Source organism: Martes martes (assembly GCF_963455335.1).
Source record: "Martes martes genome assembly, chromosome: 12".
Lineage (NCBI taxonomy): Eukaryota > Metazoa > Chordata > Mammalia > Carnivora > Mustelidae > Martes > Martes martes.
Window position 1 is genome coordinate 3389530 of NC_137900.1, and position 144179 is coordinate 3533708.

A 144179-nucleotide genomic window follows, 5' to 3' on the forward strand; every position below is an offset into this window, starting at 1 on the left:
ATTGATTTCACAATTTTTGTATTTAAACCTTCACACCAGCTTTATACATGATTGCCTACTTCCTTTACTGTGTGTTTGCTTTTACTAATGAAATTTTTCCTGTCATGATAGTCTTCTAATTATGGCATTTTCTTTCCCACTTAGAAAAATCCCTTTAAAATTCCTTGTAAGGCCAGTTAAATGGCAATGAATTCCTTTTACTTTTGTTTGTCTTGGAAGATTTTGATCTCTTTAATTATGAATGATAACTTTGCCAAGTATTCTTTATTTTTATTTTTAAATTTTTAAATAAACATATGTGTTTTTATCCCCAGGGGTACAGGTCTGTGACTTGCCAGGTTTACACATTTCACAGCACTCATCATAGCACATACCCTCCCCAATGTCCATATCCCCACCACCCTCTCCCGTCCCCACTCCTCCCAGCAACCCTGTCTGTTTTTTGAGATTGAATCTTTTATGGTTTGTCTCCCTCCTGATCCCATCTTCTTTCATTTTTTCTTCTTTTCCTACCCACCAAACCCCTCATGTTGCATCTCCACTTCCTCACATCAGGGAGATCATGATAGTTGTCTTTCTCCTACTGACTCACTTTGCTAAGCATAATACCCTCTAGTTCCATCCACGTCATCACAAATGGCAAGGTTTCATTTCTTTTGATGGCTGCAAAGTATTCCATTGTGTGTGTGTGTGTGTGTGTGTGTGTGTGTGTGTGTATACCACTCTTCTTTATCCATTCATCTGGTGATGGACATCTAGGTTCTTTCCATAGTTTGGCTATTGTGGACATTGCTGCTATAAACATTCGGGTGCACGTGCCCCTTCGGAGCACCACGTTTGTATCTTTAGGATATATACCTAGTAGTGCAATCGCTGGGTCATAGGGTAGCTCTATTTTCAGTTTTTTTGAGGAACCTCCACACTGTTTTCCAGAGTGGTTGCACCAGCTTGCATTCTCACCAGCAGTGTAGGAGGGTTCCCCTTTCTCTGCATCCTTGCCAGCATCTGTCATTTCCTGACTTGTTAATTTTAGCCATTCTGACTGGTGTGAGGTGGTATCTCACTGTGGTTTTGATTTGTATTTCCCTGATGCCGAGAGATGTGGAGCATTTTTTTCATGTGTCTGTTGGCCATCTGGATGTCTTCTTTGCAGAAATGTCTGTTCATGTCCCCTGCCCATTTCTTGATTGGATTATTTGTTCTTTGGGTGTTGAGTTTGCTAATCTCTTTATAGATTTTGGATACTAGCCCTTTATGTCGTTTGCAAATATCTTCTCCCATTCTGTCAGTTGTCTTTTGGTTTTGTTAACTGTTTCCTTTGCTGTGCAAAAGCTTTTGATCTTGATGAAATCCCAATAGTTCATTTTTGCCCTTGCTTCTGCTGCCTTTGGTGATGTTCCTAGGAAGAAGTTCCTATGGCTGAGGTCGAAGAGGTTGATGCCTGTGTTCTCCTCAAGGATTTTGATGGATTCCTGTCTCACATTGAGGTCCTTCATCCATTTTGAGTCTATTTTCATGTGTGGTGTAAGGAAGTGGTCCAATTTCATTTTTCTGCATGTGGCTGTCCAATTTTCCCAACACCGTTTGTTGAAGAGGCTGTCTTTTTTCCTTTGGATATTCTTTCCTGCTTTGTCAAAAATTAGTTGACCATATAGTTGAGGGTCTATTTCTGTGCTCTCTATTCTGTTCCATTGATCTATGTGTCTGTTTTTGTGCCAGTACCATACTGTCTTGATGATGACAGCTTTGTAATAGAGCTTGAACTCTGAAATTGTGATGCCACCAACTTTGGCTTTTTTCAATATTCCTTTGGCTATTTGAGGTCTTTTCTGGTTCCATATAAATCTTAAGATTATTTGTTCTATTTCTTTGAAAAAAATGGATGGGATTTTGGTAGGGACCGCATTAAATGTGTAGATTGCTTTAGGTAGCATGGACATTTTCACAATAGTTGTTCTTCCAAACCATTAGCATGGAACATTTTTCCATTTCTTTGTGTCTTCCTCAGTTTCTTTCATGAGTACTTTATAGTTTTCTGAGTATAGATTCTTTGTCTCTTTGGTTAGGTTTATTCCTAGGTATCTTATGGTTTTGGGTGCAATTGTAAATGGGATTGACTCCTTAATTTCTCTTTCTTCTGTCTTGTTGTCGGTGTAAAGAAATGCCACTGATTTCTGTGCATTGATTTTATATCCTGACACTTTACTGAGTTCCTGTACAAGTTCTAGCAGATTTGGAGTGGAGTCTTTTGGGTTTTCCACATATAGTATCATATCATCTGCAAACAGTGACAGTTTGACTTCTTCTTTGCCGATTTGGATGCCTTTAACTTCTTTTTGTCATCTGATTGCTGAGGTTAGGACTTCTAGTACTATGTTGAATAGCAGTGGTGATAACGGACATCCCTGCCGTGTTCCTGACCTTAGCGGAAAAGCTTTCAGTTTTTCTCCATTGAGAATGATATTTGCGGTGGGTTTTCCATAGATGGCTTTGATAATATTGAGGTATGTGCCCTCTATCCCTACACTTTGAAGAGTTTTGATCAGGAAGGGATGCTGCACTTTGTCGAATGCTTTTTCAGCATCTATTGAGAGTATCATATGGTTCTTCTTCTTTCTTTTATTAATGTATTATATCACATTGATGGATTTGCGGATGTTGAACCAACCTTGCAGCCCTGGAATAAATCCCGCTTGGTCGTGGTGAATAATCCTTTTAAGGTACTGTTGGATCCTATTGGCTAGTATTTTGGTGAGAATTTTCGCATCTGTGTTCATTAAGGATATTGGTCTGTAATTCTCTTTTTTGATGGGATCCTTGTCTGGTTTTGGGATCAAGGTGATGCTGGCCTCATAAAATGAGTTTGGAAGTTTTCCTTCCGTTTCTATTTTTTGGAACAGTTTCAGGGGAATAGGAATTAATTCTTTAAATGTTTGGTAGAATTCCCCTGAAGCCGTCTGGCCCTGGGCTTTTGTTTGTTTGGAGATTTTTGATGACTGTTTCAATCTCCTTACTGGTTATGGGTCTGTTCAGGTTTTCTATTTCTTTCTGGTTCAGTTGTGGTAGTTTATATGTTTCTAGGAATGCATTCACTTCTTCCAGATTGTTGAATTTGTTGGCGTAGAGTTGCTTATAGTATGTTCTTATAATTGTTTGTATTTCTTTGGTGTTGGTTGTGATCTCTCCTCTTTCATTCATGATTTTATTTATTTGGGTCCTTTCTCTTTTCTTTTTGATAAGTCTGTCCAGGGGTTTATCAATCTTATTAGTTCTTTCAAAGAACTAGCTCCTGGTTTCATTGATTTGTTCTGTTGTTTCTTTAGTTTCTATTTCATTGATTTCTGCTCTGATCTTTATGATTTCTCTTCTCCTGCTGGGTTTAGGCTTTCTTTGTTGTTCTTTCTCCAGCTCCTTTAGGTGTAGGGTTAGGTTGTGTACTTGAGACCTTTCTTGTTTCTTGAGAAAGGCTTGTACCGCTATATATTTTCCTCTCAGGACTGCCTTTGTTGTGTCCCACAGATTTTGAACCATTGTGTTTTCATTATCATTTGTTTCCATGAATTTTTTCGTTCTTCTTTAATTTCCTGGTTGACCCATTCATTTTTTAGAAGGATGCTCTTTAGTCTCCATACATTTGGGTTCTCTCCAAGTTTCCTCTTGTGACTGAGTTCTAGCTTTAGAGCATTGTGGTCTGAAAATATGCAGGGAATGATCCCAATCTTTTGATACTGGTTGAGACCTGATTTATGACCCAGGATGTGCTCTGTTCTGGAGAATGTTCCATGTGCACTAGAGAAGAATATGTATTCTGTTGCCTTGGGATGGAATGTTCTGAATATATCTGTGATGTCCATCTGGTCCAGTGTGTCATTCAAGGCCTTTATTTCCTTGATGATCTTTTGCTTGGATGATCTGTCCATTTCAGTGAGGGGAGTGTTAAAGTCCCCTACTATTATTGTATTATTGTCAATGTGTTTCTTTGATTTTATTAATTGGTTTATATAGTTGGCTGCTCCCACGTTAGGGGCATAGATATTTAAAATTGTTAGGTCTTCTTGTTGGACAGACCCTTTGAGTATGATATAGTGTCCTTCCTCATCTCTTATTAAAGTCTTTGGATTAAAATCCAATTGATCTGATATAAGGATTGCCACCCCATCTTTCTTCTGATGTCCATTAGCCTGGTACATTGTTTTCCACCCCCTCACTTTAAATCTGGAGGTGTCTTCGGGTCTAAAATGAGTTTCTTGTAGGCAGCATATTGATGGGTTTTGTTTTTTTATCCATTCTGATACCCTGTGTCTTTTGATTGGGGCATTTAGCCCATTAACATTCAGGGTAACTATTGAGAGATATAAATTTAGCCATTGTATTGCCCGTAAAGTGACTGTTACTGTATATTGTCTCTGTTCCTTTCTGATCTACTTTTAGAGTCTCTCTTTGCTTAGAGGACCCCTTTCAATATTTCCTGTAGAGCTGGTTTGGTGTTTGCAAATTCTTTCACTTTTTGTTTGTCCTGCAAGCTTTTTATCTCTCCTTCTATTTTCAATGGTAGCCTAGCTGGATATAGTATTCTTGGCTGCATGTTTTTCTCATTTACTGCTTTGAATATATCATGCCAGTTCTTTCTGGCCTGCCAGGTCTCTGTGGATAAGTCTGCTGCCAATCTAATGTTTTTACCCTTGTATGTTACAGACTTCTTTTTCTGGGCTGCTTTCAGGATTTTCTCTTTGTTGCTAAAACTTTAAATTTTACTATCAGGTGACAGGGGTGGACCTATTTTTATTGATTTTGAGGGTCGTTCTTTGCATCTCCTGGATTTTGATGTTTGTTCCCTTTGCCATATTAGGGAAATTCTCTACAATAATTCTCTCTAATATACCTTCTGCTCCCCTCTCTCTTTCTTCTTCTTCTGGAATCCCAATTATTCTAATGTTGTGTCGTCTTATGGTGTCACTTATCTCTCGAATTCTCCTCTCATGGTCCAGTATTCATTTGTCTCTCTTTTGCTCAGCTTCTTTATTCTCTGTCATTTGGTCTTCTATGTCACTAATTCTTTCTTCTGCCTCATTTATCCTAGCAGTAAGAGCCTCCATTTTTTATTGCAACTCATTAATAGCTTTTTTGATTTCAATTTGGTTAGATTTTAGTTCCTTTATTTCTCCAGAAAGGGTTTTTATCTCTCTGGAAAGGGTTTCTCTAATATCTTCCATGCCTTTTTTGAGCCCAGCTAGAACCTTGAGAATCGTCATTCTGAACTCTAGATATGACATATTACCAATGTCCATATTGATTAGGTCCCTAGCCTTCGGTATTGCCTCTTGTTCTTTTTTTTGTGGTGAGTTTTTCCGCCTTGTCATTTTGTCCAGATGAGAATATATAAAGGAGCAAATAAAATGTTAAAAGGGTGGCAAAGACCCCAGGGAAATGTGCTTTAACCAAATCAGAAGAGACCCCAAATCGTGGGAGGGAGGAAGGGGATAAACAAGAAAAAAAAAAAAAAGAAAAGAAAAGAAAGGAAAATAAATAAGGAAAAAAATATTTAAAAAAGGGAATATAGGGACGCCTGGGTGGCTCAGTTGGTTAAGCAGCTGCCTTCGGCTCGGGTCATGGTCCCGGCGTCCTGGGATCGAGTCCCACATCGGGCTCCTTGCTTGGCGGGGAGCCTGCTTCTCCCTCTGCCTCTGCCTGTGCTTGCTTGCTCTCCCTCTCTCTCTCTGACAAATTAAAAAAAAAGGAATATATGTATATACAAAAAATATAGTTAGATACAATGGAGAATAAAATATGACTAATAATGAAAGTTCAAAAAAAGAATTTTTTTTTTTGGTAAGGTATTGTTAAGATAAACTAGTTTAAAAAAGTTAGAAGAGGAAAGGGTAAAAGTTAAAAAAAAATTAGCAGAAGAAAAAGAAAAAAAATATTAACTGCAATACTAAAGAATCATGGGGAGAAAGCCATGAATTCCTTGCTTTGCTTTCTCCTCCTCTGGAATTCTGCTGTTCTCCTTGGTAAGTGAACTTGGTCTTGGCTGGGTTTCTTGTTGATCTTCTGGGGGAGGGGCCTGTTGTAGTGATTCTCAAGTGTCTTTGCCCCCGAGATGGAATTGCCCTGCCCTTATCAGGAGCCGGGCTAAGTAATCCTCTTGGGTTCGCTTTCGGGAGCTTTTGTTCCCTGAATGCTTTTTGTAGAGTTCCAGAGGATGGGAATGATAATGGAGGCCTTCCGATCTCCAGCCCGGAGGAGCTGAGAGCTCAGGGTCCCGCTCCTCGGTGCGCCCTCAGAGAAAAGCACCCAATTGCTCCCATCTCCCTGGCTTCTGGTCGCGTTTGGAGATAAGCGCCCAGTTGCTTGTGCTTGGAGAAAAGCGCCTGGTACTTCCGTCTCCGTGGCCTCTGGCCACACTTGGAGCTCACCCAGCCTGTGCCCGGTTCAAGGTAACCCTGAGCTGAGAGCTCACTCCTCAGCTTTGTCACTGTAGCCGTCCTCCCCGCTCTAATACCTGCAAGCTCTGCGACACTCAGACACCCCCGGTCCTTCTGTGAGGAAGGTCCCCACGGGACCTGGGGTTACACTGACCCCACGTGAGCTTCACCCCGGTTTAGCCTCTGGAGCGATTTCCCTCCATGGAGCAGACTTTTAAAAGTTCCGATTTTGTGCTCCGTTGCTCCGCTGCTTGCCGGGAGCTGGCCCCTCCCCCCACGGTCTATCTTCCCATGGCTTCGGACTCACTTCTCCGCAGGTCCTACCTTCCAGAAAGTGATCAATTTTCTGTTTCTAGAATTGTTGCTCTTTTCTTCGATTCCCCATTGGATTTGTAGGTGTTCACAATGTTTAGATAAGCTATCTAGCTGATCTCCTGCTACCTGATGTCATCTCAGCCTGCTACTTCTTCGCCATCTTGACTCTGCCTCCTTGATTATTCTTGATATATTCTTGATTATAGACTTTTCCCTCTCAGCGCTTTGAGTGTACCATGGCAGTTCCTTAGGTTTCTGCTGAATACTCAGCTTACAGCCTTATGGGGTTTCTTTTATATGTAACAACTTGCTTTTCTTTTGTGTTTTTAAAATTCTCCTTTTATCTTTAATTTTGCCATATTAATTATTATGTATTGTGCCAGGCATATCATTGGGTTTGTCTTGTTTGGAATTGAACCCTGTGCATCCTAAACCTAGATGTCTGTCTCCTTCCCTAGGTTAGGGGAATTTTCGGATATTCTTTCTTCAAATAATTTTCTGCTTTCTCTCTTTTCATCCCTATATTGTTAATGTTTTCTCACTTAATGTTGCCCAAGAGATTCCTTAACTTCTTTTTTTAAAATTCTTTTTCCTTTTTGTTGTTATGTTGGGGCTTCCCTTTCCTTGTCTTCCAGATGGCCTGTCTGTACTTCTGCGTCTTATAATCTGTTGATTCCCTCTATTGTATTTTTCATTTCAGTTATTGTGTTCTTTAACTGTGATTAGTTCTTTTTAAATTCAGTTAGCCAACATAGAGTACATCATTAGTTTTAGATGTAGAGTTCAGTAATTCATCAGTTGCATGTATCACCCAGTTACATTTTCTGTCTCCCTGTTGAAGTTCTCCCTGAATTCATCCACCATGCTGTCTGGTCTGGTGAACATCTTCATGAACTTTACTTTGAACTTTTATCAGGCAGGTTACTTATTTCCATCGTTTCACTATTTTTCTGAAGTTTTGTCTTTTCTTTCATTTGTGGCATATTCCTCTGTCTCCTCATTTTGCTTGACTTCCTTTGTTTCTATAAATTAGAATAGCTACTTCTCCTGAAATTGTAGGAAGTTACTTGTATAGTATTCCCCTGTGTAGACTTTATGTGGCTGGCTGGCTGGAGCAGTGGCTGGCATGGGTGTGGAGGTCTGGGGGTGCCCTTGAGGGCAACTGAAGCCAAAGTGGTCTGGGCCTGGAGTGTTCCAGGATGCCTCACCCCTGTGTCACCTTGGCAGGATGGCTTGAGCTGTAATGAGCACTGACCAGGAATATACCATTGTGTGCTCTGCTGGGGCCACCTTGTTGGGATGACTGAGGCTTGTGTAAGTTAAGGGCCCAGGGCTGGTTGAAGCAATAGGTCAGCTAGAAGACCCAGACCCTGCTCCCATCCATATATCACAGTAGAAAGGAGAATGTAAATGGTGGTGCTTGGCAGCTCCCCCATCCTGGAGAGGGTTCCGGCAGCTCTCATACCATTTAGTAGAGTTCTAGGGTTGGATCTTTTATATTCTAGTTGCTCTTTCAAATTGTGGGGTTTTTCCCCCCTGTACTTCAAGGAAGACAAGTCAGCTCATGGTCCCTCAGCACCGTCCTTCCCCACTGTAGTTTTCACTTTCACAGCCGCCATTCTCTGTGTGGTCTTTCTGTCTTCTGTTGTGAAGAGGCTGTTCAGTAAGGCCTCAGTTTTTCGAAAGTAATTACTTTATAGTGTAGATTTGGTGTGTCCATGGAGGAAGTGAGTTCAGGTTCTTCCTACATCACTATCTTGGTGCCTTTCTCACTGAGATTCTTTTAAAAACTTAAGTATTTGCAGGTGGTTCATAGATAACCTACTTCTTTCAGGTTACTTACTACAAATTTGTTCCTTTGGTGGTATCATATTTCCTTGTTTTTTTAAATGTTTTTTATAGCCTTGTGTTGATGTCTGTACATTTGAAGGAGCAGTCGCCTCTTTGTGCTTTGTGGACTGGCTTTGGGAAAGACTTTCACATATAGGTGAGTTGGGTGTGGCAGCTCCAGCTTCAGGGTGGCACAACAGTGAGCTGCCCTTCTGGCTCTCAGGGGGCACAGTGGTATTGAATATGAGCAGCTTTGTTAGTTCAGTCAGCATCATCAAAGACTGAAGTAGTGAGGGCTGCTGGGATTCTGCTCTCCCTTTCCTCTACATAAGGGGGTTGCAGTTTAAGGGATCTCTTTTGGCATCAGGATCCAAGGCATGGATTTATCCATTCATCTATCAATGGGCACTTGGGTTTCTTCTGCCTTTTGGCTGTAGCAAGTAGTTCTGCTTCAAACATGAGTGAAAAAATGATTCTTCAAGTCTCTAATTTCAGTTACTTGGGGTATACAATGGGAAGTAGAATTAAGGGATACTGTGGAAATTCTATTTTTAATTTTTTGAGGAACCACCACACTATTTTCCATAGTATGTTTTAAAATTATTCTTTAATTTCCTGATTGACCCATTCATTTAGTAGGATACTTTTTAACCTCCATGTAGTTGTGGCCCTTCCAAATGTTTTCTTGTGGTTGACTTCAAAACTTAATGAATTGTGGTCTGAAAATATGCATGGTATAATCTCAGTCTTTTTGTACTGGTTGAGATCTTATTTGACGCAGTATGTGATCTATTCTGGAGAATGTTCCATGTGCACTCAAGAAGAATGTGTATTCTGGTGTTTTAAGATGAAATGTCCTGTGTATGTCTGTGAAGTCCATCTCGTCCAGTGTGTCATTCAAAACCTTTGTTTCCTTATTGATCTTCTGCTTAGATGATCTGTCCATTACTGTGAGTGGGGTATTAAAGTCCCCTATTATTATTGTATTATTATCATCACTGAGTTTCTTTAATTTTATTATTAGTAGTTTACATATTAGGCTGTTCCCAAGTGAGGGACATAAGTCTATACAATTGTTAGGTCTTATTGGATAGCCCCTTTTAATATGATATAGTGTCCTTTTTCATCTCTTATCCAGTCTTTGGTTTAAAATCTAATTTGTCTGATATAAGGATGAGCACTCCAGCTTTCTTTTGATATCCACTAAAATGATTAATGTTTCTCCACACCCTCACTTTCAATCTGGAGGTGTCTTCAGTATCTAAAATGAGTCTCTCATTGGCAAATTACCTATGGGTAATTTTTAATCCATTCTGGTACTTTTGATTGGATCAGTTAGTCCATTAGCATTCAGAGTGATTACTGAAAGATATGAATTTAGTGCCATTGTATTACCTGTAAATGTTCCTGTAGATTGTCTCCGTTCCTTTCTAGTCTTTGTTATTTTTCATCTCTCTCTCTGCTCAAAGGGTCCCTTTTAATATTCTTGCAGGGCTGGTTTAGTGTTCACAAATTCTTTTAGTTTTTGTTTGTCCTGGAAACTCTTATCTCTCCTTCTATTGTGAATGACAGCCTTATAGATAAAGTATTGATGACTGTATATTTTTCCCACTTAGCATGGTGAATATATCATGCCAGTCCTTTCTGACCTGCCAGGTCTCTGTGGACAGATCTCCTTCCAGCCTTTTGTGCCTATTCTTGTAGGTTGAGGATTTTTTTCCCTCCTAAGCTGCTTTCAGGATTCTCTGCAATTCACTGCATTTTGCAAGTTTCACTACAATATGTCATGGTGTTAGCCTGTTTTGTTGACTTTGAGGGAGTTCTCTGTGCCTCTTGGATTTGAATGCTTATTTCCTTCCCTAGATTAGGGAAGTTCTCAGCTATAATTTGTTCAAGTAAACCTTCTGCCCCTTTTTCCCACTCTTCCTCTTCTGGCACTCCTATGATACAGATACCATTTTGGGTTATGGAATTGCTGAGTTCCCTAAGTCTACTTTAGGGATCTAAGAGTTGTATTTCCCTCCTCTTTTCAGCTTCATTATTTTCCATAGTTTTTTCTTCTATATCATCTGTCATCTCCTCTGCTTCTCTAGTCTTCACAGTAATTATATCCAGTCTGCTTTACATCTCAGTTATAGCAGTTTTTACTTCAGCCTGAGTAGTTTTTAGGTCATTATCTCTGCAGCAAGTGTTTCTTTGCTGTCTTCCATGCTTTTTTCGAGTCTAGTTAGTAGTCTTTTAACTGTTGATCTAAGTTTTTTTCCAGATGTGTTGCTTATACCTGCTTTGAGAAAGTCCGTGGATGTGATAGCTTCCTGACCTTTGTTTTGGGGAGAATTCCTCCTTCCTGTCATTTTGGCTATGTTCCCATATTTTGCATGTTATGAAAGCTTATTATGGTTCTTGCACCTGAAAGTATGCTATATTAAAAAAGAAATCATACACTGTCCAGGGCCTGGCACTTCAGGAACTGTTTCAGGTGCCAGAAACAGTTGGCTGATGGATTTTGGCTACTCTTTCCCACTGGTCCATCCTCTACAGAGCTCCTCCTTCCCTGGGGAGTGTTTAGACCTTTAACTAGGTTTGCTTTATTTGTTAAGCTTGGAAAAGAAAAAAGAAAAAAGTGTGATCCAAGATAAGAGAAAAGGGAAAGGAACAAAAAAGCAAAGAAACAAAAAAACTATAAGCCTGATTCTAAAGAATAAGAAAGGTGAATGAGTAAGGAAAGAAGAAAAATCAAAAGCCTATTCAAATAATAAGAGAAGGAAACAAACCAAGAAGTGAACAAGAAATTATAAGCCCGATACCCAAAAGGAGGAGGAAAAAAGAAAAAAAATATTTATATAAAAGAAAAGATTTTTTAAAAAGACATTTAAAAAAATGAAAAATTTAAGAAAAAGAAAGAAAGCCTGGTCCTATTTCTACTAAAACTGAAGCTGATGCTTTGTAGCACTCTTTCATCAGTAGACTTGGTACATGCCAGGGGCCTGTGTTGGTCTTCTGAGGGAGAGTTCTTCTGGGCTGGCTCACAAACAGTCTTGCCCTTGTAAAGATGTCCCTGCCAGGTGAGGGGGAGGGGGTTGGTGTAAGCGAGTCCAGCCTCCCCTGGAAGTGCTGTGCTTCTCTCTGAAGTCTGTGCTGGTGGGCAGGTGGAAGGAGAGGTGGTGAAGGAGGAAGATGGCGTCACCCCCACCTTCTTGTCCCTGGGAGGGCAATTTGAGGCCCTCAGAGAAAAAGCAAATAGTCTCTTATGTCCTGGGCTTTTGTCAGATGTCTGCCCTTAACCTGTCTGTGCCTGGGCCATCAGCACATCTGGAGCCACGGATCTGCTGTATTTTATCTCTGGCAGTGGCTAGGATTCAAAACTCCAAATTTTAAAGTGCCTGGCAAAGTATGGATCCACTCCCCTCCTCTGAAGGAGAGCCTTGGAGCACACCCAGCACCATCCTGTCCCAGAAAAGCGGTTGCAGTGTGCACATGGTGGCTACCGTCTATTATGATGCACAGCAAAAAGCTGCAACCAGGTTATCTGCCATGCGCCTCAGTCCCCTACTCTGTTCTGTCCCGGGAGAGCAGTCACGCAGCAGCTTGAGTCTGTTGTGGCACACAGTGAAATGCTGCAGCCAGGTTATCTGCAGTCTGTGTGTCACTGTTCTCTATTCAGTTCTGTCCCAGAAAAGCAGCCGCTTGGCGTGCACGTGGTGGCTTAAATCTGTTGCGGCTCAAAGCGAAAAGCTGCAACTTGGGTATTGGACGTCTGCACACCTCTTTCCCCACTGTTAAACTCCACTCGGTGGCTCCCAGCTGACCTTTTGTTTTTGGAGAAGCACATTACACTCTTCCAAATGTACTCCAGGAAGGGGAGCTTCTCCCCTGTGACCCAGATGATCCCCTCACTGTGGCTTATTGTGCAAACCCTATGTGCTTCACTCTCTGCTCCTTTCTCCCTGACTTTGCTCCACAAAAAACATTCCCTCCCTTTCGCTGCCTTGTAGCTTTCCTCTCCCCCAGTTCACCACTCCTTGAACCTCATCTTCCCTGTTCTCTCCCTCCAGTTGTGCTGGTTGTTTTCTTAATCCTGATTGTATTCCTAGTTTTTCAAAATAGTTACCTGTTGATCTAGCTGTGTTTGAGGGACAAGGCAAGCTCAGGGTTCCTCCACTCTGCCATCTTAACCTCTAGGTTCAGCTGTGATAGAAAGGAGTTGTATGGAAAAGCTTTATACCTTTACTTATCTTCCTACATAGTTCATGTTATTGATGTCAAAATTTACAGTCTTTTTATTTACACTGTGAATTGCTTAACATATTTATATGTTTTTATCTATTCTACATTAAAATTGATTTTCTCACCATTATAGTATTTTTAGTAGTCTGTATTTTTCTGCATATTTATCTTGACGAGCAAGTATAATACTTTCATTTGCTCTCCTGTTGCTGTTTCGCATGCTTTCATTTCAACTTGAATTCCCTTTAGCATTTCTTGTAAGAAAGGTCTAGTGGTGAATGAACAACTTCAGCTTTTGTTTATTTGGGAAAATGCTTCTCTCTCCTTTGCTTTTGAAGGATAGTTTTGCCACATACAGTGTTCTGGGTTGTCAGGTTTTTTTCTTTTAGTACATTGAGTATATTGTCCTACTACCTTCTGGCCTGCAAGGTTTCCTCTGAGAAATCTGCTCAAAATCTTATGGGGGACCCTATACATGAAGTCATTATTTTCTTGTTGCTTTTACAATTCTTTGTCTTCAGCTTTTGACAGTGTGATTATAATGCTTCTTGGTGTGAACTTCTTTGGATTCCTCTAACTTGATTCTGTTAAGCTTACTGGATTTGGTTGTCCATTTCCTTCCCTAGATTTGGGAAGTTTTTAGCCATAATATCTTGGAATAAAATCCAGTATTCTGTGCTTTGATATTTGAAGCCATCAGGACCTCAAGTAGCATACTGGCAAGTTCTCTATACTGTCTGGTCAACCCTTCTTATCACAGAGACTAGGCACGGTGCCATATTCATGAGAAGTAGGTTTCAGTTCCCTGAGAGCCCATAGAGTTACTCAAACAAAGCAGTAACACAGTCCTGTGGAATACAAAGGACTGCAAAACCTGTCCCCCATCATGGAGGGATTGGTGCTTTGTTTCTACTAGAATAGACACTTAGTCTGTTAGATATGGTTTTGTCTTCACTGCATGCATTGCTTTCACCAAAACTATCGTATATGGATTTACAGAATGTCTTATCTACCCTCATGGTATTCCATACAGCATTGGTTCTGGTCAAAGAACTCACTTCACAGCAAATGAGGAGTGTGAATGGGTTAACACGTGAAATTCATTGGTCTTACCATTTCCCCACAATCCTGAATAGTTGCCTGAAGTGAATTGGCCTTTTGAAAATTCATTTCCAGTGCCAGCCTAGGAGGCAGCACTTTGCACGGCTTGTGCAGTATACTCCAAGCAGTGGTATATGCTCTAAATCTGCCTTCAGTATATAGTGTTTTTCCCACAGTCAGGATTCACTGGCCCAGGAATCAAGGGGTGGAAAAGGGAGCAGCTCTACTCACTATTAGCCATAGAGATGCTCTAGCAAAAATTTTGCTTCCACCAGGAGACAGCAGTAATTCTATTGACCTGGAAATTGAGACTCCTTCTCCCCCAGCCACTTTCAGATCCTCATGCCTCTCAATAGGCAAAAAAGATCACTGTAGTGGCTGAGGTGACTCGTCATAATTATTTAGGAGAAATTGGGCTGCCACTACACAGTGGAGTTAAGGAAGAGAGTGTCTACAACACAGGAAATACCCTAGGACATCTCCCAGGTCCTGTGATTAAAGTCAGTGGAAGGGGCGCCTGGGTGGCTCAGTGGTTAAGCCTCTGCCTTTGGCTTAAGGTCATGATCTCAGGGTCCTGGAATCAAGCCCCACATCAGGCTCTCTGCTCAGCAAGAAGCCTGCTTCAGTCCTCTCTCTCTGCCTGCCTCTCTGCCTACTTGTGATCTCTCTCTCTGTCAAATAAATAAAAAAAAATCTGTAAAAAAAAAAAAAATTAAAAAGACAATGGGAAATTACAGTTCAGGCAGAACAACTAATGGCCCATTCAGAAATGAAAGTTTGAGACACTTCATCTGGCAAAGAACCATGAGTCGAGGGGCTTACTGAGGGCAAAGAGAATACAGAATGGGTAGTGGAAGAATGTATACATAAATACCAACTACAACTACATGTCCAGTGAACTCTGTAGGAGCAAAAATGAACTGCCACTTCCCTACAGAGTTGTATCACTTTAGGCAGAAGTAACTTTGGTGTTACTTTATTTGGAGATTAAGTATGGTTTATGGAGATGTATGTAGGTGTCAAGTTGACAAAGGGTGGGATGTGATGGATAATTCTATGTGTTAAGTTGGCTAGACTATGGTACCTACTTATTTTTATCAAACACAAATCTAGATACTTCCATGAAGGTATTTTGTAGGTATACTTAGCACCTACCATTAGTTGACTTTAAGTAGAGATTACTTTTAAAAAGTGTGGTTAAGCCTCATCCAGTTAGTTAAAGGCCATAACAACAAAAACTGAGGTTTTCCAGATAAGAAATTATGCTGTAAGCATGCTTGCTTTTTTTTTTTTTTTAACCTATTCTCCCCTCTGGGAATCAAGAGTTGGTTCTTTGTATCTGAGTTTATCTCTATATTTTGTTGTTTATTTGTGCTCCAAAGCATACTTTTCACTGGGTTCTCAGCCTGCTAGCTTGTCCTGCAGATTAAGACTTGTCAGCCCCTTTATCATATGACCCAATTCCTCAATAAATACACACACACACACACACACCCCACCCCCATCTATTGGTTCGTTTTTCTGGAGAACCCTAATACACTGAAGTTTTTTTCCTTCCTGTTTCATTTAGTTTCTGCTACTAAACACTTTCTTGTTTTTTATTTTCCTTTTCCTTGAGCATTTATCTGTTATTTTTCCAACTTTCTGATTGAAATGCTCATTTACTTCCACTATTAGTGTCAAATAATGGCATCTTGGCTATTGAATTTCCTTTAACATTTTAATTATTCTCTATTTATGATATATATTGAGTTCAGTATTATTCAGTTACAAACATAGGTTTCTATTATTTCATTTCTTAACATGTGAATTAATAGAATTTTTAGTTTTCTAAATATGAGGCTTTTTCTTATGGTTTTTCTTATTTGTAATTTTATTGTATTTTGGTCTAAGAAAATGCTAACATCAGCTCCTAGATTTTTGTTTTGTGTTTTGTTCATCTTTTATTTGATTATTTCCATTTTTTAAAGGCAAGCTATGTATTAAAATTGTATGATTTTCTAGAATCCCTGTGTTAGCGAGTGGGCATATATGTTAGTACAATGTGTCCTATTTCAGGGATCTTGATGTTTTATGAAAGGGGGTAAAAACCCCTAATGTTTTTACTTTAGAAGTTGTTCTAGAAGAGCTGAAGTTGGGAATGCAGAGTTTCTGTTATTTGATTATCTCGTACCCTGAACATTCTACATGTTGTGTCACTTATTTCTAAAACAATAACAACAAAAACAAAAACAAAAAAAACCCAAATGGTAGATATTATTACCAGTTTCAAGGATGACAAATATCTGTCCTATGGACAGAATAAATATGAGTTACGTGCTTGGCTTTCAGGCATGTATGCAGAAAACAGGGCTGCTGATATCCTGAGTCATGTCCATTTGTGCTGCCTCTTCTCTTCGTGGACTAATTCTTCGGAGAGTTCTCAGCACATTTCAGTCTGGTTCCTTCTGGAATGGAGCCAGGAGACCAGAGAGGGGATGGTGCTGATTGCAAAACCCTATCCCTTCCAGGAGACCCAAGAGTGAGTAAGTAGTGGTTTGCTGAGGAAACCAGAATCTTCCTGCACAGACTGAAAAGATAGACCCTTCATTCTGTGCTCAGCTGGGCCAACCATATTATGTGGATTTAATAGAAAAAAAATTGTGTCCCATCTTTCTACCATTTAAAAAAATAAAACGATTGGAGTGTTTTTGTTCCCATATGGAACAGAAGCAGCACCACAGTTGAAGGTAAGGCCATTTTATCTTTGTTCTGATTGCCTAAAACACACCACCACACAATCTCCCCTTGTGGCTTTCAGCTCTAGCCCTGGGAGATACAGTGAAGGACTGCACTTTTTTGGAAATGTGGTGCACCCCACAGGCTGATATGTTGTATTTCATTTTCATTCAGTGCAATGTATTTTTTAATTATTTCCTTTGAAACAACTTTGTTTGACCCATCATTAAGTACTCTGTTAAATTTCAGAGTCTAAGTGTCCCTGTTGTCTCTGTTTTTGATGTCTGGTTTGATTTAATTATAGCTAAAGAATATACTCTTTACTAATTCTTTTAAATTTGTTGAGGTATGTTTTATGGACCAGGATATGGTCTTGATGAGTATTTCACTGCTGCTTTGAAAAACATATTCTGTTGTTTTTGGATGGAGTGATACATATGTCAGATTCTGGTGCTTGATTATGGTGTTCGGGTCTACTATACATCCTTGTTGATTTTTGTTCTGTAGTTCTCAGTTGCTGAGAGAGCAGTGTTGAAGTCCTCAACAATAATAATGAATTTTCTCAAAATCTCTTTCAGCTCTCTGTTTTTGTTTCACACATATTGTTATTTGGTTCATTCACATTTAGGATTGTTATATCATCCTGGTGCATTGATTCCTGTATTATTATATAATAATAATATAGGAGGAAATAATCCCTCTTTGTCTCTGGTAATTTCTTCGCTGTGAAGTCTGTTGTATTTGATATTAATGTGGGAACTTAACTCTTTAAAAATTAATGATTGCATGGTGTATATTTTCCCATACTTTGTACTTTCAGTCTACCTATGTCATTGAATTTGATGAACAGCATATAGTTGGGGAGTTGTTGTTGTTGTTGTTTTTTAAGTCCACCCTCACAATCTTTGTCTTCTGATTGGTGTTAATTAGAACCAGTTTTAAGGTAATTAATTGCTGATCTGTTAGGGCTTAAGTTGGCCATTTTAGTACTGAATTTAAATTTGTTTCCTCTAAGTCTAATTTTTCTGTTTCTCTCTTCTGTGGGTTGATTGTTAAGATTCTCTTTGGATTAATTGTTTGTTTTTTAGTGTATCTCTTTGTATAGTTTTCTCAGTGGTTGCTCTGGGTATTGCAATACACATAAGTCCTTATCACAGTCTATCAGTATATTACTACTTGGAGTGAAGTGTGAAAATGTTATTTTTATTCAGGGCCCTTTACTTATCCCACTTTTAAACATCATTGTCTAGAGCATCAGCTGATACTATAACTTTGCTTCAATCATCACATCTAATTTTAAAAACTTGTGGGTAGAAGGATGGCCTGTTTTACGTGTCAGATTTATGCTCTTTTCATGTTTTTTTCTTCCTGATGCTCCATTCTTTCTTTTATTTTCTCTGAAGAACTTCCTTTTAGCTATTTTTTCAAGTCAAGTCTGCTAGCAACAAATTCTTTCAGTTCTCTTTCATCTGGAAATGCGTTTGTTAATTCTGCCTTCATTTTTGAAGGATGGTTTTGGCGGTTACTCAGTCTGTGGTTAACAGTCTTCTTTCAGCACTTGGAAGAAAAAATGTTGTGCCACCTTCTTGTGACCTCCATAATTTCATGAGAAATCTGCTGCCACTTGAATTGGTGTCCCCACCGTGGGTAATGAGACATATCTCTGGGGCCGCTTTCAAGATTTTTTTTTTTTGTCTTTAGATTTCAGAATTTTAATGATGTCTTAGTGTGGACATCTTTGAATTTGGTGTTCACTTGGCTTCTTGAATATGCACATTTCTGTTTCTTGCCAAATACAGTATGTTTTGGGTCATTTCTTTGAAATATTTCTTCAAATATTTTCAGTCCCACTTCCTTTCTCATTTTCTGGGACTCGACATGAAAGGTAGCTTTTTTGTTCTTGTCCCAAAGATTTTTTTTTTCAGTCTTTTTTCTCCATTGTTCAGATTTACTAAATTCTATTAATCTACCCTCTGTTCTCCAGTTCCATTTTCTGGCATATCAACTCTACCATTAAGCCCATCCAATAAGCTTTTAAATTTCTGTGTTTTGTTTTGTTTTGTTTTTTTTAGTTCTACAATTTCCAGTTGAACTTTGGTGTAACTTCTGGGTTGTTTTTTGTTCTTGAGATCTTGTACTTTTTTGTTTCAAGAGAATTTGTGATTGTTTGAAGTACTTTTATATGCTGGCTGCTTTAAAATCCTTGCAGTTCTGGGGCACCTTGGTGGCTCAATGGGTTAAAGCCTCTGCCTTCGGCTCAGGTCATGATCCCAGGGTGCTGGGATCGAGCCCCACATCAGGTTCTCTGCTCAGCAGGGAGCCTGCTTCCTCCTCTCTCTCTGCCTGCCTCTCTGCCTACTTGTGATCTCTGTCAAATAAATAAAATCTTAAAAAAAAAAAATCCTTGTCAGTTCCAATATCATACCTATCTCAGTGCTGGTGTCAGTTGATCGTCTTTCCTCATAAATTTGTAAGTTGTGATATCCTGGTTCTTGTTATGATGAGTAACTTTCTATTGCATTTTGCACATTTGGCTGTTAAGAGACTCTAGGTCTTATTTAAACCTTTGACTTTAGCAGGCAGTCACCCTATTTTTAGGTTTGTTCCCAAATCAGTGTCTATTTTTGTGGGTTGTTTGATCCAATGATAGTGTAGCTTTCAGAGCTCTTGCAATGCTATTTAGGTCTGCTTGGCTTATTTGGTACTACTGTTTCTTCCACTTTCTCCTGCAGGTGTTGGGAGTGTGGAAAGAGTTGCCCAAAAACAGGATGCCTGGTGTCTCCAGATGGGGAAGGGATGCTCTGGCCCAAAAGGGAAGCAAAAGTTTCACAGGCTGAGCTGCTAACGTGTCAGGATCCCCATGTCCAGTGCCTCTTGGTGACCTGTTGTCTCCCAGTAAGGGAGATGGATCTCTTCTTGGGCTGGGCAGTTTAGCAGGAATGTCCTTGCTGGTGCCACCTTCCTAAGTGTCTTGCATCTAGATGGGGAATCTCAGGTCTCTGGAGCCAGAGTACTTCCTGGAACACGTGTTTCTGTGGCAGGACCGACCCTCCCTGGCTGTATTGGGTCTAGGTGAGGCAGGGTTCTTAACCCTGTGAGAAAAGAACCATTTCCACCTGCTGGTGCTGCTGGGCTCACCTGGTCTTGTCAGCAGGACTTTTGTTCCATCCAGCGAGGAATGGACCTACCTGGGGTGTCTTTTGCTAGTTTGGGAGCCGGAACACACTGGGCCACTTTGTTCTGTGGGGTGGGGGATGCAAGAAGCACTAATCATAAGGTGCCTTCTCTGGGAGCTAGAGCTTAATCCCCTTCTCTTGGAATAGGGACTGGACTTACTGGTTACTTCTAATGAATGGAGCATGGAAGGAGAAAGATGGGAAGTCTCAGTAGGAAGTCGTGGCAGCCACCACTTTTACCAAGTAATCAAGGTTACATTACTTGGAATAAACTTTGTTGGTATCATTATCCTTTGATATACGATATAGTAAGGATTCTTCACTTCTGGGGTATTCTAGAAAGTCTATAATGCAAATCTAATAATGAGAAAATATCAGACAATCCCAAACTGAGGTTCTGTAAAATATCTGACCAACTCAAGAGTCAAGTTCATGGATGACAAAGACTGACAGAGGAACTATCCCAGATTGGAGGAGACTAGAGAGACATGAGAACAAATGCAGTATGGGATCCTAGATGACAAAAAAGACAAGAGTGGAAAACGGAATAGTTCCTAACAGTGCTGTCCTAATAGCTTTGAGGAAAACACCATAATAATAAGATGTTACTAGGAGAAAAAAATGTAGTTACCAGTTGGCCCTTGGCATTCTGCTGTAAGCAGCAGACTGTGCTTATTTGTACACCTAATAGTGATCATGTCTTTTGCCCACTTTCTGTGGCATTTTTGGTCTTTTGATTTTGGGGAGTTCTTAGAAAAGGGAGATATTAATCCTTTTTGAAATATGTTGATAGATTTTCCTTCCGGACATTTGTCTTTTAGTACTACTTATTTTTTGACATGTAAAATTTTGGGTTTTTTATTTTTTGTGTATTAATCTTTTATTGTCTCTGGATTTTAAGCCAGTAAAGCCTCTGGGCCTGGGAAAAAGAACTTTGTGCGGACCATTCTGTGCCCAAAGCAAAGGGACAAAGCTTGTCCTGGGCTGGGCACTTGTCAGGCTCTGGGGATTCGAGAGCAAGAGGCAGGCTAAAGGGACAGTACCTTGGGCTGGATATAAAGACAGGTGCTCTAGTTCCTTAGTCCCTGACTGGAGGACTAGGGAGGATCATGGAAGAAAAGCCCCAAGTCCTCAGGCTGGATCACTGGTACATGGGTGTGGCTAACAGGAAGCAGGACTCGGGGTGCAGGAAGAGGACCTCGGTGGCACTGTTGGAGGACCTAAGAAAGGGTGATGATGAAGGCCCTCCCCACACCCAGGGTCAGAGTCCAGAACAAACAGACGTGACCCTCCATATCTCCTGAGGTTCAGAACCATGGGATTCTTGACAGCTTAATGAGGTATATGATTGGGGTTTAGCTTTATAAGGAAGCAGTTTATTAAACAGACCTGGGTGTGGAGGAGGGCTTAGAAAGCAGGTATGTCCAGCTCCCTCCCTACCCCCACAAACACACACACACACACCCCTGGCCCCTGAGAGAACCAGCATGCTGCTTGCATTCCACTTCGGGAAAGTGCAGCACTGCCCAGTGCTTCCTGCTGGCTTCACACTCCTGGGAAAGGAAAGATCAGATTTATGGCAGGGGTCGAGGGCCAGGCAGGAATTTGGGGGGGGGGGGTCCAGAGGGCAGTGTTATGAATGGAATTTCCCCCTAAAAGTCCATGATGAAGCCCTTTTCTAATGTGACAGTATTTGAGTACAGGACCTAAGGAAGTACCGAAAGTTAAATGATGTTGTAGGGGTGGAGTAAGGGACACCAGAGCTCGCATGCGCTCTGGCACACATGCAAGGGAACAGCCACATGAGAAGGTGCCACCTGCCAGCCAGTGCGCAAGGTTCGGTAGGTCGAAGTGGTCTTGGAATTCCAGTCTCTGGTTTTGTTACGGCAGCCCTGGCAAAAGAACAGTTTTGGAACTGAGTGGTGTGCTGTTATAGATATGAAAAACTATGGAGGTGGTTTTGGAACTGGGTCATGGAGGGTGAAAGTTTTTTGACGTGCTTGCTGGAGAAAGCCAGGGTTGCTTCAAGAAGACTATGGTAGGAACAGGGGAATTAGAAGGGATTCTGCTGTGGCCTCAGACAGAAATGTGGAACATGACTAGAAACTAAAGGGAATCCTGATTATAAAGCACCAAAGAATGTCGCTGGGTTGTGTTCCAGTGTTCAGTGGAGGATTGAAATCTTACGTGACTTGGCTGAGGATATTTCTAAGCAAGGTGTTGAGAGGTATACCTGTTTCTCATTCTCCTCATAGAAATACGTGAGAGGGAGGTAAACTGAAGGAACTGTTTAGCAAACAGAAGCCACAACTCGAAGATTTAGAGAATCCTTAGCCTATCCATATTGTGAAAATGAGAAAGCCTGCTCTGGAGAGAACACCAGTGGACAGTCATTTGATGCTCAGTTGAACTAAGAATGGTACAGACAGGACAGAGCAAAGGCCAGCTGTCAGACTTCTGTGGTGCTACCCACCCAGAGGAGGAAACGGTGACCCCAAAGGTGGAAGAAAGCAGTTGGTCTGCCATTGCCATGGTGGACCCGGAGGGTGAATGCCTCCATGCTCTCGGGGCGCTACGCACTGCTGCCGCCACCCCAGCAGGACTAGAGGGCAGAGTATCCTACCAGCCATTATTCTCAAGCCTTAAAACCTAATAGAGTTTGCTTGCGAGGTCACAGACCTGCTTAGGACCCATCAATCTTGTTTCCCCTTGTGTTAAGGAAATGCAGTTCTACATCTGTGGTAACTTGTCTGGTTCACAGCTGGAGAGGAACATTGCCTCAGGATGAAACGTACCCCTTGCCTCACCCACATTCGATTTACATGAGATTTTGGACAGACTCATTACTGGAATTGGTCAACACTTTGGGAGCTGTTAAGAACATGAGTTTTGGGGGGTTCAGGAGGGTGACTTATGGGCCGAAATGTTCCAAATTCAAATGTTGAAGGCAGAACCCTAAGTGTGACCTTATTTGGTGACAGAGTGGGGCCCTAACCCAGTAAGGCTGTGGTTCTTAGAAGAACGCACATACAAAGGCCATGTGAGGACACAGTAAGGAAGCAGGCATCTGCCAGCTGAGGAGCGAGGCTTCAGTGGAAACCAAAGTGCATCCCCTGATCTTGGACTTCAGTCCCAAGAACTGTGAGACAATTGTTCTTTAGCCAACAAGTTTGTGGTGTTTTGTTATGGCAGCCCTAGCAAATTAAAACACAGGCCTAGCACGGAAAATAAACCATAAATCAGGTATCTTCCAATCACTGAAAGAACACATTTTTTCCTCCACTGCATTTGAGTGCTTTCTGCCACTCCTAAGGAAAGGGAAGGTCAGGAGAGCAGCCCTGGAGGTGGGAGGCGATGGCCAGACTTGGTCCTCCTGTGTCTGTGAAGGTGAGACTTCTGGCTAAAGCCTCGGCCACACTCCCTGCACACATACGGCTTCTCTCCCGAGTGAGTGCGCTGGTGTCTGATAAGCGCCGACCTGAAGCCGAAGCCTCGTCCACACTCGCTGCACACACATGGCTTCCCCGAGTGTGACCTCTGGTCAGAGGTGAAGTGGGACTTCCGGCCAAGTCCTTGCTCACATACTCCGTACACATCAGCTGCCTCCTCTAAGTGCGTCCTCTGGTGTCTGGTGAGGAGTGACTTGAAGCCAAAGGTGCGTCCACACTCTGGGCACAGGTAAGGCTTCTCCCCTGTGTGTGTCCTCTGGTGCCTGATGAGGGTGACTTTCTGACCAAAGCCACGGCCACACTCTGGGCACAGGTAAGGCCTCTCCCCTGTGTGCGTCCTCTGGTGGCCCATGAGGGAGACCTTCTGGCTAAAGCCACGCCCACACTCCAGACACAGGTAAGGCTTCTCCCCCGTGTGCGTCCTCTGGTGTCTGACAAGGGTGACCTTCTGGCGAAAGCTGTGGCCACACTCGGCACAGACGTAAGGCTTCTCCCCTGAGTGTGTGACTTGGTGACTGAGGAGCAGCGCCTGGTGCCTGAAGCCACGCCCACACTCAAGGCACAGGAAGGGCCTTTCGCCCGAATGCGAGCTGCGGTGTTGGAGGAGCGACGCCTTCTGGCAGAAGCCTCTGCCACATTCAGGACACACAAAGGGCTTCTCCTCCAAGTGTGTCCTCTGATGCAGGATGAGGGCGATCTTTTGGCGAAAGCCTCGCCCGCACTCCGGACATTCGAAGGGCCTCTCCCCAGAGTGTATCCTTTTGTGGTTGGTGAGTGAGGACGTGTACCTGAAGTGGCGCCCACACTCCCGGCACACGTAAGGCTTCTCCCCTGAGTGTTTCCTCTGGTGGATGGTGAGGGAGGACTTGCGGCCGAAACCTCGCCCGCACTCCCTACAGCTGTAAGGCTTCTCCCCTGAGTGTGTCCTCTGGTGCTTGGTGAGGTCTGATTTCTGACAGAAGCTTCTGCCACAGTCAGGGCATACATGGTGCTTTTGGAGGCTCAAGAAGTTAGATTTGGTATCCGATCCCAGTCTGTATTTGCCACACGTGGCTGCTTCGGACGCTGAGAGGCCTGCCTCCTCAGGATGCCCAGCTCCGCTGCCTTCCACCCAGTCTGCCGGCTGGCCCTGAGAGGGTCTGAGGAGCACCCCGGAAACCCCACTCAGTTGAAGTCTCCCTTCTGTTTCTCCATCGTCTGCTCGTTCACTTGAGCAGTCTGGAGCTTCCGTTGGGATGGGGCTTCCTGCGTGTGAGCTGGGGACGATCGGAGGAAGGTGACCGCGCAGCACATACTGTTTGAGGAACTGTGTACTGGAAAAGGTGAGCGGGCAGGAATGGCCATAGGGCTGGCATTCTGTCCCTGGTTCTGCTGGAGAGAAAATGTTGGTCAGAATCACCACAGGTACCTTGTGAATGGTTGCTTCCACCGACCCAACGTTCATTCCTCGCTGGTCCCACAACCAAGGCTTCCTTTGCCCACCTACATTCCATCCCTCGCGGCCACACTCCTTATTGCAACACAGAAGACACACATGCTGAGCCAGCTCCAAACACCAGCCCCGCGAGAAAGCATCATAGGCAGCCTCCCCCTACAACCTGCCGCCATTAGAGTTACACAGTCTCCCTCCAATACGGTTCTCCAAGCCAGTCAGTCATCAAAGCTGATGCAAACATTATCCACAAATATATGCTTCCACTGAGAAACCGTGTGACTCAGGGGGGCAGCAGTGCAAGACGGTAGAGTAAGAGGACCCTAAGCTCCCCCGGTCCCATGGTTACAACTAGATATCACTCCTACCCGAGTCTGTAAACGAGAATGACCTGAAGACTGGCAGAACTCCACGACTCAACCTTTGAGAAGTTAGGAAGGACAGAAACAGTGGCTGGAAGCTGTGTGAAGGATGAAGCTGTGGTCATGGAAAGGAGCCCACAGAGAGCAAGCAAATCCCCAGAATGTCTGGCCTTGAAAACCAGAGAGGCTGAATTCAGGGAGTTTGTATCAGCATTGGATTTGGAGCCCGGAGCTTTAAAAGTCAGCCAGGGATAGCCAGGGCCTAACCCTAAAGTGACAGAAGCCCAAGGAGAGGCAACCTAGAAGTGAAAGCTTGCACAAGAGGGAGATCTGTTTGTACTGATTTCAGAGTGGGGGGCCGTCGGTGGGGGGAGTTTCTCTGGGACCAAGAAGCTGGCAGGTGCCATTTTCCTCCCCCAGCCCAGCATAAAGAGAGGGCAACCTGGGGGAAGGAGGGCTGCAGAGCCACGTGCTACCTAACCTGCTAGCAGCGCCCCACACCCATGTATTCTCCTGAGGATTTGCCCAGGCCAAGTCTGCTGGCCGCAGGCCTGGGCTTAGCAAACATTCTGTTAATGTCCTGTGTGCAGTGCTTCTGTGGCCACTGCATTTCTTCAAAAGAATCTGGATTAGGATTAGCAGTTCATGCATGCCCTGCCCAGTAGCTGCACACCCCAAGCTGCTGCATTTTGAGGGGACTGGCCTAGGACTAGTGGCCCAGTGCAAATTTTGCTGACACTGTGCATGCCATGTCCAGCCACCACAGGCCCCGCAGCTGTCAAATGTCCATTGTTGGCCACGGCTGCTACTATACGCCATGTCCCCGGCCATTACCACCCTTTGGGGAATCTGGTCTAGTGACTCAAGATTTTATTAACACCATCACCCTACGACTGAGCCCTCCTATGGTCACTCTCCTTCAGAGTCAATCTGCCTAGGTCTCCCTCCCACCACAGATAGCAAGCACAGCCTACAACAGGCAGAGTCAGTGCAGAAGTCTAGACAGAAAGGAAAAGCTACTCAGACAATAGCAAGATGCAGGCAACACACATAGGAGACTTCTAAAGTACCAGGTCCTGGTGAACAGGGAACACTGCACCGGCACTACAGGACCTCTTCATAGAAGCACTACTTTCTAGAAGAGATGTAGCTGAGTTTCCTAACACATGGAAACAGAACAGCAGCGAGAACAGACTTAGGGACCTTAGTGACTCCATCAAGCATAGTAACATTTGCACGCATGGGTGGCTCAGTCTTCAGCTAGGTCATGATCTCAGGGTCCTGGGATCCAGCCCTCCCATCGGGTTCTCTGCTCGGTGGGGAACCTGCTACCTCCTCTCTCTGCCTGCTGCTCTGCTTACTTGTGATCTCTGTCAAATAAATAAATAAAATCTTAAAAAAAAAAAAGGCATAGTGACATTGGCATCTATATAGGGATCCCAGAAGATAACAAAGGGGGGAAGAGAAGAAATTATAGCTGAGAATTTCCCAAATCTGGAAAGGGAAAAAGAAAGTCAGATTCAGGAGGCAGAGATCCCCCAACAAAATCAAAATTAACCTCAAGACCCATAAGTAATTAAAATGACAAGACACAGTGGTAAAGAATTTTAAGGCTGCTTCAAAAGAAAACATGACCTCCATACACAGGGAAAGCCCATAAGGCTATTAGCAGATTTTGCAGGCCAGAAAGGGAGTGGTATGATATATTCAAAGTGCTGAAAGGGCAACTTCTGCAGCCAAGAATACTTTATATCCAGCAAAGCCATCATTTAGAATAGGTGAGAGAGTTTTCCAGACAAAAACTACAGTAGTCTGTAACCACTAAACCAGCTGTAGAAGAAATATTAAAGGGAACACTTTCAGTGGAATGGAAAGATAAGAGTGAAAAGCCAAAAACAGAAGCAGTAAAAGTATTTCTGTAAGAGTCAGTCAAGGGATTCATAAAATAAAAAGATGTAAACTAGGACATCATATACCTAAAACATGGAGAGGAGGGGAGGAGTACAGAATGAAGGCAACACTGAGTGACCATCAGCTTAAAATAGACTGCTGTGGGCGGAACATGTCATGGTAAACACAAATCAAAAAACAGTAATAGATAAACAAAACAAAGAATCTAACTACATTGCTAAAGAAAACCAACAAACCATGAAAAAAAGAAGAATCAGGGGTGCCTGGGTGTCTCAGTGGGTTAAAGCCTCTGCCTTCAGCTCAGGTCATGAGCCCAGGGTCCTGGGATCGAGCCCACATCAGGCTCTCTGCTCGGCAGAGAGCCTGCTCCCCCCACCTCTCTGCCTGCCTCTCTGCCTATTTGTGATCTCTGTCTGTCAAATAAACAAAATCTTAAAAAAAAAAAAATCAGAAAAACTACAAACACAACCACAAAACAAGTAAAAAAAAATGGTAATACATATCTATCAATAATTACTTTCAATATAAATGAACTAAATGCTCCACTCAAAAGACACAGTGTGATAGAGTAGATTTTAAAAAAAAGATCAATGTATATGGTGTCTACAAGAGACTCATTTCGGACCTAAAGACACATGAAGACTGAAAGTGAGGGGAAGGAGATCATGCAAATGGACGTCAAAAGAAAGCTGGGGTAGCAGTACTTATGTCAGACAAAATAGATTTAAAAGTCTGTAAAAAGAGACAAAGAAGAATACTATATAATAATAAAGGAGGCAGTCCAACAAGAAGACAGAACAATTATAAATGGTTATGTACCCCAACATGGCAGCACCATAATATGTAATACAGTTAGGAACAAACATAAAGGAACTATTCAATAGTAATACAATAATCATAGGGGACTTAAACACCCCACTTGCATCAATGGATAGATCATCCAAACAAAAGCAACAAGATTGGCTTTCATTGGCACATGGGAACAGAGGGATTTAACAGATATATTCAGAACATTCCATTCTAAAACAGAATACAAATTCTTTTCAAGTGCACATGGAACATTCTCCAGAACAGATCACATATTAGGCCACAAAACAAGCCTCAAGAAATTAAAGACTGATGCATACCATGCATCTTTTCTGACCATTACACTATGAAACTAGAAATCCACCGTAAGAAAAAATCTGGAAAGACCAGAAATACATGAGGTTAAATAACATGCTACTAAACAATGAGTGGGTCAACTGAGAAATCAAAGAATAAATCAAAAAGTACACGAAAACACAATGGTCCAAAACCTTTGGGAATGTAGCAAAAACTGTTGTAAAAAGGAAGTATATGCGATACAGGCCTACTTGAAGAAGTAAGAAAAATCTCAAACAACCTAACCTTACTAGAGCTAGAAAAAGAACAAGATGCCACCCAAAGCCAGCAGAGGGAAGGAAATAAAGATTAGAACAGAAGTAAACGATACAGAAACTGAAAAACCCAACAGAACAATGAAACCAGGAGCTGGTTCCTTGAAAACATCAAGAAAATTGACAAACCCCTTGTCAGACTCATCAAAAAACAAAACAAACTCAAAATTAGAAATGAAACAGGAGAAATAACAACCAACATCACAGAAATACAGTTGTTAAGAGAATATTATGAAAAACTACATGCCAACAAATTAGACAATCTAGAAGAAATGGATAAATACTTAGGAACATAAAGCCTACCAAAACAGGAAGAAATAGAAAATTTGAAGAAATCAATTAGCAGCAAGATTGAATCAGTAACCAAAAAACTTCCAACAAACAAGAGTCTAGGATCAGACAGCTTCACTGGCGAATTCTACCAATGAATTTAAAATTATTTAATTCAGGGGCACCTGGGTGGCGCAGTGGGTTAAAGCCTCTGCCTTCGGCTCAGTTCATGATCCCAGGGTCCTGGGATCAAGCCCCGCATTGGGCCTTCTGCTAGGCAGGGAGCCTGCTTCCTCCTCTCTCTCTGCCTGCCTCTCTGCCTACTTGTGATCTCTGTCAAATAAATAAATAAAATCTTTAATAAAAAGAAAAGATTATTTAATTTACTTGAGACAGAGAGAGAGCACAGAGGGAGAGGGAGAAGCAGATTCCCTGCTGATCAGGGATCCTTATCCGGGGCTTGATCCCAGGACCCTGAGATCAAGACCTGAGCTGAAGGAAGATGCTTAGCCAACTCAGCCACCCAGGTACCCCTCTACCCAAGATTCAAAGAATAGTTAACCTTGGGGTGCCTGGGAGGCTCAGTCAGTTAAATGTCTGTCTTCGGCTCAGGTCATGATCCTAGAGTCCTGGGACTGCTTTCCCCCTAAGATCGGGAATAAGACAAGGATGTCCACTCTAATTGCCACAGCAAGTAGACAATATATAGAAATAAAAGGAATCCAAATTGGTTAATAGAAAATCCTAAGGACTCCACTAGTAAGCTACTAGAACTGATAAACAAATTCAGTAAAGTTGCAGGATACAATATCAGTGTGGAGAAATCTGTTGTGTTCCTATATGCCAATAATAAGGCAGCAGAAAGAGAAATTAAGAAAATTCCATTTATAATTGCTCCCAAAATAATAAGATATCTAGAAATAAACCTAACCAAAGAGATGAAAGACCTGTACTGTGAAAACTTTACAATAACAATGAAAGATAATGAAGACAATACAAGGAAATTGGAAAACATTTCTGTGCTCCTAGATCAGAAGAACAAATATTAAGATGTCTATACATTTAAGGCAATCCCTATCAAATACCAACAGCATTTTTCACAGAACTAGAATAATCCTAAAATTTATATGGCACCGCAAGAGACCCCAAACTGACAAAGCAGTTTTGAAAAAGAAAAAGTTGGAGTTATCACAATTCCAGACTTGAAGTTATATTACAAAAGTTGTGGTAATCAAAACAGTGTGGTACTGGCACAGGAACAGACACATAGATCAATGAAATAGAACCCAGAACCCAGAAATGAACCCACAATTATATGGTCAGTTAATCTTTGATAAAGCAGGGAAGACTATACAATGGGATATTCTCTTAACAAACAGTGGGGAAAACTAGTCAGCTACATGCAAAAGAATGAAACTAGATGACTTTATTACACCATACATAAAAATAAACCCAGAATGGATTAAAGACCTAAATCTGAGACCCCAAACCATTAAAAAAAACCCTAAAAGATCATACAGGCAGTAAGGTCTCTGACATCGGCTGGAGCAACATTTTTCTAGATATGTCTCTTGAAGCAAGGGACACAAAAAATAAATTATTGGGACAACATCAAAATAAAAAGCTTCTGCACAGCAAAGGAAACAATCAAAAAAGCTAAAAGGCAACCTACTGAATGGGTATATATATTGGCAAGTGACCTATGCAATAAAGGGGTGGTATCCAAAATATATAAAGAACTTACAAAACTCAAAATCCAAAAAAATAATCCAATTAAAAATGGGCAGAAGACATGAACAGACACTTCTCCAAAGAAGACATCCAGATGGCCAAAAGACCTGCAAAGATGCTCAGCATCACTGATCATCAGGGAAATGCAAATCAAAACCATGATGAGGTATCAGCTCATACCTGTCAGAATGGCTAAAATCAAAACCCAAGAAACAACAGGCATTGGCAAGGATGGGGAGAAAAAGGGAAAAAACCCTCTTGCACTGTTCGGTGGAAATGCAAACTGGTGCAGCCACTGTGGAAAACAGTATGGAAGCTCCTCAAAATTGAAAGATAGAAATACCAGATGATCCAGCAGTTGCACCACTAGGTATTCACCCAAAGAATAAAAAAAATACTGATTCAGAGGGATACATGTACTTCAACATTTATAGCAGCATTATTTACAACAGCAAAATTATGGAAACAGCCCAGGTGTTCATTGGTAGATGAATGGATGGAGAAGATGATTATGTGTGTATGTGTGTGTATACATTATGTTATATATACACACACACATATATTTTATATATGATGTTATACGTATATATAAGACGTTGTATGTGTATACATACATACATACACACAATGGGATAGTCTTCATTTGCAATGACATAGATGGAGCATTTTAAGTGTAAATGCTAAGTGAAATATGGCAGAACAAGACAAATGCCGACGTGATTTCACTCATATGTGGAATTTGATAAAACAAATGAGCAAAGGAGAAAAAGAGACAAACCAAGAAACAGACTCTTAACTACAGAGAACAAACTGACAGTGACCAGAGGGAAGGTGAGTGGGGAATGGTATTAAATTGGTGATGGGGATTAAGAAGGGCACCTGTGATGAGCACAGGGTGATATATGAAATTACTTAATCACTTGATTGTACACCTGAAACTAATATAACACTATGATAATTAAATGAAATTTAAATAAATATGTGACTAACTACAGATTTTTTTAGTGATTTTCTTCCCTATAAGAAAGGGGCGGAGTAACTAACCAGAGTGTTCTGTCTGCTTTCTCCTTGGATTGCTTGTACCCCCACTGTGGAGGGTATAAGCAAGCCTTCCAGTGTGGAGGAAGCACTTGTGTGTGTCTTCCCTATTAAATATGGTGACTGACTTAAATACAGTTAGTATCATACTATGGAAACCATAGCTTCATTCATCACAACTTTTTCTTTCTTTCTTTCTTTTTTTTTTAAAGATTTTATTTATTTTGACAGAGAGCATAATTAGGCAGAGAGGCAGGCGGAGAGAAGGAGAAGCAAGCTCCCTGCTGAGCTGAGAGCCCAATGCGGGGCTCGATCCCAGGACCCTGAGATCATGACCTGAGCTGAAGGCAGAGGCTTAACCCTCTGAGCCACCCAGGTGCCCCATCACAACTTTTGTGTCTATCTAGTAACATGGAAAATTTTAACTAAAAGTTATTTAGAATTACAGTGTTCACTTTGGGAATCTAAAATTTAACATGCTTTCAAACAAGTAGAAGTTGTGGAATAAAATAAAATAATAATAAAATTAAAAAAATAAAATTTTACAGGGGTGCCTGGGTGACTCAGTTGGTTAAGTGGCCAACTCAGGTCATGATTTCAGGGTTTTGAGATCAAGCCCTGCATCAGGCCTGCTTAAGGTTCTTGCTCTCCCTCTGCCCCTCTCCCACCCCTCTCTTTTTCTCTCTCTCTCCCCCTCTAAAAAATAAACATAAAAAATAAAATTGTACCAAGAGAGTAGAGTTAATCACAAATTTTTTTAGGATGTAAAAGAAAATTAAGCCGTTTATAAACTGTTACAATCTCCAACTGCTCTTGTGCTAGTTGACTTTTTAGACCAGTAAATACTTTAGTAATTGTAAATGAACTCAAAACTTTACACAGGAAAGAGAAAAATCAATGCCTAATGGTTCCTTAAAGAAAATTTTCCTTCTGCAGCTACAGTCGAGGAATGAAAAGTATAGCTGTGGGCTAAGTGAATGGTCTTAGACTTTGGCCCTTGAAAGAATGCATGCCAGGCATTCACTGTTTTTAAACAAGTTTCAGAATTCTGAGACATTGGTCCACAAGTAAAAGGGAGATTTTCAACATTAATCATAATTAATCCCTGGAAATCGGACAACTTTCATAATATGCCATCTCCATGACTTCTTAAGTAAAAAGCTTATGTCACTGATCCTAGAGGTTTCTTCTAATATAAGCACTTCAGGCTCTAAATGCCCCTTGTTAGTACACACATTTTTATTTTGCTAGAATAGAATTTTGAAAGATCTATAGAGTGGGTTACATAAGATGTAAGATGTGGGTTACATAACTTACATAAGATGTAAGTTATCTATAGGTACATTAAAAAAATTTTTTTTAAAGATTTTATTTATTTATTTGACAGACAGAGATCACAAGTAGGCAGAGGCAAGCAGAGAGAGAGAGAGAGAGAGAGACAGGGGGAAGCAGGCTTCCTGCCGAGCAGAGAGCCAAATGTGGGGCTCTATCCTAGGACCCTGGGATCATGACCTGAGCCGAAGGCAGAGGCTTTAACCCACTGAGCCACCCAGGCGCCCCTTTAGGTACACTAAAATTTTAATAGTAAAGACTATCCAGGGGTTCTTTCTTTCTCCTTCTTTCCTTCATCCCTTCCTCCCTCCTCCTTTCCCCTCTTTCCATTCCCTTTCTTTCCTTTTTCTTTTTTTTTGAGAAGCTGATCCTAAAATTTTTAAGTGTAAATGCAGAGAACCTACACTACCCAAAGCAATCTTTTTTTTTTTTTTTTAAAGATTTATTTATTTATTTGACAGACAGAGATCACAAGTAGGCAGAGAGGCAGGCGAGGGCAGGGGGGGAAGCATGCTCTCCGCTGAGCAGGGAGCCCGATGTGGGACTTGATCCCAGGACCCTGAGATCATGACCTGAGCCAAAGTCAGAGGCTTAACCCACTGAGCCACCCAGGCACCCCCAAAGCAATCTTTAAAAAGAAAGACTTGGGGCACCTGGGTGGCTCAGTGGGTTAAGTCTCAGCCTTCAACTCAGGTAAGGATCCCAGGGTCCTGGGATCAAGCCCTGTGTTGGGCTCTCCACTCAGCAGGGAGCCTGCTTCCCCCCTCTCTTTGCCTGCCTCTCTGCCTACTTGTGATCTGTCAAATAAATAAAAAGAAAAAGAAAAAACTTACACTACCTGACTTAGAGAGGGAGGAGACATACTACCTGACTTCAAGACTTCTGATGGTCCTACAGTAATATAGACAGTGTGGTTAAGGACAGGCCTGTTAATGGAAGAAATAGAACTGAAAGTGTAAAACAGACCCACACTTAGCCAGTCATTGGATTTTCAACAAAGCAGTTTAAGGAGGGGAAGGTAAGTCTTTTCAACAAATGATACTAGAGCCACTGGGTATCCATATGAATGAGAAAAACCTTGATCCCTGCCTCACACCATACACAAAAGTTACTTCAAGATGGACCATAAACTTAAATGTAAAAGCTAAAACTGTACAGCATTTAGAAAATTCAGATTATCTTCATGACAGTAAAAATTTAAAAGAAAAATCAGACTTCCTCCAAACATCTGCCAATCAAAAGTAACTGTTAAAGAACAGAAAAGCTTCAGACTAAGAAAATTTTTGCAAAATGTACATATGGCAAAGGACTGTTGTCCAGAATTAATAAAGAACTCCCAGAGCTCAACAATTTTAGAACTGTAATAAACTGGCAACTGGAAGAAGATATGAATGGATACTTTACAAAGTAAAGTATATTATATATATTTGAATGATCAAAAAGCATAGAGTACTCAACACTTAACCATTAGCAAAATAGAAATTAAAGCCCCCATGAAATAGCACTACACACCCATCACAGATATGATAAAAATTGTCAGGATGTGAGACAACGGGAATTCTATTCTCATATGTTCATGGAAGTGAAAAATGGTACAGCCACTTTGGGAAATGGTCACTCATAAAACTGCATATACTGTAGCCTTGTGACCCAGTGTATCAGGTTAAATGGTATCCCACCAAAATTCACGTCTACATGAACACGTGAACGTGGACTTACTTTGATATCAGGTCTTTGCAGATATGATCAAGTTAAGATGAGGTCATACTAAGTTAGGGTGAGTCTTAATTCAACAAATGCATCCTTACGAAGAGACAGAGACTTGGATACAGAGATACATGGAAGGAAGAAGGCTGTGTGATCACAAAGGCACAGACTGGAGTGACACAGCAACAAGCCAAGGAATGCTAAGGATTGCCAGCAACCACCAGAAACTGGAGACAGGTGAGGAACAGATCTCCCTCAAAACCTCCAGAATAAATCAACCCTGCCAACAGGTTGACTTTGAACTTAAAGCTCCTGAACTGTGAGAACAGATTTCTTTAAGTTTCTCAGTTTGTGGTAACATGTTACAACAACGCTAGGAAACTAAAACACCCAACCTTACTCTAGGTATTTATCCAAAGGAAATGAAAACATGGGTTTCCGAAACAAAATACCTAGCATAAGAATACTAATAATAGCTTTTTCACAATAACTAAGGACTAGAACCCATTAAGGTATCTACCAAGGGGAATGGGTAAATAGTTGTATATGTATATGACGGGATGCCACTGAGCTTTAAAAAGGAACAGATTACTGATGTATGCAACAGCATGGACGAAGCTCAGAAACTGTGTACTGGAAGAAGCCTACACTAAAGAGTATTATGATTCCATTCATGCAAAACTATACAGTGGGAAAAATTAATTTATGGTAAAATCAAGACCAGTGACACCTCTGAGGGATAGGGTGGGGGTTTACTGGGATCGGCCAGAAGGAAGCTATATGGGATGGGAGTAATCTGTTTTTTGATAAAGTTTGGGTTGTAGACATGTACAGTTCGTGCAAAATTTCACATTTCCTGTAAGTAAATTCTACCTAAATACAAGAAATACAGTACTCTAGGCAATGATATGCATCTACCCATTGCTCCTGGGGTCAACCACCTTTCACGGCTCTGACTAGCTGAGATGAGCTGCTAGGGATTGCCTCTTTTTTTTATTTTATTTTTATTATTTTAAAGATTTTATTTATTTACTTGTCAGAGAGAGTGAGCACAGGCAGACAGAGAGGCAGGCAGAGGCAGAGGGAGAAGCAGGCTCCCTGCTGAGCAAGGAGCCCGATGTGGGACTCGATCCCAGGACGCTGGGATCATGACCTGAGCCGAAGGCAGCCGCTTAACCAACTGAGCCACCCAGGCGTCCCTAGGGATTGCCTCTTAAAATGTAGTGTCTGAAGCTGCTTAGGTGGACATCCGAGACCTGAGTCCCTGGGTCCCTGCCTGCCAGCCACCCACATGAGCCAACCCAGGAGACTGTCCCATTCCTCTCACTTGTTAGACTGTCTTTGCCAGGTTCATTCAGCGGTCACATCAGATCTTAAGACACGTCACACCTGTCACCCGCTCTTGAGGAATAAAGGATGTCTAAGGAGAATGAACAGAGATGTAAGGACATGCCAGAAAGACCTCACGAAATGACAGCAATAGCCACCTATGACCAGGGCCTTATACGCTCTTTACCTACCCATGGGGAAAATACCAGTCTCTTTTCCAAGAAGAGTAAAGCCTTGATACAGAGCTCTTACTCAGATATGCTCAGCTACCCAGCTCTCCCTGAGAGAAACTGCTTACACTAAACGGATCACTGCTGATATTGCTAGAAATCTGTCAGAATGGCCAAAATAAAAAGTAGTGCTGATACCAGATGCAGGCAGGAAGGGGGAGAAATGATTACTCAAACATTGCTAGTGGGAACTTAAATGGTGTACCCATGAGTATTACACTTTTTCTTTTCTTTTTTTTTTAACAAAACTAAACATTTACCATATGACTCAGCAACTGCACTCTTGAGCGTTTATCCCAGAAATCAGACCTATGTTCACACACAAACCTGTATAGAAATGTTCAAAGCACCTTCGTCTTTAATAGCCCAAAACTAAACAATCCAAATGCCCTTCGGTGGGTGAATGGTTTAACAAACGAAGTCTATTCATACTATGGAATACTGCTCAGCAGTGAAAGGAATGAAGTATTGGTACATGCTTAGTTTGGGTGGATCTCAAGAGAACTACACTGAAAAGGCATTCCCAAGTGTAGACTTCTTTTACGAACATTCTTGAAGTGACAAAAATTACAGAGACAGAAAACAGATTAGTGGTTGCAAGAGAGAGACAGTTGGGGGAGGGGGGTGGTGGCTGTGACTACGCAAGAGCAGCACAAGGCATCCCGGTGTTGCAGCTGTTCTGTATCTCTGAATATAGTGGCAGTTACAGGAATGTACATGGAATAAAATTTCATAGAACTAAATAAACGCACATCCCCCCCCCCCACATACACAAAAGTGAAGGTAAAACTGGTGAACTCTGGGTGCCTGGGTGGCTCAGTGGGTTAAGCCTCTGCCTTCAGCTCGGGTCATGATCTTGGGGTCCTGGGATCGAGTCCTGCATGGGGCTCTCTGCTCGGCGGGGAACCTGCGTCCCCCTCTCTCTCTCTGGCTGCCTCTCTGCCTATTTCTGATCTCTGTCAAATAAATAAATAAAATCTTAAAAAAAAAAAAACTAGTGAAATCTGAATAAGGTCAGTGCATTATGTTAAAAAGAAAAGGCTGGTTTAATAAGAAAAAAATGTCATTCCATATATGGAATTTAAGAATCAAAATAGACGGACATAGGGGAGGAAGTGAAAAAAAAAAAAGGGAAGCAAACCATAAGAGACTCTTGACTATAGAGAACAAACTGAGGGTTGCTGGAGGGGAAGTGGGTGGGAAATGGGCTAAATGGGTGGTGGTTATTAAGGAGGGCACTTGTGGTGAGCACTGCGTGTTATATGTTAGTGATGAAACCAATATTAACGCTATATGTTAACTAGAATTTAGTTGTATGTTATATGTTATATGTTAACTAGAATTTAAATAAAATTTGAACCATTAAAAAAATGTCTGCACTTAGTGAGATGAATATGGGGTGGTGTATGGAATTGCTGAATCATTACACTGTACACCTGAAACTAACATAATACTGTATGTTAACTAAAATTAAAACTTAAAAAAAATGAAAGACTAAAAAACCCGTATATGATCACCTCAAACAATGCCCAAAAAACACTGCACAAAATCCAACATCCATTCCCAATAATAAAAACTCTCAGCAAACCAGGAATAGAAATTTTTTGTGCTCATAAAGGGCAGCTATAAAACTTACACTTAGGAGAAAGCATTCCCCAAAAGATCAGGAACAAGGAAAGGGTGTCCAGGCTCACCATTTAAATTCATCATTGCACTGGATGGTCTCGCCTGTGCAATGAGGCAAGAAGAAGAAATTAAAGATACACTGAATGTAAAGAAGTAAAACTTATTCACAAATAAATCATCTATGTAGAAAATGCTATAGGATGTACCAAAAAAGCTACAAGGGCTAAAAAGTAAGTTTTGCAAATTTACCAGATATAAGATCACTATCTGTAAGTTAACTGTATTTCTCTGTACTTTCAACAATTAAAAACTGAGTTTTTCTTTTCCTTAAGATTTTATTATTTATTTGACAGACAGAGATCACAAGCAGGCAGAGAGGCAGGCAGAAAGTGAGGGGGAAGCAGGCTCCCTGCCGAGCAGAGAGCCCAATGTGGGGCTCGATCCCAGGACCCTGGGATCATGACCTGAGCCAAAGGCAGAGGCTTAACCCACTGAGCCACCCAGGCACCCCTAAAAACTGAGTTTTAATATGGCTTAATTTAATAGTATCAAAAACATGAAATATAGAGGAACAAATCTGACAAGAGATATATAGGACCTGTGTGCTAAAAATTATAAAATAAGACTGACAAAAATTAAGTCCCACTAAAAATGGGGACATATACTGTATTCACATATAGGGTGATAAAATAGTAATCACATGTAAATTAACTTATCTGTAAAATGAGGTAGATTTAACTCAATACAAATCAAAATCGCAGCAGGATTTTTGGTGAAAATTGCTGATTCTGAAATCCATATGGTAAGGCAAAGAATCTAGAATAACTAAAACAAATTGAAAAGGGAAAAAATGCTGGAGAATTATACTATCTGAGCTCCAAACTTATAAGACTACATCAATCAAGATTATTTGGTATTGGCATCAAGAGAGACACGGAAGGATGGGCGGGGGGGTGCTGGAGAAGAGTCCAGGGACTCCTGGGTGGCTCAGTTAAGGCTCAGTTAAGTAGGCGCCTGGGTGGCTCAGTGGGTTAAAGCCTCTGCCTTCGGCTCAGGTCATGATCCCAGGGTCCTGGGATCGAGCCCCGAATCGCATCGGGCTCTCTGCTCAGCAGGGAGCCTGCTTCCCTTCCTCTCTCTCGCCTGCCTCTCTGCCTACTTGTGATCTCTGTCTGTCAAATAAATAAATAAATAAAATCTTTAAAAAAAAAAAAGTATCTGATTATTGATCTCAGCTCAGGTCTTGATTTCAGGGGTTTGAGTTCAAGCCCCATGTTGGGTCCCATGCTGGGCATGGAGCCAACTAAAAAAAAAAAAGAGTGTCCAAATATAGACCCCATACACATTTGGTTAACTAATTTACCACAAGGGTAAACAGGCAATTCAATAAAGAACAGGTTGCCTTTTCAATAAATGGTGCTGGGAAAATTTGGGTATTTGTATGTAAAAACGAAGAAATATGCTTAAATCCAAAGCTGGTACTAAGTATAAAAATTTACTCAAAATAGATTATAGAGGTAAATAGAAAAATTACAAACTTTTAAAAGAAAAAATATATGAAAATCTATTTCACCTTGGATCAGGCAAAGATTTCTTAAATACACTACCAAAAGTAAAATTCACGAGATAAAAAACTGAGTATTAGACTTCATCATAATTAAGAATTTCTCTTTGAAAGACACTATTAAAAGAATGAACAGGAAGCCATAGGGAAATCAAACATCTGATAATGTAAATCAAACATCTGATAATGACCTTTTCTACAGAATATATGAAGAATTTTCAGAATTCAATTAACAAAAATATAACAAACCAAGTTTTTAAATGGGCAAAAGATTTGAGAAGACATTTCACAAGAGATATATATACAGATGGCAAATAAGCACGAGAAGATTCTCAACCTCATAAGTCACTAGGTAAACGTCAAGTAAAACACAGATGCCACTACACAGCTCTGTGAATGCCTAAAATTAAAATAACAATACGAAGTTGACAAAGATGTGGAGCATCTGGAACCCTCATACCCTGCTAGGGGGAATGTGAATGGTATAGCCCCTCTGGAAAACAGTTTTTGAGTTCTGTAAAAAACGAAATATATACTGTATGCTACAACCCAGCCTTTCCAGTCCCACGTATTTATCTGAAAGAAATAAAGACTTGTAATAAGTGTAATGAACACTTATTTTACTTGTGTACATCAAAACTGGATACTACTGAAATGTTTTTCAGTAGGTGAATGGTTAAATAAATTGTGAAAAAAAACCTGAAAAAAAATTAAGATGTTATAAATAAATGAATAAATAAATAAATAGTGATATCTGTATAATGGAACACTATTCAGCAGTAAAAAGTGAACTATAATTCACACAACATTATAGGTGAACTTCAAAATAACTGTTGAGTGAAAGAATCTGGTATATATTCTGTATTATTCAATTTATATTAATTCTAGAAAATGTAAACAAATCTATAATGATAGCAGATCAGTGGTTACCTGGGTATGGGGAGGAGGAGGAAAGGAGGGGAAGACAGGGAGGGATACGAGGTAGGGATTATAATAAGGCACAAGGAAACTTTGGGGTGATAGGTATGCTTGGCATTTGGATTGTGGCAATGGTTTCATAGTTACATACATATGTCAAAATTTAATAAATTTTATGCCTTAAATATGTGTAGTCTAGGGGCACCTAGGTGGCTCAGTCAGTTAAGCAGCTGCCTTTGGCTCAGGTCATGATCCCGGGGTCCTGGGATCAAGCCCCGTGTTGGGCTCCATGCTCAGCAGGGAGTCTGCTTCTTTCTCTGCCCCCCTTCACCCCTGCTTATGCTCACTTGCTCTTTCTCTCAAATATATAAGGTCTTAAATAAATATGTATAGTCTAATATATTTTGATAATATACCTCATAATCATCTCTTAACTATTATACTGTAACACCTTATACCATATTTTGGTGTTATGCCATAATTATAGCTTATATAATAGTTCTCCTTAAAGCACTGAGTTCGCTATAAAGTACAAGTCCAGATATATGGTTGTATTTAGAAACAAAATAAAATGCCAGGACTATTAAAAGAATAAAAAAGCTAAATCAGTAAAAAATATATATATATATTCTTACCTCCAAACATTCACATAAAATTAATTCCCATTGCATTAAAGACCTGAATGTTCCCTGAATTTATATGGAATTTATATAATCGTAATAGAAACAGCCCAAACGAAAAGCAGGAAAACTCTCTGAGCAGACAAATGACCAAACATAGGAAAAGGTACTCCTGCTCCAACAACATAAAGCAAAGCCCCTCTAAGGTTTCACTGCAAAAGGAAGAGATGACTGGAAAACGAGGTCTGACAATACCTAGTATTGGTGAGGACGTGTACAAAGAAGCTCTAGGCTACCCATGCCTAAGAACCAGCTACTGTGCTCCTAGGTATACATCCTGGAGAAACTCTTTCCCTTGTTTCCATGGAAATAACAATATATAGCATTATTTAATAGCCAAATATTGGAAATAAATGTTCAGAAGAAGGGAACTGATAATTCAACAGCATTAAAATAGAAATATTCATTATAATGGAATCAGTGTAACAGTTTTTAAAAGTATAAACTAAATCACATTTTAACATGGTTCTCACATAAAGACAGTAAAAAAAGCATGTTCCAGAAGGATGTGTACATTGCGATACTATGTGTAGAGACATTTATGAACATGCAAACAACACTATATGGTTGAAGGACCCATCAGATGGGGTAAAAAGGATGGAGGCACATGAGAACGCTCATGCGGAAACTGGGTTCTCCGGCGGGGTGCAGGAGCAAGACAAACCAGGGGAGGTGCGGGGACTGTTTTCCGGTCTTTAACGTCTGTCTCTTAGACCACAGGGAAGGCACACAGGCACTCATCATACAATTCTACACACCCTGTTGTAATCTTAAATAATCCATCATAAAAGAAACAAGGTTATGGGGATTTATGGGGTAGAACTGATGCACTAAGAAGTTACCAGGTTAAGAACAGAAACAGCAGTGTCTCCCAGGGGCAGAAGACTCAGTGTCAGAGGCCAAATGCTATGCAGAATAAACCAACAAAAGCCAAGAACGCGGAGATCAGAGAACCAGAAAAGGTGCTGGAAAAGAGATACGACCTGAGTGGAATGAGGCTGCCTGGGGGAAAAGAGGATGCCAGGGAAGCCCTCTCTGGGTGAGCAGGATGGCATGGGAGGGGGCCTAAAGAAGAGCCCTCCCCGGAAATTCAGGTGCTCTCCTTCCTTATCTGCTGAGTGCCTCACTGCCCAGTCTCCTTGTCTGCCCACTGCTTCCCACTCACCTGGACAAAGGTCCAGAAGACATTCGCTCTCCTCTCTCCAGGGCTCATCCCCTTGCTCCAGCTGTGTGATGAGTTTGGGTTTGGAAAAGGCAATTCCTACTCACAGGGAAAGAAACCAGGGCGACCCTAGGTTAGTGGCTTATGAGGCTATGGCAGAACTCAGTCAACAGGCAAATGCAATGACCCAAAAGGAGCCAGGGAAGCACAGGGAGGTGTGCAAAGGCTCTCTGACTGCTGAGAAAGGATGAGTAAAGGGAGGGGGGAATCCCAGATCTAAAGGCAGTACACTGTGGTTAAGTGAATACTGGTATTCCGAGATCTGAAGGAAAATCACTGTGGAGGAGGGGCCCAGCCTTGGAAGAGGCCTGGCAATTCAGTGTCAGACCACACACCCCCAGACATTCTCTGGGGGTACAGGGAAAATACTGTTTTCCTTTCTGAGCCAAAGCATGGCAGTTGTTACATAAAATCTTAAGATGCCCACGGGCAGTCTGAGACCTGAGACAAGGTGTCCTTACCCAGTGATACCAAGTGACTGTAGTTCTCCAGCATTACATCCCGGTACAGGGTCCTCTGAGCAGGACTCAGTAACTTCCACTCCTTCTGGGTGAAGGCCACAGCCACATCCCTGAAGGCCATTAATGCCTGTAACACAAACACATTCCTGCTCACCCAGAAGCCAGCCACATGCACTAGCCAACCTAACCTAAGCCACTAACCAGGGTCAAATCAGGAAGAATGCTGGTGTGGGGCACCCTGGTAAGTTTCACAGATCCCGCTTTTAACCCAAACTCTTAGTGCCATGTGTTCAAGACTATTAACCTTCTTCTCACATTGCTCATAGGTCTAGTTAGAGGTCCTCTCCTTTCTTCTCTTGATCTTATGTCTATGATGCTGTCAAAAACACAGCTTCAATTGGCTATAGTTTAAGTCTTGAAATTAGCTAGCCTCATTCCTCCCACCTTATTCTTCATTTAAAAGGTGATTTTAGCTCTTCTAAGACATATCCTTTCCATATAAATTTTAGAATCTTGATCGTATCTACAAAACAAAAAAACACCTTGTTGGAATTTTGACAAGATTTGCATGAACCTTTATATTAATTTGAGGAGACCTAACATCTTTACTATGTTGACTCTTCAAATCCATGAACATGGTATGTCTCTCCATTTACTGAGATGTTCTTTAATTTCTTTCATCAGCATTTTGTGGTTTTCAGCATACAAATCCATGTATGTTTTGTTAGATTAATACCTAAAAACTTCTAATGCTATTATATTTTTAACATCAGTGACACTATGTTCACTGCTAGGATACAGAAGTACAATTTTCTGTTTACCTTAAATCCTGCAGCATGACTGAACTCACTTAGTTCTATGATTTTTTTTTTCCTCCTAGATTCCTTGAGATTTTCTACATAGACAAGCATGGCATCTGCATATAGGGCCAGATTTATTTCTTCCCTTATATAAATCTGTATGCATTTTCTTTCCTCTTCTTGCTTTATTATAGTACTAATAGCATAACAAAGAGTGATGAAAGCAGACATCTTTGCCTTACTCTTGACATAAGGAGGAAAGTGTTATGTCTCACAGCATTAAGAATACTATTCCACAATGAGATACCATGCCATATTCACTGGATAGCTATTACCAAAGAAAAGGGAAACAATAAGTTCTGGCAGGGTGTGGGGAGACAATGGAACCTCTGTGCATTTCTGGTAGGAAATGTAAAATGTGGAAAAGTCCAGCAGCTCCTCATACAGTAAATGTACAATGGATCCTACGATCCAGCAATTCCACTCTTAGCTATCTACCACTCTATACTTGTACACCAAAGTCTCTAATGGCATTATTCACAATAGCTCAAATGTCCATCAACAGACAAACAAAATGTATATGCATACAATGGCATATATTCAGCCTTAAAAAGCAAGGAAATTCTGATACATTCAACATCAAGGATTAGCCTTGAAAACATCATGCTAAGTGAAATATGCCAGTCACAGGACAAAAGTGTTTGATTTCACTTACAGCAGGTACACAGAATGGGCAAACCTTAGCGACAAAATAAAAAAGAGGTTACCAAGAGCTGGGAGGAATGGGGAATGAGTCAGTTTTTTTCCCCCCCTAAAGATTTTATCCACTTATTTGACAGAGAGAGAACACAAGTAGACAGAGAGGCAGGCAGAGAGAGAGGGGGGAAGCAGGATCCCCGCTGAGCAGAGAGCCCAATGTGGGCCTCGATCCCAGGACGCTGAAATCATGACCCGAGCCAAAGGCAGGGGCACAACCCACTGAGCCACCCAGGCGCCCAATGAGTCAGTTTTTAATGGGCAGAATTTCAGTTTGGGAAGATAAAGCAGTGCTGGACATGGAGAATGGGGATGGTTTTACAACAGTGTGAATATACTTAATACCACTGAACTGTACACTTAAAATTGGTTAAAACAGTATATTTTATATTATGTATACCTCAGCAATTAAAAAAAAAAAGTTAGCTAAATGGCCAAGAAAAGCCTCACTGAGGAAAGAAAAAAAGTTAGATATAGATTTTTTGGTAGATGTCCCTACTCAAGTAGAGGAGTTCCCCTGCATTCCTTTTGTTACAAGAATTTTTTCCCCCACTATGGTTATTGTTGAATTCTGTCAAATAAATGCTTTTTACTGCATCAACTGATACAATCATGTGGGGTTTTTTTAGTAATTAATATGGTGGATTACACTAAATTTCAAATATGGAACTAGTCTTACATTCCTAAAGTAAACTGTACTTGGTAATAGCATGTAATCAATGTAATATGTGCTCCATAGAGTGATTTGGTAAGTGTTTCCTCTTCTATTTTCTGGAAGAAGTCATGCAGCACTTGTGTTAAGTGTTCTTTAAAGATCTGGCAGAATTCCACAGTAAAAACATCTGGGCCCATAAAGTTCTTCTGTAGGAATTTTTATATTGCAAATTAGACTTCCTTAATAGTTACAAAGCTGTTCAAATCACTCCATATTGGGTGGGTTTTGGTAGTTTGTTTTTCATGGAAGCAGTTCATTTCAGCTAAGCTGTGAAGTATATTGGTGGATAGTCTTTTGGTGGCTTCAGAGTATGTAGAGATAACCTTTGTTTCTTTTCTTTTCAATTTTTTTTTTTTATTTGAGAGAGAGAGAGAGCGCGCGCACAAGAGATTTGGGAGGGCAAGAGGAGACTCCCTGCTGAGCCAAGAGCCCGATGTGGGACCTGATCCTGGGACTCCAGGATCATGACCTTAGCCAAAGGCAGATGCTCAACTGACTGAGCCACCCAGGTGCCCCTTTGTTTCATTCCTGATATGGTGATTTGTGTCTACTTTTTTTTTTTTTTCTTAGTCTTGCTAGAGGTTGTTTCAATGTTACTGTTTTCAGAAGAGCAGCTGATTTCTGCCTTTAACACTATTATTTCCTTCTATTTGTTTTCCTCTGAGTTTACTTTGCTCTTATTTTTCTAGGTTCCTGAGGTAGAAGCTTATTGACTTGAGACTCTTACTCTTTTCTAACATACGTATTCAGTGCTACAGGTCTTCCTCTCAGGACTGCTTCAGCTGTATTCCAGATACTTTGATATATTGTATTTTCTTCTCCATTCTCTTCCATGTATATTTTTATTTCTCTTGAAATTTCATTTTTGATGCATGGATAACTTAGAAGTGTGTAGTTTATTTTGTAAATGCTTAGAGCCTTCTCTGTCAACTTCCTCTTACTGATTTCAAGTTTGATTCTGTTGTCAGAAAACACACCTTGTCTGTTATCAATTCTCTACTTTTGTTAAGATAAACAAATGCTTGTGTTTTATGTGTTGTTTTATGGCTCAGGATATGTCTATCTTGTTTTTGTGGGCATCTGAAAAGAATATGTAATCTACTATTGTTGGGTGATGTGTTCTGTAAAGATTACATTCTCTTGGTTGATGGTATTGACAAAAGCTCTTAACTGATTTGGGGTTCACTATTTCCATCATTGAGAGAAGGGTGTTAAGGTCTCCCAATCGTTGATTTGTCTATTTCTTCTTTCAGTTTTCTCTTCAAATATGGTGAAACTGTTATGTGATACATACATATTAAGGATCATGGTCTTCCTGGAATTGAGTTACCAGACTCACCCTGAGTCTGGTAACTTTCCTTGCTCTGAAGTCTACCTTACTCGATTTAATATACAGCCACTCCAGCTTTCCTTTGGTTAATGTTTGCATGATTTTTTTTATCCTTTTAACTTGCTTATGTTATAATGTTTGAAGTTTCATTTAGACAAAATACAGCGTTTGTTGTTGTCATTGCTGCTATTTCTTACTCTACTATGCCAGTCTTTCTTTTGGCTGGTGTATTTAGATCATTTTATTCTTTTTGCTTTGTTTTCTCTTTACTGACTTCTTTTGGGTTATTTAGACTTTTTTTTTTTTTTAAGAATTCTATTTTGATCTCTCCAGTGCTGTGTATTTTTTTTTAATAACATTTCTAGTAGCTACTCTAGGAGCTACATTATATACATTTAACTAATCAGTCTACTGGTATCTTCATTTTCCAGTTTAAGGAAGTATAGAAACTTTACCTCCCATTACATCCTCTTGCCCTTCTGGTAATCTTAAGTATTTCCTCTCTATCTTTAGAATCACATCAGACTGTGTAATAATTTTTGCATCAACCATCAAAATTAGTTTAGAAAACTTATGTGCAAGAGGAGTGCCTCCTATATTTACCCATATTTTTCCTGTGTTTTCTTTCTTCCTGATGGTGTCAGGGGTCCCCAAGACCACCCCCAGGTTTGATGTTCACTAGGACTTGCAAGACTCATCATATGGTTGTACACATGGCTACAAACAAAGGGATACAAAGCAAAATCACCAGAGAGAAATGGTACAGATGGTACAAACCATGGTACAAAAATGGTACAAAAAGACATGTACCAAAAATGGTACAAAAGACAACATCTAAAGGAAACCAGGAACACGCATCCAAGAATACTCTCCCAGTGGAGTAATACATGACCCACTTACCTCCACTACCAAGGACCTGTGACAACATGTGTTAAACACTGTCTAACAAGGAAGCTCATTAGAGGCTCACTGTCCAACTTTTTTAGTAGGGACTGGTCACAGGCTCTTTCAGCATAAACCCAACAGTTTGCATAGTTTTAGGCATAGTCAACCATTCTTATCAATTCTGAGAATGGTGCTAACCCCCCAGAAATGCAAGATCCCAATGTCAGCCAAAGGATAATCTTGCAAGCAGGATTTCCTAAGAATAACAGTCTGAAGCCTGTTATGTTAACTGTTTATTGTACACAGATGCTCCAAGTTTCCCTCTTTTATTGTTTCCTTTTTGTTCCTAAAATTGCCTCTATCCATGCTCCTGGAGACAAATTCTGTTTTTCTCCATCTGAAAAATGTCCTGATTTTCCCTTCATTTCTGAAAGATATTTCATTTGGTATAGGACTTGGGGTTGACAATTCCTTTCTTCCAGCACCTAAAGAATATCACACCACTTCCCTCTAACTTCTGTGGTTCCTGATGATGAGACGTCTATTACCATATTGATAGATCATATGGTAGTTCTCTTTTCATGTTTTTGAGGTGTCTCCAGACTGTTTTCCACAATGGCTCTTTTCACTCCCACCAACAGTGCATGACACTTGTTATTTCTGGTAAAACCCAATCTGACTGGTGCAAAACCTCATTAAGATTTTTTTTTTTTTTTTGGAAGATTTTAGAGAGAGCATGCATCTAAGTGGAGGGATGGGAAAAGGGAGAGAGAGAACCTCAAGCAGACTCCATGCTGATTGCTCCGGTGTTCAATTTTCTTTCTAATGGTTTAGAGTTACTGTCTTGTGTCCTTCCACTTCTGCCTGAAGCATTTTTTGTAGAGCAGGCCTACTGTTAATGAGCTCTCTCTGGTTTTTGTTTTTTTTGTTTTGTTTTGAAATCTGAAAACCTCTTAATTTCTCCTTCATTCTTTTTTTTTTTAAGATTTATTTATTTGACAGACAGAGATCACACGTAGGCAGAGAGGCAGGCAGCGGCGGGGGGGCGGGGGGGGGGAGTAGGCTCCCTGCTAAGCAGAGAGCCTGATGTGGGGCTTGATCCCAGGACCCTGAGAGCATGACCTGAGCTGAAGGCAAAGGCTTTAACCCACTGAGCCACCCAGGCACCCCTCTCCTTCATTCTTGAAGGATAATTTGCTGGATACAGAAATCTTAGTTGACAGTCTTTCTTCCAAGACCTTCAATATGTTATCCTACCGACTGGTGGTCTCCATGGTTTCTAATGAGAAATCAGCTCTTAATCTTACTGAAAAACCCTTCCTAGTAGGTAACAGATACCTTCTTGATGCTTTCAAAATCCTGTCTTGGTGTATGGATTTTGATAATTTTGACTACATGTCTGGGTGTGGATCTGAGTTTATCCTACTTGGAGTTTACTAAGCTTCTTAGATGTATAGCTTTATGGCTGTTTTTTAAAGCAAGTCTGGGGAGTTTCTGGATATTTCTTAAAGTTTTCTATCCCTCTCCTTTCCCTCTGCAATTCCCACTATGTATATGTAAGTACATCTGTTGGTGTCTCACAGGTCTCTTAAGTTCTGTGCATTTTTCAGTGTTCTTTTTTTTCCTGCTCCTCAGAGTGGATAATCTCAGTTTAGGTATTTTCAAATTCACTGACTCTATTTTGCCTGCCTAAATATGCTGTTAAACTCCCATAACAAGTTTTTCACTTCAGTTGTACTTTGCAGCTCCAGAAGTTCTGTATGGCTCCTTTTTACAATTTCTTCATTGATATTCTCTGTCTCTTCAAACACTGCTGGCCCAAATCCTTTAGTTCCATGTTTATGGCTTTCTTTAGCTCTTTGTGTATATCTGATATAGTTGATAGGCAGGCAGTTAAAAATGCTGCCGCACTCTTCTGCCACAAAGTAGGAGCTTCTTTCTTCACCAAATTTTCCACTTTTGACTAGGTTCCCAAGTTTGACAAAATGTAATTCTGGCAGATTTCAGCAGCTCATCAGGTGCTTTGCGGCAGGCGCAAAGCCACATATTTCCCTTCCTCCACCCTTTTGATGTCACAGTGCAATTTCTTCTTTGATGTAAGGAGCAGTGAAGAAATGTGAAGAAATGTGTTGGTTAGTTTCTAAATACTTGAGATTTACTTAGGTATCTTATTATTGGTTTCTAATTCAACTGGAGTTACAGAATGTAAGCTGTATTCTATAAATCCCTTCAAATTCACTAGGTCTATCTTGCTGAGCATACCAAACCTATTTGAAAAAAAATGTGTTTTCTGCAGTTGCACAGTGTAGTGTTCTTTAACTATTGATCCAGATGATGTAGTTGCTAGTTTTGTTTAGATCATATATGTCTCTACTGACTTTTTACCTACTTGTCTTATCAACTGCTCAGTGGGGATTAGATTCCCTGTAATAGTACAATTGCCTTTTCCCCTTTAATTCTGTCAAGTATCTTAAAGCTTTGTTATTAGACACATGCATACATACTGGTATGTCTTCCTGCTGAAGTGACTCTTTTATCATTCAGAAATGGTTTTCTTTCCCTTTGTCTTGAAGTTGATTTTATCTGATTTGCTACATTTTCCTTTTCCACATTGAGCATAGTTAAAAGATACTTTAAAGTTCTTATCTAATCATTTCATCCACAGGCTGAATTATGGTCTGTGAATTGTATCTCAAAAAAATTAAAATTTGAAAGATGGCTAAGATTCAGAACAGTCAAGAAAAGAGTAGAGGGCTAAGAATCTAAACAAAGCATGTAGGGAGGTGCATGTAGGAGATGCCATGAACAGAGGAGGAGAAGGGAAAAGTCCATGATGTAGGTAAGGAGAAGCACCTGGCAGGAGGGAAAGGTAGCTATGGTAGAATAGGAAGCAGAGGTGTTGTAGTATCCTGTGGATCGTTTTGAAAGCAGACAAAAGAACACATTCTACTACAGAGCTGTAGCTCATACAATTTAAAATACTCATATCTTTTCATTTGGCATATTTTCTGGTGAGAACTGTCAGACTACAATTGATTTCATGAACAAAATTTCCCACCAAAATAGGTTACCAAGGGGCACCAGGGTGGCTCAGTCAGTTGGGCATCCCACTCTTGATTTCAGCTCAGATCATGATCTGAGGGTTGTGGGATCGAGCCTCACATCAGGTTCTGCACTCAGTGGGGAGTCTGCTTAAGAGTCTCCCTCTCCCACGGTCCCTCCCCCTACTTGGGTGCTCTCTCCCCCCTCCAAATAAATAAATCTTAAAAAAAAAAAAGGTTCTCAAACATGGGGAACGAGTTAAATTTCGCAATCGCTGAGAAACAGTGGGATGGGATAGTGAAAACCTGTGAATGTTTTAACCTATAGAGTCATATATTTGAGTGTGAATGTTTCTTCTTCTTATTATTATTATTATGTTCAGTTAACCAATATATAGTACATAATTAGTTTTTTGGGTTTTTTTTTTAAGATTTTATTTGACAGAGAGAGATCACAAGTAGGCAGAGAGCGAGAGGGGAAGCAGGCTCCTTGCTGAGCAGAGAGCCCGATGTGGGGCTTGATCCCAGGACCCTGAGATCATGACCTGAGCCGAAGGCAGAGGCTTAACCCACTGAGCCACCCAGGCACCCCCATAATTAGTTTTTGATGTAGTGTTCAACGATTCATTAGTTGTGCATAACACCCAGTGCTTATCATAACTTAACCTGCCTCCTTAATACCCATCACCCAGATACCCCATCCCCCCACCCACCTCCCTTGCCACAACCCTCAGTTTGTTTCCCAGAGTCAAGAGTAGCTCATGACTTGTCTCCCTCTCTGATTTCTTCCCGGTTTTCCCTCCCTTTCCCTGTGGTTCTCCATGCTATTCCTTATGTTCCACATACGAGTGACACCATATTATAATTGTCTTTCTCTGGTTGACTTATTTCACTTAAGCATAATTCCCTCCAGTTCCACCCACGTCAACGCAAACAGTAGGTATTCATCCTTTCTGGTGGCTGAGTATTATTCCATTATATATATGAACCACATCTTTTTCCATTCATCTGTTGAAGGACATCTCAGCTCCTTCCACAGTTTGGCTATTGTGGACATTGGTGCCATGAACACTGGGGTGCATATGCCCCTTCTTTTCACTACATCTGTATCTTTGGGGTAAATATCCAGTAGTGCAATTGCTGGGTCATAGGGTAGCTCTATTGTTAACTTCTTGAGGAAACTCCATACTGTTTTCCAGAGTAGCTGTACCAGCTGGCATTCCCACTAACAATGTAAGAGGGTTCCCCTTTCACTACATCCTCACCAACATTTGTTGTTTCCTGTTTTGTTGATTTTAGCCATCCTAAGTGATGTAAGGTAGTATCTCAGTGTGGTTTTGATCTGTATTTCCCTGATGGGTAGTGATGCTGAACATTTTTTCAGGTCTGTTAGCCATTTGTAGGTCTTCTTTGGAGAAGTGTCTGTTCATGTCTTCTGCCCATTTCTTGACTGGATTCTTTACTTTTTTGGGTGTTGAGTTTAAGAAGTTCTTTATAGATCTTGGCTATCAACCCTTTATCTGAAATGTCATTTGCAAATATATTCTCTCATTCCGTGGGTTGCCTCTTAGTTTTGTTGACTATTTCCTTTGCTGTGCAGAAGCTTTTTATCTTGATGAAGTCCCGAAAGTTCATTTTTACTTTTGTTTCCCTTGCCTTTAGAGACATGTCTTGAAAGAAATTGCTGTGGCTGATGTCGAAGAGATTACTGCCTATGTTCTCCTCTAGGAGTTTGATGGATTCTTGGGTTTCTTTACCTTTAAAGATCTGACACTGGGGTAGTCACTAGATCAATTTTATCATTAAAATCTCAAATACGTGCATAGACCAAAGATCCTAATTTCCAATGACAAGAATAAATGAAATGTACATCAACTGATGAATGATGAATGAAAAAACAACAGAATGTTATTCAGCCATGAAGAGAAATGAAATATTATTGATATGGGCTACAACATGAATGGACCTTGAAAATATTATGCTAAGTGAAAGAAAACAAACACAAAAACCACATATTATATGGTTTCATTTATATGAAATACCCAGAAAAAACAAATTTATAGAGAAAGAAAATAGATGAGCACTTGCCAGTGGTTAGGAAAGGGAAGAAAAGGGAGTGACTCCTAATGGGTGTGCACTTTCTTTGGGGGTTATGAAAACATTATGGAATTAGTGGTGAGGGTTGCACAACTTTGTGAATATACTAAAATCTACAAACTGTAGATTTCAAAATAGTGAATTTTACTGGATGTGAATTATACCTCAATAAAGGAACTTTTAAATGTATAATTCCAGTGACAAACACCTAAATAAGTTGGGAGTTTTATAAGAATGGAGGCTGTGCTGTGGATATCGTTGTTTGTTGACTAAAGGCTCCCTCACACAGCAGACATTCAAAACGATTTCTTAAGATTCAACGAAAGAGTGCTAATTTCTTACTAGTTAACAACCTGTAGGTCCAGCCCTAATCTATGTCACAACCCTAAAGCATATTCCAATTTCTTCTATCAGGCCAAACTCCTTAGACATGGCCAAATACCATGTGTATATATGGCCAACAACATATTCACTTAAAATATAGGTCAAAAGATTTAATGTAATTCAGATCAGATACACACCAAAGTACATGGAAATGCAATTTAAAGAATCCTAAAATATGTAATTTCTATGCCTTGAATAAACAGAAAAACAAACCCCTTTATGCTTTTTTTCCCCAAAAAAAGTTAAGATTGTTTTGGGTGCCTGGGTGGCTCAGCTGGTTAAGCACCCAACTCTTGATTTCAGCTCAGGTCATGTCAGGGTTGTGGGATTGAGCCCCACATCGGGCTTCATGCTGGGCATGGAACCACTTAAGATTCTCTCTTGCCCCCTGCCCCTCCTCTAAAAAAGAAAAGTTTGGACTGTGGTCCCTTTCTGAAACAAGTAGGTTTGCATGCCTGACACTCTTCCAGGTATGGAAATTTCATCTTAAAAAACTCAGCATTTCAGATACTTAAGCCCTCACATCAATTTCTCAAGGAAATAAATAAAAGAAAAAAATGTATATTGAGAGATACTGGTCACAGACAAGATGAGATTCAGGGTGTGCTAAGGATCCCACAGGAAGTGGCAGAGTAGGGATGGAAAAAGTGAGCCAGTGCTACATTCCATTTTGGCCAAGAATGCTTCTCTATTAACATCATAAATGGTAAAGTGAAACATACAGAAGTTTTCTCTCTTACCTTAAGTAACATTCTGAATTGCACGTGCTACATAAACATTTTCCCTCAAAGGTATAAAATATTTGACAACTGAGGGGCAAGCAGCTCTCAATGGTTCTTGATAACCAATCATTTATTTTTAACTTGTACAGTAACAGGCAACTATTCACTGTATGAGCCAAGTATTTAAGATTAAGTTCAGATCTTTTGCAAAAAATTCTACACCTGATACGATAGGCAATGAAAAACTGAATACAACTGACATTATTTTGTGTAATTGATATAACCAAGACAAAAGAATCTCATCTGGTATCTATTTAGGTGGTTACTAAATGTTAATTTTATCCAATTATGCCAATTTCACATACTGCCTAATCTTAGAGAAAACCTTCAGGACAGAAAACCTTTAGGACATGTTGATCTTTGATCAACATGGGGTGAGGGGTGCCACCCCACCATACATTCAAAAATCTGTGTATAACTTCTGACTCCCCCCAAAACTGAACTAATAGACTACAATTAACTGAAAGCCTCACTAATAACATAAATAGTGAACATACATTTTGTGTTATGTGTATTATATACTATATTCATAAAATAAAGCTAGAGAAAAAAGTTACTAAAAAACTTATGAAAAAGAAAAAAATACATTTATAATACTGCACTCTATTTACTGAAAAAAAATCCACATATAAATGAACCTACACAGTTCAAATCCATGTTGTTCTAGGATCAACTATACTATTTATTTCCCAATCCTTGATTTCAACATGGCGAAATCCATCTCAAAATCCTTCAAAATCCAGCTTACTCTAAGTTCAAGCCCACAACCCTCAGCCTAGCTTTCCAGATTCTGGCTGAACTGTCCATCCAGGCTCAGAGCAGGTGAAGGCAAAGAATTCAGGTTCCAGAACAGTAATGACAGAGTGAATCAGACTCCTCGGCCTTGGGGTCGGGGGTGGAAGGGAGTATGACTACGCTGTAGTGACACTGTTTGGGTTCAACTACTTGTCATTTGCCAAGAGTGTGGATTCTGGAGAGTGATGAATGACCTATTCTCAGGGAAGCTGGCAATCCAGACCTTCAGATACAATCTTCCAATTTTTAAGTGTGGAAAACTCATTTAAATATAAAGTACAGGGTCTCCTGGGTGGCTCATTTGGTTAAACATCTGCCTGCAAGCCCCATGTTGGGCTCTCTGCTCAGCAGGGAGTCTGCTTCTCCCTTTCTTCTGTGCTTTCTCCTGCTCACATTCTCTCAAGTAAAATAAACAAAATCTTTAAAAAAAGAAAATTAGTATGTATCAGTCAATCACAGGACTAGCCAAACTAAATGTATCCCCGAGTAACAAGCAGACACCCTCACCACTACACAGAGAAAACTTATGTGACCAAAGGCCACTGGCTGCTCCAGCTTTCCAAATGGTCAGGGACGGCCCCCAGTCACCTGGTTTCTGAGATGCACTCGACTTCCTGTCACACTCCCACTGGAGGTTCTTCAATTTGCCAAGTCCATCAGGGGCAGCTCAGGCAGCTCTGCAAAGAGCTTTGTCCTGAACGCCTTCCTTCACTTTTTTAGGCCTTGGGAAGCACTGGGCACATAAGCATGAATATCCTGTATTTGTATTTTAACTGTGTTGATTACAGTTCACTACTTGGTGAATGCCTAAGTCGTGACTGGAACAGAGGAGTCTGAGAAAAGGCTCTGGGTAAGACGGGCCACACCTCCAAAATCAGGGCTCGATATGACCTACCGCCACCAGGGCAGCTCCAGAACAAGCAAAGACAATGAGTCCATCCTGCAAGAGCTAGGAAAAAATTTCCGGACTCACCTCATCCCTGGTTGTCAGAAGCCCTGGGGCCATATTCCTGGTCAGCTTAGTCCTCTTCCTAGAGAAGAGTCAAGTTCCAGGGCAGAGCTGAGGAAAGAGAACAGAGGTGAAGTGGGCGCTTGGGAGAAGTACCCTTCCATTAGCCTCCCACTTCAGCAGGGGTGAGTAGAGATAAGGGGGGGCAGGTTGCAGGGGTCATCAGAGCTGCTCATTCTTAACCAGTGTCCAAAAAAGGGGGGGGGGAAGGCCCTAGAGCCAGATCAGCAACAGGCTGTCCCAATCCCCAGTTGAGAATTGAAGCCTTCAGCCCCCTGCAGGTAGATAAGACTTTTCTCACTGTGGGGATTCTATTAAGAAGGAAAGGGCCTCAGAGTACCCATAGGAGAGCACTCACACTGAGAGCCAAAATCACCTATCATAGGGAAAAAGAAACTCACCATCCACATCTGCCCTGAAGCCAAAGGACAAGTCCCAGGAAATCCAAACAGAAAGAATGCTACAGGTCTCCAGAGAATGTAGACCGGGGCGGGGGGGTAAGTTAGGCGGGGTGGGTACCATCATTCTGGCTGCCCCCGCCCATTTATATGTCCAAGATTGAGTTCCCAAGATTTTAAATGCAACTTGAGATTTAAGAAGGGGCAGTCAGCAAATGAACCAGGACTTCAACAAGCCCATGTCATGAAGAAATTATTAAGAGGGGAGACTTTCCTTAATGCAGAGACTAGATAACTATTCTTCAGATGTGATTATACGCTTCACACAAATGAACCAGAAAGCATTTTGGGGATTACAAAGGACAATTTAAAATGAACTGGGCATCAGAGAAGTATTGTGAACACTGTTAGCTGTGAGCATGATATTCAGCACATGGGGAAAACGAGTCATTATTAAGAAATGGGGAAGTGGGCACCTGGGTGGCTCAGTTCGTTAAGCGACTGCCTTTGGCTCAGGTCATGATCCTGGAGTCCTGGGGTTGAGTCCCGCATTGGGCTCCCTGCTCAGTAGAGAGTCTGCTTCTCCCTCTGTCTTCCCCCTTCTCGTGCTTTCTCTCTCTCTCAAATAAATAAATAAAATCTTTAAAAAAAAAATGGTGAAGTACTGAGGGGTGAATTGACATGTGTGTAATCTTTGCAAAATGTGAAGCTTTCAACAAGTTAACAGCATAAAAAGAGAGAGAGCTCTTACAGAAGGGACTTTCGAGACCCAGCAACCAAAGGCAATGTGTTTCAGCAGTTTTGAGCAATCCAGGAAATATGAACACTGGATGGATGTTAGGAACCAGTAAAGAAGTGACATTAATTTTTTCAGGCTCAACTGCTGATGGCCTCAGCAGGTAACTGAGGCTGGGCTTAAAAAAAGAGTGGAAAAGCCACCACTCATATACACTGCTTAGTGCTGAGAAAGCAGATGCTGTCCCTGAAGAACAGGAACAAAGCAAGGATGTCCCCCTCTCACCTCTCCTATGAATTTCACACTGCAAGTACTAGATAATATAAGAAGACAAAAGAAGAAATAAAAGGTACACACATTGGGTAGGAAGAAGCAATAATAACTTTGCAAATGACCTAATTATTTAGAAAATACCAAAGAATCAATAAATTTCTGGCACTAACAAGTGAGTAAATCAAGGCTGCAGGATACAAGATTAATACAAAAATCAATTGCTGGTGCACCTCAGTGGCTCAGTCAGTTAAGTGTCTGACTTCAGCTCAGGTCATGATCCCAGTGTCCTGGGATCGAGCCCTGCATTAAGCCCCCTGCTCAGTGGACAGCTTGCTTCTTCCTCTCCCTCTGTTGCTCCCCCTGCTTGTGTGTGCTCTCTCTCCCTCTCTCTCTCTGTGTCAAATAAGTAAAATCTTAAAAAAAGAGATAAGGGGGCGCCTGGGTGGCTCAGTGGGTTAAAGCCTCTGCCTTTGGCTCAGGTCATGACCCCAGGGTCCTGGGATCGAGCCCCGCATCGGGCTCTCTGCTCAGCAGGAAGCCTGCTTCCCCCTCTCTCTCTGCCTGCCTCTCTGCCTACTTGTGATTTCTCTCTGTCAAATAAATAAATTAAATAAATTAAATAAATAAACAAATAATAAAATAAAATAAATAAAATATTTAAAAAAAGAAAAAAAAAAGAAATAAGGCCATGACTTTCAAGAGCAGAAAACATAGCTGACTTTCCCAACACACAGAAACAGACACAGAATTAGACAAGATGAAGAATCAGAGGACTATATCCCACATGAAAGAACAGAACAAAATCACAGCAAAAGAGCTAACAAAGCAGTGATAATACGCCCCAGAAAAAATTTAAAGTAATGGTCATAAAGATACTCACTGAACTTGAGAAAGAGTGGAGGACTTCAGTGAGACCCTTGACAAAGAGATAGAAAACAAAGAACTAATTAGAGACGAAGAACTTAATAACTGAAATTAGAAGTACACCAGAGAGAATAAATAGTAGACTAGAACAAGCAGAAGAATAAATCAATGACCTGGAGGACAGGAGTGGAAAGCAAGCGCAATAGGAAGGAGAAAAAATGGTAGTGAAAAGTGAAAACAGACTTAGAAAACTCAGGAACACCATCAAGAGTAGTAACATTTGCATTATAGGGATCCCAGAAGAAAAGAGAGAAAAGGGAGCATAAAATTTATTTGAAGAAACAATGGCTGAGAACTTCCTGAATCCGAGGGACGAAAGATAAATCCAGACCCAGGAGGTACAGAGAGTCTCCCACAAAATAAACCCAAGGAGATCCACACTAAAACACATAGTAACTAAAATAGCAAAAAGAAGTGAATAAGAGAGAATTTTAAAAGCATCAAGAGAAAAGAAAACAGTTACACATAAGGAAACCCCATAGGGCTATCAGCTGATTTTTTCAGCAGAAACTGCAGGCCGGAGAGAGTGGCATGATATGTTCAAAGTGCTAAAAGGAAAAAATGTGCAACTAAGAATACTTTATCTGGCAAGACTATCATTCAGAATAAAAGGAGCAATAAAGAGTTTACCAGACAAACAACAGTTAAAGAAATTCATGACCACTAAACCAGCCCCACAAGAAACATTAAAGGGGACTTTATGAGTGGAAACAAAAGACCATAAGCATGAGTGAGAAAAGTAGGAAGCATAAAGGCAGTAAAATTAGGTATATTTATAAATATCAGTCAAGGGAGGGGGGCCTGCGTGACTCAGTTGAGTGTCCAACTCTTGATTTGGACTAAGCTCATAATCTCAGGGTCATGAGATTATGACTTGATTATGAGATTATGATTATGCACTCAATGCAGAATCTGCCTGTTCCTCTCCCTCTGTTCCTCCCCACACTGGTACACTCTCTCTCAGATAAATAAAAATAAATTCTTAAAAAACATTAGTCAAGGAATTCACAAAATAAAAGGATGTGAAGTATGTCACCATATATCTAAAACATGGCAGGGAGAGGAAAAAAGAATCGGTTCAAACTTAAGTGACCATCAACATAATAAAACTGCTATATACATAAGATATTATATATAAACCTAATGGTAATCACAAATGAAGAGCCAATAACAGATAAGCAAAAAAACAAAGAGAGTAATCCAAGTTTATCACTAAAGAAACCCAGCAAACTAAGAGACAAAAAGAAAAAAGGAACAGACAAAAACTACAAAAACAACTGTAAAAGAAGTAACAAAACAGTAATAAACACATACCTAGTACTAAACACCTTGAATGTAAATGGACCAAATATAACAATCAGAAGACACATGGTAGCATTATGGATAAAAAAGCAAAACCCATCTGTATGTTGTCCACAAGAGCCTCATTTCAGACCCAAAGACACATGCAGAGTGAAAGTTAAGGGATGGAAAGGCACTTATCATGCAAATGGAAGTGATAAGAGAACCAGAGTAGCAATATATAAATTGGACAAAATAGACTGTAAAACAGACTATATATCAAGACACAAAAAAGGACACTATATAATCATAAAGTGAACAATCCAACAAAAAGATATAACAATTGTAAATATTTGTGACCCAACACGGGAGCACCCAAATACATAAAACACCTAATGATAAACATAAAGGAAATAATAGTAATAATAGCACAGGACCTTAACGGCCCACCTACATCAATAGATAGATCAACCAAACAGAAATCAACAAGTAATCAGTGGCTTTGAATGATACATTTGGCCAGATCTAACAGATATATTCAGCCCATTTCATCCTAAAACAATACAAATTCTTTTCAAGTGCACATAGAACAGTCTCTAAAAGAGATCACATGTTAGGCCACAAAACAACTCGCAACAAATTCAAGAAGATCAAAATCATACCATGCATCTTTTAGGACCACAATGCTATGAAACTAGAAATCAGCCACAAGAAGAAAATCTGGAAAGAGTACAAATATATGTTAGTTAAATTACATGCTGCTAAATAATGAATGGGTCCACCAGGAAATCAAAGAGGAAGTAAAAAAACAAATGGGAAAAACACAATGGTCCAAAACTTTGGGATACAGCAAAGGTGGTTCTGAGAGGGAATTATATAGCAATATAGGCCAACCCCAAGAAACAAGAAAAATCTCAAATGAACAACCTAACTTTACACCTAAAGGAGATAGAAAAAGAACAAACAAAACCCAAAGCCAGTAGAAGGAAAGAAATAATAAATATTACAGCAGAAATAAATAAAACAGAAGCTACAAAACCAAGCCAAATAAAAACTCAGTACGACAGATCAATGAAACCGGCATCTGGTTCCTTTGGGGAGAAAAAAATAAAATTGATAAAGTAGGCTGGTCAAAAAAAAAAAAAAAAAAAGAGCAGACTCAAAATCAGAAATGAGAGGAGAGAAAGCACAACTGACAATACAGAAATACAAAGGATTAAAAGAGAATATTATGAAAAATCATTTGCCAACAAATTGGACAACCCAGAAAAAGTGGACAAATTCCTAGAAACATATAGCTTACCGAAACTGAAGCACGAAGAAACAGAAAATTTGAACAGACTGATTACCAGCAGTGAAATTTAATCACTAATAAAAGCCTCCCAATCAACAAAAGTCCAGGACCAGACAGCTTCACAGGTGAATTCTACCAAACATTTAAAGGAGAGTATGATTTTCAGAAAACAACAACAACAACATGGTGGATGAGTAGGCGGCCCTATTTCAACCAAGCGGCCTGGATATCTGCCAGACAACTCTGAACACCCATGAAATCAGCCGGAGATGTAAGAAGACATATCAGGATCTCTACCAACGGAGTATCTCTGGCAGCCGGTTCTGAGGTATGAAACGGGGAGCCACGATTCTGCAGACAGATCTGGGAAGATAAACAGACGGGGGAGGGAGCTGCCATAAGCGCCGGCACTGGGAAGCCGAAGTAACACAGGAGCTTAAAAGCTCCTGCACTGGGGCCTGGGCACAGACTCAGACCGGTAGCCACTGGGAAAGGACTTTAGGGCAGCGCCCCCCAGGCTGAAACCTGGAGCTGCCAGGGCGTGCATATGACCTGGGAGTGGCTGGTGGTTTTAGAAGCACAAAGGGCAGAGACATGCCTGGACCTAGAAGCAGGGACGGGAGTGCTGCTGTGGGGCACACAACCCAGGCTGCTGCTGTTTTTAGCAGCACAGACAAAAACGGAGTCAGTGTGACATGGAGGGCTTTCTGGAGAACAGTCTGTGATCTCTCTGTCTGAGACAGAAGTTTGGACACAGTCACTTCTGCTCTGACTCTTGGAAGGGACACAGAAACCCACCAGGGAAAGCCGCCAGAGAACAAAAGCCACCCCCCCACAGCCTCACAGCCCCCCATCCCCCCGCAAACTGGTTTTCACTGAGCCCACTCCCCACCACAGAGGGCAAGGCAATTCTGCCCAAACAGCGTTGCCTAACAGCATGGCAGGCCCCTCCCTCCAGAAGACAGGCTGAAAGAACAAGAGGCCAGAAACCCTAAAGTCCCTATAAAACAGGTACATTTTGCTTGGACTGTGGTCAATACTTTGGACTCTGTATATTCCCTCAACCATCCCTCAACAGAATGACTAAGAGGAGGACCCCAACATAGGAAAAACTCAGAGACTGTGACCTCTGCCACAGGGCTATTGGATACGGACATAAGCGAGATGTCCGAAATAGAATTCAGGGTAATAATTATCCAGACAACGGCTAGGTTGGAGAAAACCACTAGTGGCAACAGTGAGAGCTGATCTGGCAGAACTTAAAAATGTTATCAATAGATCCAATCTAATTAAATACTCTAACAGCTAGGGTAAATGAGGCAGAAGATCAAATTAATGATCTAGAAGACAAACTGATAGAAAAGAAGGATCAGGAGGAGGCCTGGAACAAACAGTTTAGAAGCCACGAGAACAGAATTAGAGAAATGATGCCATGAAACATTCCAATGTCAGAATTATTGGGATCCCTGAAGGCGTGAAGAGAGACAGAATTAGAAGATATAGTTGAGCAAATCCTAGATGGGAATTTCTCTAATCTGGGGAATGGAACAAGTGTTCATTTCCCAGAGTCAGAGAGGACACCCCCAAGATCAACAAGGGTACAAAGACCTCCAGACATGTGATTGTGAAATTCACGAATTGTAAATTCAGAGAAAATGTCTTAAGGGCAGCTAGGGGGAAGAGATTTCTTACGGACAGTGGGAGGAACATCAGAATAATGTCAGACCTGTCCACAGAAACCTGGCAAGCCAGAAAGGGCCGGCAAGGCACAGGGGACTAAATGAGAAGAACACGCAGCCAAGAATACTTTATCTGGCAAGGTTGACATTCAGAATACATTATCTGGCAAGGAGAGATATAGAGCTTTCAAGACCAGCAAAGACTAAAAGATCATGAGACCACCAAGCCAACACTACAAGAAATATTAAGGGGGGTTCTATAAAAGAAGAAAAACCCCAAGAGTGATATAGAACAGAAATTTACAGACAATCTATAGAAAAAAGGACTTCACAATCAACATGATGACAATAAAAACATATCTTTCAATAATCACTCTCAACATGAACTGCCTAAATGCTCCCATAAACCAGCACAAGACTGGAGACTGGATTAAAAAACAGGACCAATCCATATACTATCTACAAGAGATGCATTTTGAACCTAAAGATACATCCAGACTGAAAGTGAAGGAATGGAGAACCATTTTTCATGCCAATGGGCCTCAAAAGAAAGCTGGGGTAGCAATTCTCATATCAGACAAATTAGATTTTAAGCTAAAGACTGTAGTCTGAGATACAGAAAGACACTACATAATTCTTAAAGGGTCTATCCACCAAGAAGATCTAACAGTTGTAAATATTTATGCCCCAAACATGGAAGCAGCCAACTACATAAGCCAACTGTTAATCAAAATAAAGAAACATATTGATAAGAATACGTTAATTGTAGGAGATCTTAACACACCACTCTCAGCAACAGACAGATCATCTAAGCAGAAAATCAACAAAAAAACCCAAGAGCTTTGAATGACAGACACATTGGACCAGATGGACCTCATAAATATATACAGAACATTCCACCCTAAAACAATAGAATAGTCATTCGTCTCAAGCGCACATGGAACTTTCTCCAGAATAGACCACATACGGGGTCACAAATCAGGTCTCAACCAACACCAAAAGATTCAGATTATTCCCTGAATATTCTCAGACCACAATGCTTTGAAACTGAAACTCAATCGCAAGAAAAAGTTTGGAAGAAATTCAAACACTTGGAAGCTAAAGACCATCCTGCTCAAGAATGTTTGGGTCAGCCAGGAAATCAAAGAACTTGAACAATTCATGGAAACCAATGAGATGAAGACACATCGGTCCAAAACCTATGGAATATGGCAAAGGTGGTCCTATGGGGGAAATACATAGCCATCCAAGCCTCACTCAAAAAAAAAAAAAAAAAAAAAAAATTCCTGAATACACAAACTCCCTTTACACCTTAAAGAACTGGAGAATCAACAACAAATTAAGTCAACCCCATGCACGAGAAGGGAAATAAGAGTAGAGGAGAGATCAGTGAGTTAGAAACCAGATATAGGAGAATGCATCAACAAAACTAGAAGCTAATTCTTTGAAAGAATTAATAAGATCGATAAACCACTGGCCAGACTAATCCAAAAGAAAAGAGAAAGGACCCAAATTAATGAAATTATGAACGAAAGGGGAGAGATCATGACTAACCCCAAGGGAATAGAAACAATAATTAGAAATTATTATCAACAACTGTATGCCAATAAGTTAAGCAAACTGGAAGAAATGGATGCATTCCTGGAAACCTATAAACTTCCAAGACTGAAACAGGAAGAAACTGGCAACCGGAACAGACCATTAACCAGTAATGAGATTGAAGCAGTGATTTAAAAACAAAAACAAAAACACCTCCCAAAAAACAAGAGTCCAAGACCTGATGGATTCCCTAGGGGAATTCTATCAAACATTCAAAGAAGAATTAATACCTCTTCTCCTGAAGCTGTTTCAAAAAATTAAACAGAAGGAAAACTTCCAGACTCTTTCTATGAAGCCAGCATTACCTTGATCCCCAAACCAGGCAAACACCCCATCAAAAAGGATAATTTCAGACCAATATCCCTTATGAATATGGATGCCAAGATTCTCAACAAGATCCTAGCTAATAGGATCCAACAGTACATTAAAATGATTATCTATCATGACCAGATGGGATTTATCCCTGGGATGCAAGTGTGGTTCAACTTTCACAAATAAATGTGATAGAACAAATCAATAAGAGAACAGAGAAGAATCATATGGTCCTCTCAATTGATGCAGAAAAAGCGTTTGACAAAATACAGCATGTTTTTCTGATTAAACTCTTCAGAGTATAGGGATAGAGGGAACATTCCTTAACTTCATAAAATCCATCTATGAAAAACCCACAGCAAATATCATTCTCAGTGGGGAAGGCTCTCAGCCTTCTCCCATTGAGATCAAGAACACGACAAGGATGCCCACTCTCGCGACTATTGTTCAACATAGCACTGGAAGTCATACAACAGCAATCAGACAACAAAAAGAAATAAAAGGTATTCAGATTGACAAAGAAGAAGTCAAACTCTTTCTCTTCACAGATGACATGATACATTATGTGGAAAACCCCGAAGACTCCACCCCCAAATTACTAGAACTTATACAGCAATTCGGTAATGTGGCAGGATACAAAAACAATGCACAGAAATCAGTTGCTTCCTTATACATTAACAATGAAACTGTAGAAAGGGAAATCAGAGAATTGATTTCACTTAACAATAGCACCAAAAACCATGATACCTTGGAATAAACCTAACCAAAGAGATAAAGGATCTATACTCGAGGAACTACAGAACACTCATGAAAAAAATTGAAGACGACACATAAAGATGGAAAAGCATTCCATGCTCATGGATTGGAAGAATAAACATTGATAAAATGTCTATGCTGCCCAGTGCAATCTATACTTTCAATGCCATCCTGATCAAAATTCCACCAGCATTTTTCAAAGTGCTGGAACAAACAATCCTAACGTGTATGGAACCAGAAAAGACCCTCAATAGCCAAGGAAATGTTGAAAAAGAAAAACAAAACAAAACTAGGGGCATCGCCTGATTTCCAGCTATATTACAAAGCTGTGATCACCAAGACAGGATGGTACTGGCACAAAAACAGACACACAGACCAACGGAACAGAGTAGAGAGCCCAGATATGGACCCTCAATTCTAAGGTCAAATAATCTTCGATAAGGCAAGAGAAAGTATCCAGTGTAAAAAAGACAGTCTCTTCAATAAACGGTACTGGGAAAATTGGACAGCTATGTATAGAAAAATGAAACTCAACCATTCTTTTACACCACACACAAAGATAAACTCTAAATGGATGAAAGACCTCATGAGACAGGAATCCATCAAAATCCTAGAGAATAGGCAGTAACCTCTTTGACATCAGCCACAGCAACTTCTTTCAAGATGCATCTCCTAAGACAAGGGAAACAAAAGCAAAAATGAACTATTGGGACTTCATCAAGATTAAAAGCTTTTGCACAGCAAAGGAAACAGTCAACAAAACAAAGAGGCAACCCACGGAATGGGAGAAGATATTCGCAAATGGCACTACAAAGGGCTGATATCCAAGATCTATAAAGAACTTCTCGAACTCAACACCCCCAAAACAGATAATCAAGTCAAAAAATGAGAAGACGTGAACCGACACTTCTCCAATGAAGACATACAAATGGCTAACAGACACATGAAAAAATGTTCATCATCATTAGCCATCAGGGAAATTCAAATCAAAACCACATTGAGGGGGCACCTGGGTGGCTCAGTGGGTTAAGCCTCTGGTGCAGCCACTTTGGAAAACAGTGTGGAGATTCCTCAAAAGGTTAAAACTAGAGCTACCCTATGACCCAGCAATTGCCCTGGGTATTTACCCCAAAGACACAGATGCAGTGAAAAGAAGGGCCATCTGTACCCCAATGTTCATAGCGGCAATGTCCACAATAGCCAAACTGTGGAAAGAGCCGAGGATGCCCTTCAACAGACAAATGGATAAAGATGATGTGCTCCATATACACAATGGAATATTACTCAGCCATCAGAAAGGATGACTACCCAGCTTCTTCATCAACATGGACTAAACTGAAGGAGATTATGCTGAGTGAAGTCAGTCAAGCAGAGACAGTCAATCATCATATGGTTTCACTTACTTGTGGAACATAAGGAATAACATGGAGGACATTAGGAGTAGGAAAGGAAAAGTGAAGGGGGGAAGTCAGAGGGGGAGACAAACCATAAGAGACTATAGACTCCAAGAAACAAACTGAGAGTTTTAGAGAGGAGGGAGTGGGGAAATGGGTGAACCTGGTGGTGGGTATTAAGGAGGGCACGTATTGCATGGAGTACTGGGTGCTGTATGTAAACAATGAATCATGGAACATTACATCAAAAACTAATGATGTATTTTATGGTGATTAACATATCATAATAAAAAATTTTTTAAAAATCCTCACCAAAAAAAAAAAAAAAGAAAGAAAGAAAAAGAAAATACAGTATTTGCTTCATTGTGTTATCTTTGTTTCTTTGACAAAAATCAGTTAACTATATTTATATGGGTCTTTTTCTGGGCTCTTAGACAGCATCTACTGTCACACCAGATCATCAGTCATGACTTCTGCAGCTTTGTAAAAAATCTTGAACTTGGAGATCATCCATTTTTCAGCTTTCTTCCTTTTCAATATAGTGTTGGCTATCTAGGTCTTTTTTCTCCCACAGAAGTTTTATAATCACTTTTCTGGCATCCGCAAAATAACCTGGTGGCATTTTGATTGGCATTTCATTATATCTTTAAGTTGAAATAAGTAGAACCAACATCTTCACAACATTAAGTTTTTCTATCCACGAATATGGAACATCTAATCATTTATTCGGTTATAACTGTATTCATTAGAATTTTTTAGCATTTTATGTAGAAGATCTGGTACATATCTTCTTACATTTGTACCTAACAATTTTCTCTTCCTTTTTCTTTTTTTTCCATTGGTGCTAATGTAAATGATATTGTGATTTCCATTTCATATTACACTGTTCATTGATGGCATAGGGCAGGGTTGCATTTTGTATATTAAAAAATTTTGTCTTGCAAATTTGCTAAATTATGATTTTCACAAGTGCTTTTGTCAACTCTTTGGGATTTCCTACCCAATAAATAGCTCACGTATGAAAAAAATAAAATAATAAAGGAGAGTAAATAACTATTCTTCTCAAACTATTCCAAAAAATAAAAGAGGAAGGAAGCTTCCAAATTCATTTATGAGCCCAAGATTACCCTGATACCAAAACCAGATAAAGACAACACAAAAAAAGGAGGGGGGGGACTACCAGTATTTCTAATGAACATAGATGCAAAAACCCTCAAAAAAATAAAGACAGTATTTGCTTCATTGTGTTGTCTTTGTTTCTTTGACAAAAATCAGTTAACTCTATTTATATAGGTCTTTTTCTGGGCTCTTAGATAGCATCTATTATCATACCAGACCATCAGTCATGATTTCTGCAGCTTTGTAAAAAATCTATTAGCAAACCAAATCCAACAATACATTACAAAAATCATTCACAACAATGAAGTGGGATTTATTCCTGGGCTGCAAAGATGGTTCAGTATTTGCAAATCACTCGACATAATATATCCCATCAATAAGAGAAAACAAAAAATAAAAACCATGTTCATTTCAATAGATGGAAGTAAAGCATTTAACAAAGAATGACATCCATTCATGATAAAAACCCTGATCAATGCAGGTTTAGAGGGAACATGCCTCAACATAATAAAGGCCATATATGAAAAACCCACAGCTAACATCATACTTAATGGTGAAAAACTGAAAGCTTTCCCCCTAAGATCAAAAATATGGATGATCATCCTCATCACTTTTATTCAACATGATACTGGAGGTCCTAGCCATCAGACAAGAAATAATAGGCATCCAAATTGGTAAGGAAGACGTAAAACTTGCACAACTTGCAGATGACATGAGACTATATAAAGAAAACCCTAAAGACTCCACCAAAACAACAAAAACAAAAAACTAATAGTACTGATAAATGAATGCAGTATGATTACAGGATATAAAATCAATATACAGAAGTCAGTTGCATTTCTACACGCTAATAACAAAGTAGCAGAAACAGAAATTAAGAAAACAATCCCACTTACAATTGCCTAAAAATTAATAAAACCAAGGAATGAACTAAGCCAAGGAGGTAAAACACCTGTTCTCCAAAAACCATAAAACGCTGATGAAAGAAACTGGAGATGATGCAAACAAATGGGAAGATAGTCCACACTCATTGTTCAGAAGAACATTTATTGTTAAAATGTCCATACTACCCAAAAGAATTTAGAGATTTAATGCAATCTCTACAAAAACACGAATAGCCTTTTTCATAGAACTAGAATAATCCTAAAATTTGTATGGAACTACACACCACACACACACACACACACAAACAAAAAACACCCAGAAATAGCCAAAGCAATCTTAAGAAAGAACAAAAATGGAAGTATCACAATCCCAGATTTCAAGATATACTACAAAGCTGTAGTAATCAAAACAGTACTGTAGGGGCGCCTGGGTGGCTCAGGTCATGATCCCAAGGTCCTGGGATTGAGCCCCACATCAGGCTCTCTGCTCAGTGGAGAGCCAGCTTCCTCCTCTCTCTCTGCCTGCCTCTCCACCTACTTGTGATCTCTCTCTCTCTCTCTGTGTCAAATAAATAAATAAAATATTAAAAACAACAACAACAGCAAAATACCACCTCACACCTGTCAGTATGGCTAACATAAAAAATATAGGAAACAAGTGTTGAGGAGGATGTGGAGAAAAAGGGAACCCTCTTGTACTGTTAGTGGGGATGCAAACTGGTGCAGCCACTGTGGAAAACAATATGGAGGTCCCTCAAAGAAATAAAGTGAAAATAGAACAGATGATGCAGTAATTTCACTATCGGGTATTTACCCAAAGAATATGAAAACACTAATTTGAACAGATATATGTACACCTATGTTTACTGCAGCATTACTTACAAAAGCAAAAATGTGGAAGCAACCTAATTATCCAATGACAGATGAATAAAGAAGATGTGATACACACACACGGAATTACTCAACCATAAAGAAGAATGAAATATTGTCATTTACAACATGAACGGATCTAAAGGGTATAATGCTAAGTGAAATAAGCCAGTCAGAAAATGACATATACCGTATGATTTCACTTGTATGTGGAATTTAAGAAACAAATGAACAAAGGAAAAAAGAGACCAAAAGGCAGACTCTGAACTATAGAGAACAAAGTGATGATTACCAGAGAAGCGGATAGGGAGATGGGTTAAACAGGTGAAGAGGATTAACAATACATTTATCCTGATGAGCACTGAGTAACAGTGAGAATTGCTGAATCACTATATGTACACCTGAAACTAATATAACACTGATGTTAATTGTATTGAAATTTAAAAAAGAGAAAGGCCCTCAGAATGGATTAGACACCTAAATGTGAAACTTGAAGCCATAAAATTCCTATGCTGTACATATGTTCATATTCTTTATGCTGTACTATACTGAAAACAGAGTCAGTAATTTCTTTTGACATCAGCTATCAGTATTTTCCTAAATATGCCTCCTCAGGGAGGCCTGGGTGGCTCAGTCGATTAAGCATCTGCCTTTGGCACAGGTCATGATCCCAGGATCCTGGGATCAAGTCCCACATTGGGCTCTTTGCTCAGCAGTGACCCTGCTTCTCCCTCTGCCTGCCACTCTCCCTGGTTGTGTGCACACGCACATGCTCTATCTCACTCTCTTTCTCTCTCTGACAAACAAAATCTTTAAAAAATAAATAAATAAATATGCCTCCTCAGGCAAGAAAAACAAAAGCCATAACAAACTATTTGGACCACATTAAAATAAAAAGCTTCTGCACAGTAAAGGAAACCATCAACAAAACAAAAAGACAACCTTTACTGAATAGGGAGAAGATATTTGCAAATGATATATCCAATAAGTGGTTAATATCCAAAATACATAAAGAACTTATACAACTCAACACCAAAAAACATTTAACTGGAAGAGGACCTGAACTGACATTATTCCAAAGAATATAGATGGCCAACAGACACATGAAAAGATGCTCAACATCACTCATCATCAGGGAAATGCATATTAAAACTACAGTGAAATATCACCTCACACCATTCAGAATGGCTAGTATTAAAAAAACAAGAGATAACAAGGGTTGTCAAGGATCTGATGAAAAATGAACCTTCACACACTGTTGGTGGGCATACAAGTAGATACACTGGTACAACCACTGTGTAAAACAGTATGGCGTTTTCTAGAAAACTTAAAAATAGACCTACCATGTGACCCAGTAACTTATTACTGGGTATTTACACAAAGAAGATGAAAACGCTAATTCAAAAAGATACATGCATCCCTATGTTTATTATAGCTTTATCTACAATAGCCAAGACATGGAAGTAACTTGAGTGTCCATCAATAGATGAATGGATGAAGAACAAACAAAACAAACGAACCAAAACACAAAAAACAGACTCATCAACAGAACAAAATGGTGGTTGTCAGAGGGGAGGTGGTGGGGATATGGGCAAAATAGAAAAAGGGGATTAAGAGGTACAAACTTCCAGTTATAAAATAAATAAGTCACAGAGCTGAAAAGTACAGCATAGGGAATAGTCAGTAGTACTGTAATAACATTGTATAATGACAGATGGTAACTAGGCTTATCATGGTGAGCATGAGTAACACATAGAGTTGTTGAGTGAATATGTTGTACACAAAGTAATATAACTATGTTAATTACACTTTAGTAAATTTTTATAAAATTCCTTATTCATAAGAGATGCATATTGAAGTATTCACAGTTAAAGTGGTATCTGGGATTTGCTGCAAAATACTTCATCAGAGAAAACCAAAAAGGAGGAGGAAGAGCAGAATGGTGACAGTTGCTGAAGCCAAGTGAGGGGTACAGAGATGCTCTTTCAATATTCTTGCTACATTTGGCTGTTTGTAAAATTTCCATAATACATTTTAAATTTAATAATTCCATCTCCCTTCACACCCCCCCAAAATAAGGAAAGTAGAAGAAACTTTAAAAGGCTGGGGATATGTGGACTGCAAACACGGGGTGGCCTGATTCCTGTTAATGTCCATAGGGGCTGAGAACCAGGATCAGAAGAAAATGAATGTTTTTTAATCAGACTTAGAGGTATGAGACAATCTTTAAAAATAGAGCACCTCTTTTTAGATGTTCATTAACTTTGAAAGTGAAGAACAGCTACCTCCAAGGTAAAAGTTATTTAATCCTCTACTGCACCATTTACCGTTCTACACAATGAAAATGCTCCCACCTAATGTGCAAGATGGCTGAGGAAATAAAAATATGGCCAATACAAGACTACTGTTCTCAAAACAGCATTTCTCCCCATCTCTGTTTTGCTAGCACTGCCAAGGCCCTGAGAATACAGCAGAGTGAATGTATGGAGATGTTGAAAAGCTCCTGAATGAAGGCAGAGACATGTGCCCCAGGAACGTGTCCTTTCACGAACAGGCCAGGCTTCTTGGGAATCCACCTGCAGCTCTGAGCCCCACGGGGAATGTTACACACACGGCAAAGGTGACACCACAAGAACACAAGGAAGTGGCACCCACCTGAGATGGGCTGCCTGGCCCTTAGGAATTCTCCCCTCCCTAACAGGCAATTAATTACCCCTGATGTGGTGGGGGAGGGCAGATTGCTCCAGGGCCCACCTGGGCACACCAGAAGCAGCTCCCACCTCAGGAGTCTCTCCCCGCCCAGAGAGCAGGCTAAACTGCCAAGCCCGCAGCTGGGTTCCACTTTCCAGAAGCCTCGGAAGCAGGCAGGGAAGGGATGGACAGGCTCGGGAACAGAGGGTGTGGGTCTTAGCGCAAACCTGCTCTGAATTCAGGCTGATCCCCAGTATATGAATCCTCTACATGCCCATGGGGCTCAGTAAAAACACACATGAACGTTAACAATCACTTAGCATGTGTCAGACACAAGTTTTAACTCTTTCCACAGTCACATCAGCTCCAGGAGGTTCAGTACTTGCTCAGGATGAGTCAGTGAAAAACGGGCAGACCTGGATTTGAACTCTCCCAACGGGACAGCTGGGGGGTTCTGGGCAGGATGAGCGTGGGGAGGGGGATGGGGAGTTTCCAATGGCAAGCCTGGCACGGGCCCCCTGGACAGGGGCACTGCCCAAAGAGACGTACACTCGGGGTTGCCGACTGAGGGAGAAAGGATAGGGTTCTCAACTCGCTAATCTGAGTGATGAACCCATGAACTTCACAGCCACTTCTGGGTATGCTCGGGTCTCATTTTCTTAAGGAAAGTTAAAAATAAGAACTTCAGTACGGAGGTCGGAACCTCCATTGCTTCCCCCACTTCCAGTAATCCAGGGGGTGAGCCCCGCCAGGCGCTGGAGGAAAGTGCCCCGGACGGCGGACCCCACTCCACTTGCGCCGCCCCAGCCTCCCGGATGGGCCAGACAACCGCAGGACGCAGCACGCAACCCGGGATCGGACCCCGCTGGACCCTTCCAGGGCCCTCAGGGGTCCACGGGCCCGAGGCCACTGACCCGAGTCTCTTGCCCCGGCTGCCCCCACCACCGAGGCAAAGCCGGGTGTTCGCCCCAGGCCGATCTTCCCCGCCAAGACCTGGGCGCATGGGGCCAAACGCCACGGGACCCACGCGCCCACCGCCCGCGTACCCCTCCGGGACGGGACGCTGGGACCCGAAGCCCGCGGACTGCGCGCGCCCGAGCTCCCGCCCACAGCCGCTCCCGGGTGGACCGCTCCGGCCCTGCCGGGAAAACCAGCCCCGCTCGCCCTCACCCGGCGTCCCCCCCCGCTCCGGCGGCTGACTCGCTTACCACAAGCGCGTGAGGACGACCTCCAGGGACCAGCGACGCCGGCCGGCACGGGACGGCACTACCCACAGTGCTCCGGGGCGCGGGACTGCGGTACCCACGGTGCCCCGGGCGAGGAGCTTCAATACCCACAGTGCCTCCGAGCACAGCGCGCATGCGCTGACGCCTCACGCCTAGCCTGGGCCTCGGGCGACCCCATGTGGTAGTTGCCCGCTGCACTCCCTTGCACCCCTCAACTCCGGGGACTGATTTACAGTCTTTCAGGCTTTTGCGGAAATTGTGAAGAATCAGGAAGTAAAATCAAACAGACTTTCCCGTACAAGAGAAGGGTGGCTCGGGTGAGCAGAAAATCTTTTTAATGTGTAGGGCCCTTGTATTTTTTAATAAAGAAATGCTTACCTGGGTGTGTAATTGTCCTCCATCCTGCAGATTCAGCCGTGTTTACACTTAAATAACAGTGCAAAATGAACGAACTTCCTTAAAAAAAATGCCAAACGTACTGGCATTGTTCTTTTTTAAAGAAGATACTGAAGTTCATAGAAAAATAATTAGAGAAAAAATGAGGAAAAACTTGTTAACTTTAAAAATAAAACTGCCAGGGGGCACTTGGGCGGCTCAGTTAGGTGTGGGACTCTGGATTTCAGCTCAGGTCTTGATCTCAGCCTGAGAGTTCACGCCCAGCGCTGGGCTCCATGCTGGGGGTGGAGCCTACTAATCATCACATCACATCACATCACATCACATCACATCACATCACATCACATCACATCACACACTGCCAGTCATTTTAACAGCAAAAACGGGTTCACTGAGAAATGAAGAATTGCAATCCCACACAAGCAGGTTTTAGCAAAACCATCAAGTCCAGGAACAAATGAGAGCAAGTGCTTTTAAGGAAGAAGGAGGCCTTGGGAGGGGCTGTTCTAAAACTAAAAGTCCATGGGGAGCCTGGGTGGCTCATTGGGCTAAGCCTCTGCCTTCGGCTCAGGTCATGATCTCAGGGTCCTGGAATCGAGCCCCGCATCGGGCTCTCTGCTCAGCGGGGAGCCTGCTTCCTCCTCTCTCTCTGCCTGCCTCTCTGCCTGCCTGTGATCTTTGTCTGTCAAATAAATAAATAAAATTTTTAAAACAAAAACAAAAACCTAAAAGTCCATTGGAGAGAACCAGGAGTTGGAAGTGTAGCTGCTTCTCATTGGCTGAGCTGTGACCATCTCTCTCAGTGGCTGGGCTGCTACAGGGGCGTGGGGAGGAGGAGGAAAACTACCTAACTCCTCCTCGTGTAGTAAAGTAGTATTTTTTCCTATTCTGTCTGCAGTTGTCCCTGAGTGATAGGAATTGAGAGCTCCCCCTCCCTGCCTCTTGGCTCCAATCTTTTTTTTTTGGGGGGGGGGGCTCCATTCTAAATGAGGTTTCCTTTTATTTTCACATTTCCCTCTTTCAATCAAGATTTTTCTTCAAAAGCACTGTTGATCAAGTGTCAGGTTTTTTATGTTTAGTAGTTTTGTCCCTAGATGCCAGGAAAAATGTTTCTTGGTTGTCATGGCCTACGTCAGAGGGAAAATGCGTAGCAGGTGGAAAACACTTACGGCCCCATTTGAGTAACAAGGAAGGTTAAGAGGGAGAACTCTCAGGTACTCGAACCTGAAGTCCGTATCTTCTCAAGATCATAAGTGTTGAAGATCATCTTGAAGGGTTGAGCCAGCATTGCTTTTTTGGTTACATGAAAGGTTTTTCTTTAAGTTTCCCCACGCAATAAAATACGAAACTTAATTATACACAACAGAAGTAACATAACAATTCCAAATTGTACAATGGTTCTAAACCAGGAATTGAGGTCTGAAAGTAGCCAAAGGAAATATCTGTTGGCCTTTATTCCAACTTAGGGGAGAATGGTTTTCATGAAGACAAACATGGGATCATGTATACTTCCTGGAAGTTTCTGCTTAAAGCAACCACTGTGGAATGCCTGGGTGGCTCAGTCAGTTAAGCATCTGCCTTCAGCTCAGGTCATAATCCCAGGGTCCTGGGATCGAACCCTGCATTGGGCTCCTTACTCAGCAGAGAGTCTGCTTCTCCCTCTTCCTGCAGCTGTCCCTGCTTGTACTTTCTCTTTCTCTCTCTCAAATAAATAAATAAATAAAAGCTTTTTTAAAAAGGCAACCACAAAAGCTGTTTAGTGGATACTGCAAGAGCACACTCAAAGAATTAACCAAGTACATTTGGGAAGATACCATACAGATATAAATATGAAACAGCTGATGAACTTTTTGCAAAAACAGCGCAACTTCTAAAACAGTGTTGTTATCTCAAAAGAACTGTTTGGGACCAAATATGCTATTGATAATACAGCTTATAAGCCTGTAAATTCAGAGATGATGAATTTGGATAAGGATCCAAAGTCAGTTAATAGTTCAGAAGAAAGAAGACTTTTGTGGATTCTGAAACTTCTAACCCTTAGAAGAATACAAGTGAAATTTACTTGTCCTGGGATCATAATGAGGTTGTTTCTAAAACACGCGCGCGCGCACACACACACACACACACACACACACACAATAAGAAGATATTCCCCTCCTTTCAGTTGGATAGAGTTGGATAAAGCAGAAAGGGGTACTGTCTTCCTACAAAAGAGAAAAGAAACAACAGTAAGAAGAAGGTGTACTAGCCTGGTCCAGACATTATGGAAAAGCTGTCTGGTCAGATGTTGTCTACTTCAATTCTGGGAAATCTGTACTTTCTAGACATGTCTTCCCAAGGCAAGGAAAACAAAAGCCAAAGTAAACTATTGGTACTATATAAAAATAAAAAGGTTTTGCATAACAAAGGAAACCACCAACAAAAAGGTAACCTAGTGAATGGGAAAAGATATTTTGCAAATGATATATCTGATAATGGGTTAATACCCAAAATATATAAAGAACTTATATAACCCAACACCAAAAAACAAACAATCCAATTAAATAAATAAATAATAAATAAATGTCCTGAATAGACATTTTTCCAAAGAAGACAGATAAATGGCCAAAAGACACATAAAAAGATGCTCAACATCACTAATCAGGGGAATGCCAGTCAAAACCATAATGAGATATCACCTCACATCTGTCAGAATGCTAAAATCAAAAAGACAAGAAATAACAAGTACTGGCAAGGATGTGGAGAAAAAGGAACCCTCATACACTGTTGGTGGGAAGAGAAACTGGTATAGCCACTATGGAAAACAGTATCGAGGTTCCATTAAAAAATTAAAAATAGAAATACTCCATGATCCAATAATTCCTCTACTGACTATTCACCCTCAAAAATTAAAACACTAACTTGAAAAGTTACGTTCATCTCTATGTTTATTGCAGCATTACCAACAATAGCCAAGTTATGGAAGCAACCTAAGAGTCCACTAATAGACAAATGGATGAGGATGATGTGGTATGTATACATACATACACGCATACAACTAGTGGAATATTACACAATCATGAAAAAGATGAGATCGTGCCATTCACAACATGGGTGGACCTAAAGTGTATTATGCTAAAAGAAATAAGTCAGACTGAGGAAGACAAATACCATATGATTTCACTCATATGTGGAATCTTTAAAAAGTGAATAAACAAAAAGCAGAATCAGAATTATAAATACAGAGAAGAAATTGATGGTTGCCAGAGAGACAGAGGGTGAACTGATTGCTAAAAGGGGTGAAGGGGAGTTGGACATACAAGCTTCCAATTATGGAATGAATAAATCACGGGAATAAAAGATACAGCACAAGGAATATAGTCAATAATATTGTGATAGTGATGTATGGTGACAGATGGTAGCGACAATGGTCGGGAATATAGCATAATGTATAAAGTTTTTAAATCACAATGTTGTACACCCAAAACTAATATAACAGAGTGTGCCAACTATGTTCAAATAAAAAAAATAGACAAATTACTTTTGGTTAAGTCAGTGCACGTAAGGAAGGACTATAGTCTTTTTAAACATAAAACCAGCGGGAGTCCCAATGTCTGTATGTGGCGGGGGACCCTCAAAGTACTTTGGTGACTGAGGTCCCATTTCTTAGAGGTTTTTCTCCAGAACATAAAGAAAAACAGCAAAACAAGACAGTTTCAACAGGAACAGCCTTGCCGCGGATCAAACCAAGGGCTAGCAGAGTTCCAGTAAGAAGAGTCCAATTCCAAACAAGGAGTCAGACCGAAGGCTGAATGAGTCGTCCTGGAAAAAAACGAAGCCTTAAAACAGGTGCTGAATGAACCCCGGAGAGCTGGAACACAAAGAGAGCAGAGCTCAAAACCCAGGAGGAACTTTCCCGCATTACTAGCATTTTAATCTAATACTGTAATAATCGGTGTGATAATGGTACAATTTAGCTGAACGGAACTAAAGGGAAAGTCAGTAAAGCAACCAGGGAGGGAGAAGTAGAAAGAGAGAGAGGAAAAGTGAGAGAGAATGGTTTCAGATCAGTTTGAAATGCTTGAGAAAATAGTTATTTGTGGGAAGCTAACGCTGGCTCACAAAACAAATGTAAAAAGAAATCAAAGGCATAACATGATGATGTATAAATGAATTTGAAAACTACCCTGGGGTATGGAAGGCTTTTGTATGAATTACACCAAAGCAGAGACAAGAAAAGAAGGTTTCAAGACAGCAGCACCAGGACAAGCTCGTGCTCGTAGGCAGAGGTCTCTCTCAGCTCTCTGGCTAAAGTCCAGCTGAAGTGACTGAGTCTGCCATGGAGAGAGGGGAGAGACATTTCTGGAACTTCTTTAATGGTGGCTTAAGTTTTGAAACCACAAAAGAAAGTTTGAGGAACTACCGCAAGCCACGGGGAAAATTCGCAGACTGTGATAATAAGGAATCCTTCAAGCAAGAGCTCAAGAATATTGGGTTTTGTAACTTTCTCATACACGGCAGAGGTTGGTGCTGTCATGGCTGCAAGTTCTCATTTAATTGATGGGAGAGTGGTCGAGGCAAAATGCACTGTAGCAAGAGAAATCTGGAAGACCTGGTGCTCATGTAACCATGAAGAAGCTAACTGTGGTGGAATTAAAGAAGATACTAAGGAACATCACCCAAGAAACTACGCAAGTAATATGGAAAACTTGATACCATTTGAGATCATTACTGATAGGCAGTCTGGAAAGAAGAGAGGCATTGGTTTTATTATTTTGGTGATCATGATCCTGTGGATAAAACTGTACTGTGGACATACTAACCATCTTCTGTGGTCAGAAGTAAGAAAGTGTTTGTGCAGACAAGAAATGCAGGGAATCCAAAGTTCTAGGACTTGCAGTGGAAGGCATTTTGCCTCGAAGGATTGATGCAGAGGCAGTAGATCAGGAGGCAAGATTAGAGGAGGTTCTGATGGGTATGAAAGAAGACACGGATTTAGGGATGGCTATAATGGGCATGGAAGAGGATTTGGAGATGGCATTTTTGGAGGCAGCATGCTTATAAAGGACAAGAATGAAGATATAGTGGTGGAGATACAGGTGTGGGAACAGGGTGGGGGCTACAGAGGTGGTTTTGACAATGATGTAGGAAGAAATTATGCAAGTGGAAATTACAGTGACTTTGAATATAACTAGCAACCTTATAACTATGGTCCAAGGAGAAGTGGACATTTTGATGGCAGCGGGAACATAGATAGGGGAACCACGTGGTGAAGGAAACTACAGTTCAGGAAGGAGTAGAGGAAGTAAGGATTATGAGGGAGGAACCAATACTGAGTTTCTTCCTATGTTCCATGGGCTTCACTGTATAACTTGGAGAGGACAAGAGCCCAGAAGTAGCAAAACAGCTTTGGGTTATCAAAATAACAATATTTAGAAAATTTATATCTCAGTCATGCATAAATATGGAATAATATGGTCACACCTCCTGCCAGTATACAATTATCCTGCATACAAATGAAGACACTATCCCTTTTTCTGGAAGATGATGCAAAGATCTTAAATAATGTTCACTCTTCTCCTTAATATCCTATAACTTAAATACCATAATGTAAAACTAATATTTAAATGCTATAATGAAAAGTCAATGCATCTTACATTATATGGCAAGGGGATAAGAGAGCGCCAAGAACAAAGTATACCATATTATGTGTACATACACACATGCATCCACACAGCACACTAACATGTTCATAACAAAATAAGGAAAAAACATTCAGGGCAACTACAGTCCTCATTTCTGTAACCGCTCACATGGCTGTCGCTGGCATTGATAACTACCTTTGCCACTATGTATTCCATAGTCCCTTTGCCCTTAGCAAACATCTCAGCTGGTCATGGTTCTTTGCCTGGTGGGCTGACCCAGACCTTCATTGCTGAAGGGTTTGAGCCCGTGGCGGTCCTGTCTAGATGGCACTGCTGTACTTCTTCATGGACTTTAATCACAGGGCATGGCGATACTAAGACACCCCAAGGGATCACTCTTTTCCAGACACATTCCAGATCATTAGTCTACTTCTGTGAGGGATGTTGCTCCAGTGGCTAAGTGGGGGGTGGAATATTTGCTGGGACACTGTGGTCTCAGGACCCTCGGGGTCACAGAAAGACCATGGATGCCCGAGCGTGGCAGAGCTCCCAGGTGTTGGAGCGGGGAAGCCAGTAGCAAAGACTGCGTGGAGGAGTGAGCTCTCAGCTCAGGGTTGCCATAAACCATGATCTCTGGCACAGGTGGGCCACTGCTCTTCAAGCAGCGACCCCACAAGTGGCAGATCCGGAGAGATCCACCTTCCTCCACCGGAAAAGCAGCGTGGCAGGAATCTGCTGGGTTTGGAGACTCCAAACAGGGTCATGTGCCAGAGACAGAAATGCTCGGTCACGGGCCAGGTGGTTCTGGAGTGTGAACAGAGACCAGGGGGACAGGAGTGACTGCTTTTCTCTGAGGGCACACGGAGGAGGGAGGCCCCTGAGCTCTTGGCTCCTCTGGGGCTGGAGATTGGGAGGCCGTGATTTTCACTCTCATCCTGCAGAGCTGTACGGAAAGCTTTCAGAGACAAAAGCTACTGAGAGTGAACCTGAGCAGACTGGTTAGCCTGGCCCCCAGCAAGGGCGGTGCAGTTCTGTCTTGGGCAAAACATTTGAGAATCACGCAACAGGCCCCTCCCCCAGAAGATCAGCAAGAACATCCAGCCAAGACCAAGTTCATTGATCAATGAGAACTGGGGAACTCCAGAGCTAGGGAATACAGCACATAGAATTCATAGCTTTTCCCCCATGATTAGTTAGTCTTTCAAAGTTAATTTTTTTAAAAGATTTTATTTATTTATTTGTCAGAGAGAGAGAGAGAACACAGGCAGACAGAGTGGCAGAGGGAGAAGCAGGCTCCCTGTGGAGCAGGGAGCCTGATGCGGGACTCGATCCCAGGACGCTGGGATCATGACCTGAGCCAAAGGCAGCCGCCCAACCAACTGAGCCACCCAGGCACCCCTCAAAGTTAATTTTTATATTTTTCTTTATTTTTTCTTTTTCTATTTCTTTTTAAAATTTTTCTTCTTTCCCTTTTTAACCAACTTCTTATGTTACCAATTCCTTTTAAAATTTTTTAAAATTTTCTTTTTAACAGTCATATTCTATCCTTTCATTGTATTTAACCTTATTTTTTTGTATTTTATATATATATGTAAAAGTTTTTCTTTCTTTAAAATTTTGGGATGCAGATTCTTCTACCAGACCAAAATACACCCTAAATCTAGTGTATTGCTTTGTTCTATTCATCCACATGATCATATTTTTTATTTTTTCTTCTTTCTTTTTTCAACTAACTTCTTATCAATTCCTTTTAAAAATATTTTTAAATTTTCATTTTTAGATTCGTAGTCCATCCTTTCATTGTATTTACCCTTATTTTTGTATATATATGTTTTTCTTTCTTTAAAATTTTGGGAGGCAGTTTCTTCTAACACACCAAAGTACACCCAAAATCTAGTGTGTGGCTCTATTCTCTTCACCAACCTGATCATATTCTCCATTTTTTTTCTTCTTTTCTCCCCAGTTTTGGGTCTCTTCTGATTTGTTTAGTGTATGTTTTTCTAAGGTTGCAGTTACCCTTTTAGCATTTTGCTCTATCATTCATCTATTCTTCTCTGGACAAAATGACAAAATGGAAAAAAAAAAAAAAAAGGAACAAGAGACAGTACTGACTCCAGGAGCTAATCAACACAGACATTAGTAGGATATTACAACTAGAGTTCAAATCCTAAAATTTGTATGGAACCAGAAAAGACCCCGAATTGCTAAGAAAATGTTGAAAAAGAAAAACAAAACTAGGGGCATCACGTTGCCTGATTTCAAGCTTTACTACGAAGCTGTGATCACCAAGACAGCATGGTACTGGCACAAAAACAGACACATAGACCAGTGGAACAGAGTAGAGAGCCCAGATATGGATCCTCAACTCTATGGTCAAATAAACTTCAACAAAGCAGGAAAAAATATCCAGTGGAAAAAAGAGTTTCTTCAGTAAATAGTGCTGGGAAAATTGGACAGCTATGTGTAGAGGAATGAAACTCGACCATTCTCTTACACCATACACAGAGATAAACTCAAAATGGATAAAAGACCTCACCGTGAGGCAGGAATCTATCAAAATCCTAGAGGAGAACATAGGCAGTAACCTCTTCAACATCGGCCACAGCAACTTCTTCCAAGACATGTCTCCAAAGGCAAAGGAAACAAAAACGAAAATGAACTATTGGGACTTCATCAAAATAAAAAGTTTCTGCACAGCAAAGGAAACAGTCAACAAAAAAAAGAGGCAAATGGGCACCTGGGTGGCTCAGTTGGTTACGCGACTGCCTTTGGCTCAGGTCATGATCCCGGAGTCCCAGGATCGAGTCCCACATCGGGCTCCCAGCTCCATGGGGAGTCTGCTTCTCCCTCTGACCTTCTCTCCTCTCATGCTCTCTCTCTCTCTCACACACACACACTCTCTCTCTCAAATGAATAAATAAAATATTTTTTAAAAAGAGGCAACCACGGAATGGGAGAAGATATTCGCCAATGACACTACAGACAAACGGCTGATATTCAAGATCTATAAAGAACTCCTCAAACTCAACACTCCCAAAACAGATAATCAAGTAAAAAATGGGCAGAAGACATGAGCAGATACTTCTCTAAAGAATACATACAAATGGCTAACAGACATGAAAAAGTGTTCATCATCATTAGCCATCAGGGAAATTAAAATCAAAACCACATTGAGATACCACCTTACACCAGTTAGAATGGCCAACATTAACAAGACAAGAAACAACAAATGTTAGAGAGGATGTGGAGAAAGGGGAACCCTCTTACACTGTTGGTGGGAATGCAAGTTGGTGCAGCCACTTTGGAGAACAGTGTGGAGATTCCTTAAGAAATTAAAAATAGAGCTTCCCTGTGACCCAGCAATTGCACTACTGGGTATTTATCCCAAAGACACAGGTGTAGTGAAAAGAAGGGCCATATGCACCCCAATGTTCATAAAAGCAATAGCAATGGCCACAGTCGCCAAACTGTGGAAAGAGCCAAGATGCCCTTCTACAGACGAATAGATAAGGAAGATACGGTCCATATATACAATGGAGTATTATGCCTCCATCAGGAAGGATGAATACCCAACTTTGGTATCAACATGGACGGGACTGGGAGGAGATTATGCTGAGTGAAATAAGTCAAGCAGAGAAAGTCAGTTATCATATGGTTTCACTTACTTGTGGAGCATAAGGAATAACATGGAGGACATTGGGAGGAGGACAGGAAAAGTGAATTGGGGGAAATCAGAGGGGGAGATGAACCATGAGAGACTGTGGACTCTGAGAAACAAACTGAGGGTTTTGGAGGGGAGGGGGGTACGGGGTTGGGTGAGCCTGATGGTGGGTATTAAGAAGGGCATGTATTGCATGGAGCACTGGGTTTGGTGCATAAAACAATGAATCTTGGAACACTGAAAAAATAAAATTTTAAAGAAAAGAAAAGAAGGAAAGAAAGAGAATTTTTAAAAGCAATTTCCCTGGTCCAGGTGAGGGGCGCTGGTGTCCTGGTGAGGGTTTCCTCCCCTCAGGGCAGCTGCTTATTTATAACATGACCCTAAGCAGGTCATTCCCCTTAATCTCCCTATCTGTGAAATGACTCCTTGCACCTAGGGCCTTCTCTCCTCCCTGGCTGATTATCATCCTCAGTCTTTCAAAATCCCAGGGTAGCCTCTGAAGTTTGGTTCCTTCTGCCGCCTTTTCTGTCACACTAGCTTGAGGGCACCGCAGGGTGGGAAGCAATAACTTTTCTTCGGCGCCCTGCAGGCCCTGGCCCAGGTTGGGTGCTCAGGCTGCTATGTGATGGTGTAACCACCAGGTGGCAGCATGGCTCTGTTCCTGGAGGCCCCGTCTTAGATGCTGAATCTGTCCAACATGGTAGCCACTAGCTGCATAATGGTTCTTGGGCACTTGAAATGCGGCTAATCCTAATCAAGATTGTTTTAAACGAAAATACTCACGGGATTTTGAAGACTGTATATGAAAAAAGAACATAAAGTATCTCTAATAATACTTTTACATTGGTTACATACTGAAACAATATTTTAGATATACTGGTTTACATAAAATTAAAATTTCCACTTTTTTTCTTTTTACTTTTTTTTAATGTGACTACTAGCAAACCTGAACTTACACATGTGATTCACATTATATTTCTACTGGACAGTGCTGTGTTTAGACTCTCTGTAGAACCTCTCTCATACAGACCCAAGGAACTGGCCCAAGATGGATAGACACATGGCATGTGGATGTCACAGAACTCCTTCCCCATCACAGAGGTCCAGATCACAGCAAGGCTCCAGATCAGGAAGGAGCCTCTGACTATCCTGATTGCTCCTCCCCTCAGTCAAGTCTCATGGGGAATCCAAGTGGGAGAAGGCCATCCCCACTGGGCACTGGCAGGGCCAGCCAGTGTGCAGCACTTTTCCTGTATTCTCTCACTGACCCCTCCCTTCAGCCCAACTTCAGTGAAGACACAGGAGGGGAGAAGTGGAGACGTATGCCCAAGTTCCCCCGCAGTGACTCACAGAGCTGTCACAAGATGTCACTAGATGCAGACTGTGTCTTCCTCTGCATCACACGGCTATCCTAGCAAACCCACCGAGGTCACAGAGGAAGGAAGGACTATCCTTCCACATACCCCTGATTGAGCTAGAAACCTGGACTGCCAGTCTTTGCAGTTCTGTGCTGCTCATGGGTCACCTGTGATTTCCTGAAGGCAGAAATGGAGCAGCTTTCCTCTCGGGCGATGCCCACATACTGAACAAGGGGAGAGAAGAGGTGGTTTGTGTCCTCAGACCACACTGTCTGTGAGTGGGACATGCGAGAGGGAAGCCTGGCCAAGGGAGGCCCAGAGCAGAAGGCTTTCCCGGAGGCTGGCTTCATGCCAGACCCTGTGCTCTGCACTTTTCTTACATTATCTCCTTTAATTCACATAGGAACCCCCCAAAGTAGGTGCTGTTAACCCCAATTCACAGTTGAGGAAACTAAGGCACAGAGAGATCTATGTGGACAAGCAGGAGAAGCTGAGACCTTGTGGTCACAGCCTGTGCCTTTCTCGGGTCTTCAGTCTCAGCAGTGTAAGTGCAGGTGTCATCTCTCTGGAGGTAGGTGGGGCTGGGTCTTGCGGAGCCCATAAGGGGAATGAAGAGGGAGGGGAACATTTAGAATCTACTCCGACTGAGTGACCTCTGACATGATTGGAGCAAAACCAGGAGAAAGACGTCCGGCAGGGAATGCAGATGCTCGCGTCTTTTCCTTTTGAACCGCTCTGGTGGCCTCCTCTTCAACTACTAATAAGAGCCAGGGGTCCTGGATCTGCTTACCATTCAAACAGTCCAGCTGTGGATGATACTCTAGCACCTTCCACAATACACACCTTTCATGCACCCCAGCAGCCTGTGCCCTGCTTCATATACACGCTACCCTGCCCACCTGTCCCATGGCCTCTGCTCCCATTATTTTCCCACCAGAAATGCTCTCTCCCACACAACCTGCAACAGCCGTCTCTGTCTTTGCCTGTCCTTAGCTTGCCCACTGTTCAAGCACAGCCAGAGAATGCGTGAGCTAAACATAAGAATTAGGTGTGCTTGACAGAGACGTAAGCTTTGTGCAGCACTGTCAGGAGACCCGAACGCTAATATAATCAATGTGGAGAGAGCTCCTGGCATTGAAGAACAAGCAAAGGTCTGGGTGCAGGGGAGAGACCTGAAATGCACGGTCTTTTGGAATATGAGGGCAAGGCGAGGCAGAGAGCCCAGGGAAGATATTCAGAGACCACAGAACTCGGTGCCTCCAAACAATGCCGTAGGTGTCCCCGACAGGGTGCCAGCCGAGACCTGATGCAAACCAACCACACGGTCTTGGGCGGGTCAGTTCCAGTGTGACAAACACACATCACAAACATGGTATTTAATTCTTACAATCACTCTGGGATTATGTGCTATTTTTATCTCTTACAAATAAAGAAACTGGGGCTTCTGGATGTTTTACTATTTCTCGAACACCACACGGCTGATAAGAGTCGGTAGCAGGAATCCACAGGCCACATCTATAATAAGAACAGCCCAGGCACAGATGCCTAAAGTGTTCGTCCAGGACACCGATCAGATCTAAACTTCAAGTGATGGCCCTGAACCAAAATGTGCAAGTTCCAATGGAGAGAAGACTGGGATTCCACAGATATTGAAGCTTCAGGGGAAAAGCACTTAATCATTAGCAGTAATATATGTATGTACATGTTACACAGCTCATTCACATCCATGATTCCAGAAGAATCTCCCGAGAGATTTGTGAGTAGAATTTAAATTCCCTGCTTTGCAAGAAGAGAAGCAGAGGCATTTCTGGTAGCGGGCAGCGCCACTCCTCCACAACATTCCACAGAGCCTTTCCTGCTGCTATTAGTCAGGGCCTGCGGGGTCGCAGTGACGTCAGCCAGACCCTCCTCAGCTTAAGCAAAAGGGAAGGACGGCAGGATGATGGGGTGACAATGTCCCTGGACCTCAGCATCCACGGGGACTGGGACTGAGGAGACACCAAGAGCTTCCATTCCTGTTTAGGACATAAAGTATTGAGGAACCTATCTATCTTACCTTTAAGATCAATAACAACAACAAGAGTCAGGTACTCTACAAAATCATAGGTTTAAAAAAATGATAGAAAGGGGAAAAAGAGAGAGAGAGAGAGAGAGAGAGAGATAAGCAAACCATAAGAAGCTCTTAATTATAGAGCGCAAACTGAGGGTTGATGGAGAGAGGTGGGTGGGGGAGGGGCTAGAGGGCCACAGAGATTAAGGAGGGCACTTGTGATGAGCGCTGGGTGTTGTGCGTAAGTGATGAATCACTCCATTCTACTCCTGAGACCAATATTATGCTATATGTTAACTAACTAGAATTTAAACAAAAAATTGAAACAACAACAACAAAATGATGGTTTAGCCCCTCAAAAAGCTGAGGTCACCAAGAAACCTACTCAGCTAAAACACAGAAAGTGACAGGGTCCTCTTGAAAGAAAAGGCACCGCCGTTACTCTACCAGTGCAAGAGCAGCCGGAAGAGGAGGAGGGTGCCAGAGAGATGGGTAGGAAGACTTTCTGAGGGCCGAACAGGGGCTGGTTTGACAATTCAGAATCTTCAGTTGCCCCAGATGTAAAGGGAGTGTACAGACACCACACGGCTGTTTTCAACAGGCTTTCACTGAGTGCTCTCGGGAAAGACTGGGGACAGAGGAACGGAGCTAAAAGAGAGTCCCTCTGAGGCACAGACACTCATAGACCGCTGGGGGGGGGGGGAGTGGGGACAAAAAAGGAAAGGGAAACAGAACTCCACAGGGACTCTGGCCATTACATGGGGTCTGGGGCAGTGGTGGTCCACAGAATGGGGACAGGTCAGGGAACCAAGAGAATTGGCCAAGTGGGGAGGCAGTGTTTGCTGGACTCTGAGGGACAGTGGGAGGACCGAAGGGACTCTAAGACACTCAGGGTCTTATAAGAAATGGGAGGCAGTGGTCTCTACAGCTGTCAGCTTCAACACAGAAAAGACTCTTGACCCAGAATTGGCCCCAATAGTGGAACAAACAAAAACTCAAATAACTATGATGATTATTTTAAGGAATCTAGTGGAAAGAGGACAACATGAACAGTGGGGAATTTTAGCATACAGCTCTAAACTTTTTTTTTCCTCCAAAAAGAGCCAAAAAGAAATGCTAGAAATAAAAGATACATCAGAGAAGAAAAAAAAAAAAATCTTTCAATGGACTTACTAGCATGATATAGCAGAGGAAAGAATAGATAGATTCAAGATAAGTCAACAGGAAGTATTCAAATTCAAACACAAAAAGTAAAGATTGAAAAAAACAGTGTTAAGATTTTTAAATGAATAATACATCAAAACAAGTGGTTTATCCCAGAAATGCAGTTCACTTAACATTTGAAACTCAATGTAAAATATTAATATTTTAGTAAGCTGAAAGAGAAAAAACATCATTTAAACAGACACAGAAACATTAATTGACAAAATCCAATACATTCATAATTTGTAAAAGCTGTCAGCAAACTATGAACAGAAGGAAACTTTCTCAACATGTGAAACCTATAGTTGATATCATACTGAATAAAACCTTTGTCTCCTAAAACAAAAACAAGACAAGGATGTCTAGGATGTCCACTCTCACCACTTCTATTCAACACTGAATTGGAGGACAGTGGAATAAGTGCAAAACAATAAATAAAAGGCATCCAGAATGGAAAGAAAAAAGTAAAAATGTCTTTGTTCACAAATGGCATGACCATCCATCTAGATAATTCAATGATTAGTTCCAAGGAAACTAATAAGTCTAGCAACTTGCTAAAAAAATTTTTAAAAAATGCGTTTCCTTAATGAACATTTTTATAAAGGATGATCAGAAATTAAAATTTTATTACAATATTTATAATAAAAAACAAAATGCTGGCAGATAAATATGACAAAATATTTGAAAGGTCTAAAACTATAAAACATTGCTTTTAAAAGACGTTTTAAGGGGCACCTGGGTCGCTCAGTCAGTTAAGCATCCAATCTTGATTTCAGCTCTAAGTCATGATCTTGGTTGTGAGATCAAGCCCTGTGTTGGGCTCCATGCTGGGCATGAAGTCTCCTTAAGATTCTCTCTCCCTCTCCCTTTGACTCTCCCCCCCACCTCCCTCTCTAAAAAGAAAGATATTTTATTTTATTTTATTTATTTTTTGGCTATCAGGGAAATTCAAATCAAAACCACATTGAGATATCACCTTACACCAGTTAGAGTGGCAAGAATTGACAAGGCAAGAAAGAACAAATGTTGGAGAGGATGTGGAGAAAGGGGAACCCTCTCACACTGTTGGTGGGAATGCAAGCTGATACAGCTACTTTGGAAAACAGTGTGGAGGTTCCTCCAAAAGTCAAAAATAGAGCTGCCCTATGACTTGGCAACTACACTAATGGGATTTATCCCAAAGGTACAGATATAGTGAAAAGGGTCATATGCACCCCAATGTTCATAGCAGCAATGTCCACAATAGCCAAAATGTGTAAAGAGCTGAGATGCCCTTCAACAGATGAATGGATAAAGAAGATGTGGTCCTTATATACAATGGAATATACTCAGCCATCAGAAAGGATGAATACTCAGCTTTTGCATCAATATGGATGGGACTGGAGGAGATTATACTGAGTGAAATAAGTCAATCAGAAAAGTCAATTATCATATGGCTTCACTTATTTGTGGAACACAAGGAATAGCATGGAGGACATTTGGAGAAGGAAGGGGACAATGAAGCAGGGGAACCAGAGGGGGAGACAAAGCAGGAGAGACTATGAACTCTGAGAAACAAACTGAGGGTTTTAGAGGGGAGGGGCATAGGGGAATGAGTTAGCCTGGTGATGGGTATTAAGGACTGCATGTACTACATGGAGCACCGGGTGTTATACACAAACAATGAATCATGGAACACTATATCAAAAACAATGATGTACTGTATGGTGACTAACATAACATAATAAAAAAATACATTTTAAGAATACTTTGTCCATATATAGGAAAATGCAATGTTATTAAGATGTTAATTCTCCCTAAATTGATCTCCTGATTCACTAAAACTCCAACCAAAATACCAGTAGATTTTTTTTTTAGGAATTGACAAGGTGATTCTAAAATTCATATGGAAATGCAAAAATCTATAAGAATCTAAACTACTTTTTTAAAAAAAGAATGAAGTTGTAATTTGAAGACTAAGAAAATCTAATTTCATGACTTACTAGAAAGCCACAGCAATCAAGACAGTGTGGTGTTGACAACAAGATAGACAAATAGTAAATGGAACAGAGCTGAGAGTCCAGAAATAGATCCATGTATATACAGAAAACTGGGTTTTGACAAAGATATGAAGGCAAGTCAATGGATAAAGGATAATCTTTTCAAGAAATAGAGCTGGAATAATTATATACCTAGATGCAAAACAAAAAAAGGAACTTCAATCCATAACTCCTACCATATTGAATATTAATTCAGAATAGATTACAGAACTAATCAGAAAACCCAAAACTATAAAATGTACAGCAGAAAGTCAGCACAGTAATAGTATACAAAATCAAATACAAAAATGAATTGCATTTCTATATACTAACAACAAACATTTGGAAACCAAATTTAAAACCATGATACCATTTACAGTTTTTCCAAAGAAACTGAAATAATTAGATATAAGTCTGATTAAACAGGTATAGAATTTGTATGATGAATATTATAAAATGCTGATATAAAGAATCAAAGAACTCCTATAAGTGAAGAGATACACTGTGACCATGAACTGGAAAACAACACAATAAAAATGTCAATTTTACCTAAATTGATTGTTAGGTTCAATGCAATTCCTAGCAAAACCCAGCAAGTTTTTGTGAATTTATTCTAAAGTTAAATGGAAAGGCATAGGACCTAAATAGCTAAAACAATTAAAAAGAAGAATAAGAAAGTGGGAATTTATGGGAATATACAGTTACAGTAATCAAGACTGTGTGATGCTGGCAGAAGGTCAGATGCATAGAATAGAATAGAGATCCCAAAATAGATCTATTTACAATACCCAACTGATTTTTTAAAAGATTTTATTTATTTGACACAGAGAGTGATCACAAGTAGGCAGAGAGGCAGAGAGACAGGGGGAAGCAGGCTCCCTGCCCAGCACAGAGCCCGATGTGGGCTTCCATCCCTGGACCCTGAGATCATGACCCAAGCCAAAGGCAGAGGCTTAACCCACTGAGCCACCCAGGTGCCCACCAAACTGATTTTGACAAAGGTGCAAAAGTATTGCGATGGAAGATTAGCTTTTTTGGCAAATAGTGCTGGAGCAACTAGACATTCCTGGGGAGGAAGGGAATGAATCTCAAACTAACCCCCGCACCTTATATAAAAACTGACGCAAAATGGATCACGTACTTAGATGTAATGCAAAAAACTTCTACCAAAAGAGGGAGAGAGAGAGAGAAAGGCAGGGGGTAGGCAAACCATAGGAAACTCTTGACTGTGGAGAACAAACGCGGGGGTGGGGGGTGGGGGAGTGGGGGTGGGGTGTTGATTGAGGAAGGTGGGTGGGGGATGGGCTAGGTGAGTGATAGGTATTGAGGAGGGCACTTGTGAGAGCACTGGGTGTTGTATGTAGGTGATGAGTCACTAAATTCTACACCTGAAACAAACAAAAAAAAAAAAAAAGGAGAAAATGTTTTGAGACCTAAGACAAGTAGGATTAGGCTTAGAATTCTTATCCTTGACACAAAAAGCATGATTCATAAAAAGGTACATTAATAAACTGAACACAGTCAAAATTTTAAACTTTCACTCTGTAAAAGAGAACAAAAAGGCAAACTATCAGGTGGGAGAAAATAATTTCAAACCACAAATCCAACAAAAGACTTGTATCTAGAATATCTCAAAACTCAAAAGTAGAAAAATTAACCCAATTTTTGGAAAGGTCAAAAAAAATGAAAAAAAATTTCACTGGAGAAGATATACAGATGACAAATAAGCACATGAAAAGATGGTCAATATCATTAGCCATTAGGGAAATACAAATTAAAACTACAATGAGGTATGACTACACACTTATCAAAATGAGCAAAATAAAAGCAGTGTTAATACCAAATGCTGGTGAGGATGTGAAAAAACTGGATTGTTCACACACTGCTATCGGGAATGTAAAATGATACAATTACTCTGGAAAAGAATATGGCAGTTTCTTATAAAGGTAAGTATGTCTCTACCATATGTACCAGAAATTATGCTCAGTAGAATTTATCACAGAGAAACAAAAACTTGCACTCACACAAAAACATGTGCATAAATGTTCATAGCAGCTTTATTCCTAATGGCCAAAAACTAGGAACAATGAGTAAATGTTGCTCAGCCATCATTAGGAGCACAGCAGCTTGAATGGATTCAAGGGAATTATGCTAAGTAAAAAAAAAAATGCCAACCTCAAATGGTAACATACAAATAATTTCACTTAGGGGCACCAATGTAGCTCAGTCAGTTGAGCATCCAACTCTCAGTTTCAGCTCAGTCTCAGTGAGATTGAGCCCTGTGATGGGCTCCACACTCAGTGGGGACTGTGCTTCCCCCTCTCTCTCTCCCTTTGCCCCTTCCCCTGCTTGTGCTTTCTCTCTCTCTCTCTGAACTAATTAAATATTTTATTTTATTTTTTTAATATTTAAAAAAGTAGTTTCATTTCCATAACATTATGGAAATGTTAAAATTATAGAAATGGAGATCACATTAATGGTTATCAGGGATGAGGAAGGAGGAGGAAGAAAGGTAGCTGTGACTATAAAAGGATAGTGATCCTTATGATGAATCTGCTTTGTATTTTTTTTAAAGATTTTATTTATTTATTTGACAGATCACAAGTAGGCAGAGAGGCAGGTTGGCAGGTGGGGGGGGGGTGGGAAAGGGAAGCAGGCTCCCTGCCAAGCAGAGAGCCCGATGCGGGGCTCAATCCCAGGACCCTGGGATTATGACCTAAGCCAAAGGCAGAGGCTTAACCCACTGAGCCACCCAGGTGTCCCTGTTTTGTATTTTGATTGTGGTGCTAGTCACATGAATCTACACCTGTGATAAAATCACATAAAACTACACACACATGCACAAAAACACACACAAATGAGGACCCAAAAACCATGAAATCTAAACAAGGCTGATGGGTTGTACTGATGTCAATTTCTTGGATGTGACATTGTAATGCAATTATGTAAGATGTTACCACTGGGGGAAATGGGTAAAGAGTATATGTCATTCCTCTGTATTAATCTGTATTATTTCTTTTTTTAAAGATTTTTATTTATTTATTTGAAAGACAGAGATCACAAGTAGGCAGAGAGGCAGGCAGAAGAGAGAGAGGGGGAAGCAGGCTCCCTGCTGAACAGAGAGCCCAATGTGGGGCTGGATCCCAGGACCCTGGGATCACAACCTGAGCTGAAGGCAGAGGCTTTAACCCACTGAGCCACCCAGGCACCCCTCCTCTGTATTATTTTTTTAGTTGAATGTGCATCTATAATTATCTCAAAACAAAAAGTTTAAGGAAAAACAACAACAACAAAACCTTATAAATAAAACACAAGAGAAAATTTTTATGACTTTAGGTTCAACAAAGGTTATTTAGGTTAGGCAAAGATTTCTTAGACACAACATCAAAAGCCTGATCCATAAGAAAACCAATTAATAAATTGATCTTCATCAAAATTCAAAATGTCTGATCTTTGAAAGAACTTGTTAAGAAGAATGGGAAAGAAACCACTGGCTTGAAAAAAAAAATGTACTTGCAAATCAAATATCTGAAAAAGAACTCATGTCCAAATGTATAAAGAGCACTCAAAACTCAATTAACAAAATCTCACATGACTCATTTCTTGAAATGTGCAAAAGTGTGAACAGAAATTCTACTAAAGAAGATATACAGCTGTCAAATAAATATATGAATTAGAAGCTCAACCTCATTAGTCATTAGGGAAATACAAATGAAAACCATAATAAAATACCACCACACACCTATTGGAATGGCTAAAATTAAAGGGGCTGAGGAAACATTTGGAGATGATGGAGTGATGGTTTTATGTATGCATACATACATCAAAACTTACTAAATTTTAAATTTTATATCAAATTTTAATGTATACTTTATCGAATTTTAAATGTACATTTTAAATATTATCATTTATGCTAAGTGAAAAAAGTCAGTCAGAGAAAGACAAATATCATATGATTTCACTCATGGGGAATTTAAGAAACAAAACAGATGAACATGGGGAAGGGAAGGAAAAATAAGATGAAAACAGAGAGGGAGGCAGCCATAAGGTATTTTTAACTCTAGGAAACAAACTGAAGGTTGCTGGAGGGGTTGTGGCGGCGGGGGGTGGGGGGGGGGATGGTGCAACTGGGTGATAGGCATTAAGAAGGACACTTGATGTAATGAGCACTGGGTGTTGTAATCCACTGCTGAATCACTAAATTCTACCTCTGAAACTAATAATACATTATATGTTAATTAAATTGAATTTAAATTAAAATTTAAAATTATGTCATTTAGTACATGTCGATTATTTTTCAATAAAGCTGTTTTTTAAAAATGGAAGAGCCTTTGAAGCATGTGACACAATATCATCCTAACCTATATTTTATTGGAGTACAACAAAAAGAATGGGACAGATGAAGTATTTGAAGATACCATGACCAAGATGTAACAAAATTAATAAAATATAGCCACCCACAAGTCCAACATGATCCATGAACCACAAGCAGATAAATACAAAGAAGTCCACATATGGTCACATTCAGGTCAAACTGCTAAAAACAAAAGATAACAAAATTGTGAAAGCAGTCAGAAAAAAAAAAAAAAAGAAGACAATACATGTAGAGGAACAGTGAGAAGAAGAATGACTAACACACCTCATCAGAAGCAATGACAGTCAGAAGGCAATGGAAACACATCTTTACAGAAATGAAAGACAAAGACTGTCAGTTTACAATTCCGTATCCAGTGAAAATAGTCTTCAAAAATGAAGGCAAAATAAAGATACTATCAGACAAAGACTGAAAGATTTGTCTCTAGTACACCAGACCTATACAAAATGTGAAAAGTCCTTTAGGGTTAAAGAGAATGGATACCAGGGAGAAATTCAATTCTACAGGGAGAAATAAAACACCAGACAGAGTAATACCTTTTTGAAAGACATACCATTGTGTCAGTTGGATCTTCCAGAAAGCAAATGACAAGACAGAGTTTGGAATGCAAGAGGTTTATTGAGGGTGGTGTCTTTGAAAGATAAGAAAAGGGGTCAGAATGTGGCAGGGGAAGCCTTCAGACCACAGTGTAAATTCAACACCTGAGAAAGGAACAGGAGAGAGAGCAGGATTTGGCAGGAGGATCTCTTGACATTTTAGCCAATATAATAGGGAGCTCCATAGCAAAGCAAATGCACCAGAGAAGCTATGCACTGTGCTGGAATGGCCAAGTCCTGGCCAGCCCACCATGCTTATTCATTAGCTGCAGGCTGTCTAATGAACCATGACCTCAGTTCTAAAGCTGAGGCAGGTCCTGGAGGATTTGTAACCAGAGACTCTCAAGCAACTGCACTTCTCACAGCTGAACAGGGAGTGTTTTCTTAAAGGCAGATCTGAGCAGCACACCTAGTCTATGGATTCCTAAACTGTATTAAGTGAAAATAGCAGCATAACATGGGAATTTTAGTCTATAGTGAAATAACATATATGACAACAAAAGCACAGCATATGGGAAGGTGACAATTGGACATACCCTGTATAAAGCTCTTATATCATCCATCAAGCAACATATTATATTTTAAAGGTAGACAGTGATAAGTTACATATGTATAAGGTAATCTCCAGAGCAATGGGTCCAAATTTTTTGGTTTCAGGACTCTTTTAGACACTTAAAAATTATCAAAGACACCAAAGAATTTCTGTTTAAATGGGTTAAGTCTATCACTATTTACACATTCAAAATTAAGACTAAGAAAATTTTAAAAAACTTATTTAAAGTAACAAGCACATTACATGTTAAATTAAATTTTATGAAAAGTAACTATTTTTTAAAACCAAAAAAATGGTGAAAGACTGGCATTATTTTACATTCACAAATCTCTTTTTAATGTCTGACTTAATAGAAGGCAAGTTCATTCTCATACCTACTTCTTCAGTTTGTGGTACTAGCACTTTTTTTTGTTGAAGTATATAATCAAAATCTAGCCTCATACCAATATATAGTTGGAATGTGGGAGCTGTTTTAATAGTTTTTAAAGATAATTAGGACGAATACCCAACTTTTGTAGCAACATGGACGGGACTGGAAGAGATTATGCTGAGTGAAATAAGTCAAGCAGAGAGAGTCAAATATCACATGGTTTCACTTATTTGTGGAGCATAACAAATAATATAGAGGACAAGGGTAGATGGAGAGGAGAAGGGAGTTGAGGGAAATTGGAAGGGGAGGTGAACCATGAGAGACTATGGACTCTGAAAAACAACCTGAGGGTTTTGAAGGGGCGGGGGGTGGGAGGTTGGGGGAACCAGGTGGTGGGTATTAGGGAGGGCACAGATTGCATGGAGCACTGGGTGTGTTGAAAAAACAATGAATACTGTTATGCTGGAAAATAAATAAAAAATTTAATTAAAAAAAGAGATAATGATGATTATAAAAAAAGATAATTATGGGTATTCTACTTTGATATTATGCTAAAATTCAACAACTGGTAGTTTCTTAAAGGAATGCAATGTGGAATCTGAGTACCTATCAATAAATTCTCATATTGTTTACATTAAAATTCATTAACCTAATAGTAATCAAAATAGTATGGTACTGGCACAAAAATGGACACATAAATCAATGGAATAGAATAGAAAACCCAGAAATAAACTCACACCTACATGGTCAATTAGTCTAGACAAAAGAGGCTAGAATATGCAATGGGAAAAAAGACAGTCTCTTCAACAAATGGTGCTGGGAAAACTGGACAGCTGCACACCAAAGAATGAAACTGGACTACTTTCTTACATCACACACAAAAACGAACTCCAAATGGATTAAAGGCATAGACATGAGACCTGAAAACAAAAAAAACCTCCTAAAATAAAGGTAACAAAATGGTGAAAGCAGCCAGAGGTGGGGGGTGGTTGGCGGGGGAAGACATAATGCATGTACAGGAACAGTGAGAAGAAATATGACTGACATCTCATCAGAACCAATGACAGCCAGAAGACAATGGAAGCACACCTTTAAAAAATGAAAGACAAAGTCTGTCCGCTTACAATTCCATATCCAGTGAAAATATTCTTTTAAAAATGAAGGCAAGGGGCTCCTGGGTAACTCAGTCGGTTAAGTACCTGCCTTCAGCTCAGGTCATGATCTCCAGGTGCTGGGATTGGGCCCCATGTTGGGCTCCCAGTTCATCAGGGAGCCTGCTTCTCCCTCTCCCTTTGCCCCCCCCCCTTGTCTCTCTCTGTCTCTCTCTCAAATGAATAAAATCTTTAAAAAATAGAAATAAAGATTAAAAATGAAGGCAAAACAAGATACTATCAGGCAAAGGCTAAAAAATTTTGTCTCTAGTACACCAGACCTATACAAAATGTGAAAAGTCCTTTAGGGTAAAAAAGAAAGGATACCAGAGAGAAACTCAAGACATAGAAATATAGACGGTAATCTCTTGAACAATAGCCTTAGCAACATATTTATGGATATGTCTCCTCAGGCAAGGGAACTAAAACCAAAATTAACTATTGAGACTACACCAAAATAAAACATTTTTGCACAGAAAAGGAAACTATCAACAAATCAAAAAGACAATCTACTAAACAGGAGAAGATATTTGCAAATGATATATCTAAAAGGGGTTAATACCTAAAATGTGTTTTGGAGTTCATACAACTCAACAACAAATAACAAACAAACAAAACCCATAAATAATCCAATCTTAAAATGGGCAGAAGACCTAAAGTGACATTTCCCCAGAGAAGACATACAGAAGGCCAACAGACACATGATAAGATGCTCAACATCACTCACCATCAGGGAAATGCAAACCAAAACTGCAATGAGCTGTCACCTCTCACTTGTCAGAATGGCTAAAATAAAAAAGACAAAAAACAGCAAGTGTTGGTAAGGATGTGGAGGAAAAGGAACCTACATGCACTGTTGATGGGAATGCAAACTGAGGCAGCCACTGTGGAAAACAGTATGTAAATTCCTCAAAAAATTAAAAATAGAAATATCATACAACCTAGTAATTCCACCACTGTGTATATACCTGTAGAAAAAGAGACTGATTTGAAAAATGTATGCATCTGTATGTTTATTGCAACCTGATTTACAATAGCCAAGAAAAAGAAGCAACCTCAGTGTCCATTGGTAGGTGAATGGATAAAGAAAATGTGACACATGTACAATGGATTATTACCCAGCCATAAAAAAGAATGAGATGTTGCCATTTGCAATAACATGGATGGACCTAGAGGGTATTATGCTAAGTGAAATAAATCAGACAGAAAAAGACAAATACCATAGGATTTCACTAATACGTGAAATCTAAAAACCAAAACAAATGAACAAACACACAAACTTTTAAATGCAGAGAAGAAGCTGGTGTTTGCAAGAGAGGAGGTCAGAGAAAGTCAAATAGATGAAGGGGATTGAGAGATAAAACTTCTAATTATAAAATACAGAGATGAAAAGTACACCAAAGAGAACATAGACAATAATACTGTGATAACCTTGTAAGGTGACCAGTGGTGACTACATCTATCATGGTAAGGATTGAGTAACATATAAATTGTCAAGTTAGTATGTTTTACACCTGAAACGAATACAATACTGTTTGTCAATTATACTTCAATAATAATTTAAAAATCCATTAGCCTATTTTTGCACATTGAAAAGATCTTTTACTCATACATAATTTTGTTACATCACTCATTGGTTATTTGGAAAATACTGGTTTACTGAGATATGCAAGCCTTTCAAATGTTAACACATTTCATTATATAATGTCAAAAATATCATTAATATCCCAAAGATCTAGTAAAAAACATATCTAAATATTGGGAAAGTGCTAAACTCTCACACTTTTTTTCTACAAATTTCCACAATTCTCTTTTTTAATTTCCGTAATTCTAAATTTCACTTGAAAGCTCAAATTTTATCACTAGCAACAAATAGCATCAGAAATGACAGGCTCATCTTATTCATTTTTGAGAAAATGTCTGCCAAATACCCATATTTGCATATTCATATTTTATCTGTCAGTAGTTCTTTCAAGGAAGAAATAGTTTTCCCATGGGAAAAAAAATCAGTCACAAATACAAATAACTGCTCAAAAATGCGTTCTGCTACTTCCCATTTTGTCACATAGAGTATTAAAAAGTCATGTGTTCAAGGGTCAAGATTTGAATAGAATTAATAAATTTACTTCATAGAGGGAAATCTTAGGGTTTTAGGGGGAAAAGATTTGAATAGAATTAATTTAGAAAAAAAAGAATATTTGAATAGAATTAATTTAGAAAAAAGATTTGAATAGAATTAATAAGTTTACTTCATCGAGGAAAATCTTAGGTTTTTAGGAAAAAAAAACACCTTTTGGTGTGTGGCAGTGAAGAATGACTACTAGTACAGTTTAGTGCCGTTACCTTAATTCATGCTAAAAGGACCAATAGTTTTATTTATTGCTTTGTACCATCTGTGTGAAGGTTAACACATTTATAAAGGCAAACAGCATCTGAAATATGCTATAAAAATAATAAAATATAAAAATAACTTAATCTTTGGATCCTCTAAAGAATGTTGGGGCCCCCTAGGAGGTCCATGGACCACACTTTGAAAACTGCTGTTTGTCAAGTGATCAGGTGATGTGCCATCTTCTTAGTCAGTATTTGGAGATCTTTTCTCTGGGACAGGTGTTTCTACAATCCCCTGCCTTTAAGGAATAGGAATGAGCTGAGAATTTGCCAGCAACAGAAGTTCTATGAAAATAAAGGATTTCACATTCAATATTCAAATTCTCACCCAACACCCCAGCATATTACTCCTACCTCATACCTGGAAGCCAGACCTCTCTGGTTCAGTTTCTCCGTAGAGGACACCCCTGGAAATTTCACCTGTCTGCGTGGCTGGAATAAAGAAACTCTGGACTGGACTATGCTGTGTTCAGATTTAAACAATCCTTCCTCATTGCTCGCCCACCTCTCATGGTGGTTGGTACTTCCAATTCATCATCCTTCCTAGCCACGGTTCCTGAACAACTCACAATGAAAGGCCAGGTACATGTGAATCTCCTGAGATCAGGTCAAAGCCGACATTCCATCTCTGACGCCCTGCTGGCCACCTTTACAGCCCCTGGATGATCACCCTGTGCACATGGTCTCTACCCACACATAACCTCCCTCTGCTCTTCTCGACTTCAGGTCTGGGGTGGATGCTAGAATGTGCCACCTAGATCCCTCTTCAGAAACGAAGAATCGTCCTCCCAGCCGCTGGAGGCACGACTGGCAGGCAGCCCTCGGTCCCAGACCGCTCTGGAGACTGCCTGGGCTGCAGAGAGTCGGCTCACCCGAGGTGTATCACCAGCGTCCAATGACTGATCAGCATATGAGTCTAAAACCGAACTCTCTTATCCCAAGTCAGGACAACTCTGAAAGGCCATCTGAGTTCCACAGACCCTAATGTATGTGGCTGGCTGTAGTCACTGTTAAGCTTCCCCACTGAATGTCTCTGCCCAGTCCTGCCCGCTTCCTTCCCCTCTTCTAAAATGTTGATCTTGAGAGCATAGTATAATAAGTGTTCCGCAAACTAGTCTCTACCTCAGAGTCTTCTTTCTTGGGAATTTACCTAATCTGTGACAAGGTCAAAATGTGCTCTTGATTTTATTTGTAAGATCACTTCCATAATATCGGGGCGCCTGGGTGGCTCAGTGGGTTAAAGCCTCTGCCTGTGGCTCAGGTCATGATCCCAGGGTCCTGGGATCGAGCCCCGCATCGGGCTCTCTGCTCGGCGGGGAGCCTGCTTCCTCCTCTCTCTCTGCCTGCCTCTCTGCCTACTTGTGATCTCTGTCAAATAAATAAACAAAATCTTAAAAAAAGAAAAAAGATCACTTCCGTATCATTGCTTCTTCCTTGGGCACCATTCTGCAAATGTGCACATGGATGCAAAAAAGCAGCGTTTCAGTCTCAAGACTGAATATGGTACATTCCAGAATTACAGGATAGAAAGAACAAGTAGCTTCTTCATGCCTCACTTTACCTCTTCTGTAAAATGGATTACCTGCCCAGCCCAAAATATTTGTGTGTAAAGCACTGGAGTCCTATCTCTGCCTCTAACTGTTATATGACCTCATATAAATCATCTCATCCCTCTGGGACTGATTCCTTATCTGTGATGATGCCTACCGCTTATTGAACAAAACGCTAAGAGTGTTATATGCATAATTTTCCATCACCTACATGACCGTGTTTGAGGGGCATATTGTCATCATGACGCTGGAGGTTAGGAAGGCAAAGTAGCTCACCTGAGATCACAAATTTCTTAGTCGCTGGCTCTGAATTCAAACTGAATTCCAGGCTGTTCCAAAGCCTGAGGTCTGAGCAGTATCTTCTGCATCTAAAACAGAGGAACAGTGTTAATAATGGCCTTGCTTGGGGCGCCTGGGTGGCTCAGTGGGTTAAAGCCTCTGCCTTCGGCTCAGGTCATGATCCCAGGGTCCTGGGATCGAGCCCCGCATCGGGCTCTCTGCTCAGCAGGGAGCCTGCTTCCCCCTCTCTCTCTGCCTGCCTCTCTGCCTACTTGTGATCTCTGTCTGTCAAATAAATAAATAAAAATAAAGATGATTTTAAAAAAATAAGAACTGAGGTTCTTAAGAAGATGGGGATTCCAACATGGGGAAGTTAGGAGCTCAGTAAATCTTCTCCAAAAATAAAACAATAAAACTGGATAAAAAACTGTCAAAAAACAATGATTTCAGGACTCTGAAAGTTGACAAAAAGACAACAAACTTATAATTTAGCCATGAAGGGGCGCCTGGGTGGCTCAGTTGGTTAAGCAACTGCCTTCGGCTCAGGTCATGATCCCAGGGTCCTGGGATCGAGCCCCGCATCGGGCTCTCTGCTCAGCGGGGAGCCTGCTTCTCCCTCTCACTCTACTGTTCTGCCTACTTGTGCTCACTCTCGCTCTGTCAAATAAATAAATAAAATCTTTTAAAAAATAATTTAGTCATGAAAAACTACTGAATGATGCAATATGTGGCATTATTACTGGGACTGCTCCCACTCCCCCACCCAGCTGGGTCAGTTTCAGTTTTATAAGGATGGGCCAAACCCTGAAAACCAAAAGATGCACTGTGAGGGGAGACTTACTTTCTTTGGAGCAGAATGCAAAAACAAACACCCCTACACCCAACAGTGTTATCAGGAAGAGTAGCATCTAGCATCTAGGTAGCAAAAAAAGGTGGGGGAGGAGAGGAATACCAGTGAACCAACTACTCTAGAGTTTCAGTCCTGGCTAAGGAAAGCAAAGACCAGAAGACTAGCCAGAAATTTAACAAGGATACAAAAGGAGAACTTTAATAAGCTCTCCACACGTCCCAGGCTTACTGGAAGCCTGCAACATGTGCAGGGGAGACCAGAGGGGATTCAAGCCATCTGTACGTTCTTGGATGACCGTAAGAGTGTCCATACATATGGAGACGTGAGATGGCCCAAGAGAAATAAAAGTTAAAGGAGACTTGAAAATGGCCTGAACTTTGAATACATTCCCCCAAACTATGCACAGATATATCCCCAATGAGTGGGAACCTTAATGGCTCAAGGTGTTTGAACAGCACCTCTGACTAATCTTTGGCTGACAACTAAGATATGCTGAAGCAGAAGCAACTTCTAGAAAGCCAGGCTTACAAAAAAAGAAAACAAAAACAAACAACAACAACAACGGGGGTGGGGGTTAGACACCAGTAGCCATACATTGTCAGGAAGACGAATACCACAGAATTAGTCCAGACTAGTTTACTAAAACAAAACAAAACAAAAAAACAATGATGATGATAACCTTCAGGGGAAAGAACAAAAATTCAGAGTTCCTGCAAGATGTTGTCTAAAATGTCAACTTTCATGCAAACAAATTACAAGACATGTAAAGAAATAGTGTGACTCATACTTAGGAAATAGAGCAGTCAATCGAAACTATTTCTGACTAATCTCAGACAACGGAATTGGCAGACAAAGATATACAAGAAAACTATTTTATTTTTTTAAGAAAACTATTTTAAATATATATATATATTTCAAAGAAATAAAGGAAACAACATCTAAATTATTAAAGGAATAAATAATGACAGTATTCAAGTAGAGAATATCATTAAGAAAAAGAAATTATTTTTAAAAAACACAGTGGAAATTCTGAGATGAAAAATTACAATAATTGAAATGAAAATTTTACCAGCAAGTCTGAAGAAGGTTGTGTTTTGTATTTGATGATTATACTTTATGAAATAGGGAAAGGGACTGATCTGATAGTTGTATTCAATAAGTAGTTGTCATGACTTGTTTGTTCTTTTATAGGCAGCAATTCCTCTGACCAGGTTTCTGTTAAAGCTCCATTAACTGAAGATCAACCCTACTTTTTGCTATGTATATTTGATTTGTTTTCCAGGTGGATTTGAAATCTGTGATTCTGCTGTTGTTGTTGTTTTTTTTTAAGATTTTATTTATTTATTTGACAGAGAGAGAGAGATCACAAGTAGGCAGAGAGGCAGGCAGAGAGAGAGGAGGAAGCAGGCTCCCTGCTGAGCAGAGAGCCCGATGTGGGGCTCGATCCCAGGACCCTGAGATCATGACCTGAGCCGAAGGTAGAGGCTTAACTCACTGAGCCACCCAGGTGCCACATGTGATTTTGTTTAACAAAGCAAAGTTAAAGACTGAGGTCAGAATTATTCTAAAGGAATGAGGACAGGTGATAATATTACATGGTGATGTACAAAATATTCATATAAACTGGTCTCCTCATCATTTGTGCCATCACTTTAGATGTTTGAATATTAAAAGGCAGGCTGAGGGGCGCCTGGGTGGCTCAGTGGGTTAAAGCCTCTGCCTTCGGCTCAGGTCATGAGACCAGGGTCCCGGGATCGAGCCCCGCATCGGGCTGTCTGCTCAGCAGGGAGCCTGCTTCCCCCTCTCTCTCTGCCTGCTTCTCTGCCTACTTGTGATCTCTGTCTGTCAAATAAATAAATAAAATCTTAAAAAAAAAAAAAGGCTGAACTGTATTGCTCAGGAGTAGGGCAGTAATTGCCGGTTACAGTCCATCAGAGGTAGTACCAGGTCATCCCTTGGAAATTCTGATTCATAGCTCAACTTGAGAAACAAGGTTAGGGAATGGTTACATGTGGTTTGGTGGTTGGAGCAGGTAAAGGTTTGGAGATCGAGAGTTGTGAATTTAAATCATGGCACTAGCCCAGGGTGCTGTGGGCTGAAAGGACCATAACTCTCAAGGACTGACTTGTCCTTATTTGTCTAATGAGAAATGTGACACTTGCACTCTTCTCGGGTTGTTTCATACAGACCTAAGGACAAGTGCTATTTATTGAGGGCATGTTGTGAAAGGTTTAAGAAGTGGGGCAAGTAATGCATTTTCTCTTAGTATAGAGAGTTAGATGAGATAGTCACACACAGTTTTTCATTCCCACTGTAAAATGTGTATCCCAGTATGGGCTCTTGGTTGACACCTGTGCATAACAACTTTCTGTGATCTAGCAAACTCAACAGATAGAAAACTGATTACCAGTGGACACATGGTATTTGATATTTGGCAGTTTCGGTGTTGTTGTTTTGTTTTGCTTTACAGTAAACCCTGTAGTGAAAACTAAAACAATGCTAAAACTTTGAAAGTAAATATTGTGTATACTGCAGTCTTTGCCATGTAGTTTTCAAGCTAACTCTTCCAAGAAATTTGTCCAGGATAGGAAAACATGAACTTTAGGTTATTTGTAAAATAGATTTTTAAAATGTATTTATTTATATTTAATGGAGATACTTAATTTCATTTTAATAGTTGGAGGGGAAAAGGTGTTTGTAATTAAGAAAACATTCTTTTCAACAGATATGAACTCTGAAAAATACATAATTTTTTAAAAATAAAAAAAGAGAAGATTTGCGATGGTGAAAGAAAGAATAAATAAACTTGAAGACAGCTCAAAGGAAATCTTCCAATAAAACAGGCAGAGAGAAAATGATTTTTTTTTAAATAAACAGTGCCAGGGCACCTGGGTGGCAGCCTTTGGCTCAGGTCATCATCCCAGGGTCCTGGGTTCGAGGTATGAGTTGAGCTCCAAGCTCAGCGGGGAGCCTGCTTCTCTCTCTCCATCTGCCCCTCCCCCTGCTTGTGTTTTCTCTCTTTCTCTCCCTCAAATAAATAAATAAAATCTTTTTTAAAAGTGAAGAGTGCCACAGAGAAGTGTGAAACAACACCAAGTGCACCAAAATATATGTAATGGAGCTCTAGAAGGAGAAGAAACAGAGAAGTGCAGAAAATATATTTGAAGAAACCATGGCCAAAACCTTGCCAAATTTGATGAAAATTGTTATTTACATACCTAAGATGCACAATGACTCACACCTATACACACCATATTAAACCAAAGGCACAGGGAAAATCTTGAAACCAGCAAGGGAAAAAGACCTATGACATAGAGAACAATATAATTAATAGCTGATTTCTCATCAGAAACAACAGAAATCAGAGACAGTGGGAGGACGTGTGTCAACTAAGGGTTCTATATCTCTGAAATCTATCCATCACAGAAGAAAGGAAAAGTAAAGATAACATAGAGTTCTTCTGTAGGAATTTTTAGATTGAAAATTAGCCTTCCTTAATAGTTACAAAACTGTTCAAATTACTCCATACTGGGTGGGTGTGGGCAGTTTGTTTTCTAAGGAAGCAGTTCATTTCATCTACGTTGTGAGATTTATGGATGGATATTCTTTTGGTGGCTTCAGAGTATGTAGAGATATCCTTTGTTTCATTCTTTTTTTAAAGATTTTTTTTATTTGAGAGGGAGAGAGTGAGAGAGAGAGAACACATGAGATGAAGGAGGGCCAGAGGGAGAAGCAGACTCCCCGCTGAGCAGGGAGCCCGATGTGGGACTCAGTCCTGGGACTCTGGGATCATGACCTGAGCTGAAGGCAGATGCTTAACTGACTGAGCCACCCAGGTGCCCCCAGAATACACATTATTTTCAAACGTACATGGGATATTCTCCAGAACAGATCACATGTTAGGACACAAAACAGGCCTCAACAGAAACAAAAAAATGTAAGTCATGCCATGCATCTTTTCTGACCACAATGTTACAAAACTAGAAGTCAACCACAAGAAAAAATCTGGAAAGACCACAAATACTAGGAGGTTAAACAGCATGCTACTGAACAGTGAAGAGGTCAAGCAAGAAATCAAAGAAGACAGGGAAGTACATGAAAATGAAAACACGATGATCCAAAATCTCTGGGATGCAGCAAAAGTGGTCCTAAGATGGAAGTATACAGCAATATAGGCCTTCCTCAAGAAGCAAGAAACATCTGAAATAAACAAACTAACTTTACATGTAAAGGAGCTAGAAAAAGAATGAACATTGCTAAAGCCAGCAGAAAGATGGAAATAATAAAGATCAGAGCAGAAATAAATGATACAGAAACAAAAGAACAGATCAGTAAAACAAAGCTTGTTCTTTGAAAAAAGTAATAAAATTAATAGCCCTTTAGCCAGACCTATCAAAAAGAGAAGGGACCCAAATAAACAAAATCACAAATGAGAGGGGAGAAATAACAAACACCACCACAAAAATACAAACAATTATGGGACAATATTATGAAAAACTATATGTCAAAAAATTGGACAACCTGGAAAAAATGGATAAATTCCTTGAAACTTATAAACTACCAGCACTGAAACAGGAAGAAATAGAAAACTTGCACAGACCAATAAATAACAAAGAAATTGAATCAGTAATCAAAAAACTCCCAACAAACCGAAGTCCAATACCAGATGGCTGCATAGGTGAATTCTACCAAACATTTAAAGAAGAATTAATACAGGGCACCTGGGTGGCTCAATGGGTTAAAGCCTCTGCCTTCTGCTCAGGTCATGATCCCAGGGGCCTGCATCTTGGGCTCTCTGCTCCACGGGGAGCCTGCTTCCTCCTCTCTCTCTGCCTGCCTCTCTGCCTACTTGTGATCTCTGTCCAATAAATAAATAAAATATTTAAGAAAAGAGAAGAGTTAATACCTATTTGCAAATTATTCCAAAACATAGAAAAGGAAGGAAAACTTCCAAATTCATTCATTGAGGCCAACATTATCCTGAAACCAAAACTATCCAAAGACACTAACAAAAAAAAAAAGGTGAGGGAGTTGGGGGAGGCCTGGGTGGCTCATTCCATTAAGCAGCTGCCTGTGGCTCAGGTCATGATCTCAGGGTCCTGGGACTGAGTCCCCCATCAGGCCCCTTGCTCAGGGGAGATCCCGCTTCTCCCTCTGCCTGCTTCTCCCCCTGCTTGCGCTCTCTCTATCTCTCTGACAAATAAATAAATGAAATCTTTCAAAAACTGTATTTAAAAACAAAGAGAGAGAGAACTTTAGGCCAATATCCCTAATGAACACAGATGCAAAATTTATCCAAAAGTTTTGGATGGAAACCAAATCCAACAACACATTAAAAAAAAACCGTTCAGGGGCACCTGGGTGGCTCAGTGGGTTGAGCCTCTGCCTTCAGCTCAGGTTGTGGTCTCAGGGTCCTGGGATCGAGCCCCACATCAGGCTCTCTGCTTCTCGGGGAGCCTGCTTCCTCCGCTCTCTCTCTCTGCCTGCTTCTCTGCCTACTTGTGGTCTCTGTCTGTCAAATAAAAAAATAAAATCTTAAAAAAAAAAATCATTCACCACAATCAAGTGGGATTTATTTCTGGATTGCAAGGGTGGTTCAATATTCTCAAATCAATCAAGGTGATACACCAAATTAGTAAAAGACAGGATAAGAACCATTAGATGCAGAAAAAGCATTTGACAAAGTACAACATCCATTCATGATAAAAACCCTCACTAAAGGAGGTTTAGAGAAAACATACCTCAACATAATAGAGGCCATATATGAAAAACCCACAGCTAATATTCTCAATGGAGAATAACTGAGAGCTTTTCCTCTGTGATAAGGAACAAGATAAGGATGTCCACTTTCACCATTGTTATTCAACATAGTGCTGGAAACCCTAGCCACAGCAATCAGACAATAAAAAGAAATAAAAGGCATAAAAATCAACACGGAAAAAATAAAACTTTCACTATCTGCAGATGACATGATATTATATATAGAAAACCCAGGGATGCCTGGGTGGCTCAGCCACTGGGCAGCTGCCTTCAGCTCAGGTCAGGATCCTATCAAGTCCTGCTTCGGGCTCCCTGCTCCGTGGGAAGCCTGCTTCTCCCTCTCCCTCTGCCCCTGCCTGCTTGTGTTCCCTCTCTCACTGTGTCTCTCTCTAGCAAATAAATAAACAAACAAACAAATAAATAATCTTAAAAAAAGGAAAGAAAGAAAGAAAAGAAAACCCAAAAAACTCCACCAAAAACCTGCTAGAACTGATACACATATTCAGTAAAGTTGCAGAATACAAAATCAATGTATAGAAATCTGTTGCATTTCTAAACACCAATAATGAAGCAGCAGGAAGAGAAGTTAAAGAATCAACCCCATTTATAACGGCAGATGTGTGCGTGCAGGCGCGCACACACACACACACACACACACACACAAGATACCTGGGAATACACCTATCCAAATAAGTGAAAGACCTGAGCTTTGAAAACTATAAAATGCTGATGAAAGAAATTGAAAAAGGCGCAAAGAAATGGAAAGCCATTCCAGAGGCGCCTGGGTGACTCAGTCAGTTAAGCGTCCAACTCTGGATTTTGGCTCAGGTAATGATCTCAGGGTCGTGAGATGGAGCCCCTTGTCAGGCTCAGGCAGGGAGTCTGCTTGAGATTCTCTCTCATCCTCTCCCTCTGCCCTTCCACCCCCCAACTCACATGATCTTTCTATATCTACAATAAATAAACAAATCCTTTAAAAAAATTCCATGCTCAAGGGGCGCCTGGGTGGCTCAGTGGATTAAGCTGCTGCCTTCGGCTCAGATCATGATCTCAGGGTCCTGAGATCGAGCCCTGAATCGGGCTCTTTGCTCAGCAGGGAGCCTGCTTCCTCCTCTCTCTCTGCCTGACTCTCTGCCTACTTGTGATCTCTCTTTCTCTCAGATAAATAAATAAAATCTTTTTTAAAAACTCCATGCTCATGGATTGAAAGAAAAAATATTGTTAAAATGTCTATACTACCCAAAACAATCTACAGATTTAAATGCAATCCCTACCAAAAACCAAAAGCGTTTTTCACAGAACTAAAACAAATAATCCCATATTTTGTATGGAATCACAAAAGACCCCAAATAGCCAAAGCAACCTTGAAAAATAAAAGCAAACTTGGAGGTATCACAATTCCACATTTCAAGTTATATTACAAAACTGTAATGATCAAGACAGTATGGTACTGGGGTGTCTGAGTACCTCAGTCTGTTAAGCATCTTACTCCTCCTCCTCCTCCTCTTCTTCCTCTTCTTTCTTCTTCTTCTTCTTTTCTTCTTTCTTCTTCTTCTTTCTTCTTCTTCTTTCTTCTTCTTCTTCCTCTTCCTCTTCCTCTTCTTCTTCCTCTTCTTCCTCTTCTTCCTCTTCTTCTTCTTCTTCTTCTTCTTCTTCTTCTTCTTCTTCTTTAAAGATTATATTTGTTTATTTGACACATAGGGAGATCACAAGTAGGCATAGAGGCAGGCAGAGAGAGAGAGCAGGAAGCAGTCTCCCTGCTGAGCAGAGAGCCCAATGCAGGGCTCAAACCCAGGACCCTGAGACCATGACCTGAGCTGAAGGCAGAGGCTTAACCCTCTGAGCCACCTAAGCATGTCAGATGCCCTAAGCATCTGACTCCTGATTTCAGCTCAGGTCATGATCTCAGGTCATGGGATCAAACCCTGTGTCAGGTTCTGCATTCAGTGGGGAATCTGCTTAGGAAGTTTCTCTCTCTCCCTCTCCCTCTGCCCTTCCCCCCACTCACACTCTCTCTATCTCACTCTAGAATGAATGAATAAGTTAATAAATAAATCTTTTTTTTAAGACAGTACTGGCACAAAAATAGACACATAGATCAATAGAACAGAAGAGAAAACCCGGAAACAGACCCACAACTATATGGTCAACTAATCTTCGACAAAGCAGGAAAGAACATCCAATACATCCAATGGAAAAAAGACAGTCTCTTCAACAAATGGTGTTGGCAAAACTGGACAGCAACAGGCAAAAGAATTAAACTGGACCACTTTCTTATTCCATACACAAAAATAAACTTGAAATGGATTAAAGACCAAAATGTGAGGCCTGAAACCATAAAAATCCTAGAAGAGAGCACAGGCAGTAACTTCTTTGACACCATCTGTAGCAACTTCTTTATACAGGTCTCCTGAGGCAAGGGAAATAAAAGCAAAAACAAACTACTGGGACTTCATCAAAATAAAAATCTCCCGCATAGTGAAGCAAACCATCAAGAAAACTAAAAGGCAACCTACTGAATGGGAATATACATAGGCAAGTGACATATGCAATAAAGGTTTAGTATCCAAAATATGTAAGGAACTTATAAAATTCAATACCTAAAAAACAAATAATCTAATTAAAAATGGGCAGAAGACATGAACAGACATTTCTCCAAAGAAGACATACAGATGAGGATGCCTGGGTGGCTCAGTCAGTTAAGTGTCTGATGCTTGATTTTGGCTCAGGTCAAGATCGCAAGGTCATGAGATTGAACCCTGCATCAGACTCTGCGCTGAGTGTGGAGCCTGCTTAGCATTCTCTCTCTCCCTCTGCACCTCCCTACTCTCTCTCTCAATAAAATAAAATCTTAAAAAAAAAAAGAAGAAGATATCCAGATGGCCAACAGACACTTGAAAAGACACTCAATATCACTCATCAGGGAAATACAAATCAAAACTACAATGAAATGTCACCTCACACCTGTCAGAATGGCTAAAGTCAACAATACTAGAAGCAATAGTATTGCTTGGCAATAGATGAGGAGAAAAAGGAAACCTCTTTCAGTGTTGGTGGGAATGCAAACTGGTGCAGCCACACTGGAAAACAGTATGGAGGGGTTCCTCAAAAATTAAAATAGAACTACTGTAAAATCCAGCAACCGCACTATTAGGTATTTATCCAAAGGATACAAAAATACTAATTCAAAGGGATACATGCACACTAATGTTCATAGCAAAATTATCTATAATAGCCAAATTATGGAAACAGCCCAAGTGTCCACTGGCTGATGAATTGATAAAGAAGATGTGGTATATATACACAATGGAAAAGAATAAAATCTTGCCATTTGCAATGACATGGATGGAGCTAGAGAATACTATGCTAAGTGAAATAAGTCAGAGAAAGACTAATACCATATGATTTCACTCATATTGGAATTTAAGAAACAAAGCAAATGAGCAAAGTAGGGGGAATAAGATGCAAACAAGGAAACAGTCTCTTAACTATAAAGAACACACTGATGGTTACCAGAGGGGAGGTGGGGGGGGGGGGTTAGGTTAAAATAGGTGATGGGGATTAAGGGGGCAGGTATTGTGATGAGCACTGGGTGTTCTATGGAAGTATTGAACCACCATACTATACATTTGGAATATTACACTGTATGTTAACTAACTGGAACTAAATAAAAACCTAAAAATTTTTTGAATGTCGATTTCACAGAAATGGAAAAGCCAATTCTCAAATTCTTATGAAATTCCAAGAGCCTTGAGGTTGGTCAGGGGGAGGTAGAAAGATTGGTCAAACTTAGAGGACTTACATTCCCTATTTCAAAACCTACTGTAAAGCTAGAGTAGTCAAAACACCATGGTACTGGCATAAGAATAGATATTTAGACCAGTGAAATACAACTGAAAATCTAGAAATAAAACAACACATCTATGGCCAATTGATTTGTGATAAGGGACCAAAACCATTCAATGGGAGGAAAAATAGTCTCTTTAACACACGATGGGACAACTGGATAGCCACATATTAAAGAATGAAGTCAGACCCCTATCTCATACCATATACAAAAATTACCTAGAAATGAATCAATGACCTGATATAAGATCTAAAATTATATAACTCTTAAAATGTATTGGTAAATCTTCTTGACTTTGGATTTGGCAATGGATTCTTGCATGAGCAAAATTTTAAAATTTAAAATTTATCAAAACTTTAAACTTTTGTGTAACAAAGGACATTTTCTGGAAAGTAAAAAGACAATCTACAGAATGGGAGAAAATACTTGCAATGTGTATCTCTAATAAGGGACTAATATCCAGAATATTTAAAGAACTCTTACAACAAAAGACAAAATATTTAAATGCCAAAGGACTTATATAGACATTTCTCTAAAGGTCTACTAATGGGCAACAAACGTATGAAAAGATTCTCAACATCCTAAGTCATTAAGGGAAATGCAAATCAAATCTACAATGAGGTACCACTTCGCATTCTCTAAAATGTCTGTACTTAAAAAAAAAAAAAAAGGCATTAGTTGAAAGATGCTTTGTGAGGAGAGGGAAGATGGAGGAAGAATAGGGGATCCTGTTTCATCTGGGCCCTTGAATTCAGCTAGATATCTACCAAATCATCCTGAACACCTGTGAATTCGACCTAAGATCTAAGAAAACAGTTACTGTAATTCTACAAATAGAAAAATGACCACTTTTTGCAAGGTAGGAGGTGCAGAAACGTGACTCTGAGAGGACACAGAGGAAGATAAACCATGGGGGGAGGGAGCCTCTGTCAGCTGGCTGCCAAATAATGATACAGCAGCAGAGTGCAAAGTCGGAACTTTTACAAGTCTGCCCAAGGGAGGGATGTCCTGCCTGAAGGGTGCTCAGGTGGTGAAGCAGGGCAGAACCTTAGGTGGGACAGTGTGGTCTCAGGATCCCCGGGGTCACAGAAAGAACTGGGGTGCCTGAGTGCAGCAGAGCTCCCCAGCACTGGAGCAGGGAAGCCAGCCTGGGAGTGGGCTCTCAGGATTGGGCGACCACTCTCCAAGCAGGCGCCCAACAAGCAGCAGAACTGTAGCAACCCGCCTCCTTCCCCGAGGAAGATGGGCAGGGCTGCACACTGCAAAGTTTTGCAGTTTGGCACCGACGAATGTGATTGATTGCTTTTCCCTGAGGGTGAACTGAGGAGTCAGGGCTAGGATCGTGCAGCTCCCCAGCTGGAAATCGGGGCAACGCCTTTTTTTTTTTTTTTAAATTTTTTATTTATTTTCAGCGTAACAGTATTCATTGTTTTTTCACCACACCCAGTGCTCCATGCAATCTGTGCCCTCCCTAATACCCACCACCTGGTTCCCCCAACCTCCCACCCCGCCCCTTCAAAACCCTCAGGTTGTTTTTCAGAGTCCATAGTCTCTCATGGTTCACCTCCCCTTCCAATTTCCCTCAACTCCCTTCTCCTCTCCATCTACCCTTGTCCTCTATATTATTTGTTATGCTCCACAAATAAGTGAAACCATATGATACTTGACTTTCTCTGTTTGACTTATTTCACTCAGCATAATCTCTTCCAGTCCTGTCCATGTTGCTTCAAAAGTTGGGTATTCGTCCTTTCTGATGGAGGCATAATACTCCATAGTGTATATGGACCACATCTTCCTTATCCATTCATCCGTTGAAGGGCATCTTGGTTCTTTCCACAGTTTGGCGACCGTGGCCATTGCTGCTATAAACATTGGGGTACAGATGGCCCTTCTTTTCACTACATCTGTATCTTTGGGGTAAATACCCAGCAGTGCAATTGCAGGGTCATAGGGAAGATCTATTTTTAATTTCCTGAGGAATCTCCACCCTGTTCTCCAAAGTGGCTGCACCAACTTGCATTCCCACCAACAGTGTAAGAGGGTTCCCCTTTCTCCACATCCTCTCCAACACACGTTGTTTCCTGTCTTGCTAATTTTGGCCATTCTAACTGGTGTAAGGTGGTATCTCAATGTGGTTTTGATTTGAATCTCCCTGATGGCTAGTGATGATGAACATTTTTTCATGTGTCTGGTAGCCATTTGTATGTCTTCCTTGGAGAAGTGTCTGTTCATATCTTCTGCCCATTTTTTAATATGATTATCTGTTTTGTGTGTGTTGAGTTTGAGGAGTTCTTTATAGATCCTGGATATCAACCTTTTGTCTGTACTGTCATTTGCAAATATCTTCTCCCATTCCGTGGGTTGCCTCTTTGTTTTGATGACTGTTTCTTTTGCTGTGCAGAAGCTTTTTATCTTGATGAAGTCCCAGAAGTTCATCTTTGCCTTTGTTTCCTTCGCCTTTGGAGACGCCTTTTTAATTCTTTTTTCCCATCCTCTAAAGCCATGTGGAAAGCCTTCAAAGAAAAGAAGCCACATAGAGCAGCCCCAGACAGCTTACATTGAGTTCAGCCCCCTGGCAAGTGGCAGTGCAACTCCGCCCAGGTACAGATACCTGAGAATCAGTGCAACAGACCCCTCCCCAAGAAGACCAGCAGGAACATCAGGCTAATACCAAGTGTATGGATCACACAGAACTGAAAATCTCCTGCACTAGAGGAAAACAGAATATAGAATTTGAGGGTTTCTTTCTCATTAGTCGTGAGTCTTTCAGTTTAAAATTTTTTTTCTTCTCAACTAGTTTCTTATTTTATCAACTCTTTAAATCTTATTTAATTTCCATTTTTACATTCAGATTCTATAGATATATTCTCCATTTTTTGCTTCCTTTCACTGTGTTCAATTTTATTTTTGTATATATACAAGTTTTTCTTTCTTTACAATTTTGGGATTTAGTGTCTTCTAACAGACAGACCAAAATACACCCAGGACCAAGTATATCACACTGTTTTGTTCACCTGTGAGACTATATTCTCTCTTTTTTTCCTTTTTTTTTTTTCTTTTTTGGTTCTGGGTCTTTTTGGATTTGTCTAGTGTGTATTTTGCTGGGGTCATTGTTGATATTTTTAATTTTGTTCTCTTGTTCATCTATTCTTCTTTGGACAAAATGACTAGAGGGAGGAGAGGAAGGAAGGAAGGAAGGAAGGATGGACTAGAGGTAATACTCATTACCACAGATTTAATCAATATTTAATCAATATGGATATAAGCAAAATGTCAGGCCTAGATTTCAGAAAAATGATTATAAAGATACTAGCAGGGCTTGTAAGCATAAAAGACACTAGAAAATCCCTTAGTGCAGAAATAAAAGAACTAGGGGTGCCTGGGTGGCTCAGTGGGTTGAGCCTCTGCCTTTGGCTCAGGTCATGATCTCAGGGTCCTGGGATGGAGCCCCACATCAGGCTCTCTGCTCAGCAGGGAGTCTGCTTCCCCACCCCCAACTGGCTACCTCTCTGCATACTTGTGATCTCTCTCTGTCAAATAAATAAATAAAATCTTAAAAAAAAAAAAGAAATAAGAAATAAAAGAACTAAAATCTAATCAGGCTGAAATTAAAAATGCTTTAACTGGGATGAAGTCTAAAATTGATCCTCTAAAGGCCAGGGTAAATGAGGCAGAAGAGAGTCAGAGATATAGAAGACAAAATGATGGAAAGCAAGGAAGCTGAGAACAAGGGAGGAAACCAGCTAATGGATCATGAGGGGAGGCTTCAAGGAATCAGTGATACCATAAAACCAAATAATATTAAAATTGATGAGGTCACAGCAGAAGGAGAAAGAGAGAGAAGGACAGAATGTCCCTCAGAGGGGCGCCTGGGTGGCTCAGTGGGTTAAGCCTCTGCCTTCGGCTCAGGTCATGATCTCAGGGTCCTGGGATCGAGCCCCACATCAGGCTCTCTGCTCAGCAGGGAGCCTGCTTCCCCCCCTTTCTCTGCCTGCCTCTCTGCCTACTTTGATCTCTGTCAATAAATAAATAAAATCTTAAAAAAAAAAAGAATGTCCCTCAGATAAAGGGCTAGTATCCAAGATCTATAAAGAACCTATCAAACTCAACAGCCAAAAAACAACCTAGTCAAGAAATGGGCAGAAGACATGAAGAGACATTTCTGCAAAGAAGACATCCAAATGGTCAACAGACACATGAAAAAATGTTCCACATTCCTTGGCATGAGGGAAATACAAACAAAACCACAGTGAGATACCATCTTACACCAGTCAGAATGGCTGAAATTAACAAGTCAGGAAACAGCAAATGTTGGCGAGGATGTGGAGAAAAGGGAACACTCTTACACTGTTGATGGGAATGCAAGCTGATACAGCCACTCTGGAAAACAGTATGGAGGTTCCTCAGGAGGTTAAAAACATTGTGAATGTACTAAATGCCACAGAACTAACTTTAAAATGGCTAATTATACATTATGTGAATTTCATCTCAGTTAAAAAGAAAAGTCAATAAAAGACATTGATATTGCAAAAGAATAAAAGTATCTTTATTTGAAGATGATTCCCTATGCAGAAATTTACAAAGAATCTAAAAAGACACACACACACACCCCCCCCAAAACCCAGCCCCAAATCTCCTAAAACTAGTATGAATTCAGTAATGTCACAGGATATAAGATCAACACATAAAAAGCAATTGGACTTCTACCATCTAGCAATAAACTGTAATTGAATGTTAAAACACAATACAATTTAATATGTATACTTAGTTATAAATGTAACAAAATACAAGAAGCACCTATATCCTTTTAATTACAAAATGGTCGTGAAATAAATTAAGATTTTTTTCTATGTTCTGGTTGCCCAACATAGTGAAGATATCAGTTCTCTCCAGAATGATCTACACAATTCCTATCAAAATCCCAGCTACATATTTTGAAGACATAGATAAACTTCTTATAGACTATGTAGAAAGGCAAAGGGATGACAGTAGCTAAAATAATTTTGAAACAAAAAAAGAACAGTTAGAAACCACTCTCTGTAATTAAAAAATTATAAGCAAACAATGAATCATGAAACACTACATCGAAAACTAATGGTGTACTGTGTGCTGACAACCATAATACGATAAAACAAAAATTTTCTAATAGCTAACATAATTAACACAGGATAGCACTAGCAGAAAGATACACACATAGACCAATGAGACAGAATAGTAAATCCATAAATAGACCCATACATATAAACCTGACATTTGCAAAGGTGAAAAATCAATTCAATGGAGAAAAGATGGTCTTTTCATCAACTGGTGCTAGACTAACTAGATATTCATAGGTACAAAAAAAAAAAAAAAAAGCCCAAACCTCAAACTTTCCACAAAAATCAACTCAAAGTGGATCATGAATTGAAATGTAAAATATAGAACTATGAAACATTACTAAAAATATAGGATAAAATCTTTGGGATCTAGGACTAGGCAAAGAATTCTTAGATACATTGCTAAAAATAATAAATAAAATAAAAATGATAAATTGGAATTTATCAAAATAAAAAAATCTACATTAGTGGAAGACCCTGTTAAAGGAAGAGAAGACAAGCTACAGGCTGGGAGAATATATTTGCTAACGATGTACTCAATAAAAGATTCCTATCTACAATATATTTTAAAATCCTGAAAGCTCAACATTAGAAAAACAAGCCAACCAGAAAATGGGCAAAATATATGAATAGACATTTCATCAAACAGGAAACAATTATGGCACATAAGCATATGAAAACATGTTCAACATTATTTTAATCTTTACAGTAATGCAAATTAAAATCACAAGAAAATATAACTATACACCAGTTAGAATCACTAAAATAAAGAAGTGTTAGCAAGATGGCAGACCAGGAAGCTCCAGGCCCTATTTCTCCCAAGGAAACATTAAAAATACAATTAGAGACTGAGTAATGTAATTTTATAGGGGTTCTGGAAACCAAACTCTATAGCAACCAAGCAATTGCCCAATGAAGAAAAGGCCACATTGAAATGGTAGGAAATGTGGCATTTTAAATTCATCTTCACCCCACCTTCTCCCAGGTGCACAGTATGGTTGACAGGAGGTAACCCAATTCCCCATTCCCTCCCTCAGGCTGGAAGGACTAATCTGTGGGCTACCTGAAGGACTGGTTTCTGTGTTGCCCAACTCAAAGCTCAGAGAGGAAATAGCATAGCTCAGAACTCAGATTGGCACAAGTCACTGAAGGCAATGGAAGATACAATAGCACATGAAAAATGCAGACCTGTGGACACCTGGATCAAGAATTACAGGCAAAGGAACACAAGAGAACATCTAGGGCCCTAGGAAGCTTTGGTGAGATTCTTTGGGAAGTTAATGTTTATTCTGGAGAAACTAGAAGGAAAAATTGCACACATATGGCTGAAGCAAGATGCATGTCCAAAAAGAACTGAGAAGGTGCTAGTTTCATGCTAGACAGATCTCAAGGCTAAGGACATGCCCTGCTAATTACCGAAGGTCCTTCGTGTGTGTCTGCCGAAGACAAGCAAAGGTGGCTGTTTTCCCCTATGCCCAATTTTCAACAAAAGATCACAAAACATACACAGAAACTAAGGGCATATTCAAAACAAAACAAAACAAAAAAACAAAAAACAAACAAAAACAAAAACAAAAAAATAAAAAAAAAACTGCAAAATAAATCTCCAAAAACTGTCCTTGAAGAAACACAGGTTCTGGACTTACTAGACAATGTTTTTAAAACAAGTGTCTTAAATATGCTCAGGAATAAAGGGAAACTTGGACAAAGACTAAAGGAAATCAGGAAAATAATACAGGAACAAAATACTAGTAAACAAAGGGATGGATAGTAGAAGGGAGCCAAAAAGTAATTCTGGAGATGAAAAATACAATGAAGTGAAAAATTTACTGGACAGGTTCATCAGCAGACCTGAGCAGACAGAAGAATCAGTAAAGTTGAAGGCAGTCATTTGAAATTACTGACTCTGAGGAGCAAAAAAGAAGAAGAAGAAGAAAAGTGACTAGAATATGAGGGACTTATCAGACACCATCAAGAAGATCAATGTATACACCATAGGAATCCCAGAAGAAGAGAGAAAGGGGCAGAGAGATTATTTGAAGAAAATTTCTGAAATTTGAGGAAAAAACCAAAGCTCTACAAATTCAAGAAGCTCAGCAAGCTCAAGTAGGATAAATCCAGAGACACTGGATACATCCAAGACACATTATAGCTGTATCGTGACGAGGCAAACACAAAAAGAGAATCTCAAAAGCTGCAACAGCGGAGCTATTCAGCACATACAAGGAATCACAAGTAAGATTATTAGTAGATTTCTCAGAAGAAACTTTGCAGGACAGAAGGCAATGCGATTATATATATTTTAAAAAGAAGAAAAGAGGGAGGAGGAGGAGGAGAGAGAGGAGGAGGAGAAGGAGAAGGAGAAAAAATGTCAACTGAGAATTTTATATCTGGCAAAACTGTTCTTTAAAAATAAGAAAGAAATTAAGAATTCCCAAGCAAGCTGAGAGAAGTCATTACTACTAGATCTGCCCACAAGAAATGTTCAAAGTTCTACAAGTTGAAATGAAAGGACACTAGACCTGTCCCCGTGAAACTCTTAGAGCAAATAGAGGGATACAATCATTGACAAGAGTCATTTTATTTTTTACCATTGTTGACACACAATGTTATGCTAGTTTCAAGTGTACAACATAGTGATCTGACAACTCCAAACATTACAATATGCTCACCTCAAGTATAGATGCCCTCTGTCACCATACCCTAGTACAGTGCCACTGACTATATTGCCTACACTGTACCTTTCATCCCTGTGATTACTCATTCTGCAGCTGGAAACCTGAACCTCCTACTCCCATTTACCCATTTTGCCCGTCCCTCCACCCTCCTCCTTTCTGGCAACTACCAGTTTGCTCTGTATTTATGGATCTGTTTCTGATTTTGTTTATTCATTTGTTTCTTAGGTTCTTCACACAAGTAAAATGATACAGTATTTATCTTACTCAATCTGACTTGTTTACTTAGCATAATACTCTCTGGGTCCATCCACATTGTCACAAACAGCAAAATTCATCAATTTTTATGGCTGCATATATCCCATTATGGACATATACCACATATTTTTTATCTATTCATTTGTCCATGGACACATGGGTTATTTCCATGTCTTATCTATTATAAATAATGCTGCAATAAACACAAGACGTGCGTGTATCTTTTCAAAATAGTGTTTTTGTTTTCCTTGGGTAAATATCCAGTAGTGGAATTACTGGGTCATATGGAAGTTCTAATTTTAATTTTTTGGGAAAACTCCATACTGTCTCCCACAGTGGATGCACCAATTTACATTCCCACCAATAGTTCACAAGGGTTCCTTTTCTCTACATCCTCGCCAACACTTTTTTCTTGTCTTTTTAACTTTAGTCTTTCTGACAGGTGTGAGATCATATCTCATTGCAGTTTTTATTTATATTTCCCTGATGATGATCAGTAATGTTGAGCATCTTTTCATGTGTCTGTTGGCCATCTGTATGTCGTTTGGAAAAATCTGTGTTTAGGTCTTCTGCCCATTTTAACTACATTATTTGTTGTTGTTTTTGGTGTTTAGTCATGTAAGTTCTTTATATATTTTTATATCAACCCCTTACAAGGTATATAATTTGCAAATATCTTTGCCCATTCAGTAGGTTCCCTTTTTGTTCTTTGTTTCCTTCACTGAGCAAACCCTTTTTATTTATTTTTATTTTGATTTAGTCCCAAGTTTATTTTTGCTTTTGTTTCCCTTGCCTCAGGAAAACTATCTAGAAAAATGTTGTTATGGCTAATGTCTAAGAAGTTACTGCCTATAGTTTTCTTTTAGGAGTTTCATGGTTTCAGGTATCACATTTAGGGGTTTTTCTCCTTTTTTAAAAAAATTATGTGATGTTAGTCACCATACCGTACATTATTAGTTTTTGAAGTAGTGCTCCATGATCACTGTTTGCTTAAAACATCCCAGTGCTCCATGCAGTATGTGCCCTCCTAAATACCCATCACTGGGCTAATCTCTAAAACCCTCAGTTTGTTTCTCAGAGTCAACTGCACTACTGGGTATTTATTTACCCCAAAGATACAGATGTAGTGAAAGAAGGGCCACATGCACCCCAATGTTCATAGCAACAGTGTCCACAATTGTCAAACTGTGGAAAGAGCCAAGATGCCCTTCAACAGACAAAAGGACATTTAGGTCTTTAATCCATTTTGAGTTTATTTTTGTGCGTGGTGTAAGAAAATGGTCCAGTTTCATTCTTTTGCATGTAGCTGTCCAGTTTTCCCAGCACAATTTGCCGAAGAGACTGCCTTTTCCCAATTGTATATTTTTGCCTCCTTTGTCATAGATTAATTGACCACATAAGTATGGGTTTATTCCTGGGCTCTCTATTCTGATCCATTGATCTATGTGCCTTTTTGTGCTGGTACCATATTATTTTGACTACTACACCTTTGTAGTATATCTTAAAACCTGGGATTGTGATACCTCTAGCTTTGTTCTACTTTCTCAAGATTGCTTTGGTTGTTATTCACAGTCTTTTGTAGTTCCATACAAATTTTAGTATTACTTGACATCAGTCTTGGCAGTGCTTTTTTGGATGACATTGAAAGCACAAGTAACAAAAGCAAGAATCAACAAGTGGGACCACATCAAATTAAAATTTTCTGCACAGCAAAAGAAAATCAACAAAAATTAAAAGGAGCCCCACAGAATGGGAGAAAATATTTACAAACCATCTGTCTGATAAGGGGCCGATATCCAAAAGATATAAGGAAATCAACTGCAAAATATTCTGATTAAAAAATGGGAAGAGGAGACTTCTGGGGAAGATGACAGAGTAGGAGGCCTCTAAGCTCAGCTTGCTCCATAGTTACAAGTAGATAACACCCACATGAGTAAATAACTCCGAAAATGACCTGAAAACTGGCAGAACAGAATTTCCACCACTAAATGTAGAGAAGATGCCACAAGGAAGAGGTAGGAAGGGCACATGCACAGGACTGTCCTCAGGAGGAAGAGATGGCATGAGTACAGAGAAAGGAGAGAAACAGACCCTCACACAAAGTACCTGGGCACAGGGAACCCACAGGAGGAAGATGAATCCTATAACATTTGACTTCAAAACCCAGAGGGGCTGTATTTCCTGAGTTTTTAAAATCTGTGGGGCTTAACTCTAGGGACTTTAAAAATCACAGGCTCAGCTCTGGAAGAGCTAGAGGGTGGCAGAAAATGGGAGTCCCCAGCCTTGAAAAGACCGCACAACAGCCCTGTGGAGATACAGCAAAAAGCAGCAGTTTGAAAAATGTCTGGGGTCTACAGGGGTGACATTTGTTTACTCATCTTAGAGCATGTGCTGTAGGGGCATGGATTATTGGGATACTTCTCCAAGACAGAAGAGCTGGCAAAAACCATTTTACGCCACCCCCCGCCCAGCCTTGGCACGTGGATACCTATGGCAACTAGTGCAGCACCAACATGCTCTACCTGACCTGCTAACAGTGTGCCCCACCCCTGCGATCTCTGGTGGACACAGCCCCTTCCAGCTGGCCTCATTCCACAGCAGACCAGCACAAACTTTGCTAACACTGCATGCCCTGCCCTATATTCTCCTGTGGATCTGCCCCTTAGAACCAGGCCTTGGTTCCAGGTATCTTCCCACAGCAGACCAATGGACCTTGCTGGCACTGTGTCCTACCCCCATGTCCTCCTGTGCACCCATCTTCTTAAATACACCCTTGGCCAAGCCCATCCAAAGTGGTGCCACAAGCATGGCAGTGTGAAAACAGCCCTGATGGGGCCAGAACCACTCCAAAGGGACTCCTGCCCCAGAGAGGGGAAGAAAACTATCCTCAGCAGTCCAACTGAGACCCCAGCAGTAGACTAGGAGCAGACACCAGATCTGACTACAAGCCCTATCCACCAACAAAAGCTTCTCTGAGGCAACACAGGGAGAGTGTCCTGTAGTTCTGTGCTATAGAATCTCTGGCACAGGCCTGGTCTGACTCAATTCAAGCCCAAGGCAGTCCCAGTTTGGGCCACTAACAACAAAGGACCAAACCCTATCTTCAACAATGGCAAAGAGAGCCATTGCAGATGACTGATCTCAAGACAAACGAGCTCAACCGTACCGTAACAGTAGGGCACACACAACACACATAGGCGACACTTCTGAAACGCCAGGTTCAGTGAGCAGGGGACACTGCACTGCAAGGCACTACAGGACCTCTTCTTCATAAGACCATGACTTTCAAAAGCAGGAAATACAGCTGACTTTCCTAACACATAGAGACATTAGAGGGTTAGACAAAATGAGGAGACATAAGAATATTTCTCAAATGAAAGAAGAGAATGAAATCACAGCAAGAGAGCTAAATAAAACAATGATAAGTGATAGGCTTGATAGGGAATTTAAAGTAATAGTCATAAAGATACTCACTGGACTTTCAAAGAGTGGAGGACCTCAGTGAGACCCTCAAGAAAGAGAAAACATAAAAAAAAAAAAACCCAAATCAGAAATGAAGAACTGAATAACTGAAATTAAAAATACACTAGAGGGAATAAACAGCAGACTAGAAGAAACAGAAGGACAGATCACTGACCTGCAGGACAGTAATGGAAAGCAATCAAGCTAAATGAGAGAGAGAAAAATAATAATAAGTGAAAACAGACATAGAAAACATAATGACACCATCAAGAGTAATAACATTTGCACTACAGGGATCTGAGAGGGAGAAAAGAGAAAAGGGCGCAGAAAGTTTACTTGAAGAAATAATAGAGGAAGTGAGCCCAGCAGCCATGTTTTCCTGGGGGAAGCAGTGGGTGGAATGGCGCAGCCTGAGGGTACCTGGAGCCTCTGCCTAGATGGGGTGTTGGAAAATCTCTAGACCCTGGGAAAGCTGAATGGACTAAACATGAAGAGCTTGAAAGCCAAGGTCAGGAATAGCGATGAGAACGAAGAGAAGAAGAGCAGCAATTCTAGGAACAGAAAATCGACCACTTTCTGGAAGGTAGGACGTGCGGAGAAGTGAATCCAAAGCAACGGGAAGATAGACCGCGGGGGGAGGGGCCGGATCCTGAGAAGCGGCGGAGCCCCAGAGCACAAAATCTGAACTTTTAGAAGTCTGCTCCACTGGGGGACATCACTCCAGAGGTGAAGCAGGGGTGGAGCCCTTGCAGGGACAGCGTGGTCTTAGGTCCCGCGGGGTCACAGAAGGTTTGGGGTGTCTGAGTGTCACAAAGCTCGCAGGTATTAGAGCGGGGAAGCCGACTATAGAGACAGAGCCGAGGAGTGAGCTCTCAGCTCGCGGTTACCTTAAACTGTGTTCCCTGGCACGGTCAGACCACTGCTCTTTGAGCAGGGACCCCACAAGTGGCAGATCTGCAGAGATCCACATTTCTCCACCGGAAGAGCAGTGTGGCAGGAATCTGCTGGGTTTGGAGACTCCAAATGGGGCTGTGTGCCAGAGACAGAAACACCTGGTCACAGGCCAGGTGAGCTCGGAGTGCGGTCAGAGACCAGGGAGAAAGGAGGGATTGACCCCTTTTCTCCAAAGACACACTGAGGAGTGGGGCCCAAGCTCCCGGGAGGCCGCCATTTTCATTCCCGTCCTCCAGAGCTCTACAGAAAGTGTTCAGGGAACAAAAGCTCCCAAGAGTGAACCCAAGCAGATTACTTAGCCCAGCTCCTGGCAGGGGCGGTACAATTCTGCCTCGGGCAAAGACATTTGAGAATCACTACAACAGGCCCTTCCCCCAGAAGATCAGCAAGAACATGCAGCCAAGACCAAGCTCACTGATCAAGGAGAACAGCGGAATTCCAGAGGAGGGGAAAGCAAAGCATGGAATTCATGGCTTTCTCTCCATGATTCTTGAGTCTTGCAAAGTTAATTAAATTTTTTTAATTTTATTTTTTTCTTATTCTAATTTTTTAAACTTTTCATCTTTTAACGTTTTTTAACTAGTTTATCTTAACAATACCTTTCTTAAAAACAATCTTTTTAAACCTTCATTATTATAGTCATATTTTATCCTTCATTGTACCTAACTTTTTGTATATATATATAGAGAGTTTTTTTTTCCTAAAAAATTTTGGGATACAATTTCTTCTAATAGATCAAAATATACCTTAAATCTAGCCCAGGCCATTGTTCTAGTCTCCAGCCTGAGCAAATTCTCTCCACTTTTTTGTTCTTTTGCCAACCAACTGATCAATTCTTTTTTTAGATTTTTTTTTGAATTTTCATCTTTACAGTCATATTCTATCCCTTTATCATGTTTACCCTTATTTTTGTATATATGTAAGTTTTTCTTCCTTTAAAAGGAAGGTAATTTCCTTTAAAAGGGAGGTAATTTCTTCTAAGAGACCAAAATACACCCAAAATCAAGTGGGTGGCTCTGTCCTATTCAACAGGCCTAAATATATATATATATATACATATATATATATATGTATATGTATGTATATATATATATATGATCTTTTTAAAAATTTCTTTTTACTCCCTTTCTTTCCCCGATTTGGGGTCTCTTCTGATTTGGTTAGTGTACCTTTTTCTGGACTCTTTGCCACCCTTTTAATATTTTATTCTCTCATTCATATATTTTTTTTAAGATTATTTACTTATTTATTTATTTGACAAACAGAGATCACAAGTAGGCAGAGAGGCAGACAGCGGGGGGGGGGGGAGGGGAAGCAGGCTCCCTGCCAAGCAGAGAGCCCAATGTGGAGCTCGATCCCAGGACTCTGGGATCATGACCTGAGCCGAAGGCAGAGGCTTTAACGCACTGAGCCACCCAGGCACCCCTCATTCATATATATCTGGATAAAATGACAAAGTGGAAAAACTCAACACACACACACACACACACACACACACACACACACAACAAGAGGCAGCACCGAAGGCTAGGGACCTAATCAATATGGACATCGGTAATATGTCAGATCTAGAGTTCAGAATGATGATTCTCAAGGTGCTAGCTGGGCTCGAAAAAAGCATGGAAGATATTAGAGAAACCCTGTCTGGAGAAATAAAAGAACTAAGATCTAACCAAGCTGAAATTAAAAAAGCTATTAATGAAGTGCAATTAAAAAATGGAGGCTCTTACTGCTAGTATAAATGAGGCGGAAGACAGAATTGTGATACAGAAGACCAAATGCCGGAAAATAAAGAAGCTGAGCAAGAGAGAGACAAACAACTACTGGAATACCAGGGGAGAATTCAAGAGATAAGTGATACCATAAGATGAAACAATATTAGAATAATTGGGATTCCAGAAGAAGAAGAGAGAGGGGGGCAGAAGGTATATTGGGGCAAATTATTGTAAAGAATTTCCCTAATACAGCAAAGGGACAAGCATCAAAATCCAGGAGGTGCAGAGAACCCCCTTCGAAATCAATAAAAGTAGGTCCACACCCCATCATAAGACTTACAAGTCTTAGTGACAAAGAGATAATCCTGAAAGCAGCTCGGGACAAGAAGTCTGTAACAAGAAGGCTGGTAAAAATACTAGATTGGCAGCAGATCTATCCACAGAGATGTGGCAGGCCAGAAAGAACTGGCATGATATATTCAGAGCACTAAATGAGAAAAACGTGCAGCCAAGAATACTATATCCAGCTAGACTTTCATTGAAAATAGAAGGAGAGATAAAAAGCTTCCAGGACAAACAAAAACTGAAAGAATTTGTAAACACCAAACCAGCCCTACAGAAAATATTGAAAGGGCTCCTCTAAGCAAATAGAGAGCCTAAAAGTAGTAGACCAGAAAGGAACAGAGTCAATATACAGTAACAGTCACCTTACAGGAAATACAATGGCACTAAATTCCTATCTTTCAGTAGTTACCCTGAATGTAAATGGGCTAAATGCCCCAATCAAAAGACACAAAATGCCCCAATCAAAAGACATCCATTTATCAGAATGGATTAAAAAAAACCCAAAACCCATCAATATGCTGTCTACAAGAAACTCATTTTAGACCTGAAGACACCTCCAGATTTAAAGTGAGGGAGTGGAAAACAATTTATCATGATAATGGACATCAAAAGAAAGCTGGGGTAGCAATCCTTATATCACATAAATTAGATTTTAAGCCAAAGACTATAATAACAGATGAGGAAGGACACTATATCATACTCAAAGGGTCTGTCCAACAAGAAGATCTAACAATTTTAAATATCTATGCCCCTAACAGGGAGCAGCCAACTATATAAACCAATTAATAACAAAATCAAAGAAACACATTGACAATAATACAATAATAGTAGGGATTTTAACACCCCCTCACTGAAATAGACAGATCGTACAAGCAAAAGATCAACAAGGAAATAAAGGCCTTAAATGACACGCTGGACCAGATGGACATCACAGATATATTCAGAACATTCCATCCCAAAGCAACAGAATACACATTCTTCTCTAGTGCACATGGAACATTCTCCAGAACAGATCACATCCTGGGTCACAAATCAGGTCTCAACTGGTACCAAAAGACTGGGATCATTCCCTGCATATTTTCAGACCACAATGCTCTGAAGCTAGAACTCAATCACAAGAGGAAAACTGGAAAGAACTAAAATACGTGAGGACTAAAGAGCATCCTACTAAAGAATGAATGGGTCAACCAGAAAATCAAAGAAGAATTGAAAAAAATCATGGAAATAAATAATGAAAACATAAGTGTTCAAAATCTGTCTGACACAGGAAAGGCTGTCCTGAGAGGAAAGTATATAGTGACACAGGCCTTTCTCAAGAAACAAGAAAGTTCTCAAGTACACAACCTAACCCTACACCTAAAGGAGCTAAAGAAAGAACAGCAAAGAAAGCCTAAACCCAGAAGGAGAAGAGAAATGATAAAGATCAGAGCAGAAATCAATGAAATAGAAACCAAAAAAAACCAGTAGAACGAATCAATGAAACTAGGAGCTGGTTCTTTGAAAGAATTAATAAGATTGATAAACCCCTGGTCAGACTTATCAGAAAGAAAAGAGAAAGGTGGGGCGCCTGGATGGCTCAGTGGGTTAAAGCCTCTGCCTTCAGCTCAGGTCATGATCCCAGGGTCCTGGGATCAAGCCCTGCATCAGGCTCTCTGCTCAGCAGGGAGCCTACTTCCCCACCCACCCCCTGCCTGCCTCTCTGACTACTTGTGATCTCTGCCTGTCAAATTAAAAAAAGAAAGAAAGGAAGGAAGGAAGGAAGGAAGGAAGGAAAGAGGAAGGACCCAAAAGAAAGAAAAGAGGAAGGACCCAAATAAATAAAATCATGAATGAAAGAAGAGAGATCACAACCAACACCAAAGAAATACAAACAATTATAAGAACAGATTATGAGCAACTATACGCCAGAAAATTTGGCAATCTGGAAGAAATGGATGCATTCCTAGAGATGTATAAACTACCAAAACTGAATGAGGAAGAAATAGAAAACCTGGAAAGACTAACCAGTAAGGAGATTGAAGCAGTCATCAAAAATCTCCCAACAAACAAGAGCCCAGGGCCAGACGGCTTCCCAGGGGAGTTCTGCCAAACATTTAAGGAAGAATTAATACATAGTCTCCTGAAACTGTTCCAAAAAACAGAAATGGAAGGAACACTTCCAAACTCATTTTTTGAGGCCAGCATCACTTTGAACCCAAAACCAGACAAAGACCCCATCAAAAAAGAGAATTACAGACCAATATCCTTGATGAACACAAATGCGAAAATTCTCACCAAAATACTAGCTAATAGGATCCAACAGTACATTAAAAGGATTATTCACCACAACCAAGTGGGATTTATTCCAGGGCTGCAAGGTTGGTTTACATCTGCAAATCAATCAATGTGATACAATACTTAATAAATGACAGAACAAGAACCATATGATACCCTCAATAGATGCTGAAAAAGCATTTGACAAAGTACAGCATCCTTTCTTTTTTTTTTTTTAAGAGATTTTATTTATTTATTTGACAGAGAGATCACAAGTAGGCAGAGAGGCAGGCAGAGAGAGAAGGGAGGAAGCAGGCTCCTTGCTGAGCAGAGAGCCCGATGCGGGGCTTGATCCCAGGACCCTGGGATCATGACCTGAGCCGAAGGCAAAGGCTTTAACCCACTGAGCCACCCAGGCGCCCCTACAGCATCCTTTCTTGATCAAACTCTTTAAAGTGTAGGGACAGAGCATACATACTCAGTATCATCAAAGCTATCTACGAAAAACCCACAGCGAATACCATTCTCAATGGTGAAAAACAGAGCTTTTCTGCTAAGGTCAGGAACGCGGCAGGGATGTCTACTATCACCATTGCTATTCAACATAGTAATAGAAGTCCTAGCCTTAGCAATCAGACAACAAAAAGAAATTAAAGGCATCCAAATTTGCAAAGAAGAAGTCAAACTATCACTCTTTGCAGATGATATACTTTATGTGGAAAACCCAAAAAACTCCACTCCAAATCTGCTAGAACTTGTACAGGAATTCAGTAAAGTGTCAGGATAGAAAATCAATGCACAGAAATCAGTGGCATTTCTTTACACCAACAACAAGACAGAAGAAAGAGAAATTAAGGAGTCAGTCCCATTTACAATTACAGCCAAAACCATAAGATACCTAGGAATAAACCTAACCAAAGAGGCAAAGAATCTATACTCAGAAAACTATAAAGTACTCATGAAAGAAACTGAGGAAGACACAAAGAAATCGAAAAATGTTCCATGCTCATGGATTGGAAGAACAAATATTGTGAAAATGTCTATGCTACCTAAAGCAATCTACATGTTCAATGCAATCCCTATCAAAATGCCATCCATTTTTTTCAAAGAAATGGAATAAATAATCCTCAAATTTATATGGAACCAGAAAAGACCTTGAATAGCCAGAGGAATGCTGAAAAAGAAAGCCAAAGTTAGTTGCATCACAATTCCAGACCTCAAGCTCTATTACAAAGCTGTCATCATCAAGACAGTATAGTATTGGCAAAAACAAAAACAAAAACAAAAACAAAACCAGACACACAGATCAATGGATCAATCTCTATTCTTAGAGAGCCCAGAAATAGACCCCCAACTCTATGGTCAACTAATCTTTGACAAAGCAGGAAAGAATATCCAGTGGAAAAAAGTCTCTTCAACAAATGGTGTTGGGAAAATTGGACAACCACATGCAGAAAAATGAAACTGGACCATTTTCTTATACCACACACAAAAATAGACTCAAAATGGATGAAAGACCTCAATGTGAGGTAGGAATCCATCAAAATCCTTGAGGAAAATAGGTAGCAATCTCTTCGACCTCAGCCACAGGAACTTCTTCCTAGAAACATCACCAACAGCAAGGGAAGCAAGGGCAAAAATGAACTATTGGGACTTCATCAAGATCAAAAGCTTTTGCGCAGCAAAGGGAACAGTCAACAAAACCAAAAGACAACTGACAGAATGGAAGAAGATATTTGCAAATGACATATCAAATAAAGAAGTCATATCCAAAATCTATAAAGAGCTTAGCAAACTCAACACCCAAAGAACAAATAATCCAATCAAGAAATGGGCAGAGGACATGAACAGACATTTCTGCAAAGAAGACATCCAGATGGCCAACAGACACATGAAAAAGTGCTCCACATCACTCGGCAGCAGGGAAATACCAATCAAACCCACAATGAGATACCACCTCACACCAGTCAGAATGGCTAAAATTAACAAGTCAGGAAATGACAGATGCTGGCGAGGATGTGGAGAAAAGGGAACCCTCCTACACTGTTGGTGGGAATGCAAGCTGGTGCAACCACTCTGGAAAACAGCAAGGAGGTTCCTCAAAAAGTTGAAAATAAAGCTACCCTATGACCCAGCGATTGCACTACTGGGTATTTACCCTAAAGATACAAACGTAGGGGCACATGCACCCAAATGTTTATAGCAGCAATGTCCACAATAGCCAAACTATGGAAAGAACCTAGATGTCCATCACCAGGAGTGGATAAAGAGGATGTGTTATATATACACAATGCAATACTATGCAGCCATTAAAAGAAATGAAATCTTGCCATTTGCGATGATGTGGATGGAACTAGAGGGTATTATGCTTAGCGAAATAAGTCAATCGGAGAAAGACAACTATCATATGATCTCCCTGATATGAGGAAGTGGAGATGCAACATGGGGGGTTTGGGGGGTAGGAAAAGAATAAATGAAACAAGATGGGATCGGGAGGGAGACAAATCATAAGTGACTCTTAATCTCACAAAACAAACTGAGGGTTGCTGGGGGGAGGGGGGATGGGAGAGGGGGGTGGGGTTATGGACATTGGGGAGGGTATGTGCTATGGTGAGTGCTGTGAAGTGTGTAAACCTGGCGATTCCCAGACCTGTACCCCTGGGGATAAAAACACATTATATGTTTATAAAAAAAATTAAAAAATTTAATAAAGATACAAATGTAGTGATCCAAAGGGGCACGTGCACCCAAATGTTTATAGCAGCAATGTCCACAATAGCCAAACTATGGAAAGAACCTAGATGTCTAAGAACAGTTGAATGGATAAAGATGATGTGGCATATATACACAATGGAATACTATACAGCCATCAAAAGAAACAAAATCTTGCAATTTGCAACAACATGGATGGAACTAGAGGGTATGATGCTACATGAAATATGTCAATCAGAGAAAGACAATTATCATATGATCTCTCTGATATGAGGAATTTGAGAGGCAGAGTGGGGTTTGTGGGGGGTAGGGAGGGAAAAAATGAAACAAGATGGGATCGGGAGGGAAACAAACCATTAAGAGACTCTTAATCTCATGAAACAAACTGGGGGTTGCTGGGGGTAGGGGGATAGGGACAGGGTGGCTGGATTATGGACACTGGGGAAGGTGTGCTCTGGTGAGTGTTAGGAAATGTATAAGCCTGATGATTCACAGACCTGTACCCCTAGGGCAAATAATACATTATATGTTAATTTAAAAAAAAAAAGGAAGATAGAAATGATAGCTAAAAAATTCCCAAATCTGGGGAAGGAAACAAGATATCCAGATCCAGGAGCACAGAGAGCCCCCCACAAAATCAATCCAAGAAGTTCCACATCAAGACATGTGGGGATTAAAGTGGCAAAAAAAAGTGGTGATAAAGAGAGAAAACATTTGCATACATGGGAAATAGGATTAGGGTATCAGCTGATTTTTCAGCAGGACTTTGCAGGCCAGAAGGGAGTGGCATGATATATTCAAAAGAATGAAGGAAAAAAAACATGCTACCAAGAATAATCTATCCAGCAAGGCTATCATTCAAAATAGAAGACAAAGAGCTTCCCAGATGAACCAAAGCTAAAGGAATTAATGACCACTAAGCCAGCTGCACAAAATATGTTAAAGGAGAATGAGTGGAAAAGAAAAACTGTAAGTAGGAGTAAGAAAAGTAGAGGGTACCAAAGCAGTAAAAATAAGTATCTCTGTGAAAATCAGTCAAGGGATTCACAAAATAAAAGAATGTAAGGTATGGCATCATATACCTAAAAAGTGGTGAGGAGATGAGTAAATAATTAGTTCACACTTAAATGATCATCAACCTTAATACAGACTGCTATATGCAGGGATGTTACATATAAACCTAATGGTAACCACAAATAAAAAACCAGTAATAGATATGAAAAGAATAAAGAGAGTGAAAAGAAAGGAACAGAGAAGAACTATAAAACAACTATAATGATTAAGAAAATGGCAATAAGTACAAACCTATCAGTAATGACTTTGTTATAGATTTTTCCCTTTCAGCATTTTAAAACTAATGTAACACTGTATGCTAACTATACTGTAATTTTTAGAAAATATATTACTTTGAATGTAAGTGGACTAAACACTCCAATAAAAAGACATGAGGTTAATATGTTAATAAAACTACTTTTAAAGGGATTTAAAAAAAAAAGAAAACAGAAAAAAAAAAAAGACACAAGGTGATAGGATTAAAAAAACAAGACCCATCTATATGCTGTCCTCCAAGAGACTCAGTTCAGACCTTAAGACATAAAAAGACAGACTGAAAGTGAGAGGATGGAGAAACATTTATCATGCAGATGAATGTCAAAAAGAAAGCCAGAGGGGCAATACTTAAATCAGACAAAATAGACTTTAATAACAAACAGACTTGTAGTAAGAGAGAAAGAAGCACACTACATAATCATAAAGGGAACAATCCAACAAGAAGAAATAACAATTGTAAATATTTATGCCCCTAACATAGGAGCACCCAAATACATAAAGAAGCTGATGATAAATATAAAGAAATTAATCAGAATAATACAATAATAGCAGGGTACCTTAACATTCCACTTATATCAATGAACAGACCATCCAAACAGAAAATCAACAAGGAAACAGTGGCTTTGAATGATCCACTGGACCAGATGGATTTAACAAACATGTTTAGAATGTTCCATCCTAACAGAGCAGAATACACATTCTTTTCAAATGCACATGGGTCATTCTCCAGAACAGATCACATATTAGGGCACAAGTCTCAACAAATTCAAGAAGATCAAAGTCATACAATGTACCTTCTCTGACCAAAATGCTATGAAACTAGAAGTCAACCACAAGAAAAAAATCTGGAAAGATCACAAATTCATGGAAGTTAAATAACAATCTATTAAAATATGAATGGCTCAACGAGGAAATTAAAAAAATTAAAAACAAAATAATAGCACAGATCAATGAAATCAGCATCCTGTACTTTCAAAAGATCAAAACTGATAAACCTTTAGACAGACTCATCCAAGAGGGAAGAAGGGAGGGAAGAAAGAGAGAGACAGGACTCCAGTAAATAATATAAAAATGAAAGAGGAGAAATAACAAGTAACACCACAGAAATACAAAGGATCACAAAAGAATATTTTGAAAAATTAAATGTCAACAAATTATAAACAACCTAAAAGAAATATATAAATATCTAGAAACATATAAGCCCTCAAAACTGAATCAGGAAGAAATTGAAAATTTGAACAGACCAATTACTAACAATAAAATCGAATCCGTAATCAAAAAAAATCCCAACAAACAAAAGTATAGGATAAGGCAGATGCACAGGTAAATTCTACCACAGATTCTACCAAAGATTAGAAAATTAGTATCTACTTTTCTCAAAATAGGCAAAAAAAAAAAAAAAAGATGAGGCCAAAAGTTTCCAAATTCATTGCATGAGGCCAGCATTACCCTGATACCAAAATAAAAACCAGATAAAGAGACTACCAAAAAAAGAGAACTACAAGCCAGTATCTCTGATGAACACTGAACAAGCAAGTATTAGCCAACTATATCCAACAATACTTTAAAAAAATCATTCGCCACAATCAAGTGGGATTTATTCCTGGGATGCAAGTGTGGTTCAGTATTTGGAAACCAATCAATGTGATATGCCACATCAACAAGAGAAATGATAAAAACCGTATGATCATTTCAGAAGATTCAGAAAAAGCATTTGACAAAGTATAACAACCATTCATGACAGAAACCCTCAAGAAAGTGGGTTTAGAGGACCCACACCTAACATCATCTTCAATGGTGAAAAACTGAGAGCTCTTCCACTAAGATCAGGAACAAGATCTCTCACCACTTTTATTTAACATAGTACTGGAAGTCATAGCCATAGCAATCGGGTAACAAAAAGAAAAAAAAAAGGCATTCAAATTGGTAAGGAAGTAGTAAAACTTTCACTATTTGCAGATGACATGATACTATATACAGAAAACCCAAGACTCTACACACACACACACACACACACACACACACACACACACACAAAACTACTAGTACTGATAAATGAATTCAGTAAGGTCACAGAATACAAAATCAATATACAGAAACCCATTGCATTTCTAGACACTAATAACGAAACAGCAGAAAGAGAAATTAAGAAAACAATCCGATTTACAACTGCACCAAAATAACAAAATACCTACGAAAAAACTTAACCAAGGAGGCACAAGACCAATACTCAGAAAACTACAGAACATTGAGGAAAGAGATAAAGAGATGAAAAGGATACAAACAAATGGAAGGATATTCCATGCTCATGGGTTGGAAGTCCAAGTATTATTAAAATGCCATACTACCCCAAACAATCTATAGATAATAACGTCATCCCTATCAAAAGACCAACAGCATTTTTCACAAAACTAGAAGAATCTTAAAATTTATATGGACCCACAAAAGATCCCAAATAGTCAAAACAGTCTTGAAAAAAAAAAAAAAGCTGGAATTATCACAATCCCAGATTTAAAAATACAAAGGTGTAGTAATCAAAACAGTATGGTATTGGCACAAAAAAATAGACACACAGATCAATGGAACAGAATAGAGAGCCCAGAAGTAAACTCACAATTAATCTTCAATAAAGGAAGAAAGAATATGCAGTGGAAAAAGAGTCTTTTCAACAAATGGTGGTGGGGAAACAGGACAGCAACATGCAAAAGAATTAAATTGAACCACTTTCTCACACCATACACAAAAAATAAACTCAAAATGGATTAAAGATCTAGATGTCTGAGCTGAAACCATAAAAATCCTTGAAAAGAGCACAGGCAGTAATTTCTCTGCCATCAGTCATAGCAACACTTTTCTAGATAAGCCTCCTGAGGCAAGGGAAACAATGAACTACTGGGACTTCATCAAGAAGGAGAGGAGGGGAGGGAAGGGAAGGGAAGGAGTTGGAAGGGGAGGAGAGGAGAGAAAAACTTCCGCACAGCAAAGGAAACAATCAACAAAACTAAAAGACAACTTGCAAAATGAGAGAAGATATGTGCAAATGATGTATCCAATAAATGGTTAGTATCCAAAATATAAAAAAAGCTTATACAACTTAACACCCCAGAAACAAATAACCCAATTAAAAAATGGGCAAAAGACATAAACAAACATCTCTTCACAGAAGACGTCCAGATGGCCCGCAGAAACCTGAAAAGATGCTCAACATCACTGATCATCAGGGAAATGCAAAACAAAACTACAATGGGACCTCACACCCATGAGAATGGCTAAAGTTGAACCAAGAAACAAGTGTTAGTGAGGGTGTGGAAAAGGGGAGCACTCCTGCACTGTTCATGGGAATGCAAGCTGGTGCAGCCACGCTGGAGAATAGTATGGCAGTTCCTCAAAAAGCTAAATAATAGAATTAACAAATGATATAGTAATTTCACTATTGGGTATTTACCCAAAGAATACAAATTTGAAGAGATACACACATCTGGATGTTTGCTGTAGAATTATTTATAGTAGTCAGGATATGGAAGCAACCTAAGTGGCCACTGATAAAGACGAAATGGATAAAAGACATGGTATCTTTATACAATGAAATATTACTCAGCCATAAAAAATTAAAATCTTGACATTTGCACCAATATGAAGGGATCTAGAGGGTATAATGCTAAGTGAAATAAGTCAGAGAAAGACAAGCACCATCTGATTTCACTCATATGTGGAATTTAAGAAACAAAATAGATGAACAGAGAAAAAAAAGAGATAAACCAAAGAACATTTTTATCTACAGAGAACGGACAGGGAGGGGGGTGTGAGGGGCAAACTAGGTGAAGGGGTTAACGTACACTTATGATGAGCACTGAATGATGTATATAATTGTTGAATCACTATATTGTACACCTGAAACTAATACAACACTGTATGTTAACTATATTGGAATTAAAATTTTAAGAAAACACACAGGGGACTTCAATAGCCATTCTCTAAAGAAGACATATAAATGACCAACAAGTACATAAAAAAGTTCTCAACACCACTAATTATCAGGGAAATGCAAATGAAAACTACAATGAAATATCATCTTCCACCTGTAAGGATGGCCATCATTAAACAGCAATAGATAAAACTGTTGGCAAGAGGGATGCCTGGGTGGTTCAGTTGGTTAAGTGTCTGCCTTCGGCTCAAGTCATGATCCCGGGGTCCTGGGATAGAGTCCCACATCAGGGACTTTGCTCAGTGGGGAGCCTGCTTCTCCCTCTGCCCCTCCCTATTCATGCTCTCTCTCAAATAAATAAAATCTTAAAAAAAAAAAAAGTTGGCAAGACTGTGGTGAAGAGAGAACCCTGTGCATTGTTGGTAGGAATATAAAATGGTGCAGCCACCATGAAAAACAGTATGGGTGTTCCTCCAAAAATTAAAAATAGAAATACCATATAATCCATTGATTCCACTTCCAGGTATTTATCCAAAGGAAATGAAATCAGAATCTTCAAGAGGTATCTGTTATCCTTTGTTCGCTGCAGCAATATTCACAATAGCCATGGTATGGAAACCACCTATGCGCACCGACAGATGAATGGATAAAGTGTGGTATATATGTCACCGACCATGATAGGTACATGAAAGAAGGACCATTTATGATAATGTGAATTACTAGAGGACATTATGCTAAATGAAATAAGCTAGATGCAGGAAAACAAATATTGCATGGTCACTTACATGTAGAATTTTAAGAAGTTGAACTTAGAGAAACAGTATAGAATGGTGGTTGTTAGGGGCTGGGACATGTAGGAATGGGGAAATACTGATCATAGGGTTAACTTTCTTTAACTTTCAATTATAAAATGAGTAGGTTCTAGAAATCCACTGTATGCATGGGGACACTTGATAATAATTTATTACATACTTGAAATTTGCTATGAGAGTAGATCTTGAAGAGTTTTCAACACACACACAAATGTAAGTCTAGGAGGTGATGGATATGCTAATTTGTGGCAATTGTAACATAAGATATGCTTACATCACACCACCAATTGTACACCTTATATATACATAATTTTGTCAATCTCCGCCGTAGGTCACGCTCATATTCAGGTCTTACCACAGATTCCATATGAGATCCAGTCTTTAGCATCCTCAGCTCAGCCATAAGGCTCCTTCCTAGCAGATGATCTCAGCACCTCCACTCCTCCCCAACAGGTAAGCACACGTGGGGGCTTGCCCTGGACTTCCCTAAGCTAGGTGGGATCTGGAGAGGGAGCTTTCCTCTCCAAGTAACAACACATCCACTCATCGCGGCATACTTCATTCTCACGTAACTCAAGTGTGGAGGTGGGCAAGTATTGGCATTGTCCCTAAAGCTCAGTGATGTCAGAGCTCTAGGCTGGCATGGCATCCCTCCATCTCATGGTCACAAGATGGCTGCAGCAGCCCGGGTCTTCACACAACTGTGTCTGAAGATAAACAGCAGGGTCTAGCACAAGAGTGTTTCTCCTCCACAACCTTCTGGAGGGCACCCTCCACCACGCCTTACAGCTCACTGGTGGCATCCAGTTACAACCTATCCCTAGACCAAGAGCTACGGTATCTTTCCAGAGGTCCCAGCACCTCCCTCGGGGTAGCCACAGCTCTCCTCCAGCCTTCACGGCGGAAACGCCACCTTGTATCCAGGCTTCCTTGGAAGTTTTGTCTTCTCTCCAGGCTGCACTCTGGGGAAGGGCAGCAAACCTGCCACCCACCGGCCCTGGGCTCCCACCAGGTCTGTCCCAGAGAGCTGAGTCCAGGAGCCCAGGGACTCCTCCCCAGCACCCACCGGTCCCATCCCCACCTACCTGCCTGCCCTCTGGGTGGAGAAACAGCTCATCATGCCCTTCCCCCCACTCTGGCTACAACACGACTCGCTGCCCTCAGTCCTCCAGGTCTACCTCTTGACAAGTTTATACAAAATGCCAAAAAATAATTTCAAGTACCTGCTTTTGCCACTAACTTTCCAGTTGACTCTGGCATTCGCAGCCAAGAAATCTGCCCTGGTCATTGCTGTTGTGTCTGCTTCCATGAGGCAACAAGCTAAGCTTCTGAGCCTAATCCCAGGGGTGGAAGAACTTCCCGCAAAGGGAGAAACGACAGGCTTAAGGCGTAACACAGTGGTCGGGGTGTCAGTGGCGGGAAAGTCTGGGAGGGGAGGAGCAGTGTATACCTGAACTTCCTACCTCCTGCTTCATTTGCTATGAACCTAAAACTGGTTTTTGGTTTGTTTTTTACAAATTTTTTCTAAGTATTTATTTGACAGAGAGAGACAACGAGAGAGGGAACACAAGCAGGAGTGGGAGAGGGAGAAGTAGGCTTCCCGCCGAGCACAGACCGATGCAGGGCTTGACCCCCGGACCCTGGGATTATGCCATGAGTTGAAGGCAGATGCTTAAGGACTGAGCTACCCAGGCGCCCCCAAACGCGTTTTTTAAGATTTTATTTGAGAGAGCATGAGTGGGGATGAGGAGTAAGAGGAGACTCCCTGCTGAGCAGGGAGCTGCAGGCGGGAAAGGGCTCCATCCCACACCAGGATCTCGACCTGAGCCAAAGGCAGATGCTTAACCAACTGAGTCACCCAGGCGCCCCAACCCTAAAACTGTTCTAAACAAAATGTTCATTTAAGTGGGGGTAAAGGCCTTATCAGCTCTAGTTCTGTACGAAGCCAAAAGAACGTACATCATAGGACCCACACAGGCCTCCTGGGCAGCTGGGCTGCTCCCTGGAGAGGTGGAGCCCCCCGGCCCCTCCGACTGGACCTCCTGCCTCAGCTGGAAATCTGCTGTCCAGGCGTTAATGGCAGGCATGGAGCAGGGCCTGCTCACCTTTACACCCCGTTCCCTCCTAACGCCCTCTGCTGCAGTTCCCCGCACGCCTCCTCCCCCATCTCCTTGCTGGGGCAAAGGACTGTTTGGCCTGGCAATGGGCCTGCCCATGCGACCCCACCTGCTGTCGCCGAGGGGTCACTAAGCGGCACTGCCCAGTAATCTTCAAAAGGCTGACGGACAGTTTATAGCAGTCTTTGTGACAAACAGTGGACATCTTGAAAAGGGAAACGATGTCCTGGAGATGGCAAAGAAGCTAGAGCTTTTAGGATGCTGGTCAGGATGCTTCCGACAGGCAGTGGGCAGCCTCAGCATTTCTGAAACACTGACTTCCCTAACCCACACTAATAGTGGCTCACAGCCATTATTCTACCTCTACAACCCTCTTACTTAGGGAAAACTAGCCTTTAAGTCAAACTAAAATTGTCGGTTACGGGTTTCAAACAAGAGGCAGGACCCCAGCACCCACACCCAGCAGATGGCTCAGGTGGGCCATCCAACCCGCCAACACTGCTGAGCGCACTGCTGGCCAATACACGGGGGCCGGCCCCTCAGCTCCCCTCCTACCAAGACCCCGACAGAGGAAGGCAAACTAGGAAACACAAAATGGGGGGAGCAAGAACACATGGAAGCCAGTTCGGTGGAATGGAGGAAAACACGAAGTCTGGTTGGTATGGCCCAAGTGTTTCAATAAGGATGGTTAGAAAATAATTTAGACTACTTCTGGAAGTGTAACTAGAAGAAATCTGAAATGTTAATGAAAGTATCACCTCTAATCTTAGTATATAGCCAGTATCAATTCCACTTTCTCACTCTTTCCCAATGCATTTTTCACTCAAAATCAGTGCACACAAATTTATGTAATTTTGCCCATCAACCAGAATCCTTCAAATCTTTTATTTTAAAAGGATATACAATGTAAAAAGCATCTTAAAAGCCACATCCAACTATCTCAATCTACAGAGAAGTTTAAAGCCCCAGTCAGAGGTGTGGACTATGCCTGGAACCCACCTCCTGACCTTTCCTCCAGGATGTGAAACTCCACTGAATGCCCCTTCAACCTTTCCACTCTGGAATCTTTAAATTACTGTTCACAGTAGTATGGAGTAAATTAAATCTCGTGCTGGGATGCGAATACATGCACATCCCAGGCTCAAGAGATGTTTGAGCCAGACTGGGGGATCAGAGGACAGCAATTTTTGCAAGGTAGTGTGTGCTTGAGTAGATGTGAAAAAATTACTCCCAAGAAAGCGGGGGCATCCTGAGCATACATAACTGTGTGCGCAGAGACACACAGGTGCTTGTAAAAATGTAAGTGTTGGATATGGCTCAAGTTAGCTTCATTAATGCACATCTGTGACTAGTATGATCAGCAAATTACTGTGAATAAGACAATGAAATTAAGTACTTTAACAGATCTTAAAACAAGTCTAAAGACTTAGACACATCTAGTTCTGCAAGGATGGAGATGATTTAAAAATGATTTTAAAACCACAAGTTTTAAAATAGTATTTTATTGAAAACTTAGTGCCCATGTACACATTTAAGATTCACTCACAAAGTTACATACCAGAATGGTGCTCAATGCAACGACGGATTCCCACAATATGCAACACTCTAGAGATGCCCAAACTTCAAGTCCAGTTCCAGACCCTTGCAAGCCAAATATTTACAAACAGTGTACGAAACAGCAAATATTTCAAGAGCCTTGTTCAATGCCTTCATTCAAGTTTAACAGAGGCTACAGAGAGGGAAACAGCTGGTGGTTTCTAGATCAGAAACAGGAACTTGACCAAAACCAAAAAACCTGTTTTTCGAAACTTTCCCGTGACCTCAAAGTGAGACTCAGAAGCAACCAGGTACTCTCCAGAGGCCTACACGCTCACTAGCTGACCTGTAGTAACCGCCACTGGCGCCGCCGTGCGCTCTGGAAATCGCTAAGGCGAACATGGCTTCCTGTGGTATTCCCACAATGTTTTCATTTCTAAGAAAACCCGCAGGAAGAACCGTGCTTATGCCAAAACAAGGTGACAGGGAACAGGTTACCGAGGAGTAATAAGGCCCTAAGAAAGGCAGCAGGTCGTATAGTTACCTCCTTGTGGGCAAAATCCCTGCCCTAAAACTATGCAACCTACTACCTCTTCCTAGGAACCCATTTTTTCCCACGCTGGTCTTCTACTTGGCAGTTGTACTTCAAACTAACCTGTTAAATCAGGTCGTATTCTTTGGGATTTATTTCAAATTCACATCAATTAGAATTTCTTTGCTGAGGCTTTTAAGTAAATTATTGGCCATGACCTTGGTAATATTCACAAAAGCATTTGCTTAAAACCAAACCTCTTGTTAAAAAGAACAAAAATGCAATTATATCAGAAGATACAAATCTTAGAAGCCCAGTACCTCCCAGACCACCTATATTGCTAGAGCCAAAGACTTTTAAAAACAAAGTATTACCAAACTCTAAACACCTAATTTCACAAAATCTCCAGCCTCTCTTGAGCCTCTGGAAAATGAGGTGACACTGTATGTGTAAATGCTGCTTGCCACCATCCACAGAAGCACGTTAACTTACCAAGTTCCCTTTGGACACCAAGTGTTTCTTAGTTCCAGGCCCCTCCTGGGCCCCGGGATTTGAGTTTTTGACCTAAGTGCTTTTACAGAATATATCAGTTCTCTACAACCTGATTTACTTATTGGGCTTGGCTAGAAGATACAGATTCCTCTTTCTTCAGACCTTAATTATTCCAACTGCAGAATGGCCAGGATGTCCACAACAGGGGAAGAATGTGTGTCACAAAACCACCACCCACACAGTGAAGAGAAATACCCAACTTAACCGCTTCAGAAAAATTAAGCCAAAGAGAATTTCTCGAACATTCCCACTTTTCTTCGGCACATCAAAAGGCAATGAACATAAAAGGCCCACCCGAGAGAACCGGATGTTTTCTCTGTACAAAGCTCCTGCTGCCGATGGCAATGTACTGGAATTATCTTAGACAGTAAGATTCAGGACAGATGGAGGAAACATTTGGGAAGAGGTAACCTCTTCCTCACCTCCATACATTACCTCTTTCTCTTCTCCCAAAACAAAATAAACAGCAAATGCTTTCAACAGGAGCTTTTACTGTTAGTTTGATCCTAAAAGCCCAAGGTAGGATACAGTTTGGTCACAGACGAAGGCTGAAACGTGGGCCTTCATGGGTGTTAAAACTTAAATAGCCCTTTCTAGCATGATCCTTACATTTTCCTTTAAAACAATCAACTATGGATTTCCCCATCTGACAGCTTCAGGGGATTCCCCTTTGTGACAAGGGACCCTTCAGGTTTGGGGGACAAAGCTGAGGTCTTTGTGACTTACCAGGAGCATGGTAGGACCCAGAGCCCATCTCTCATTTCCCAGGCTGGAGGTGAAGCTGTCCAAGTCAATGTACCAGTGAAACAGTGCTTACTTACAACGTCGCCGAAGGCCACCCAAAACCCCAAACTGGGAGTGATAAGCAACCCGTGTCCAGTTCAGCTCAGACAGTGCCTTTCCAGTCTGCATTTACCGCTGGCCCTGGACACGTGCAGTGGGATGCAGAGCGATCAACCTATTCTTAATTCCAGAGGGGCTTAGTCCCCTGTTAAGATTTATTCTTTCCACTCTGAGATTTTCATTTAAATTCAAATTTCCGAAACACACTGTATGTGAAATGTAAAAAATATTAGATCACTGTATCTACTGTAGGTACACTATCCTTCCACAGAAAAAACCAGCAACTGATACAAACAGAATACAAAATCATGTTAATATTAATTCTTCTGAGTTTTAACACCATCTAGATAAAGACAAAATGCAGCAAGTCTACTCCTCAGGGAAGGCAATAGATTGTATAGTTATCTCCTGAACAGGGTAAAATCACTACCCCACAACTATACAATCTACTACCTCACTCTGACAGAGCAATCTTTTCTTCTGGAATGGAGAACACAGTTTTTTTCAAAAGAAAAATACAACATAAAAATTTTAGCATCAAATTAAAAATACACACTTATCCTTATATGTAAGAAATGAGAAACAGAAAGTATCCCCACTGCCATCTGGTCTACTTGCCAAAGTTTTTAATCAGTAAATGAGTCAGCAACCTGCAAAACATAAAAAACGCTGCACTACAGCATTTTTACACAAGTTAAAATACTGTATAATAGTTATCAACTTTCTGTGAGGCCGTTGGGATGTAGATGTTTCTATCACGTTAGGAAAGACAGTAGATTGTATAGTTATCTCCCAGTGGTGGGTGTGACCCTAAAACTATACAACCTACTACCTCATCCCACAGTGAAGAGAAGGTCCGGGGTCAGCTGAGAACCACACGAAGACTTTCTCCTCAGTCATCCTGGTTTCCCTGTGTGATGAATGGAGAAAAATAATATCAGAACGATTTCATTCACTCAACTTGAACACAAGTTTAACGGAACAAACCTTCTAAAACCAGCATTTTAAGTTCTAGCTACATTTATGATCTATGCAGTCCTTTCATTTCCTACTATTTGGTAAGTATTAAATGCTTATTTATCTGAATCTGCTCCTAATGCCGTATGTTTACAAGATACAGAAAGTACTTTCTTACGTTATCTCTTACTTGACTATCATCCTGACTTTTTTTAGTTGTCAAAATGAAAATTCATAAAATCATATATCTTTCCATGAGAAACAAACAAAAATCCATTATAAAGATTATTATAATTATAAAGATTTATAATTATAAAGATCTAATGCCCTCAAAACCCACAAGTGCTATACACCTTTTGTATAATCTATGATTAAATACATTAATATATGCAAGAGAATGATATAAAAAAAATACACAAAGAAAATCTCTCATTCATTCATTCATTCTCCACGACCAGCATGGAACCCAATGCAGTGCTCAAACTCATGACCCTGAGATTAAGACCCAAGCTGAGATCAGGTCAGGACACTAAATGAGCCATCCAGACACCCCAAGAACTTAATTTTAAAATTAACTCAATGCTGGGGTGCCTGGGTGGCTCAGTGGGTTAAGGCTCTGCCTCTGGCTCAGGTCATGATCTTGGGGTCCTGGGATCAAGCCCCGCACTGGGCTCTCTGCTCGGCGGGAAGCCTGCTTCTCCCTTTTTCTCTGCCTGCCGTCTGCCTGCTTGTGATCTGTCAAATAAATAAATAAAATCTTAAAATAAAATAAAATTAACCCAATGCACATAATTCCATGCCAACTAACACTAAGTAGTCTTTTTAACAGAAAATTAACTGAATCTGACTCAGGACCAGCATCCTTCCTTTAGCCAGAAAGGTGCTGTGAGGGTGTCAAAGGTAGAGACTGACATATTTAAGACCTTAGTACAATACTTTTGCACTAAGCAATATGATCACATTAGTTACATTAACAACAGTACCAAGACAATTCAATGGGGGAAAGGATAGTTTTTTCAACAAACAGTGCTGGGACAATTGGATATATACACATGAAAGAATGAATTTAGACCCCCTACCACACACCATATATAAAAGTTACTTAAGACAACCTATTTTAAAGAAGGGCAAAGGATTTAAACAGATATTTCTCTAATGACTAACAAGCTCAAATGGCCAAGTACACAAGACACTCAACATTATTTATGAGACATTAGGTACACCTAAACCAAAGCCACAATAGGATGCCACATTCAGATCCACTCAGATAATTATGATCAAAAAGACAAGTAAGTGTTGGTGAGGATATGGAGAAATTAAAATTCCAGCCCTCATATACACCTGGTGGGAAAGTGAAATGGGGCCAGGAGCTTTTGGAGAAGTTTAGTTGCTCACTAGGAAGTTACAGTTACCAAATGACCAGCAATTCCAAATCATAGGTATATTCCCTAGAAAATTAAACACACAAACTTGTACGTGAATGTTTCATAGGAGCAATACTTGTCTGGAGTCATCTAAAACCAAGATTCAAATTCCGGCCCCGCCCACTCACTGTTATATCAGTATACTGGG

General features: G+C 40.4%; 1 protein-coding gene across 4 annotated transcripts; it reads right to left on the reverse strand.

Moving 5' to 3' along the window:
• Positions 1–20665: 20665 nt before the first annotated feature.
• Positions 20666–100137, reverse strand: ZNF169 (zinc finger protein 169). 4 transcript variants are annotated; one of them, XM_080820326.1, is made up of 6 exons: positions 100075–100137; positions 96585–96643; positions 55031–55117; positions 42473–42599; positions 41955–42050; positions 20666–24609 (listed from the first exon to the last, which is right to left on the reverse strand). In XM_080820326.1, exons 3-6 carry the CDS (start codon positions 55061–55063, stop codon positions 23117–23119), a joined length of 1749 nt encoding a protein of 582 aa, XP_080676452.1. In that variant the 5' UTR covers positions 55064–55117; positions 96585–96643; positions 100075–100137; the 3' UTR covers positions 20666–23116. The 4 variants fall into 4 exon arrangements, with proteins under 4 accessions (XP_080676452.1, XP_080676450.1, XP_080676453.1 ...); XM_080820324.1 differs by having other exon boundaries at positions 20666–24612; XM_080820327.1 differs by lacking the exons at positions 96585–96643; positions 100075–100137 and adding an exon at positions 72485–72619.
• Between the last annotated feature and the right edge of the window lie 44042 nt (positions 100138–144179).

Bases quoted from the DNA above. Each gene is read 5' to 3' on its own strand.
- ZNF169 (XM_080820324.1), bottom strand. From the start codon at position 55,063: ATGGCCCCAGGGCTTCTGACAACCAGGGATGAG. The intron at 42,600-55,030 runs GTGAGTCCGGAA...TTTGTGTTACAG, and splicing joins TTCTGACAACCAGGGATGAG to GCATTAATGGCCTTCAGGGA. The intron at 42,051-42,472 runs GTAAGGACACCT...CCCTGTGAGTAG, and splicing joins CAGTCACTTGGTATCACTGG to GAATTGCCTTTTCCAAACCC.